This window comes from Neovison vison, chromosome 10, assembly GCF_020171115.1.
Source record: "Neovison vison isolate M4711 chromosome 10, ASM_NN_V1, whole genome shotgun sequence".
Lineage (NCBI taxonomy): Eukaryota > Metazoa > Chordata > Mammalia > Carnivora > Mustelidae > Neogale > Neogale vison.
In genome coordinates this window covers 5,724,986-5,850,693 of record NC_058100.1, presented here as the reverse complement: position 1 = coordinate 5,850,693, position 125,708 = coordinate 5,724,986, and the positions used below count along the sequence as shown (strand labels likewise).

General features: G+C 64.5%; 11 protein-coding genes and 65 non-coding genes across 76 annotated transcripts; 39 read left to right on the top strand and 37 right to left on the bottom strand.

Annotated features, from left to right (window-relative positions):
* The first annotated feature begins 1,351 nt into the window (after positions 1-1,351).
* Positions 1,352-5,037, top strand: LOC122918893 (basic proline-rich protein-like). The gene is made up of 6 exons (XM_044267817.1): positions 1,352-1,686; positions 1,868-2,611; positions 2,705-2,925; positions 3,038-3,664; positions 4,077-4,141; positions 4,201-5,037. The coding sequence occupies exons 1-6, from the start codon at positions 1,352-1,354 to the stop codon at positions 5,035-5,037; spliced, it is 2,829 nt and encodes a 942-aa protein (XP_044123752.1).
* Positions 1,716-1,787, bottom strand: TRNAE-CUC. The gene has a single exon. It is a non-coding gene; the product is annotated as a tRNA-Glu (tRNA).
* Positions 2,093-2,164, bottom strand: TRNAG-UCC. Its single transcript has one exon. It is a non-coding gene; the product is annotated as a tRNA-Gly (tRNA).
* On the bottom strand, positions 2,997-3,068 carry TRNAD-GUC. Its single transcript has one exon. It is a non-coding gene; the product is annotated as a tRNA-Asp (tRNA).
* On the top strand, positions 3,628-3,710 carry TRNAL-CAG. The gene has a single exon. It is a non-coding gene; the product is annotated as a tRNA-Leu (tRNA).
* Positions 5,038-5,382: 345 nt separating the features above from the next.
* TRNAG-GCC lies at positions 5,383-5,453 on the top strand. Its single transcript has one exon. It is a non-coding gene; the product is annotated as a tRNA-Gly (tRNA).
* Positions 5,454-8,777: 3,324 nt separating this feature from the next.
* On the top strand, positions 8,778-12,461 carry LOC122918892 (basic proline-rich protein-like). Its single transcript, XM_044267816.1, has 4 exons — positions 8,778-9,112; positions 9,356-11,088; positions 11,501-11,565; positions 11,625-12,461. The coding sequence occupies exons 1-4, from the start codon at positions 8,778-8,780 to the stop codon at positions 12,459-12,461; spliced, it is 2,970 nt and encodes a 989-aa protein (XP_044123751.1).
* TRNAE-CUC lies at positions 9,142-9,213 on the bottom strand. The gene has a single exon. It is a non-coding gene; the product is annotated as a tRNA-Glu (tRNA).
* Positions 9,519-9,590, bottom strand: TRNAG-UCC. The gene has a single exon. It is a non-coding gene; the product is annotated as a tRNA-Gly (tRNA).
* TRNAD-GUC lies at positions 10,421-10,492 on the bottom strand. The gene has a single exon. It is a non-coding gene; the product is annotated as a tRNA-Asp (tRNA).
* TRNAL-CAG lies at positions 11,052-11,134 on the top strand. The gene has a single exon. It is a non-coding gene; the product is annotated as a tRNA-Leu (tRNA).
* Positions 12,462-12,806: 345 nt separating the features above from the next.
* Positions 12,807-12,877, top strand: TRNAG-GCC. The gene has a single exon. It is a non-coding gene; the product is annotated as a tRNA-Gly (tRNA).
* Positions 12,878-16,201: 3,324 nt separating this feature from the next.
* On the top strand, positions 16,202-19,888 carry LOC122918891 (collagen alpha-1(I) chain-like). The gene is made up of 5 exons (XM_044267815.1): positions 16,202-16,536; positions 16,718-17,292; positions 17,556-18,515; positions 18,928-18,992; positions 19,052-19,888. The coding sequence occupies exons 1-5, from the start codon at positions 16,202-16,204 to the stop codon at positions 19,886-19,888; spliced, it is 2,772 nt and encodes a 923-aa protein (XP_044123750.1).
* On the bottom strand, positions 16,566-16,637 carry TRNAE-CUC. Its single transcript has one exon. It is a non-coding gene; the product is annotated as a tRNA-Glu (tRNA).
* On the bottom strand, positions 16,943-17,014 carry TRNAG-UCC. Its single transcript has one exon. It is a non-coding gene; the product is annotated as a tRNA-Gly (tRNA).
* TRNAD-GUC lies at positions 17,848-17,919 on the bottom strand. Its single transcript has one exon. It is a non-coding gene; the product is annotated as a tRNA-Asp (tRNA).
* Positions 18,479-18,561, top strand: TRNAL-CAG. The gene has a single exon. It is a non-coding gene; the product is annotated as a tRNA-Leu (tRNA).
* A 357-nt stretch (positions 19,889-20,245) lies between the features above and the next one.
* Positions 20,246-20,316, top strand: TRNAG-GCC. Its single transcript has one exon. It is a non-coding gene; the product is annotated as a tRNA-Gly (tRNA).
* Positions 20,317-23,673: 3,357 nt separating this feature from the next.
* Positions 23,674-27,970, top strand: LOC122918890 (collagen alpha-1(I) chain-like). The gene is made up of 10 exons (XM_044267814.1): positions 23,674-24,008; positions 24,190-24,933; positions 25,027-25,247; positions 25,360-25,517; positions 25,616-26,051; positions 26,309-26,494; positions 26,574-26,707; positions 26,818-27,105; positions 27,321-27,482; positions 27,851-27,970. The coding sequence occupies exons 1-10, from the start codon at positions 23,674-23,676 to the stop codon at positions 27,968-27,970; spliced, it is 2,784 nt and encodes a 927-aa protein (XP_044123749.1).
* Positions 24,038-24,109, bottom strand: TRNAE-CUC. Its single transcript has one exon. It is a non-coding gene; the product is annotated as a tRNA-Glu (tRNA).
* Positions 24,415-24,486, bottom strand: TRNAG-UCC. The gene has a single exon. It is a non-coding gene; the product is annotated as a tRNA-Gly (tRNA).
* TRNAD-GUC lies at positions 25,319-25,390 on the bottom strand. The gene has a single exon. It is a non-coding gene; the product is annotated as a tRNA-Asp (tRNA).
* On the top strand, positions 26,241-26,312 carry TRNAE-CUC. Its single transcript has one exon. It is a non-coding gene; the product is annotated as a tRNA-Glu (tRNA).
* Positions 27,971-30,037: 2,067 nt separating the features above from the next.
* Positions 30,038-30,108, bottom strand: TRNAG-GCC. Its single transcript has one exon. It is a non-coding gene; the product is annotated as a tRNA-Gly (tRNA).
* A 1,702-nt stretch (positions 30,109-31,810) lies between these two features.
* On the bottom strand, positions 31,811-31,893 carry TRNAL-CAG. Its single transcript has one exon. It is a non-coding gene; the product is annotated as a tRNA-Leu (tRNA).
* Positions 31,894-32,452: 559 nt separating this feature from the next.
* Positions 32,453-32,524, top strand: TRNAD-GUC. Its single transcript has one exon. It is a non-coding gene; the product is annotated as a tRNA-Asp (tRNA).
* An 827-nt stretch (positions 32,525-33,351) lies between these two features.
* On the top strand, positions 33,352-33,423 carry TRNAG-UCC. The gene has a single exon. It is a non-coding gene; the product is annotated as a tRNA-Gly (tRNA).
* A 305-nt stretch (positions 33,424-33,728) lies between these two features.
* Positions 33,729-33,800, top strand: TRNAE-CUC. The gene has a single exon. It is a non-coding gene; the product is annotated as a tRNA-Glu (tRNA).
* Positions 33,801-41,771: 7,971 nt separating this feature from the next.
* On the bottom strand, positions 41,772-41,842 carry TRNAG-GCC. Its single transcript has one exon. It is a non-coding gene; the product is annotated as a tRNA-Gly (tRNA).
* A 5,696-nt stretch (positions 41,843-47,538) lies between these two features.
* On the bottom strand, positions 47,539-47,621 carry TRNAL-CAG. The gene has a single exon. It is a non-coding gene; the product is annotated as a tRNA-Leu (tRNA).
* Positions 47,622-48,179: 558 nt separating this feature from the next.
* TRNAG-UCC lies at positions 48,180-48,251 on the top strand. The gene has a single exon. It is a non-coding gene; the product is annotated as a tRNA-Gly (tRNA).
* An 828-nt stretch (positions 48,252-49,079) lies between these two features.
* TRNAD-GUC lies at positions 49,080-49,151 on the top strand. Its single transcript has one exon. It is a non-coding gene; the product is annotated as a tRNA-Asp (tRNA).
* A 7,758-nt stretch (positions 49,152-56,909) lies between these two features.
* On the top strand, positions 56,910-56,983 carry TRNAN-GUU. Its single transcript has one exon. It is a non-coding gene; the product is annotated as a tRNA-Asn (tRNA).
* Positions 56,984-58,470: 1,487 nt separating this feature from the next.
* Positions 58,471-64,952, bottom strand: LOC122918083 (low affinity immunoglobulin gamma Fc region receptor III-like). The gene is made up of 5 exons (XM_044266243.1): positions 64,913-64,952; positions 64,285-64,305; positions 63,687-63,941; positions 60,597-60,851; positions 58,471-59,858 (listed from the first exon to the last, which is right to left on the bottom strand). Exons 1-5 carry the CDS (start codon positions 64,950-64,952, stop codon positions 59,680-59,682), a joined length of 750 nt encoding a protein of 249 aa, XP_044122178.1. The 3' UTR covers positions 58,471-59,679.
* Positions 64,953-67,985: 3,033 nt separating this feature from the next.
* On the bottom strand, positions 67,986-68,056 carry TRNAG-GCC. Its single transcript has one exon. It is a non-coding gene; the product is annotated as a tRNA-Gly (tRNA).
* Positions 68,057-68,413: 357 nt separating this feature from the next.
* LOC122918889 (collagen alpha-1(I) chain-like) lies at positions 68,414-72,102 on the bottom strand. The gene is made up of 5 exons (XM_044267813.1): positions 71,768-72,102; positions 70,841-71,586; positions 69,787-70,746; positions 69,310-69,374; positions 68,414-69,250 (listed from the first exon to the last, which is right to left on the bottom strand). The coding sequence occupies exons 1-5, from the start codon at positions 72,100-72,102 to the stop codon at positions 68,414-68,416; spliced, it is 2,943 nt and encodes a 980-aa protein (XP_044123748.1).
* Positions 69,741-69,823, bottom strand: TRNAL-CAG. The gene has a single exon. It is a non-coding gene; the product is annotated as a tRNA-Leu (tRNA).
* On the top strand, positions 70,383-70,454 carry TRNAD-GUC. The gene has a single exon. It is a non-coding gene; the product is annotated as a tRNA-Asp (tRNA).
* TRNAG-UCC lies at positions 71,290-71,361 on the top strand. The gene has a single exon. It is a non-coding gene; the product is annotated as a tRNA-Gly (tRNA).
* TRNAE-CUC lies at positions 71,667-71,738 on the top strand. Its single transcript has one exon. It is a non-coding gene; the product is annotated as a tRNA-Glu (tRNA).
* A 3,336-nt stretch (positions 72,103-75,438) lies between the features above and the next one.
* TRNAG-GCC lies at positions 75,439-75,509 on the bottom strand. Its single transcript has one exon. It is a non-coding gene; the product is annotated as a tRNA-Gly (tRNA).
* A 1,685-nt stretch (positions 75,510-77,194) lies between these two features.
* TRNAL-CAG lies at positions 77,195-77,277 on the bottom strand. The gene has a single exon. It is a non-coding gene; the product is annotated as a tRNA-Leu (tRNA).
* A 559-nt stretch (positions 77,278-77,836) lies between these two features.
* Positions 77,837-77,908, top strand: TRNAD-GUC. The gene has a single exon. It is a non-coding gene; the product is annotated as a tRNA-Asp (tRNA).
* Positions 77,909-78,742: 834 nt separating this feature from the next.
* On the top strand, positions 78,743-78,814 carry TRNAG-UCC. The gene has a single exon. It is a non-coding gene; the product is annotated as a tRNA-Gly (tRNA).
* Positions 78,815-79,119: 305 nt separating this feature from the next.
* On the top strand, positions 79,120-79,191 carry TRNAE-CUC. The gene has a single exon. It is a non-coding gene; the product is annotated as a tRNA-Glu (tRNA).
* A 3,722-nt stretch (positions 79,192-82,913) lies between these two features.
* TRNAG-GCC lies at positions 82,914-82,984 on the bottom strand. The gene has a single exon. It is a non-coding gene; the product is annotated as a tRNA-Gly (tRNA).
* Positions 82,985-83,341: 357 nt separating this feature from the next.
* On the bottom strand, positions 83,342-87,023 carry LOC122918888 (basic proline-rich protein-like). Its single transcript, XM_044267812.1, has 4 exons — positions 86,689-87,023; positions 84,715-86,507; positions 84,238-84,302; positions 83,342-84,178 (listed from the first exon to the last, which is right to left on the bottom strand). Exons 1-4 carry the CDS (start codon positions 87,021-87,023, stop codon positions 83,342-83,344), a joined length of 3,030 nt encoding a protein of 1,009 aa, XP_044123747.1.
* On the bottom strand, positions 84,669-84,751 carry TRNAL-CAG. The gene has a single exon. It is a non-coding gene; the product is annotated as a tRNA-Leu (tRNA).
* TRNAD-GUC lies at positions 85,311-85,382 on the top strand. The gene has a single exon. It is a non-coding gene; the product is annotated as a tRNA-Asp (tRNA).
* TRNAG-UCC lies at positions 86,211-86,282 on the top strand. The gene has a single exon. It is a non-coding gene; the product is annotated as a tRNA-Gly (tRNA).
* TRNAE-CUC lies at positions 86,588-86,659 on the top strand. The gene has a single exon. It is a non-coding gene; the product is annotated as a tRNA-Glu (tRNA).
* A 3,357-nt stretch (positions 87,024-90,380) lies between the features above and the next one.
* TRNAG-GCC lies at positions 90,381-90,451 on the bottom strand. Its single transcript has one exon. It is a non-coding gene; the product is annotated as a tRNA-Gly (tRNA).
* A 357-nt stretch (positions 90,452-90,808) lies between these two features.
* LOC122918887 (basic proline-rich protein-like) lies at positions 90,809-94,492 on the bottom strand. Its single transcript, XM_044267811.1, has 4 exons — positions 94,158-94,492; positions 92,182-93,914; positions 91,705-91,769; positions 90,809-91,645 (listed from the first exon to the last, which is right to left on the bottom strand). The coding sequence occupies exons 1-4, from the start codon at positions 94,490-94,492 to the stop codon at positions 90,809-90,811; spliced, it is 2,970 nt and encodes a 989-aa protein (XP_044123746.1).
* TRNAL-CAG lies at positions 92,136-92,218 on the bottom strand. The gene has a single exon. It is a non-coding gene; the product is annotated as a tRNA-Leu (tRNA).
* Positions 92,778-92,849, top strand: TRNAD-GUC. Its single transcript has one exon. It is a non-coding gene; the product is annotated as a tRNA-Asp (tRNA).
* TRNAG-UCC lies at positions 93,680-93,751 on the top strand. Its single transcript has one exon. It is a non-coding gene; the product is annotated as a tRNA-Gly (tRNA).
* On the top strand, positions 94,057-94,128 carry TRNAE-CUC. Its single transcript has one exon. It is a non-coding gene; the product is annotated as a tRNA-Glu (tRNA).
* A 3,345-nt stretch (positions 94,493-97,837) lies between the features above and the next one.
* Positions 97,838-97,908, bottom strand: TRNAG-GCC. The gene has a single exon. It is a non-coding gene; the product is annotated as a tRNA-Gly (tRNA).
* Positions 97,909-98,265: 357 nt separating this feature from the next.
* On the bottom strand, positions 98,266-101,949 carry LOC122918886 (basic proline-rich protein-like). The gene is made up of 4 exons (XM_044267809.1): positions 101,615-101,949; positions 99,639-101,371; positions 99,162-99,226; positions 98,266-99,102 (listed from the first exon to the last, which is right to left on the bottom strand). Exons 1-4 carry the CDS (start codon positions 101,947-101,949, stop codon positions 98,266-98,268), a joined length of 2,970 nt encoding a protein of 989 aa, XP_044123744.1.
* TRNAL-CAG lies at positions 99,593-99,675 on the bottom strand. The gene has a single exon. It is a non-coding gene; the product is annotated as a tRNA-Leu (tRNA).
* TRNAD-GUC lies at positions 100,235-100,306 on the top strand. Its single transcript has one exon. It is a non-coding gene; the product is annotated as a tRNA-Asp (tRNA).
* Positions 101,137-101,208, top strand: TRNAG-UCC. The gene has a single exon. It is a non-coding gene; the product is annotated as a tRNA-Gly (tRNA).
* TRNAE-CUC lies at positions 101,514-101,585 on the top strand. Its single transcript has one exon. It is a non-coding gene; the product is annotated as a tRNA-Glu (tRNA).
* A 3,336-nt stretch (positions 101,950-105,285) lies between the features above and the next one.
* On the bottom strand, positions 105,286-105,356 carry TRNAG-GCC. The gene has a single exon. It is a non-coding gene; the product is annotated as a tRNA-Gly (tRNA).
* A 357-nt stretch (positions 105,357-105,713) lies between these two features.
* LOC122918885 (collagen alpha-1(I) chain-like) lies at positions 105,714-109,394 on the bottom strand. Its single transcript, XM_044267808.1, has 6 exons — positions 109,060-109,394; positions 108,204-108,878; positions 107,826-108,046; positions 107,087-107,713; positions 106,610-106,674; positions 105,714-106,550 (listed from the first exon to the last, which is right to left on the bottom strand). Exons 1-6 carry the CDS (start codon positions 109,392-109,394, stop codon positions 105,714-105,716), a joined length of 2,760 nt encoding a protein of 919 aa, XP_044123743.1.
* TRNAL-CAG lies at positions 107,041-107,123 on the bottom strand. The gene has a single exon. It is a non-coding gene; the product is annotated as a tRNA-Leu (tRNA).
* TRNAD-GUC lies at positions 107,683-107,754 on the top strand. The gene has a single exon. It is a non-coding gene; the product is annotated as a tRNA-Asp (tRNA).
* TRNAG-UCC lies at positions 108,582-108,653 on the top strand. Its single transcript has one exon. It is a non-coding gene; the product is annotated as a tRNA-Gly (tRNA).
* TRNAE-CUC lies at positions 108,959-109,030 on the top strand. Its single transcript has one exon. It is a non-coding gene; the product is annotated as a tRNA-Glu (tRNA).
* A 3,336-nt stretch (positions 109,395-112,730) lies between the features above and the next one.
* TRNAG-GCC lies at positions 112,731-112,801 on the bottom strand. Its single transcript has one exon. It is a non-coding gene; the product is annotated as a tRNA-Gly (tRNA).
* A 357-nt stretch (positions 112,802-113,158) lies between these two features.
* On the bottom strand, positions 113,159-116,843 carry LOC122918884 (collagen alpha-1(I) chain-like). The gene is made up of 4 exons (XM_044267807.1): positions 116,509-116,843; positions 114,532-116,327; positions 114,055-114,119; positions 113,159-113,995 (listed from the first exon to the last, which is right to left on the bottom strand). Exons 1-4 carry the CDS (start codon positions 116,841-116,843, stop codon positions 113,159-113,161), a joined length of 3,033 nt encoding a protein of 1,010 aa, XP_044123742.1.
* Positions 114,486-114,568, bottom strand: TRNAL-CAG. Its single transcript has one exon. It is a non-coding gene; the product is annotated as a tRNA-Leu (tRNA).
* On the top strand, positions 115,128-115,199 carry TRNAD-GUC. Its single transcript has one exon. It is a non-coding gene; the product is annotated as a tRNA-Asp (tRNA).
* On the top strand, positions 116,031-116,102 carry TRNAG-UCC. The gene has a single exon. It is a non-coding gene; the product is annotated as a tRNA-Gly (tRNA).
* TRNAE-CUC lies at positions 116,408-116,479 on the top strand. Its single transcript has one exon. It is a non-coding gene; the product is annotated as a tRNA-Glu (tRNA).
* A 2,094-nt stretch (positions 116,844-118,937) lies between the features above and the next one.
* On the top strand, positions 118,938-119,011 carry TRNAN-GUU. Its single transcript has one exon. It is a non-coding gene; the product is annotated as a tRNA-Asn (tRNA).
* The last annotated feature ends 6,697 nt before the right edge of the window (positions 119,012-125,708 follow it).

Here is a 125,708-nt window from a genome sequence, read left to right as displayed (position 1 = left end):
CCATCCCCCCCGGCCCCCCCACCCCCGACCCTTCTACCCCCCACCCAGCTCTCACACTCAAGGCCGGCCGAAGGTCTCCGCCTCCCGCCCGATCCTCAGGCGCACTCCGCCTCTGTGCCCTCCCGTCCCTCCCGTGTCATCCTCCCGCACAGGTGTGCACACGTGCCGGGCAAGGCGCTGGGCAAGGGGCCCCTGCCGCCCCGAGCCTCTGCGGAGACCCCGCCCGAGTGGCCAGCCGCAGTCTCCGCCGGGTCCCAGCACACCCACCATTCCTCGCCCCGCACCTGCCCCACCAACACACACACCCTTGCTGCTCCCGGACCTCCCCTCTTTCTGGGATCCTTTCCCCCTGTGCCCTCACCCCCGTGGGAGGCCACCCAGGGCAGCCAACACCTGCATCTTGCCCCATCCCCCACCGCTGAGGACTCGACCCCCAACCCCGCACACCCACCCTGCCCCACGCGAGGCTGCTGAGGGGCCTTCCTGGGATGACGGGAAGCATCTGGACGCCCACAGGGGGGGCTCCTTCCCACCGCTGCTCTGACCTGGGCCCGGTCCTGCGGGGGTGGGCGGCTGCGGCAGTTGGGGCCGGCACACGGACTGTCCGCTGGGGCTCTGTAGGGAGACCCTCCCCGAGCAGACAGCAAACCCTCGGCGGACGGGGTGGGTGCGGGTGCTGGCGGGAAGGAGACTGTGCTCTGACGGAGCTGGAGGAGCACCCGGACCAGAGGACACCCCGGGCCCGGGGTGGAGAGGGCAGGAGGAGATGCGGGCTAGGTGTGCCCTGACGCGCCCGTGGGAAGGCCTGAAAGGGTGGGGGCTGGAGGGGAAGGGAGGCGTTGCGGGGAACGCGCTTGTCACTTTGCCTTGGACTCAGGTGACTGGTGTCGCCATTCAAAGGGCGTGTTGGCCCCAAGCCCACCCTGCGAGTGTCCGGTGGGCCTCCACCTTCTCGCGGCGGCTGGGCTGTTGGGTTCTCCCCGGCGGCCTTCTGCACCTCCCCGCTCTCCAACCTCCACTGCCCGGGGGTCGGGCTCCCAGGATGCGCCCTCATTCGCTTTGCCCACTCCACGTGCCGGGCGCTGCGGTGCGCCTCTCGTCTCCCATCCCCGCTGGAGCCCGCCACCCAGGTGACCCACCACCGCCGGCGCCGGGGAGACGCCGCCAGCCCCGGGGGTGGCCGGTGGTGGGGAAGCCGGCCCAGCGGTGGCTGGCCCGAGAGGGGGCAGGGAGGGAGGGGACCAGGGGCTCCAGCAGGTGACCCGACTCCCACTCCCACCGCCCCCTCCTCTTCAAGGCACCGACGCCGCCAGCTAGCACCTCAGGATGCAGCAGCAAGGGGTCGCTCGTCATGGGCGGCCCCGGTGCCGCGGGAGAGTCCAAGCCCCTGAGGCGGCCGGACGTCCGGGCGTCTGTTGGTGGCCCCTCCGTGGGGACGGAGGCGGCCGCGTCCTCTGGGGTGGTGGCCGAGGGGGAGAGGGGGGTCGCGGGGGGAGGTGAGCGTCCAGGGGAGGCGCGGAAGTCCCAGCCCACCTGCGAGGCCAAAAGGCTTGGCCCGGAGGAGGCGACAGGGCAAGGCTTGGGCTGGACGGGGCGGCTGGCCTGGTGCGGGCGCCCTGGCCACGGGGCCAGGGAGAAGCCATGGAGCTTGGGCCAAAAGGGGGTGCGTGCCGAAGCGCTGCCGAGGTGGGTAGGCCGAGAGGAAGAAGAAAGGCTTCCCTGACCGGGAATCGAACCCCGGCCCCGGCGGTGAGAGCGCCGAATCCTAACCACTAGACCACCAGGGAGCGTCGGGTGTCGCGCCTGGCCCGCACCTCCTCCACCCGGCGCCTCCATACCACCCACTCGCCTCTGCTTGGGCTCCAAGGCCCCTGCCTGGCCACCGAGAGCCACCCGCCCGCCCTGCCAATCCACCTGCCCCGCCGGCAGCGCCCTCAAAACGCCGTGCGCCTCCTCCCCTTCCACCGCCGCTCAACCTGGGGACCCGCTCCGGCCTCAGCACCTCAGCACGCCGGCCTCCCGCGCTCCGGGCTCCCGGCTGCCACCGGGCCTGGCCACCGGGGTCCTGGAGACGTGCAAAAGGTTGGCCAGCTGCGTTGGCCGGGAATCGAACCCGGGTCAACTGCTTGGAAGGCAGCTATGCTCACCACTATACCACCAACGCTGCACAGCCCGGGCCGCCCCCAGACGCACGCCCAGGGTTCGGCCCCGGCGTCTGCACCCGCTCTGGTCACCGCCTCTGGTCACCGCCTCGGCGGCCCAGCGCGCCTCGGCCCTGCCCCGACGACCCGCCCATCCACAGCGCCGCGCTGCCGCACGGGCCAGCAGCGGCCGCCCGCCGTCCCACCCGCGCCAGCCCCACGCGGCTGGGCGGCTCCGTGGGCCCGCCCGCCTGCCAGCCAACCGCCTCTGGGGGGCGCTGGCGCCGCCCGGCCGCTCCTGGTACCACCCCCCACCCCCCACCCCCCTTTTGCCGGCCGGGAAACCCCGTCCCCCGAGATCCGCGTCCTTCCGACCACGTGCTCGCCCCCGGCGTTCTCCACAGGGTGCTGGGGGAGGCCACATCCCGCGCCCACGGAGGACCCGACACAACCGAGGCCCCCCCCCCCCGGTACCCCGCGCCCCGCCCCGCCCCGCCCCGCCGCGTCCCGTCAAGTCCCGTCCGGTCCCCTCCGTCCGGCCACGGCCCCCGCCCCCGCCCCAGCCGGACCGGGCAGCGTCGAATCACCGGGGAGCCCGGGGCGGCCGGCCACTCGTCAGGCGCCCTGGGCACGACGGAAGGCCCTGGCTGGACTGTGGCGAGCCCGCAGGCGCGCGGCCCCGACGCCGAGGAACGCAAAAGGGTGGCGGTGGTGGACGGGGAGCAGGCGGGCGGCCGTCGTGGCCCTGGCGGCCTCTGGCCGCACGCTGGAGGAAGGAGGACAAGTGCGCCGGAGGGGCCAGCGTTCGCACAGAGCGGGGGCGGCGCCCGCGGCGCCCAAAAAAGGACGTCTGGCCTCCCCGTCGGGGAATCGAACCCCGGTCTCCCGCGTGACAGGCGGGGATACTCACCACTATACTAACGAGGACGGCGGCGGCCATCCGGCCGCCCGACCCCTCTGCGCCTGCCTGCCCACGCCTACCCCTGCCCTCGACGCCCCGCCTTCCATCGGCGCCCGCCGCCTGCCGCACCGGACCCGACCCCAAACCAACGTCGTCCGCCATCCCAGCAGCCCCACTGCCCGACTCGGGGCGGACCCCGCACCCGGACGCCCGCCCAATACTCCCAGGGCGCCGCGGCCTCTGGCCTGCCAGGCGGGGATCGCGCGGGGAGAAGCCGCCCCACAGGACAAGCGAGGCTGCGACCAGGAGGACGGGCGCCCACGAAGGGCAGAGGCCGAGGAGGGCGAGGGGGAGGAGCGGGGGGTGGGGTGGGGCGGGGAGCTGCCAGAGAGGCGGGCCCGACGCCGCCCTCTGGGTGCGCGGTCGGGGCTGTGCGAGGGCGGAGGCGCCAGGCGAGTCGGCGGGCTGTGCTCCCGCTCGGCGGCGGCGCGCGTCCCCTCGCTGGCGCACACACGCCGCCGCCAGCCTGCGGCAGCCTTGGCGCCGGGTCCCAGCCAGGCGAGCGGCGACGCGCTCAGCCCCGTCGTCAGGATGGCCGAGCGGTCTAAGGCGCTGCGTTCAGGTCGCAGTCTCCCCTGGAGGCGTGGGTTCGAATCCCACTCCTGACAAGCCCACCTTTTGGCCTGCCCTACCAGGGCACGGGACCCCAGCGGGCCTGGACCCCGCCCTACGGCAAGCCCTGTCCTTGCCTGACGGGCCGCTCCGGCCTTGCACCCCAGCGCCAGGGGCCCAGGGCGGAGCTCCGACGCCTCGACCCTCCGCACCACAGGCTTTGCGCGCACTCGCCCTCCTCCACCCACTCGCGCGCCCTTCCCACCTGATCCCACACCCGCAGGCCCGGGCAACTTGGCAGCACCTCCCTCCTCACCTGCTTTCCGAGGGCTGCGTTCTCGTCCCTCCCAGGGGCCCCTGCAGACCAGCGGCGTGCGCCAGTGCCGAAAGCCCTCCGCCCGCCGACCTCGGTTCTCCCCCAGGCTCGTGCCCGCATGAACAGTGCCTCGCTCTCAGAGCCGTGCGCCTCCGCCACCGGGAGCAGCCGGTGGGACCCCCTGTCCTTTCCGCACGGCCCCCATTCCATTCTCGCCACACCCCACTCAGGTGGCCCGCGCCGCCCACGAGCCTTTTCCACCTGGACGCCTTCCCCTGGCCACACCTGCCTGCCTCCGGCCGCGGACCCAGGTGGCCCAGCCACCTGCTGGCGGGCCCACCACGCGGCCCTGCCGTCAGTGGGCCTGGCCCAGGAGTCCAACCCGGCATTATTGCTCCTCCCCCGAGCGCTGGGCGGAAGGAAGCCCTGCATCCCCAGGCCTCCCACCTGGGCGCCCCAAGCCCGGCCCGCCCGGCCAGAACCCGAGGACCCCAGCGCGCTCCCTCAACGCGCTCCCTGTCCGCCAGCTAGCCAGCAGCGCCTCCGCCAGCGCTCCTGCCTCTCCACCACCGGCCCGAGTTGGACCCCCAGGGAGAGCTCCCGGCCAGAGCTCAGACACCTCGCTTCGCTCTCCTGGCCTCAGCGGTACTCGGCGGCGCCCGCGGCGCTCGGGGGCCTCCATGTCCTATGCACGACACGCGTGCGGCGCGCACGAGCCCCCGCAGACACCCACCCCACCACCCACACACCCCCACCCACACTCCCGCCACTCCACGGCACCCCACGTGCGCACACACGGCCGCGGCTCCGTTCCCCAGCCCCGCGGGATCGCGCCCACACGGCCCGGGAGGGAAAGCCATCCGCCAATGGGCCTTTGGGGTGGGCGGAGAGTAGCTGCCCAAGGGAACGGCGGCGCTCAGCGGCACCTGCCCCAGACGATCGCCCGCGGTGGGTGGTGTTGGGGCTCTGGCCCGGCTTCCTCCGGCTCCTGGCTTCCGCGGGCGACCCCGGCAGGGCAGCGTCTGGCGGCGGCCCTGGACCAGGGAGAAAACGCAGGAGGAGCCTAGTCCGCCTCCGTGCGCCTGTGCCTCGCTCCGCCCGTCTCCGCCGCGGCCGCCGCTCCCAAGCACTCTAGACGTGCATGCAGCCTCCCCTCCGGATCGCCCGGCTGCCTCCTGCCCCAGCGGAGCGGGATGCTATCGGGACAGGCGCAGGCGCTGGCGCTGGCGCTGGCGCAGGCGCTGGCCCTGGTCCTGACCCCGGTCCTGGTCCTGACCCCGGTCCTGGCCCTGGCCCTGGTTGGCCCTGGCCCTGCCTCTGGCCCTGGCCCTGGCTTGGCTCCGGCTCCGGTTCTGGCCCTGGCTGTGGCCCGGACCGGTGTTTGGAGCCGTCGGTTGACCACCACCATCGGTGCATGGGTGGTTCAGTGGTAGAATTCTCGCCTGCCACGCGGGAGGCCCGGGTTCGATTCCCGGCCCATGCAGCACGCCGTCGTCCCCTTTTGGCCCAGCGGCTACAGCGCGCATAAGGGCACGCGCGCCCGCGCCCGCGCCCGCGCCCGCGCGCTCCCGGCTTCCTCTCTCCCAGGCTCGAGCCCGCTGGCCTCAGCCGGCTCCGCTCCTTCCGCGAAGTCCCGCCCCTGCCTCTGCCCCGACGCCCCTTCCCTTCCTCTCCACTTGGCTCCCCCTGGGGACCAAACTCTACCCACTCCCCGAGGACCCTGGCCCCTGGCCCGCCACACGCTCTCCTTGCCCCTTTCCTCTTCAGGACCCTCAGCACCCCGCTTCCCTTCCGGCCCTGCCGCAGCTCGCCCACGCGGGCGCCACGCCCCACCTCCACGCCTTTCGCCACACTTGCTCGCTCCCTGCATCCCTCCACCCACGGCTCCAACGTTCTCCTCTTGGCACAACCAGGAGCCATGAACTTGCCACCCCTAGCCCTGATACATCCCATTCTCCCGCAGGGGCCCTCACAAACCCTTTAGGGCGCACCCCGGACAGCCTCCCCACCCCCACCCCCGCCACACACACACTCCGCGCCCTGCGCTCTGTATCCTTTCTCTGCCCTACTTGGCCCCCGTGTGCTTCCCACTCCCCCGCGCACACAACGCTAAGACCACCGCCAGCACCAAGCTCCCCCTCCACCACCGACAACCTTCCCCTCTTGGCAATAGCAGCAGCCCTGGCGGCAGCAGCGGCTCCACCAAGCCCACCAGCATAGCGGCGCCCGGACCACTGCCAGCACCAGCACCAGCACCCCTGCGGCCGCCACCGCCGCCGCCACCAGCAGGACCAAGTCCACCGCCACCACACCGCCACGGGCTCCGTGGCCAACAGCGCTCAAGTCCTTCCCCATCACCGCCACTCCCACCGACGCCATCACCAAGAGTACCGCGTCCACCTCCAGCGTATCGCCTCGGGCATCATTGCCAACGGCGCCCAAGTCCTCCGCCGTCAGTACGGCCACCCCGCGCCCCACCGAGTCCACCACCCATCCCCAGGACCAGCCGCGGCAGGACCTCGTCCACTGTCGTCACACCGGCTCCGGCACCAGCACCCAAAGCACTGACGTCCTTCACCGTCCCCGCCGCCATCAGCGACACGACCGAGCCCACCACCCGTGCGCCAGCATGGGCTTCGTCGCCAGCAGCCCCGAAGTCCTCCTCCTCCTCCACCACCACCACGCCCCCGGCACGGACAGCATGGCCCACAGTAACGACGTCCGTCCCCGTCCCCGTCCCCGCCACCGGCGAAATCGCCGCCGCCGCCCAGACCTCCGACACCACCACCACAGCGGCCCAGGGACCGTCACCGATGGACGGCAGACGTCCACCACCACCATCCTCACCAGCAGCGGCGGCAGCACCCGGTCGTCCACCCCCAGCGACACAAGGACCAGCGCAGCCTGCGCCTCCACCGCCACCAGCCCCTCCTGCCCCAACAGCCCCACGCCTGTCCCCGGCCTCCCCACCCCCTCCTAGCCAAGTCCTTCTCAGGGGAGAAAGGGGAAAAGATCCAGCGTCGCCTTGGTCCCTTTGGCCTCTCGGAACCCCAACCCCAGGACGACCCCCGATACGTGACTGGCCGTCCCGGTGACAGGCGGTTGCGATCTCCCCGGGGGTGCATCGACCCACCGGCACCCCCCGGCCGCCCGACCCCCGCTTGGCCTGGTCCGAGACCCGGTCCGCTCCCTCTCTCTCGGTTGCCCTTGCCTACCGGCCCGCCGGCCTGCCTGCTTCCCACCCACGCCCCTCGTGCGCCACCCATTGGCCCCACGCCACCACGCAGCACAGCACAGCACAGCACAGCCAAAGCAGAGCAGTCTTCGCCGGCCCCCACACCTCCTCCGCCTTGGTCCTCTCCCACCACGGGGGGCCTCCAGCTTTCTCGCTCGCCACCGGGCCCACTCCCCACCACTCGCCGCTGCGTGCTGCTCCTGCCCGCCTCCAGGCTGCATCCGTCCCCCCCTGCCCCCCCACCCCCGACCCTTCTACCCCCCACCCAGCTCTCACACTCAAGGCCGGCCGAAGGTCTCCGCCTCCCGCCCGATCCTCAGGCGCACTCCGCCTCTGTGCCCTCCCGTCCCTCCCGTGTCATCCTCCCGCACAGGTGTGCACACGTGCCGGGCAAGGCGCTGGGCAAGGGGCCCCTGCCGCCCCGAGCCTCTGCGGAGACCCCGCCCGAGTGGCCAGCCGCAGTCTCCGCCGGGTCCCAGCACACCCACCATTCCTCGCCCCGCACCTGCCCCACCAACACACACACCCTTGCTGCTCCCGGACCTCCCCTCTTTCTGGGATCCTTTCCCCCTGTGCCCTCACCCCCGTGGGAGGCCACCCAGGGCAGCCAACACCTGCATCTTGCCCCATCCCCCACCGCTGAGGACTCGACCCCCAACCCCGCACACCCACCCACCCCCACGCGAGGCTGCTGAGGGGCCTTCCTGGGATGACGGGAAGCATCTGGACGCCCACAGGGGGGGCTCCTTCCCACCGCTGCTCTGACCTGGGCCCGGTCCTGCGGGGGTGGGCGGCTGCGGCAGTTGGGGCCGGCACACGGACTGTCCGCTGGGGCTCTGTAGGGAGACCCTCCCCGAGCAGACAGCAAACCCTCGGCGGACGGGGTGGGTGCGGGTGCTGGCGGGAAGGAGACTGTGCTCTGACGGAGCTGGAGGAGCACCCGGACCAGAGGACACCCCGGGCCCGGGGTGGAGAGGGCAGGAGGAGATGCGGGCTAGGTGTGCCCTGACGCGCCCGTGGGAAGGCCTGAAAGGGTGGGGGCTGGAGGGGAAGGGAGGCGTTGCGGGGAACGCGCTTGTCACTTTGCCTTGGACTCAGGTGACTGGTGTCGCCATTCAAAGGGCGTGTTGGCCCCAAGCCCACCCTGCGAGTGTCCGGTGGGCCTCCACCTTCTCGCGGCGGCTGGGCTGTTGGGTTCTCCCCGGCGGCCTTCTGCACCTCCCCGCTCTCCAACCTCCACTGCCCGGGGGTCGGGCTCCCAGGATGCGCCCTCATTCGCTTTGCCCACTCCACGTGCCGGGCGCTGCGGTGCGCCTCTCGTCTCCCATCCCCGCTGGAGCCCGCCACCCAGGTGACCCACCACCGCCGGCGCCGGGGAGACGCCGCCAGCCCCGGGGGTGGCCGGTGGTGGGGAAGCCGGCCCAGCGGTGGCTGGCCCGAGAGGGGGCAGGGAGGGAGGGGACCAGGGGCTCCAGCAGGTGACCCGACTCCCACTCCCACCGCCCCCTCCTCTTCAAGGCACCGACGCCGCCAGCTAGCACCTCAGGATGCAGCAGCAAGGGGTCGCTCGTCATGGGCGGCCCCGGTGCCGCGGGAGAGTCCAAGCCCCTGAGGCGGCCGGACGTCCGGGCGTCTGTTGGTGGCCCCTCCGTGGGGACGGAGGCGGCCGCGTCCTCTGGGGTGGTGGCCGAGGGGGAGAGGGGGGTCGCGGGGGGAGGTGAGCGTCCAGGGGAGGCGCGGAAGTCCCAGCCCACCTGCGAGGCCAAAAGGCTTGGCCCGGAGGAGGCGACAGGGCAAGGCTTGGGCTGGACGGGGCGGCTGGCCTGGTGCGGGCGCCCTGGCCACGGGGCCAGGGAGAAGCCATGGAGCTTGGGCCAAAAGGGGGTGCGTGCCGAAGCGCTGCCGAGGTGGGTAGGCCGAGAGGAAGAAGAAAGGCTTCCCTGACCGGGAATCGAACCCGGGCCGCGGCGGTGAGAGCGCCGAATCCTAACCACTAGACCACCAGGGAGCGTCGGGTGTCGCGCCTGGCCCGCACCTCCTCCACCCGGCGCCTCCATACCACCCACTCGCCTCTGCTTGGGCTCCAAGGCCCCTGCCTGGCCACCGAGAGCCACCCGCCCGCCCTGCCAATCCACCTGCCCCGCCGGCAGCGCCCTCAAAACGCCGTGCGCCTCCTCCCCTTCCACCGCCGCTCAACCTGGGGACCCGCTCCGGCCTCAGCACCTCAGCACGCCGGCCTCCCGCGCTCCGGGCTCCCGGCTGCCACCGGGCCTGGCCACCGGGGTCCTGGAGACGTGCAAAAGGTTGGCCAGCTGCGTTGGCCGGGAATCAAACCCGGGTCAACTGCTTGGAAGGCAGCTATGCTCACCACTATACCACCAACGCTGCACAGCCCGGGCCGCCCCCAGACGCACGCCCAGGGTTCGGCCCCGGCGTCTGCACCCGCTCTGGTCACCGCCTCTGGTCACCGCCTCGGCGGCCCAGCGCGCCTCGGCCCTGCCCCGACGACCCGCCCATCCACAGCGCCGCGCTGCCGCACGGGCCAGCAGCGGCCGCCCGCCGTCCCACCCGCGCCAGCCCCACGCGGCTGGGCGGCTCCGTGGGCCCGCCCGCCTGCCAGCCAACCGCCTCTGGGGGGCGCTGGCGCCGCCCGGCCGCTCCTGGTACCACCCCCCACCCCCCACCCCCCTTTTGCCGGCCGGGAAACCCCGTCCCCCGAGATCCGCGTCCTTCCGACCACGTGCTCGCCCCCGGCGTTCTCCACAGGGTGCTGGGGGAGGCCACATCCCGCGCCCACGGAGGACCCGACACAACCGAGGCCCCCCCCCCGGTACCCCGCGCCCCGCCCCGCCCCGCCCCGCCGCGTCCCGTCAAGTCCCGTCCGGTCCCCTCCGTCCGGCCACGGCCCCCGCCCCCGCCCCAGCCGGACCGGGCAGCGTCGAATCACCGGGGAGCCCGGGGCGGCCGGCCACTCGTCAGGCGCCCTGGGCACGACGGAAGGCCCTGGCTGGACTGTGGCGAGCCCGCAGGCGCGCGGCCCCGACGCCGAGGAACGCAAAAGGGTGGCGGTGGTGGACGGGGAGCAGGCGGGCGGCCGTCGTGGCCCTGGCGGCCTCTGGCCGCACGCTGGAGGAAGGAGGACAAGTGCGCCGGAGGGGCCAGCGTTCGCACAGAGCGGGGGCGGCGCCCGCGGCGCCCAAAAAAGGACGTCTGGCCTCCCCGTCGGGGAATCGAACCCCGGTCTCCCGCGTGACAGGCGGGGATACTCACCACTATACTAACGAGGACGGCGGCGGCCATCCGGCCGCCCGACCCCTCTGCGCCTGCCTGCCCACGCCTACCCCTGCCCTCGACGCCCCGCCTTCCATCGGCGCCCGCCGCCTGCCGCACCGGACCCGACCCCAAACCAACGTCGTCCGCCATCCCAGCAGCCCCACTGCCCGACTCGGGGCGGACCCCGCACCCGGACGCCCGCCCAATACTCCCAGGGCGCCGCGGCCTCTGGCCTGCCAGGCGGGGATCGCGCGGGGAGAAGCCGCCCCACAGGACAAGCGAGGCTGCGACCAGGAGGACGGGCGCCCACGAAGGGCAGAGGCCGAGGAGGGCGAGGGGGAGGAGCGGGGGGTGGGGTGGGGCGGGGAGCTGCCAGAGAGGCGGGCCCGACGCCGCCCTCTGGGTGCGCGGTCGGGGCTGTGCGAGGGCGGAGGCGCCAGGCGAGTCGGCGGGCTGTGCTCCCGCTCGGCGGCGGCGCGCGTCCCCTCGCTGGCGCACACACGCCGCCGCCAGCCTGCGGCAGCCTTGGCGCCGGGTCCCAGCCAGGCGAGCGGCGACGCGCTCAGCCCCGTCGTCAGGATGGCCGAGCGGTCTAAGGCGCTGCGTTCAGGTCGCAGTCTCCCCTGGAGGCGTGGGTTCGAATCCCACTCCTGACAAGCCCACCTTTTGGCCTGCCCTACCAGGGCACGGGACCCCAGCGGGCCTGGACCCCGCCCTACGGCAAGCCCTGTCCTTGCCTGACGGGCCGCTCCGGCCTTGCACCCCAGCGCCAGGGGCCCAGGGCGGAGCTCCGACGCCTCGACCCTCCGCACCACAGGCTTTGCGCGCACTCGCCCTCCTCCACCCACTCGCGCGCCCTTCCCACCTGATCCCACACCCGCAGGCCCGGGCAACTTGGCAGCACCTCCCTCCTCACCTGCTTTCCGAGGGCTGCGTTCTCGTCCCTCCCAGGGGCCCCTGCAGACCAGCGGCGTGCGCCAGTGCCGAAAGCCCTCCGCCCGCCGACCTCGGTTCTCCCCCAGGCTCGTGCCCGCATGAACAGTGCCTCGCTCTCAGAGCCGTGCGCCTCCGCCACCGGGAGCAGCCGGTGGGACCCCCTGTCCTTTCCGCACGGCCCCCATTCCATTCTCGCCACACCCCACTCAGGTGGCCCGCGCCGCCCACGAGCCTTTTCCACCTGGACGCCTTCCCCTGGCCACACCTGCCTGCCTCCGGCCGCGGACCCAGGTGGCCCAGCCACCTGCTGGCGGGCCCACCACGCGGCCCTGCCGTCAGTGGGCCTGGCCCAGGAGTCCAACCCGGCATTATTGCTCCTCCCCCGAGCGCTGGGCGGAAGGAAGCCCTGCATCCCCAGGCCTCCCACCTGGGCGCCCCAAGCCCGGCCCGCCCGGCCAGAACCCGAGGACCCCAGCGCGCTCCCTCAACGCGCTCCCTGTCCGCCAGCTAGCCAGCAGCGCCTCCGCCAGCGCTCCTGCCTCTCCACCACCGGCCCGAGTTGGACCCCCAGGGAGAGCTCCCGGCCAGAGCTCAGACACCTCGCTTCGCTCTCCTGGCCTCAGCGGTACTCGGCGGCGCCCGCGGCGCTCGGGGGCCTCCATGTCCTATGCACGACACGCGTGCGGCGCGCACGAGCCCCCGCAGACACCCACCCCACCACCCACACACCCCCACCCACACTCCCGCCACTCCACGGCACCCCACGTGCGCACACACGGCCGCGGCTCCGTTCCCCAGCCCCGCGGGATCGCGCCCACACGGCCCGGGCGGGAAAGCCATCCGCCAATGGGCCTTTGGGGTGGGCGGAGAGTAGCTGCCCAAGGGAACGGCGGCGCTCAGCGGCACCTGCCCCAGACGATCGCCCGCGGTGGGTGGTGTTGGGGCTCTGGCCCGGCTTCCTCCGGCTCCTGGCTTCCGCGGGCGACCCCGGCAGGGCAGCGTCTGGCGGCGGCCCTGGACCAGGGAGAAAACGCAGGAGGAGCCTAGTCCGCCTCCGTGCGCCTGTGCCTCGCTCCGCCCGTCTCCGCCGCGGCCGCCGCTCCCAAGCACTCTAGACGTGCATGCAGCCTCCCCTCCGGATCGCCCGGCTGCCTCCTGCCCCAGCGGAGCGGGATGCTATCGGGACAGGCGCAGGCGCTGGCGCTGGCGCTGGCGCAGGCGCTGGCCCTGGTCCTGACCCCGGTCCTGGTCCTGACCCCGGTCCTGGCCCTGGCCCTGGTTGGCCCTGGCCCTGCCTCTGGCCCTGGCCCTGGCTTGGCTCCGGCTCCGGTTCTGGCCCTGGCTGTGGCCCGGACCGGTGTTTGGAGCCGTCGGTTGACCACCACCATCGGTGCATGGGTGGTTCAGTGGTAGAATTCTCGCCTGCCACGCGGGAGGCCCGGGTTCGATTCCCGGCCCATGCAGCACGCCGTCGTCCCCTTTTGGCCCAGCGGCTACAGCGCGCATAAGGGCACGCGCGCCCGCGCCCGCGCCCGCGCCCGCGCGCTCCCGGCTTCCTCTCTCCCAGGCTCGAGCCCGCTGGCCTCAGCCGGCTCCGCTCCTTCCGCGAAGTCCCGCCCCTGCCTCTGCCCCGACGCCCCTTCCCTTCCTCTCCACTTGGCTCCCCCTGGGGACCAAACTCTACCCACTCCCCGAGGACCCTGGCCCCTGGCCCGCCACACGCTCTCCTTGCCCCTTTCCTCTTCAGGACCCTCAGCACCCCGCTTCCCTTCCGGCCCTGCCGCAGCTCGCCCACGCGGGCGCCACGCCCCACCTCCACGCCTTTCGCCACACTTGCTCGCTCCCTGCATCCCTCCACCCACGGCTCCAACGTTCTCCTCTTGGCACAACCAGGAGCCATGAACTTGCCACCCCTAGCCCTGATACATCCCATTCTCCCGCAGGGGCCCTCACAAACCCTTTAGGGCGCACCCCGGACAGCCTCCCCACCCCCACCCCCGCCACACACACACTCCGCGCCCTGCGCTCTGTATCCTTTCTCTGCCCTACTTGGCCCCCGTGTGCTTCCCACTCCCCCGCGCACACAACGCTAAGACCACCGCCAGCACCAAGCTCCCCCTCCACCACCGACAACCTTCCCCTCTTGGCAATAGCAGCAGCCCTGGCGGCAGCAGCGGCTCCACCAAGCCCACCAGCATAGCGGCGCCCGGACCACTGCCAGCACCAGCACCAGCACCCCTGCGGCCGCCACCGCCGCCGCCACCAGCAGGACCAAGTCCACCGCCACCACACCGCCACGGGCTCCGTGGCCAACAGCGCTCAAGTCCTTCCCCATCACCGCCACTCCCACCGACGCCATCACCAAGAGTACCGCGTCCACCTCCAGCGTATCGCCTCGGGCATCATTGCCAACGGCGCCCAAGTCCTCCGCCGTCAGTACGGCCACCCCGCGCCCCACCGAGTCCACCACCCATCCCCAGGACCAGCCGCGGCAGGACCTCGTCCACTGTCGTCACACCGGCTCCGGCACCAGCACCCAAAGCACTGACGTCCTTCACCGTCCCCGCCGCCATCAGCGACACGACCGAGCCCACCACCCGTGCGCCAGCATGGGCTTCGTCGCCAGCAGCCCCGAAGTCCTCCTCCTCCTCCACCACCACCACGCCCCCGGCACGGACAGCATGGCCCACAGTAACGACGTCCGTCCCCGTCCCCGTCCCCGCCACCGGCGAAATCGCCGCCGCCGCCCAGACCTCCGACACCACCACCACAGCGGCCCAGGGACCGTCACCGATGGACGGCAGACGTCCACCACCACCATCCTCACCAGCAGCGGCGGCAGCACCCGGTCGTCCACCCCCAGCGACACAAGGACCAGCGCAGCCTGCGCCTCCACCGCCACCAGCCCCTCCTGCCCCAACAGCCCCACGCCTGTCCCCGGCCTCCCCACCCCCTCCTAGCCAAGTCCTTCTCAGGGGAGAAAGGGGAAAAGATCCAGCGTCGCCTTGGTCCCTTTGGCCTCTCGGAACCCCAACCCCAGGACGACCCCCGATACGTGACTGGCCGTCCCGGTGACAGGCGGTTGCGATCTCCCCGGGGGTGCATCGACCCACCGGCACCCCCCGGCCGCCCGACCCCCGCTTGGCCTGGTCCGAGACCCGGTCCGCTCCCTCTCTCTCGGTTGCCCTTGCCTACCGGCCCGCCGGCCTGCCTGCTTCCCACCCACGCCCCTCGTGCGCCACCCATTGGCCCCACGCCACCACGCAGCACAGCACAGCACAGCACAGCCAAAGCAGAGCAGTCTTCGCCGGCCCCCACACCTCCTCCGCCTTGGTCCTCTCCCACCACGGGGGGCCTCCAGCTTTCTCGCTCGCCACCGGGCCCACTCCCCACCACTCGCCGCTGCGTGCTGCTCCTGCCCGCCTCCAGGCTGCATCCGTCCCCCCCTGCCCCCCCACCCCCGACCCTTCTACCCCCCACCCAGCTCTCACACTCAAGGCCGGCCGAAGGTCTCCGCCTCCCGCCCGATCCTCAGGCGCACTCCGCCTCTGTGCCCTCCCGTCCCTCCCGTGTCATCCTCCCGCACAGGTGTGCACACGTGCCGGGCAAGGCGCTGGGCAAGGGGCCCCTGCCGCCCCGAGCCTCTGCGGAGACCCCGCCCGAGTGGCCAGCCGCAGTCTCCGCCGGGTCCCAGCACACCCACCATTCCTCGCCCCGCACCTGCCCCACCAACACACACACCCTTGCTGCTCCCGGACCTCCCCTCTTTCTGGGATCCTTTCCCCCTGTGCCCTCACCCCCGTGGGAGGCCACCCAGGGCAGCCAACACCTGCATCTTGCCCCATCCCCCACCGCTGAGGACTCGACCCCCAACCCCGCACACCCACCCACCCCCACGCGAGGCTGCTGAGGGGCCTTCCTGGGATGACGGGAAGCATCTGGACGCCCACAGGGGGGGCTCCTTCCCACCGCTGCTCTGACCTGGGCCCGGTCCTGCGGGGGTGGGCGGCTGCGGCAGTTGGGGCCGGCACACGGACTGTCCGCTGGGGCTCTGTAGGGAGACCCTCCCCGAGCAGACAGCAAACCCTCGGCGGACGGGGTGGGTGCGGGTGCTGGCGGGAAGGAGACTGTGCTCTGACGGAGCTGGAGGAGCACCCGGACCAGAGGACACCCCGGGCCCGGGGTGGAGAGGGCAGGAGGAGATGCGGGCTAGGTGTGCCCTGACGCGCCCGTGGGAAGGCCTGAAAGGGTGGGGGCTGGAGGGGAAGGGAGGCGTTGCGGGGAACGCGCTTGTCACTTTGCCTTGGACTCAGGTGACTGGTGTCGCCATTCAAAGGGCGTGTTGGCCCCAAGCCCACCCTGCGAGTGTCCGGTGGGCCTCCACCTTCTCGCGGCGGCTGGGCTGTTGGGTTCTCCCCGGCGGCCTTCTGCACCTCCCCGCTCTCCAACCTCCACTGCCCGGGGGTCGGGCTCCCAGGATGCGCCCTCATTCGCTTTGCCCACTCCACGTGCCGGGCGCTGCGGTGCGCCTCTCGTCTCCCATCCCCGCTGGAGCCCGCCACCCAGGTGACCCACCACCGCCGGCGCCGGGGAGACGCCGCCAGCCCCGGGGGTGGCCGGTGGTGGGGAAGCCGGCCCAGCGGTGGCTGGCCCGAGAGGGGGCAGGGAGGGAGGGGACCAGGGGCTCCAGCAGGTGACCCGACTCCCACTCCCACCGCCCCCTCCTCTTCAAGGCACCGACGCCGCCAGCTAGCACCTCAGGATGCAGCAGCAAGGGGTCGCTCGTCATGGGCGGCCCCGGTGCCGCGGGAGAGTCCAAGCCCCTGAGGCGGCCGGACGTCCGGGCGTCTGTTGGTGGCCCCTCCGTGGGGACGGAGGCGGCCGCGTCCTCTGGGGTGGTGGCCGAGGGGGAGAGGGGGGTCGCGGGGGGAGGTGAGCGTCCAGGGGAGGCGCGGAAGTCCCAGCCCACCTGCGAGGCCAAAAGGCTTGGCCCGGAGGAGGCGACAGGGCAAGGCTTGGGCTGGACGGGGCGGCTGGCCTGGTGCGGGCGCCCTGGCCACGGGGCCAGGGAGAAGCCATGGAGCTTGGGCCAAAAGGGGGTGCGTGCCGAAGCGCTGCCGAGGTGGGTAGGCCGAGAGGAAGAAGAAAGGCTTCCCTGACCGGGAATCGAACCCGGGCCGCGGCGGTGAGAGCGCCGAATCCTAACCACTAGACCACCAGGGAGCGTCGGGTGTCGCGCCTGGCCCGCACCTCCTCCACCCGGCGCCTCCATACCACCCACTCGCCTCTGCTTGGGCTCCAAGGCCCCTGCCTGGCCACCGAGAGCCACCCGCCCGCCCTGCCAATCCACCTGCCCCGCCGGCAGCGCCCTCAAAACGCCGTGCGCCTCCTCCCCTTCCACCGCCGCTCAACCTGGGGACCCGCTCCGGCCTCAGCACCTCAGCACGCCGGCCTCCCGCGCTCCGGGCTCCCGGCTGCCACCGGGCCTGGCCACCGGGGTCCTGGAGACGTGCAAAAGGTTGGCCAGCTGCGTTGGCCGGGAATCGAACCCGGGTCAACTGCTTGGAAGGCAGCTATGCTCACCACTATACCACCAACGCTGCACAGCCCGGGCCGCCCCCAGACGCACGCCCAGGGTTCGGCCCCGGCGTCTGCACCCGCTCTGGTCACCGCCTCTGGTCACCGCCTCGGCGGCCCAGCGCGCCTCGGCCCTGCCCCGACGACCCGCCCATCCACAGCGCCGCGCTGCCGCACGGGCCAGCAGCGGCCGCCCGCCGTCCCACCCGCGCCAGCCCCACGCGGCTGGGCGGCTCCGTGGGCCCGCCCGCCTGCCAGCCAACCGCCTCTGGGGGGCGCTGGCGCCGCCCGGCCGCTCCTGGTACCACCCCCCCCCCCCCCACCCCCCTTTTGCCGGCCGGGAAACCCCGTCCCCCGAGATCCGCGTCCTTCCGACCACGTGCTCGCCCCCGGCGTTCTCCACAGGGTGCTGGGGGAGGCCACATCCCGCGCCCACGGAGGACCCGACACAACCGAGGCCCCCCCCCCCCGGTACCCCGCGCCCCGCCCCGCCCCGCCCCGCCGCGTCCCGTCAAGTCCCGTCCGGTCCCCTCCGTCCGGCCACGGCCCCCGCCCCCGCCCCAGCCGGACCGGGCAGCGTCGAATCACCGGGGAGCCCGGGGCGGCCGGCCACTCGTCAGGCGCCCTGGGCACGACGGAAGGCCCTGGCTGGACTGTGGCGAGCCCGCAGGCGCGCGGCCCCGACGCCGAGGAACGCAAAAGGGTGGCGGTGGTGGACGGGGAGCAGGCGGGCGGCCGTCGTGGCCCTGGCGGCCTCTGGCCGCACGCTGGAGGAAGGAGGACAAGTGCGCCGGAGGGGCCAGCGTTCGCACAGAGCGGGGGCGGCGCCCGCGGCGCCCAAAAAAGGACGTCTGGCCTCCCCGTCGGGGAATCGAACCCCGGTCTCCCGCGTGACAGGCGGGGATACTCACCACTATACTAACGAGGACGGCGGCGGCCATCCGGCCGCCCGACCCCTCTGCGCCTGCCTGCCCACGCCTACCCCTGCCCTCGACGCCCCGCCTTCCATCGGCGCCCGCCGCCTGCCGCACCGGACCCGACCCCAAACCAACGTCGTCCGCCATCCCAGCAGCCCCACTGCCCGACTCGGGGCGGACCCCGCACCCGGACGCCCGCCCAATACTCCCCGGGCGCCGCGGCCTCTGGCCTGCCAGGCGGGGATCGCGCGGGGAGAAGCCGCCCCACAGGACAAGCGAGGCTGCCACCAGGAGGACGGGCGCCCACGAAGGGCAGAGGCCGAGGAGGGCGAGGGGGAGGAGCGGGGGGTGGGGTGGGGCGGGGAGCTGCCAGAGAGGCGGGCCCGACGCCGCCCTCTGGGTGCGCGGTCGGGGCTGTGCGAGGGCGGAGGCGCCAGGCGAGTCGGCGGGCTGTGCTCCCGCTCGGCGGCGGCGCGCGTCCCCTCGCTGGCGCACACACGCCGCCGCCAGCCTGCGGCAGCCTTGGCGCCGGGTCCCAGCCAGGCGAGCGGCGACGCGCTCAGCCCCGTCGTCAGGATGGCCGAGCGGTCTAAGGCGCTGCGTTCAGGTCGCAGTCTCCCCTGGAGGCGTGGGTTCGAATCCCACTCCTGACAAGCCCACCTTTTGGCCTGCCCTACCAGGGCACGGGACCCCAGCGGGCCTGGACCCCGCCCTACGGCAAGCCCTGTCCTTGCCTGACGGGCCGCTCCGGCCTTGCACCCCAGCGCCAGGGGCCCAGGGCGGAGCTCCGACGCCTCGACCCTCCGCACCACAGGCTTTGCGCGCACTCGCCCTCCTCCACCCACTCGCGCGCCCTTCCCACCTGATCCCACACCCGCAGGCCCGGGCAACTTGGCAGCACCTCCCTCCTCACCTGCTTTCCGAGGGCTGCGTTCTCGTCCCTCCCAGGGGCCCCTGCAGACCAGCGGCGTGCGCCAGTGCCGAAAGCCCTCCGCCCGCCGACCTCGGTTCTCCCCCAGGCTCGTGCCCGCATGAACAGTGCCTCGCTCTCAGAGCCGTGCGCCTCCGCCACCGGGAGCAGCCGGTGGGACCCCCTGTCCTTTCCGCACGGCCCCCATTCCATTCTCGCCACACCCCACTCAGGTGGCCCGCGCCGCCCACGAGCCTTTTCCACCTGGACGCCTTCCCCTGGCCACACCTGCCTGCCTCCGGCCGCGGACCCAGGTGGCCCAGCCACCTGCTGGCGGGCCCACCACGCGGCCCTGCCGTCAGTGGGCCTGGCCCAGGAGTCCAACCCGGCATTATTGCTCCTCCCCCGAGCGCTGGGCGGAAGGAAGCCCTGCATCCCCAGGCCTCCCACCTGGGCGCCCCAAGCCCGGCCCGCCCGGCCAGAACCCGAGGACCCCAGCGCGCTCCCTCAACGCGCTCCCTGTCCGCCAGCTAGCCAGCAGCGCCTCCGCCAGCGCTCCTGCCTCTCCACCACCGGCCCGAGTTGGACCCCCAGGGAGAGCTCCCGGCCAGAGCTCAGACACCTCGCTTCGCTCTCCTGGCCTCAGCGGTACTCGGCGGCGCCCGCGGCGCTCGGGGGCCTCCATGTCCTATGCACGACACGCGTGCGGCGCGCACGAGCCCCCGCAGACACCCACCCCACCACCCACACACCCCCACCCACACTCCCGCCACTCCACGGCACCCCACGTGCGCACACACGGCCGCGGCTCCGTTCCCCAGCCCCGCGGGATCGCGCCCACACGGCCCGGGCGGGAAAGCCATCCGCCAATGGGCCTTTGGGGTGGGCGGAGAGTAGCTGCCCAAGGGAACGGCGGCGCTCAGCGGCACCTGCCCCAGACGATCGCCCGCGGTGGGTGGTGTTGGGGCTCTGGCCCGGCTTCCTCCGGCTCCTGGCTTCCGCGGGCGACCCCGGCAGGGCAGCGTCTGGCGGCGGCCCTGGACCAGGGAGAAAACGCAGGAGGAGCCTAGTCCGCCTCCGTGCGCCTGTGCCTCGCTCCGCCCGTCTCCGCCGCGGCCGCCGCTCCCAAGCACTCTAGACGTGCATGCAGCCTCCCCTCCGGATCGCCCGGCTGCCTCCTGCCCCAGCGGAGCGGGATGCTATCGGGACAGGCGCAGGCGCTGGCGCAGGCGCAGGCGCAGGCGCTGGCGCAGGCGCTGGCCCTGGTCCTGACCCCGGTCCTGGTCCTGACCCCGGTCCTGGCCCTGGCCCTGGTTGGCCCTGGCCCTGCCTCTGGCCCTGGCCCTGGCTTGGCTCCGGCTCCGGTTCTGGCCCTGGCTGTGGCCCGGACCGGTGTTTGGAGCCGTCGGTTGACCACCACCATCGGTGCATGGGTGGTTCAGTGGTAGAATTCTCGCCTGCCACGCGGGAGGCCCGGGTTCGATTCCCGGCCCATGCAGCACGCCGTCGTCCCCTTTTGGCCCAGCGGCTACAGCGCGCATAAGGGCACGCGCGCCCGCGCCCGCGCCCGCGCCCGCGCGCTCCCGGCTTCCTCTCTCCCAGGCTCGAGCCCGCTGGCCTCAGCCGGCTCCGCTCCTTCCGCGAAGTCCCGCCCCTGCCTCTGCCCCGACGCCCCTTCCCTTCCTCTCCACTTGGCTCCCCCTGGGGACCAAACTCTACCCACTCCCCGAGGACCCTGGCCCCTGGCCCGCCACACGCTCTCCTTGCCCCTTTCCTCTTCAGGACCCTCAGCACCCCGCTTCCCTTCCGGCCCTGCCGCAGCTCGCCCACGCGGGCGCCACGCCCCACCTCCACGCCTTTCGCCACACTTGCTCGCTCCCTGCATCCCTCCACCCACGGCTCCAACGTTCTCCTCTTGGCACAACCAGGAGCCATGAACTTGCCACCCCTAGCCCTGATACATCCCATTCTCCCGCAGGGGCCCTCACAAACCCTTTAGGGCGCACCCCGGACAGCCTCCCCACCCCCACCCCCACCCCCGCCACACACACACTCCGCGCCCTGCGCTCTGTATCCTTTCTCTGCCCTACTTGGCCCCCGTGTGCTTCCCACTCCCCCGCGCACACAACGCTAAGACCACCGCCAGCACCAAGCTCCCCCTCCACCACCGCCACCGCCAACCTTCCCCTCTTGGCAATAGCAGCAGCCCTGGCGGCAGCAGCGGCTCCACCAAGCCCACCAGCATAGCGGCGCCCGGACCACTGCCAGCACCAGCACCAGCACCCCTGCGGCCGCCACCCGCCGCCGCCACCAGCAGGACCAAGTCCACCGCCACCACACCGCCAGGGGCTCCGTGGCCAACAGCGCTCAAGTCCTTCCCCATCACCGCCACTCCCACCGACGCCATCACCAAGAGTACCACGTCCACCTCCAGCGTATCGCCTCGGGCATCATTGCCAACGGCGCCCAAGTCCTCCGGCGTCAGTACGGCCACCCCGCGCCCCACCGAGTCCACCACCCATCCCCAGGACCAGCCGCGGCAGGACCTCGTCCACTGTCGTCACACCGGCTCCGGCACCAGCACCCAAAGCACTGACGTCCTTCACCGTCCCCGCCGCCATCAGCGACACGACCGAGCCCACCACCCGTGCGCCAGCATGGGCTTCGTCGCCAGCAGCCCCGAAGTCCTCCTCCTCCTCCACCACCACCACGCCCCCGGCACGGACAGCATGGCCCACAGTAACGACGTCCGTCCCCGTCCCCGTCCCCGCCACCGGCGAAATCGCCGCCGCCGCCCAGACCTCCGACACCACCACCACAGCGGCCCAGGGACCGTCACCGATGGACGGCAGACGTCCACCACCACCATCCTCACCAGCAGCGGCGGCAGCACCCGGTCGTCCACCCCCAGCGACACAAGGACCAGCGCAGCCTGCGCCTCCACCGCCACCAGCCCCTCCTGCCCCAACAGCCCCACGCCTGTCCCCGGCCTCCCCACCCCCTCCTAGCCAAGTCCTTCTCAGGGGAGAAAGGGGAAAAGATCCAGCGTCGCCTTGGTCCCTTTGGCCTCTCGGAACCCCAACCCCAGGACGACCCCCGATACGTGACTGGCCGTCCCGGTGACAGGCGGTTGCGATCTCCCCGGGGGTGCATCGACCCACCGGCACCCCCCGGCCGCCCGACCCCCGCTTGGCCTGGTCCGAGACCCGGTCCGCTCCCTCTCTCTCGGTTGCCCTTGCCTACCGGCCCGCCGGCCTGCCTGCTTCCCACCCACGCCCCTCGTGCGCCACCCATTGGCCCCACGCCACCACGCAGCACAGCACAGCACAGCACAGCACAGCACAGCACAGCACAGCCAAAGCAGAGCAGTCTTCGCCGGCCCCCACACCTCCTCCGCCTTGGTCCTCTCCCACCACGGGGGGCCTCCAGCTTTCTCGCTCGCCACCGGGCCCACTCCCCACCACTCGCCGCTGCGTGCTGCTCCTGCCCGCCTCCAGGCTGCATCCGTCCCCCCCTGCCCCCCCACCCCCGACCCTTCTACCCCCCACCCAGCTCTCACACTCAAGGCCGGCCGAAGGTCTCCGCCTCCCGCCCGATCCTCAGGCGCACTCCGCCTCTGTGCCCTCCCGTCCCTCCCGTGTCATCCTCCCGCACAGGTGTGCACACGTGCCGGGCAAGGCGCTGGGCAAGGGGCCCCTGCCGCCCCGAGCCTCTGCGGAGACCCCGCCCGAGTGGCCAGCCGCAGTCTCCGCCGGGTCCCAGCACACCCACCATTCCTCGCCCCGCACCTGCCCCACCAACACACACACCCTTGCTGCTCCCGGACCTCCCCTCTTTCTGGGATCCTTTCCCCCTGTGCCCTCACCCCCGTGGGAGGCCACCCAGGGCAGCCAACACCTGCATCTTGCCCCATCCCCCACCGCTGAGGACTCGACCCCCAACCCCGCACACCCACCCACCCCCACGCGAGGCTGCTGAGGGGCCTTCCTGGGATGACGGGAAGCATCTGGACGCCCACAGGGGGGGCTCCTTCCCACCGCTGCTCTGACCTGGGCCCGGTCCTGCGGGGGTGGGCGGCTGCGGCAGTTGGGGCCGGCACACGGACTGTCCGCTGGGGCTCTGTAGGGAGACCCTCCCCGAGCAGACAGCAAACCCTCGGCGGACGGGGTGGGTGCGGGTGCTGGCGGGAAGGAGACTGTGCTCTGACGGAGCTGGAGGAGCACCCGGACCAGAGGACACCCCGGGCCCGGGGTGGAGAGGGCAGGAGGAGATGCGGGCTAGGTGTGCCCTGACGCGCCCGTGGGAAGGCCTGAAAGGGTGGGGGCTGGAGGGGAAGGGAGGCGTTGCGGGGAACGCGCTTGTCACTTTGCCTTGGACTCAGGTGACTGGTGTCGCCATTCAAAGGGCGTGTTGGCCCCAAGCCCACCCTGCGAGTGTCCGGTGGGCCTCCACCTTCTCGCGGCGGCTGGGCTGTTGGGTTCTCCCCGGCGGCCTTCTGCACCTCCCCGCTCTCCAACCTCCACTGCCCGGGGGTCGGGCTCCCAGGATGCGCCCTCATTCGCTTTGCCCACTCCACGTGCCGGGCGCTGCGGTGCGCCTCTCGTCTCCCATCCCCGCTGGAGCCCGCCACCCAGGTGACCCACCACCGCCGGCGCCGGGGAGACGCCGCCAGCCCCGGGGGTGGCCGGTGGTGGGGAAGCCGGCCCAGCGGTGGCTGGCCCGAGAGGGGGCAGGGAGGGAGGGGACCAGGGGCTCCAGCAGGTGACCCGACTCCCACTCCCACCGCCCCCTCCTCTTCAAGGCACCGACGCCGCCAGCTAGCACCTCAGGATGCAGCAGCAAGGGGTCGCTCGTCATGGGCGGCCCCGGTGCCGCGGGAGAGTCCAAGCCCCTGAGGCGGCCGGACGTCCGGGCGTCTGTTGGTGGCCCCTCCGTGGGGACGGAGGCGGCCGCGTCCTCTGGGGTGGTGGCCGAGGGGGAGAGGGGGGTCGCGGGGGGAGGTGAGCGTCCAGGGGAGGCGCGGAAGTCCCAGCCCACCTGCGAGGCCAAAAGGCTTGGCCCGGAGGAGGCGACAGGGCAAGGCTTGGGCTGGACGGGGCGGCTGGCCTGGTGCGGGCGCCCTGGCCACGGGGCCAGGGAGAAGCCATGGAGCTTGGGCCAAAAGGGGGTGCGTGCCGAAGCGCTGCCGAGGTGGGTAGGCCGAGAGGAAGAAGAAAGGCTTCCCTGACCGGGAATCGAACCCGGGCCGCGGCGGTGAGAGCGCCGAATCCTAACCACTAGACCACCAGGGAGCGTCGGGTGTCGCGCCTGGCCCGCACCTCCTCCACCCGGCGCCTCCATACCACCCACTCGCCTCTGCTTGGGCTCCAAGGCCCCTGCCTGGCCACCGAGAGCCACCCGCCCGCCCTGCCAATCCACCTGCCCCGCCGGCAGCGCCCTCAAAACGCCGTGCGCCTCCTCCCCTTCCACCGCCGCTCAACCTGGGGACCCGCTCCGGCCTCAGCACCTCAGCACGCCGGCCTCCCGCGCTCCGGGCTCCCGGCTGCCACCGGGCCTGGCCACCGGGGTCCTGGAGACGTGCAAAAGGTTGGCCAGCTGCGTTGGCCGGGAATCGAACCCGGGTCAACTGCTTGGAAGGCAGCTATGCTCACCACTATACCACCAACGCTGCACAGCCCGGGCCGCCCCCAGACGCACGCCCAGGGTTCGGCCCCGGCGTCTGCACCCGCTCTGGTCACCGCCTCTGGTCACCGCCTCGGCGGCCCAGCGCGCCTCGGCCCTGCCCCGACGACCCGCCCATCCACAGCGCCGCGCTGCCGCACGGGCCAGCAGCGGCCGCCCGCCGTCCCACCCGCGCCAGCCCCACGCGGCTGGGCGGCTCCGTGGGCCCGCCCGCCTGCCAGCCAACCGCCTCTGGGGGGCGCTGGCGCCGCCCGGCCGCTCCTGGTACCACCCCCCACCCCCCACCCCCCTTTTGCCGGCCGGGAAACCCCGTCCCCCGAGATCCGCGTCCTTCCGACCACGTGCTCGCCCCCGGCGTTCTCCACAGGGTGCTGGGGGAGGCCACATCCCGCGCCCACGGAGGACCCGACACAACCGAGGCCCCCCCCCCCCGGTACCCCGCGCCCCGCCCCGCCCCGCCCCGCCGCGTCCCGTCAAGTCCCGTCCGGTCCCCTCCGTCCGGCCACGGCCCCCGCCCCCGCCCCAGCCGGACCGGGCAGCGTCGAATCACCGGGGAGCCCGGGGCGGCCGGCCACTCGTCAGGCGCCCTGGGCACGACGGAAGGCCCTGGCTGGACTGTGGCGAGCCCGCAGGCGCGCGGCCCCGACGCCGAGGAACGCAAAAGGGTGGCGGTGGTGGACGGGGAGCAGGCGGGCGGCCGTCGTGGCCCTGGCGGCCTCTGGCCGCACGCTGGAGGAAGGAGGACAAGTGCGCCGGAGGGGCCAGCGTTCGCACAGAGCGGGGGCGGCGCCCGCGGCGCCCAAAAAAGGACGTCTGGCCTCCCCGTCGGGGAATCGAACCCCGGTCTCCCGCGTGACAGGCGGGGATACTCACCACTATACTAACGAGGACGGCGGCGGCCATCCGGCCGCCCGACCCCTCTGCGCCTGCCTGCCCACGCCTACCCCTGCCCTCGACGCCCCGCCTTCCATCGGCGCCCGCCGCCTGCCGCACCGGACCCGACCCCAAACCAACGTCGTCCGCCATCCCAGCAGCCCCACTGCCCGACTCGGGGCGGACCCCGCACCCGGACGCCGCCCAATACTCCCATGGCGCCGCGGCCTCTGGCCTGCCAGGCGGGGATCGCGCGGGGAGAAGCCGCCCCACAGGACAAGCGAGGCTGCCACCAGGAGGACGGGCGCCCACGAAGGGCAGAGGCCGAGGAGGGCGAGGGGGAGGAGCGGGGGGTGGGGTGGGGCGGGGAGCTGCCAGAGAGGCGGGCCCGACGCCGCCCTCTGGGTGCGCGGTCGGGGCTGTGCGAGGGCGGAGGCGCCAGGCGAGTCGGCGGGCTGTGCTCCCGCTCGGCGGCGGCGCGCGTCCCCTGGCTGGCGCACACACGCCGCCGCCAGCCTGCGGCAGCCTTGGCGCAGCCTTGGTTCGATTCCCGGCCAACGCAGCTGGCCAACCTTTTGCACGTCTCCAGGACCCCGGTGGCCAGGCCCGGTGGCAGCCGGGAGCCCGGAGCGCGGGAGGCCGGCGTGCTGAGGTGCTGCGGCCGGAGCGGGTCCCCAGGTTGAGCGGCGGTGGAAGGGGAGGAGGCGCACGGCGTTTTGAGGGCGCTGCCGGCGGGGCAGGTGGATTGGCAGGGCGGGCGGGTGGCTCTCGGTGGCCAGGCAGGGGCCTTGGAGCCCAAGCAGAGGCGAGTGGGTGGTATGGAGGCGCCGGGTGGAGGAGGTGCGGGCCAGGCGCGACACCCGACGCTCCCTGGTGGTCTAGTGGTTAGGATTCGGCGCTCTCACCGCCGCGGCCCGGGTTCGATTCCCGGTCAGGGAAGCCTTTCTTCTTCCTCTCGGCCTACCCACCTCGGCAGCGCTTCGGCACGCACCCCCTTTTGGCCCAAGCTCCATGGCTTCTCCCTGGCCCCGTGGCCAGGGCGCCCGCACCAGGCCAGCCGCCCCGTCCAGCCCAAGCCTTGCCCTGTCGCCTCCTCCGGGCCAAGCCTTTTGGCCTCGCAGGTGGGCTGGGACTTCCGCGCCTCCCCTGGACGCTCACCTCCCCCCGCGACCCCCCTCTCCCCCTCGGCCACCACCCCAGAGGACGCGGCCGCCTCCGTCCCCACGGAGGGGCCACCAACAGACGCCCGGACGTCCGGCCGCCTCAGGGGCTTGGACTCTCCCGCGGCACCGGGGCCGCCCATGACGAGCGACCCCTTGCTGCTGCATCCTGAGGTGCTAGCTGGCGGCGTCGGTGCCTTGAAGAGGAGAGGGCGGTGGGAGTGGGAGTCGGGTCACCTGCTGGAGCCCCAGGTCCCCTCCCTCCCTGCCCCCTCTCGGGCCAGCCACCGCTGGGCCGGCTTCCCCACCACCGGCCACCCCCGGGGCTGGCGGCGTCTCCCCGGCGCCGGCGGTGGTGGGTCACCTGGGTGGCGGGCTCCAGCGGGGATGGGAGACGAGAGGCGCACCGCAGCGCCCGGCACGTGGAGTGGGCAAAGCGAATGAGGGCGCATCCTGGGAGCCCGACCCCCGGGCAGTGGAGGTTGGAGAGCGGGGAGGTGCAGAAGGCCGCCGGGGAGAACCCAACAGCCCAGCCGCCGCGAGAAGGTGGAGGCCCACCGGACACTCGCAGGGTGGGCTTGGGGCCAACACGCCCTTTGAATGGCGACACCAGTCGCCTGAGTCCAAGGCAAAGTGACAAGCGCGTTCCCCGCAACGCCTCCCTTCCCCTCCAGCCCCCACCCTTTCAGGCCTTCCCACGGGCGCGTCAGGGCACACCTAGCCCGCATCTCCTCCTGCCCTCTCCACCCCGGGCCCGGGGTGTCCTCTGGTCCGGGTGCTCCTCCAGCTCCGTCAGAGCACAGTCTCCTTCCCGCCAGCACCCGCACCCACCCCGTCCGCCGAGGGTTTGCTGTCTGCTCGGGGAGGGTCTCCCTACAGAGCCCCAGCGGACAGTCCGTGTGCCGGCCCCAACTGCCGCAGCCGCCCACCCCCGCAGGACCGGGCCCAGGTCAGAGCAGCGGTGGGAAGGAGCCCCCCCTGTGGGCGTCCAGATGCTTCCCGTCATCCCAGGAAGGCCCCTCAGCAGCCTCGCGTGGGGGTGGGTGGGTGTGCGGGGTTGGGGGTCGAGTCCTCAGCGGTGGGGGATGGGGCAAGATGCAGGTGTTGGCTGCCCTGGGTGGCCTCCCACGGGGGTGAGGGCACAGGGGGAAAGGATCCCAGAAAGAGGGGAGGTCCGGGAGCAGCAAGGGTGTGTGTGTTGGTGGGGCAGGTGCGGGGCGAGGAATGGTGGGTGTGCTGGGACCCGGCGGAGACTGCGGCTGGCCACTCGGGCGGGGTCTCCGCAGAGGCTCGGGGCGGCAGGGGCCCCTTGCCCAGCGCCTTGCCCGGCACGTGTGCACACCTGTGCGGGAGGATGACACGGGAGGGACGGGAGGGCACAGAGGCGGAGTGCGCCTGAGGATCGGGCGGGAGGCGGAGACCTTCGGCCGGCCTTGAGTGTGAGAGCTGGGTGGGGGGTAGAAGGGTCGGGGGTGGGGGGGCCGGGGGGGACGGATGCAGCCTGGAGGCGGGCAGGAGCAGCACGCAGCGGCGAGTGGTGGGGAGTGGGCCCGGTGGCGAGCGAGAAAGCTGGAGGCCCCCCGTGGTGGGAGAGGACCAAGGCGGAGGAGGTGTGGGGGCCGGCGAAGACTGCTCTGCTTTGGCTGTGCTGTGCTGTGCTGTGCTGTGCTGTGCTGTGCTGTGCTGTGCTGCGTGGTGGCGTGGGGCCAATGGGTGGCGCACGAGGGGCGTGGGTGGGAAGCAGGCGGGCCGGCGGGCCGGTAGGCAAGGGCAACCGAGAGAGAGGGAGCGGACCGGGTCTCGGACCAGGCCAAGCGGGGGTCGGGCGGCCGGGGGGTGCCGGTGGGTCGATGCACCCCCGGGGAGATCGCAACCGCCTGTCACCGGGACGGCCAGTCACGTATCGGGGGTCGTCCTGGGGTTGGGGTTCCGAGAGGCCAAAGGGACCAAGGCGACGCTGGATCTTTTCCCCTTTCTCCCCTGAGAAGGACTTGGCTAGGAGGGGGTGGGGAGGCCGGGGACAGGCGTGGGGCTGTTGGGGCAGGAGGGGCTGGTGGCGGTGGAGGCGCAGGCTGCGCTGGTCCTTGTGTCGCTGGGGGTGGACGACCGGGTGCTGCCGCCGCTGCTGGTGAGGATGGTGGTGGTGGACGTCTGCCGTCCATCGGTGACGGTCCCTGGGCCGCTGTGGTGGTGGTGTCGGAGGTCTGGGCGGCGGCGGCGATTTCGCCGGTGGCGGGGACGGGGACGGGGACGGACGTCGTTACTGTGGGCCATGCTGTCCGTGCCGGGGGCGTGGTGGTGGTGGAAGAGGAGGAGGACTTCGGGGCTGCTGGCGACGAAGCCCATGCTGGCGCACGGGTGGTGGGCTCGGTCGTGTCGCTGATGGCGGCGGGGACGGTGAAGGACGTCAGTGCTTTGGGTGCTGGTGCCGGAGCCGGTGTGACGACAGTGGACGAGGTCCTGCCGCGGCTGGTCCTGGGGATGGGTGGTGGACTCGGTGGGGCGCGGGGTGGCCGTACTGACGGCGGAGGACTTGGGCGCCGTTGGCAATGATGCCCGAGGCGATACGCTGGAGGTGGACGCGGTACTCTTGGTGATGGCGTCGGTGGGAGTGGCGGTGATGGGGAAGGACTTGAGCGCTGTTGGCCACGGAGCCCGTGGCGGTGTGGTGGCGGTGGACTTGGTCCTGCTGGTGGCGGCGGCGGTGGCGGCCGCAGGGGTGCTGGTGCTGGTGCTGGCAGTGGTCCGGGCGCCGCTATGCTGGTGGGCTTGGTGGAGCCGCTGCTGCCGCCAGGGCTGCTGCTATTGCCAAGAGGGGAAGGTTGTCGGTGGTGGAGGGGGAGCTTGGTGCTGGCGGTGGTCTTAGCGTTGTGTGCGCGGGGGAGTGGGAAGCACACGGGGGCCAAGTAGGGCAGAGAAAGGATACAGAGCGCAGGGCGCGGAGTGTGTGTGTGGCGGGGGTGGGGGTGGGGGTGGGGAGGCTGTCCGGGGTGCGCCCTAAAGGGTTTGTGAGGGCCCCTGCGGGAGAATGGGATGTATCAGGGCTAGGGGTGGCAAGTTCATGGCTCCTGGTTGTGCCAAGAGGAGAACGTTGGAGCCGTGGGTGGAGGGATGCAGGGAGCGAGCAAGTGTGGCGAAAGGCGTGGAGGTGGGGCGTGGCGCCCGCGTGGGCGAGCTGCGGCAGGGCCGGAAGGGAAGCGGGGTGCTGAGGGTCCTGAAGAGGAAAGGGGCAAGGAGAGCGTGTGGCGGGCCAGGGGCCAGGGTCCTCGGGGAGTGGGTAGAGTTTGGTCCCCAGGGGGAGCCAAGTGGAGAGGAAGGGAAGGGGCGTCGGGGCAGAGGCAGGGGCGGGACTTCGCGGAAGGAGCGGAGCCGGCTGAGGCCAGCGGGCTCGAGCCTGGGAGAGAGGAAGCCGGGAGCGCGCGGGCGCGGGCGCGGGCGCGGGCGCGGGCGCGCGTGCCCTTATGCGCGCTGTAGCCGCTGGGCCAAAAGGGGACGACGGCGTGCTGCATGGGCCGGGAATCGAACCCGGGCCTCCCGCGTGGCAGGCGAGAATTCTACCACTGAACCACCCATGCACCGATGGTGGTGGTCAACCGACGGCTCCAAACACCGGTCCGGGCCACAGCCAGGGCCAGAACCGGAGCCGGAGCCAAGCCAGGGCCAGGGCCAGAGGCAGGGCCAGGGCCAACCAGGGCCAGGGCCAGGACCGGGGTCAGGACCAGGACCGGGGTCAGGACCAGGGCCAGCGCCTGCGCCAGCGCCTGCGCCTGCGCCTGCGCCAGCGCCTGCGCCTGCGCCAGCGCCAGCGCCTGTCCCGATAGCATCCCGCTCCGCTGGGGCAGGAGGCAGCCGGGCGATCCGGAGGGGAGGCTGCATGCACGTCTAGAGTGCTTGGGAGCGGCGGCCGCGGCGGAGACGGGCGGAGCGAGGCACAGGCGCACGGAGGCGGACTAGGCTCCTCCTGCGTTTTCTCCCTGGTCCAGGGCCGCCGCCAGACGCTGCCCTGCCGGGGTCGCCCGCGGAAGCCAGGAGCCGGAGGAAGCCGGGCCAGAGCCCCAACACCACCCACCGCGGGCGATCGTCTGGGGCAGGTGCCGCTGAGCGCCGCCGTTCCCTTGGGCAGCTACTCTCCGCCCACCCCAAAGGCCCATTGGCGGATGGCTTTCCCGCCCGGGCCGTGTGGGCGCGATCCCGCGGGGCTGGGGAACGGAGCCGCGGCCGTGTGTGCGCACGTGGGGTGCCGTGGAGTGGCGGGAGTGTGGGTGGGGGTGTGTGGGTGGTGGGGTGGGTGTCTGCGGGGGCTCGTGCGCGCCGCACGCGTGTCGTGCATAGGACATGGAGGCCCCCGAGCGCCGCGGGCGCCGCCGAGTACCGCTGAGGCCAGGAGAGCGAAGCGAGGTGTCTGAGCTCTGGCCGGGAGCTCTCCCTGGGGGTCCAACTCGGGCCGGTGGTGGAGAGGCAGGAGCGCTGGCGGAGGCGCTGCTGGCTAGCTGGCGGACAGGGAGCGCGTTGAGGGAGCGCGCTGGGGTCCTCGGGTTCTGGCCGGGCGGGCCGGGCTTGGGGCGCCCAGGTGGGAGGCCTGGGGATGCAGGGCTTCCTTCCGCCCAGCGCTCGGGGGAGGAGCAATAATGCCGGGTTGGACTCCTGGGCCAGGCCCACTGACGGCAGGGCCGCGTGGTGGGCCCGCCAGCAGGTGGCTGGGCCACCTGGGTCCGCGGCCGGAGGCAGGCAGGTGTGGCCAGGGGAAGGCGTCCAGGTGGAAAAGGCTCGTGGGCGGCGCGGGCCACCTGAGTGGGGTGTGGCGAGAATGGAATGGGGGCCGTGCGGAAAGGACAGGGGGTCCCACCGGCTGCTCCCGGTGGCGGAGGCGCACGGCTCTGAGAGCGAGGCACTGTTCATGCGGGCACGAGCCTGGGGGAGAACCGAGGTCGGCGGGCGGAGGGCTTTCGGCACTGGCGCACGCCGCTGGTCTGCAGGGGCCCCTGGGAGGGACGAGAACGCAGCCCTCGGAAAGCAGGTGAGGAGGGAGGTGCTGCCAAGTTGCCCGGGCCTGCGGGTGTGGGATCAGGTGGGAAGGGCGCGCGAGTGGGTGGAGGAGGGCGAGTGCGCGCAAAGCCTGTGGTGCGGAGGGTCGAGGCGTCGGAGCTCCGCCCTGGGCCCCTGGCGCTGGGGTGCAAGGCCGGAGCGGCCCGTCAGGCAAGGACAGGGCTTGCCGTAGGGCGGGGTCCAGGCCCGCTGGGGTCCCGTGCCCTGGTAGGGCAGGCCAAAAGGTGGGCTTGTCAGGAGTGGGATTCGAACCCACGCCTCCAGGGGAGACTGCGACCTGAACGCAGCGCCTTAGACCGCTCGGCCATCCTGACGACGGGGCTGAGCGCGTCGCCGCTCGCCTGGCTGGGACCCGGCGCCAAGGCTGCCGCAGGCTGGCGGCGGCGTGTGTGCGCCAGCGAGGGGACGCGCGCCGCCGCCGAGCGGGAGCACAGCCCGCCGACTCGCCTGGCGCCTCCGCCCTCGCACAGCCCCGACCGCGCACCCAGAGGGCGGCGTCGGGCCCGCCTCTCTGGCAGCTCCCCGCCCCACCCCACCCCCCGCTCCTCCCCCTCGCCCTCCTCGGCCTCTGCCCTTCGTGGGCGCCCGTCCTCCTGGTCGCAGCCTCGCTTGTCCTGTGGGGCGGCTTCTCCCCGCGCGATCCCCGCCTGGCAGGCCAGAGGCCGCGGCGCCCGGGGAGTATTGGGCGGGCGTCCGGGTGCGGGGTCCGCCCCGAGTCGGGCAGTGGGGCTGCTGGGATGGCGGACGACGTTGGTTTGGGGTCGGGTCCGGTGCGGCAGGCGGCGGGCGCCGATGGAAGGCGGGGCGTCGAGGGCAGGGGTAGGCGTGGGCAGGCAGGCGCAGAGGGGTCGGGCGGCCGGATGGCCGCCGCCGTCCTCGTTAGTATAGTGGTGAGTATCCCCGCCTGTCACGCGGGAGACCGGGGTTCGATTCCCCGACGGGGAGGCCAGACGTCCTTTTTTGGGCGCCGCGGGCGCCGCCCCCGCTCTGTGCGAACGCTGGCCCCTCCGGCGCACTTGTCCTCCTTCCTCCAGCGTGCGGCCAGAGGCCGCCAGGGCCACGACGGCCGCCCGCCTGCTCCCCGTCCACCACCGCCACCCTTTTGCGTTCCTCGGCGTCGGGGCCGCGCGCCTGCGGGCTCGCCACAGTCCAGCCAGGGCCTTCCGTCGTGCCCAGGGCGCCTGACGAGTGGCCGGCCGCCCCGGGCTCCCCGGTGATTCGACGCTGCCCGGTCCGGCTGGGGCGGGGGCGGGGGCCGTGGCCGGACGGAGGGGACCGGACGGGACTTGACGGGACGCGGCGGGGCGGGGCGGGGCGGGGCGCGGGGGACCGGGGGGGCCTCGGTTGTGTCGGGTCCTCCGTGGGCGCGGGATGTGGCCTCCCCCAGCACCCTGTGGAGAACGCCGGGGGCGAGCACGTGGTCGGAAGGACGCGGATCTCGGGGGACGGGGTTTCCCGGCCGGCAAAAGGGGGGTGGGGGGTGTGGGCTGGTACCAGGAGCGGCCGGGCGGCGCCAGCGCCCCCCAGAGGCGGTTGGCTGGCAGGCGGGCGGGCCCACGGAGCCGCCCAGCCGCGTGGGGCTGGCGCGGGTGGGACGGCGGGCGGCTGCTGCTGGCCCGTGCGGCAGCGCGGCGCTGTGGATGGGCGGGTGGTCGGGGCAGGGCCGAGGCGCGCTGGGCGGCCGAGGCGGTGACCAGAGGCGGTGACCAGAGCGGGTGCAGACGCCGGGGCCGAACCCTGGGCGTGCGTCTGGGGGCGGCCCGGGCTGTGCAGCGTTGGTGGTATAGTGGTGAGCATAGCTGCCTTCCAAGCAGTTGACCCGGGTTCGATTCCCGGCCAACGCAGCTGGCCAACCTTTTGCACGTCTCCAGGACCCCGGTGGCCAAGCCCGGTGGCAGCAGGGAGCCCGGAGCGCGGGAGGCCGGCGTGCTGAGGTGCTGAGGCCGGAGCGGGTCCCCAGGTTGAGCGGCGGTGGAAGGGGAGGAGGCGCACGGCGTTTTGAGGGCGCTGCCGGCGGGGCAGGTGGATTGGCAGGGCGGGCGGGTGGCTCTCGGTGGCCAGGCAGGGGCCTTGGAGCCCAAGCAGAGGCGAGTGGGTGGTATGGAGGCGCCGGGTGGAGGAGGTGCGGGCCAGGCGCGACACCCGACGCTCCCTGGTGGTCTAGTGGTTAGGATTCGGCGCTCTCACCGCCGCGGCCCGGGTTCGATTCCCGGTCAGGGAAGCCTTTCTTCTTCCTCTCGGCCTACCCACCTCGGCAGCGCTTCGGCACGCACCCCCTTTTGGCCCAAGCTCCATGGCTTCTCCCTGGCCCCGTGGCCCTGCTGCCCACGGCAGCGCAACCTTCCTCTTCCTCCCAAGTCTTGCCTTTTTTTGGGGGCATCGCAAGCGTTTGGTTTTGGCAGCTGTTGCGGATGTCCTACTCATGCCCAGTTTTTCTCTCTCAAGTAAATTAAATGTCTTAAGATTAATTAATTGTAGTTAGTGAGATGTATTACAAATGATAAATGCAAATATATTTTATATTATGAAAAATGATAAATTATTTACTTTTCCTGTAAAGCTGAATTTCAAAACTTAAGAATATTGTAAATGTGGGTTTACGTCGTTTGTCTCTATTAATATTTGAAATTTTTTTAGAAGTAAGCATTTAAATTGATGTATGATTGAGGCATATTTGCGTATTACGACATACAATAACATATACCCCGTCCAAGTGCTCTATTTGGTATGTTTTGACATATAGAACCGTTTCTAGCATCCTGATAATGAATATATATGGTCACCCCCAAACATTTCCTCATGCCTCTTTGTAATCTCCTCCTTCTTGTTGCCATCCAGAGGCCGGTTTTTGTTGTTGTTGTTGTTGTTGTTTGTTTTTTGTTTTTTTCTTTCCGTTTTCATTGCCTAATTTTGATTTTTAGAGCATGCTTCTAATAGAATCTCTGTGAGGGGCGCCTGGGTGGCTCAGTGGGTAAGCAAGCATCTGCCGCTGGCTCTGGTCATGATCCCTGGGTGCTGGGATCCAGCTCCTCTGGGGCTCCCTGTTCAGTGGGAAGCCTGTTTCTTTCTCTCCCTCTGTCTGCTACTGCCCCGCTTGTGCTCTCTCTCTGCCAAATGAATAAATAAAGTATTTTTTAAAAATAGAATTTCTGTGATTCTAGAATGTTTATATTTGTATTTTCCAGGATGGTAGCCACTAGTCCGGTGTAGTATTGAGCACTTGAAAAGATATTTGTCCAAAGTGAAGAGTCCTGTAAGTGTAAAATATATAGTGAATTTCAAAGATGTAATTTGAAAACAGTGTAAAAATCTCTATATTTTTATACTGATTACATATCGACACAGGACTATATTGTATATATTGGGTTTTATGGCTTGAATTGTGTCCCCTCAAAATTTATGTATTGCAGTCCTAACTTCCAGTACCTCAGAATGTGAGCTTGTTTGGCAATAGGATGTCTGTTTCCTATTTAATTAGTTAGGATGAGGTCATCCTGGGGTAGAGAAGCCTACCTTATGGATGAGTGTTCATGTAAAAACGGGAAATTCAAAGACACAGACACACTCACATGGGAAGAACGCCAGGTAAATTTGGAGCTTTGCTGCCAGAAGCCAACCAAATATCAGAAGCTTCGAAAGAGGCCTGGAACAGATCTTTCCCTAGTGCATTCAGGGAGAGCATAGCCCTGCAACCGCGTTGAATTGACTTCCGGCCTCAGAAACCCTGAAACAATAAATTTATGTTGGTTAAGCCAACATTATGGCAACTTTATTGCCATATTTATGGCAAATAAATGGTAAAGCCACCTTTATTATGGCAGCCATTGAAAGCTAATGCATTGGGTTAAATAAAATAGATTATTAAATTAATTTTATCTGTCTCGAAGAAGGCCCTGGCCTTTGCTCTTCAAATTCCTTGCGGAACTGAGGTATGTATCTCTGGAAAATCATGCAATCCCCTTTTAAACCAAAGCGATAAGCATATTCCTCATTGTGTGGCATGTATTCCTCATTGTGTGGCATGACAGCTAAAGTGGATGGATATCCACAGGGAAAATCTTCCATGGTTAAGGCAATGAGAAAGGAATCAAGCCGCCCATGTTGCTGATGGAAAGAGTATCTGTTCCTCCCCTCACAGCTCTGGAGAGTGTGTATTGTGGCCTCACGAAGAATTGTGATGAGAACATGTGATCAGAATTATAGTGGCGGCAGAGTGTAGCACAAAAATCTGGAAGAATGAATCACTTATTTGACTTTTTCTCTGATTTGGGGTGCGTGGTCTGAAGAAGAAAATAGTTTATCCAATCATCAAAAGGAATGGGGTGAGCCTTCAGTGAAATTGTAAGTTAACTGCTTTTTGTTCCCATCCTTCCACCCCTTCCCTGAGCTCCCTTGTCCTCTCACTGGACGGCTCCCTCACTGCTGTGCATTCCCAGGGCTGGATCTTTGTCTCCCCTGAGCAAACTACCAGGCCGAGTTCCTGAGTCTCCCCACGGTATTACTGACTGTCCTCAACAAGAGAAGAAAGTTGATTGTAAGAAAACAAAGCCCAGTCCGACGAGATTAAATACAGATGCACTGTAAACCTATGAAAGGAAACCTCAGAGGTCTTCAAAAACAGGGGAAGAAGCATGACGTGAACTGACTGAAAGCGAAACCGGAAGTGTGTTCCGGAAGCCGGAAGTGGAAGACAGGACAGCTCTTTGCTCTTGTGTCTGCTACTCTCCACAATTTCAACCAACTCTCATTTTCTCTTCCTGTCTCCCCCTATCTGCTTTTTGTCCTCCCTTCCTTCCCCTCACCTTCTCTCAGGTGGCTTGCTTTTTTGTTACATGACTTAATGTGGTCTCACTTGACGCGCTCTTTCAAGTAAGTACCTGCCATCATCTACCTGAAGTCTTTGCCTCTCAGTTAATTTCAAAGTCTCATTAGTCATTGGTGATTCTGTGAGCTCTGTCCTCCTTGGGTGAGGATAGGTCCCCGCCTGACCTGGAGCGGGAGGAGTGTGAAGGAGTTAGGTATCAGAGGGCTTTTCCCACCTGAAAGACCTAGGGCTGCCTCCTGTAGCTGTGAGCAGGGCGCAGGACGTGGGGGCACATATGTCAGGTATCTGCAAACAGTTTTCTATTGAAAATGGACACTGACATTACCAACCCCCCCCCCCCCGGGTTGTGGCTATTGTATCTAGATGTATCATGAGAAATAATGTAAAAATTATAGACTTACAATTTCATAAAAGCTAGAGGGATCATAGCCATTAGAGATGAGATTATTTTTTTACTTTCACTTTTTTTACTTCTTACTTTTACAAATGAAGCTATTACATATGCGAATTTAAATATGTGGTTCACGTTGCATTTCTATTGGACCGCACTGCGCTGAGGTATGCTTAGCAACAAGTTTACGTGTCAGGTTTACCAGGATGCTGTTTCTTCTCCTAGCCATTTATCTGGTGGTGTGTGTCTACTCCATATCCTTAGTTAAAATGGAAAATCCATCTCTATTTAGCAAACAGCAACTGGTATTGCCTTTGCTATTCACCGAGAACACTCTCCCATTTACCTGTAATGTCTTTGTAACCTGCAGCCAGTGACAATACTTAAGATAGGCAGATTGTAACATTCCCCAAATCCTGAATCTTCTTTAACATTTGAAAGTCCCTTCCCTTATCTTTACTTCTCCTGACTGAAAAGTATATAATCACTTGATCCTCACAATCCCAGGGCAGCCAGGAGCAGCGCACCACAGCTCTTCCCGCCCATGTGTCCTGTTCCTGTGCTTTAATAAAACCACCTTCCTGGGTGGCTCAGTGGGTTAAGCCTCTGCCTTCGGCTCAGGTCATGATCCCAGGGTCCTGTCCCCGCCCACCCGCATCGGGCTCTCTGTCTTGCAGGGAGCCTGCTTCCCCCTCTCTCTCTGCCTGCCTCTCTGCCTGCTTGTGATCTCTCTGTCAAGTAAATAAATAAAATCTTAAAGAAAAAAAAGCTTTGTACTGTCACTTAAAAAAAAAAAACAACACCATTTTGTACTAAAGACATCTCAAGAGTTCTTTCTTGGATGTCTGCTCAGACCCCACCAATAACACACCCACATTCAAAAGAACGACATCATTGTCATGAGGAGGAATTCCAGGAGAGACACAGAGCAGCTAACAAGTGACACAAGTGGGAAAGTTTATGGCGAGACAGGGGAGGGGGAAAGGAAGAGAGAGTATGGGATGTGTGCCCTGGGGGGGGGGGTTCTATCTTTTATTCACAGTTGTTAACTAGGGGGCAGAAAATTCACTACTTGGGGCAGGAAGTTTCTTCCTTATTTGGTCAAGGGTTTCCTGTCATGGCACCTGCCATCTTGGGCCTGTCTGGTTTGATCCGGCTTCTGGTGGAGGGCTGCCGGGACAGGCCTCTGACCTTCCCAACAGCTGCCCATGGCTTCTTCCTCACTGCTCTTGCAGGTCTCCTGTTAGAACCTAACTGTCTGCCTACGCTAATACACTGCCTGCCTTTGTTTCCCACAGTCATTTGGCCTGATTAAAACGTTAGTTTCTTTCCCCTCATCTAAGGGAACCCATCTTGTTTGTTAGCTGCTGCTGTCTAATTATTGGGGTCTTTGGGGGTCTCACTTGTGTTGGTCAGTGAATACTACCCAGTTCTGGGCTCACAGGAAGTAGTGAGTGAACCCACTGATATGGTCTGGATTTCCCACCTCCATGTTTTCCAAAAGCTGCTCCCCAGTCCCATAATTCCTTGAGACTCAGCTTTTCGGAATGAAGGGTTCTGTGGCCAAAATAATGCAGAATATTCCGCTACACTGTTTCTCTTCTTGTATATTCATAATGCCCATTAAAGACTCCAAGAAGCCCTATTGCAAAGAAAACTTTTAAACTCAGTTATATAAGGCATTTGCCAAAAGCTAGGTAACCACAGAATCCTTCTTCCTCTGTAGCTTGTATCAGTGTCCCTCAGAACAGATGAACCCAAGGTCACCTTTCAGGAGATGCTGATCCAGTGCTTTATTTGGGAAGAGAGAGAGATGAAGAGACTCTCTGAAGACTTCCTGGGCTACCTGATGGGTTTTGGCCTTGGCCTTAGTCCCTGGCTTAGGTGACTTCACAAAGGCTCCCCACAGGGGACCTGACTGTTTATTCCAAATTTCTGCCTGAACAACCATCATTTCCCCCCATCCCTCTGCATCTCCTATACATCTGGCAATTCTATTCATCTTTCCACCTTGGTATCAAATCACCTTCTGCCGAGAGATGGGACTCCTGGTCGCCTGGACACGGGGCCATCTTTTTCCGTGTAGAGAGACTTTCAAAGCTCAAAGGGAGACTGGAGAAATTGCAAAGTCAATCAGAGCCAGGGCCCTCCAATGGCCTTTCTTGCCAAACTGTAACAGCAGTGGTGGCAGCAGCCTCGGTTCAGGCCGTAGCTTTCCTCCTCCCTCAGCCCCTCTCTACAGCAACCTGGCTGAGGAGCCTCCAACTACCCTTTAGCCTCCAGGAAAAAAAAGGGGCCAGTGATCTCCAGAGCTACGTTATAAGAGGCCCCACCCTCATTGGATTTCTGAAGGTCAAGGCCCAGAGTCAGCCCAGGCAGCTCTACAGGAACTCATAGCAAATGTGTTTTCACAGATCCCAGACAGAGGCTCCTCAAAGGCATGGAAACTCAGTAAATTCTGTTTCTACTTTCAAAATAAGTCCAGCAAGCTGACCACTAGCACCTTGTCCAAGGCACTATCATCTCTCACTTGGGCCGGATTGTGGCAATGGGCGCCTGATTGGTCTCTCTACACTCGTGCTTGCCGCCCTGTACACCACAACAGCCAGATTGTCCTCTAAAACGTGTGTTGTACTTGTCACTTCTTTACCCAAGGCTAAGCAATAGCTTCTCCTCGCACTTGAAAGCAAAAGCCAAGGCTTTGCAATGTTCCATCAAGTGTTGCATATGCTTGCCCCCTCCTTCTCTCTGACCTCATCTACTGCTCTGTTATCCTTCTGTTCAGGGGTCATGTGACTTCTGTTTCTAGAATATTCTTCCTAACAGATATCCACATCATGCTTCATCATGGCCTTGACCTAAATGTCACCTGATCATGAGACCTTCTTTTCATACACCATAACCCCACTCCCTTACCATCCCCATCTCCCATTTTATTTTCCCTCATTGTACTCATTACCAATTGATGTACCAGGTTTTCATTTGTTTAATTGTTTTTTGCCTGACTACCCCACCTCCTATCAGAATGTGACGTCCAGGAAAGCTGGGCCTTTGTTTTGTTCACTGCTATACTTAGAGTGTAGGTCAGTGACTGGCACATGATAAAGCACTCAAAAATTCGTGGAATGAGTACATTCTTTAGCATTTGAAAACAGAATTTTATTTAATTTTTTAAAAAATTTTAAAGATTTAATTTATTTGACAGAGAGAGACACAGCGAGAGAGGGAACACAAGGAAGGGGAGTGGAAGAGGGAGAAGAAGGCTCCTCTTGAGCAGGGATCCTGCCTGAGTGGGGCTCGATCCCAGAATCTTGGGATCATGACCTGAGCCAAAGGTAGACACTTAACAACTGAGCCACCCAGGCGCCCTGAAATCAGAATTTAAAGCCTAGAAATTCCTTATAAATGATGTAGTTTAATCTCCTCATTTTAAAATTGAGGAAGGTATTGCCCAGATGGTCAAAATGACTTGTTCAAAGATAAACAGGTAGTTGGCATTATAAACCTTTTATATACACAGTTTGGGATTGTACTATGCATTTTCCTTTACAGCTTGCTTTTTGCACTCAGTACTGGATCATGAGCAACCCTCATAATGCCCGTTTATGTTATCACTTTAAATTTGTTCTACTTCTGAAGGTACTCAAGCTAAGTTACTGAACATAAGTGGATGTATTTAAGTGTGAGTATGAAGTCAGCACAGCAACATACACTCCTCTATATTGGAAACTCTCTGAATTAAAAACTAAAGAAATGAATGGCTCTGGAAGTGTGCTTGTGTGGTTAATGTCAGGGGGGCTTGCTTTAGTTCTCCCTGGAAATCTTGGGGGGGATGGGTGGGGCTTTGAGCTGCTGAGGGCTGGGAGAGAATGTTGGAAGATCTGAGACAAGACAGTCTCTGAACAGGCCAGAGCACAGATCCCAAGCCAGACCACATTTCCTCCTGAGGTGAGGACCCTTCTCTTGCAGGCCCTTGGCTAAAATGTCCCAAATGTGATACCCAGGCCTGGCTGGCCTAGACTTCAAGAGTGAATGAATTTAAAGCTGACAATTCCTCTTTCTTCTGGGGCTATAAAATAGGTTCCTTCTTTTTGAGGACTGTTTGATTTTCCACTGTGGAAGTAATTCATTCCACACTTCTTCAAACATTCCCTTTTTTCCTGGACCCATCACCAGGACTGATTCCAGTATAGCTGAGCTCTCCAGTAGCAGACTTTGCCAGCTCTTTCTCACCAGTACACAGGGAGAGAGTGTTGATCAAGAAACCCAGTCCAGAAGCTAGACTGACCTCTGCACCCTGACTCCTACTTACCTCTTACCTACCTACCTACCTTCAAAGACCCCCTGAGCTTCCAAGAAGGGTTTTCAAGCCCTCTGAGGAGAAAACAGCCACTTCTGGAGAACGGGTTTTTGTTTCTCTTTTTAAAAATTAGTTCCTTTTGAATTAGGCCAATAACAATATATTACACAAAAGTCAACTTTAAGTTCCTTTAATAAACTACTGAAGTTTAATGTTGCAATGTATCACATACTCTTAGGGACTGGCCTGGTGAGTGTAGGAGGGAGTGTCTCTGCCTGCGTGGGAGACTCCGGTCCCACTCCCCAGCGGGCAAATGACAAAGGCATTTTGTTTTCTTTCTTCCACTTCCACACTCACGTCTCCGAAAAGTCTTCTCCTTTTGGTATCCTGGGTTTTCCAGCCGGCCTCTGGGACAATGCCCCTCTGCCCGTCGGAAACCGAGAGAGCATCAGGGGCGGGTCTCAAGAGCCGGGTATTTTCACCGCAGGTTATGGGCCTCCTCCTTCCAGGCCCCGAGTTCCTCAGAGGGAAGTGACTTAGTAAAGGAGGAGAAACAAAACAAAAGAATACTGGCGCCAGCTAGCTGGTTTCGTTTAGTTCGTTGTCGCAAATCCAAGAATGGAAAAGCGCTTCGTTAAAAAGAAAAAAACAAAAACAAAAACAAAAGCCTTCCGTTTGCATTGGCCGGGAATCGAACCCGGGCCTCCCGCGTGGCAGGCGAGAATTCTACCACTGAACCACCAATGCCTACGAGTTCCCAGCTCTGGCGCCATCCTTTAACGTCGTCGGCTTCCCCAGCTCCCTTCCACCACGGGAATCCGGTCCTTGCTGAGTCATCCTTTCCAAAGCAGTGCCTTTCTGTTCCACGACAGGAAAATGTTACGACTCAAACAAGAACAACAAAAAAGGCTCTCGGACGTCCTGGCCCTGAAGCCTCGGCTCTATCCGCTCGGCGCCGCGCTTTCGGCTTTGGCGGCTTCGGGGTTTTCGGGCAGCACCCGCCGAGGGGAGCGTTTGCCCTCTCGGGGAGTTGGAGCCTAAGGAGATAGATTTGGAAAAGTGAAGAATGGAGAGAAACTTTAAGTCCTGGCAAGATTCCCATGTGTGACCTTCAGATAAAAATTCATATATTGGGATTCTAGTTTGTCTAGTGTCCTAATACCCTGAGATCATTCATATGCTAATCAGCTACCTCTAGTCAAGTGACCTTATCTCTTGTTCTTCCAGGGAACTAGCCCCACTCCCGGACACTGGAGAAGGAGTTTCTCCGGATTCTGGAGAGAGTCCCTCGAGTGGTGTGATTGAAGTCACTGTTGCTCTTATGTGTGTGAGAGAAATAGCGTGGGCCCATCTGGTTCCTGCTGCCGGGCCCTGGAGTGACGGTGATGATGATGATCGTAGTAATAATAAAATTGACGATCGTGCGTCATAATGACAATGTTGGAACCACTCTGCTTGGGTTTGCAGCTTTATTCCTTTGTATGTGGTGCAAGTTAAACTCTCTGAGGTTCAGTCTCACTGCCTATATGGGGGAGGGGGTGATGAAATAGGACCTATCTCAGGAGGGCCAAGAGGGTTCAATTAATTAGTCTAGGTAAGAAGTGACGAAGAATGTTAGGCATTCAGCATATGAGCAACAAATACTGGCTATTACTAATTAACTTAGTTGAGTGTCAGCTATGTAGTAAGTACCTGTCATGCATCATGGATAATCTAATTTAATCCCCATGGCAACATCATAGGGGAGTAGCTCTTCCCTGGATGAGATGAGGATTCATCTCTTCCCAGATGAGGATTCTGAGGTTCAGAGAGGTTAAGCACTTTACTCAAGGTCACACAGCGATTAGGTAGGTGTGCCTTGGCGGGGGAGGGGCAGGTTGGAATTGGAATCCTGTCTTTCCCGATTCTAGAGCCTGTGCATTGTCACCTCACAAACAGGGGGCAACTCTACTTATTATCAGAATTTCCCCCAGATGTTGTGAAATTGGATATGTTAGTCTTATAGAATACAATTGGATGCTGAACCCTGGGAGAAAAGTATGTATTGTATTGTACCATTTACATTATTCACTAAGTGAATATGTGCTTTTTATAGCAAATGACTGAAGCTGGGAAGTGTCCTCAGGCTCGGTGTTAACTGCCAGTTAAATAAATGACACTATGAGAGCAAGGACAGACTGGTGCGAGTTAGTTCCCAGTTAACCCAGTTCACACTATATCTCTTCTGTGAGCAACAGGAGATGCATTTGTATCTCAGAAATGCAGGTGGGTTTGGCTGGGGCAAGGCTACAGTAACAGCAGCTAAGGGTTGTCTCTAGTGCGTGGAAAGAGGGTTGCAGAAACAACCTACTTCTCCTATACCTGTCATTTTGCATTTTTAACTACTTTCTTTTCCTTGCATCTGGCCTACGTCCTGCATGTTTCTTGTATAATAGGCATCCTGGTTTTAAATTGAAGGAACCTGCTCTCCAAAAGAGGATATCGCATACACACTGTGTATTAATACTTTCCCCTTCCTGAGTTTCCTCCCAACTTCCAACATGGACCACCCAACCTGATCATACTTCCCAAGAGGAATGATGGTACTTGTGTAATCTGGTGAACCGGGGAGACCCCGGGCCCTGGGGCCTCAACCCAGCTAGACCCCAAGGAGGCCCTGAAGGTTCTTGGTCTTGTCAAGAGAATGAATTCAGGGCAGACAACACAGCACTGTGGACAAATGACACCAGTGGGAAAGTTTATTAAAGTGAAAAGTACACTCTTGCCATATGAGAGCACATATGAGAGAGGCCAAGTGAGAGGGAAGGAGGGAGGCAGGGAGAGAGGGAGGAGGAGGGAGAGAGAGTTTGGGTTTGGGTTTGGGTGGGGTTTGGGTTTCTATCTCTGATTCACAGCTGTTAAGTAGGGGGCAGAGAATATTTATTAAGTGGGGCAGGAAGCAGGGTTTCAAGCTTTTTTCTTCCTCATTTGGTCAGGGGTTTCCTGTTACAGCATCGCCATCTTGGGCCTGCCTGGTTTGATCTGGCTCCTTCTGGGGGGCCTCTGACCTTCCCATAGCTGGTCATGGCTTCCTCGCTGCTGGCTTCCAGGTCTCCTTTTGGAGCTCAACTGCCTACTCACAACACTCACAAGGTTCCTTAGCATTTCGACCACAAATATCTCATTCTCTCTTTAAAAACACATAGAGGTTGGGGCGCCTGGGTGGCTCAGTGGGTTAAGCCGCTGCCTTCGGCTGGGGTCATGATCTCAGGGTCCTGGGATCGAGTCCCGCGGGATCGAGTCCCGCGGAACCGAGTCCCGCATGGGGCTCTCTGCTCAGCGGGGAGCCTGCTTCCTCCTCTCTCTCTGTCTGCCTGCCTCTCTGCCTACTTGTGATCTCTCCCTGTCAAATAAATAAATAAAATCTTAAAAAAAAAATAAAAACACATAGAGGGTGCTCGCTTCGGCAGCACATATACTAAAAACACATAGAGGGTGTAAGAAGGAAAGTTCTCTTGTGCTTTGTTGTGAAAACATTTCAGACCCTCTCATTTGTGTTGTATCTATTAAACACACGACTTCATCTACTTTTAAATGACTGTTGTTACCAGTTTTGTTTCTTTGGGGACTGTTTCTTGTATAATAGGCATCTTTAAAGAACAAAATCTCAACTGAGTAAATCTGAAGATCTCATTGGCTTGAGTAAGTGAGAATTGGGTACTATCCTATCTAGAAAGCAAAGGGGAGCTCCAATTTCTTGTTCAAAATGGAAGGTTTTAATAGGAAGAAGGGTGGGGCAAGGAAGTTGCCAAAAGAAAAGAAAGGATTGTTCCAGACAAGGTCACCTTCCTTTAGGGCTAAGAACAGGGTGGTGGTGGGGGGTCTTACCTCCTCCTCCTTTGGGGGATGGAGAGGGCCTGGGTGAGGGATTCCCTCATTGGTACTGACTAGAACATCCCTCACTGACTGGTTAAGACTATATTTCTGGGGGAGGTTGAAACCGCCATTAGGTTAGGTATTAAACCCCAGTTTGGTGACTTGGCCCAGCATAAGTGACTCCATCTTGGGCCTGCGGTTCTCTTTTTAACATAGTTTGGTTAGTGTAAATACACCTATGTCACTCAGTTCCTCCTCAAAAATATTACAGCAAATTAAATCAAAATACATGCCCAATATTTAAAAATCAAATGTTGCCACAAGGCTTCTAATGAAAAAAGGAACATTTTCTTGCCCCACTTTCAATTCCTCACAGGAAGCCATTTTTAAGTGTTTTTTTTTTTTAAGGGACTTTTTATTGTGCAATGATTTTTGATTGACCAAGGAGTTGTGAAGATACTGCAGAGAGTCACTATTTATCCTTCACCCAGGTTCCCCTAAGGTTAAGATCTGACTTGTAAAACCTAAGAAGCTGACATTGGTATAATACAGCTCAGTGAACTGTGGACTGTATTCAGATTTCAAGTTTTTCCACTATTTTTTTTTTTTACTATTTCAGAAGCCGACCCAGGATCCTACGCTGCATTTAGTCATCATGTTTAACCCACAATCTGTGACGGTTTCTCACTCTTCCATTGTGTTTCATGACCTTGTATTTCATGACCTTGATGTTTTCAAGGGTACCAGCCAGGTATTTGGCAGGTTGGGTTTATGTGATGTTTTTCATGATTAGACCAAGGTTTTTGAGAAGAATGCCACTAGGTAAAGTGCCCATCTCCCATGAATCTGATCAGGGGTATGTGATGGCAACAGGATGAATCACCGGTGATGTTCACCTTGATCACATGGTTAAGGTCAACTTGATCTTTTTTCATGTCTCTCATATGAATATGGTCTCACTGTCTTTCATTTAGACATAGTTTTTAATTTAACTTTTGATCTTGTGTTCTAGGCCCAGTGTCTGACATATGTGAGCGCTCAGCTGATACTCAGTAAAACGTGTCTTGGTGAGAAGCAAGGGAAAGGATATTCCAAGTTGAAGATCAACCTGTGCAAAGGCACTTAAATTAGACCAGTGCTTTCATATGTACGTGCTTCACCTGGAGATCTTATGGACTTTGGGTTTGGTGGGTCTGAGATGCAGGCTGCAGTCCACATTTCTAATAAGCTCCTAGGCTCTCATCTAAGCCCCCCAGCAACTCTGTATAGGTTATGCTGCAGGCAGACTTCCCAAGACCAAGGTCTAGTAAATAACAAGGAGTGCAGTTTGTTTGGCAAACTCTTGTTAGTAGACCTGAAGAATCCTTCCGTCCTCACCCCCCTCACTCTCGTGAACCTCACACATTCAGCCTCTTCATCTTGACAGTTCTGTCCTCTTCCCAGAAGGGCAACGGGATTTTTTCATAACCAGTTCCTCCTACATCTGAAAGCATCTTTTTTGGTGATCACCAGGAAAAAGTGGCTCTTGCAAAAACAAACTCTGCAAGTTTACTTTCCTCTGTGTTATGTCTCCTGATTCGTTCTGTTGAATTCATTTTCTGAGTTTTGGTGACAAAGCAAACGGACTGAATTAGAATTGGTGGTGGTGGTAGAGTCAGCAGCTGGTTAGGTTTTAACTGGGGGGTCTGGATGGCAGCAAAGGAGTCAGGGTCATCTATCTATCAGGAAAGCCAGATACCTAGCCTGGCAGCATTCCAAAACTAAAGCCTCAAGAAAGGCAGATCAAGCCAGACAGGTCCAAAACAAAGAAGGCCTGAAACTGACCAAGTAAGGGAGAAAAGGACGGAAACCCTGCTCCCAAAGAAATCTCCTCCCCAACTGATCAAGATTCGACTCCCTGGTTAACAACTGTCAATAGAAGAGACCCGAACTCTGAGCGCAACTTTCCCCTGAGCACTCCGGCTCTCACATCTCCAGAGTGCGCTCTTTCTCTTTAATAAACTCCTCACTTTCACCGCTCAACCACCAAGGTCTCTCCCTGAATTTTTCTCTTGTCTTAAGACTAAGAGCCTCTGTCCACATCCGAGGGACTGCCTGGGCGGCGGCCTCTGGGCCCAGGGTTCTCCCCAGTCCACCCTGCAACAGTGGGAGTGGGCGGGGCACGATGGCGGGAAGTGAGGTCCACCACAGTTTGACACGGCTGTCTGAGCATTAGAAGACTCCGGCCAGGTTAGCAAATGAAGGGATCTGAGTTGAGAGCTTTTCCTTGTTCAGTCGGAGCACAATATGATATCTGCCTACCTTAGTGTGCTTGGCACATAGAAAGTGTTCAAATTTTTTTTCATACTTAGGTATAGGTCTGAGTCTCAACTGCTTCTTAATTTCATATAGACCTCTCCTGCCTACAATACAGAAAAAAAAAAAAATAGATTCAGTCCCGTAATCACAACGAAGCATATATTCATATACAGATACGCAGGGCAAAAAGGTGTCGATTAAGCAATGCTCCTTTCTCCATGAATTCAATTGTATTTGTTGTATGGAACAAAGTGAAGGGGGGGGAGGGGGAAAAAAAAAAAAAAAAGCTTTGTCAGAAGTGGGATTCGAACCCACGCCTCCAGGGGAGACTGCGACCTGAACGCAGCGCCTTAGACCGCTCGGCCATCCTGACACGAGAACCCAGCTTTTTCATATTTCACTTTCAGATTGTCCCACAGCGCTGTATCATGACGTCAGGTCATGTCGATGCTGCCCTTATCGTTTTAACTAAAACTAGAACTCTCCCTGGAGTCCTTGGCAAAGTAAGGTAAGTAACACAGTCTCTGACTCCTCCCTTTTCCTTCTCCACCATCCTAAACTGTAAAAATTCGTTTTTCCTTGCGCCCTTACCGGCCGGTCTCCCTTCGACCCTCGGCCGCAGATCGCCGGTACCGAATCCCACAGCGGGCGGATCCAGACTGGGGCGCGCCGCGTGCGGAACTGGGAGCGCGGGTCAGAGCCGGCGGCGGAGGAAATCCCCCGCCAAGCGAGAATTCCGCTTCCCCGCGGGGCTCCTCGAACCTCAACCCCAGCCCGCCTGGGTGGCTGGCGGACCTACTAGGAGTAATCTCGGGGTCCATCCTCGCCAAGGGAAGCTCCGTACACTCCGCGTTCATAGAACGCTGAAGTCAGAAAAATTCGCCGCCTCCACTTTCCTTATATATGGAATGCCGGAAAACAGGAAGCGTCAGCGTTGGTGGTATAGTGGTGAGCATAGCTGCCTTCCAAGCAGTTGACCCGGGTTCGATTCCCGGCCAACGCAAGCTTTCCTTTTCCTCCAGGAAGAGCGCGCGGGGCGCTTTTTTTAAAGCTCGAACCCAAACGAGGGAGGGCCGGCGCCGCTCCTCCTTGCCAAGGCTCCGTCTGGCGCCGCGGAGCCCGCTGCCCCGCCCCGCTGCGTTCGGGCGGTGCTAGACTCCGAGCGCTTCCCTCTCCGCCGCGCGTTCCCGTCTGCCTTTGAGCGCTTCCACCTGCCGAGGAACCAACCGGTGCGGGTGCCGAGTCTCCCCGGGGCCTGCGTGCAGGGACATGAGCGGGGGCGTCCGAGGAACCGCCCTCGCGGGTCTCCGTCAGCAAGCAGATCAGTTATTTGAAGTCAATAAATGGAACGTTTTAAAAAGATGCCCGATTTAGCTGTTGGAGAAAGTTTAAGCGCGCTCGGAGCAACTTAGGGATTGGAATCCACTTTTTCAACTGCAAACGTTATGAAACCGAAGTCCTGATCCTCTTCTGAAATCGGAATTTAACGCCCGGGAGGCAAAGGGCTTGTCTGCAAGTGTGCAATACGTACTAGCTTGAAAACTAAGGACGAAAAAAAAAATCGATATATATTTTAATGTTAGTTACATGTCGAAACAATATTTTGGAAATCTTGGGTCACATAAGATGTAGTATTAAAATTAGTACATGTTTCTTTTTAACGTGGCTGCAAGAAAATTTAAATACTCGGAGGGCTCTCCCCTTATCTGTTGTGACGTGCCAGTCGAGGCAGGAAAGGCACGGCGCTGCCGGCATCTTCCATAGAATCCAGTGTCCCGGCATCTTAGAAGTAACTTCCTAAACAATAAATTTAAAACACGCGCCGCGGTTTTCCTCGTTAGTATAGTGGTGAGTATCCCCGCCTGTCACGCGGGAGACCGGGGTTCGATTCCCCGACGGGGAGAAGGAAGAGTTTTTTAGTTTTTCTTTTTTTCCCCTTCCTTGGTCTGCATTCTTACTGCAGAAACAAAAGTTATTCCCAAATAATTTTAGGTTCTCTCTAGGAGCGTGGTTGTCACATGTGAGTTTCTTGGATGATGGCCAGGAGTACTGGAGGGCACGGTCATTTTGACCCTGGTTCTTAACTCAGCAAGCAAGTTTCCACCCAAGAGGCCTGCGCCTGGGCTTAACTTCTCCCATCCCCATGATTTCTTGCTGCCCACTGGAAGACAATTTCAGGATCCGGGCCTTACCTTGAGTCTTGTACTCCAAATTGTCACGTTCTTTCTTGCCCTCTCCCACACCAACGACTTACCTCCTTCTTTTTTTCTTTCTCTATCCAGCAGAGGCCAGCCCACGTTCTCAAAAGTTGGCGCTCTTTCCGCGGCCTCACTACAACGAAGGTGAGTCAACAGAAATGAGCACTCGTCTGGCAATGAGAATTCCCTTCCTTTCACCACGAAGCAGCTCTTTGCTTTTGTTCAAGCCTTTTTTTTTTTTTTTCTCTGAGCTTTGGTTTCTTCATCTGTAATGTGGAGGAGCCAAGAATTTTCAAGACTCTTTGGGGCTAAAGTCCTTTGAAGTAGTACCCCGCATTGGCAGCTGGCACACAGTAGCTGCTCATGCTTTGAAAAGATACTGATTTTCCTGAATATAAGAGTAAGATAGCCCATGTAGAAAACATGGGGGATAAGCAAACCACAAAGAAAGAAGAGGCATCCATATTTCCATCACACAGGAAGTCCCTGCTAATATTTTGCTGTGTGTTTAGCTCTTCTGCATTTTTAAAATGCGAAGCTGGAATCACATTGTGCAAATCGTTTTTTAACCTACTTGGGTGTTTACTTTAAAATGTGACTATTTCTAAATTCATTAAATACTAGTCTAAAACACTATTTTAATGGCTTTGTGCTATATTAAGGGCCACATCATCATTTCTTTAAGGAATCTCCTGTTTTTGAGCAGTTTTGTTGTCACAGTGTTTTTCTGGCTTTTGAACCAGCTCTTGAAATCTCTGCTGGGTACTCTTTCACTCCCCCAGCAATTACTTTCATGATGGCCTCCTTGAAATCTGTGGTCAGTACATACTCAGTTCAAGGGTGAGCCAAAGATAGGAGGGCTTGATTTGCAGATTTGGTTTTCCTGGATGAGACTATCTCTTTTCTGTGTTTGACTTCTTCAATTTCCATCCAGTCTGGCAGTCCTAAGCCCTACCTCACTGAAGGCGTGGGGAGTAAGACTAGTTTTCTGCATTAATTTACACCCCCGAGTCTGAGTGCCCTCATGATGAGGATCTCACCCATTTTGATTCCTTCTTCTGGGGCTTGAATGCTCTTTATTTTCAATCTGATTTGATTGCCTTACAGATGAATTTTTTTTGTTGTTCCGAGTTTATAATTATTATCTATGGAGTGGTTAGCATCCTGCAAGCTTCTCCACCATGATGGAAAGTGGGATTGCTTTTTAATTTTATTCACAGTGTTTTTGAACTTCAGAAGTTTCTAATTTTCATGTAGTCAAATACTTCCCCTGGTAGTTTTAAAACTTTTTTTCATATATAGAAAATTCCTCCCCACCCCAATATCAGATCAGTTTTTGCCCTTTTTTCCTTTTAGTAATTTTATTTCCTTTTGCTTTTTGATATTATCCCTTTAATTCTTTCTGACGTTATTTTGAGATATAACATGGGGTAAGTCTATAACTCTATTCCCAACCCTCCACCTGATGGTTCTCCATTCAATTCATTGACTAGCCCATCCCTCAACCACTGATTTGAAATTGCATCATTGACGGCAACTAATCCAAACATCCCTCTCAAACAAAGCAAAACACATAATTGACTCTAGTCCCAGCTTGGGTCCACGAGACAATAGAGAAACCAGAAGATATCAAGCTTCCTCTTGGATATTGTGAATGACTAGGAGACAACGGCTTGTGTTCTTTTATGCTGCTGTCCCTTCTTGTCTTTTCTTGCTCATGATTTTGATATTCAATTCTGGGAATGATGTCCCACTCTGATTTCCAAGACAGTTTTGACTCCACTTGAATTATGAGCTGTTTATCATGAACCTAATAGATGGCAAACTTTCTCTTAGATATTGTGGGTCAATGGGATGATATAAATTTTCCTCTTACACCATTGGGATCTTTTCTACAGGAATTTGGGAGGAATCCGATACATAGACCTGGAGCCCTTCCTTCTCTCCACTCCCAGAAGTGAGTGGTTGTCTATTAAGAACAAAAAGAGGCACAGACCCTTGCCACAGTTTATCAGAATATGCCCACCCTAGTCCATGACAACGGATTTCTTTAGAACTTTTCATCCCCTCATTCTCTATGTTAGAGGCAGAGGTGGGAACATGCTCTGCTTATATTTTATTTGGTGTTGGTTTTATTTTATTTTTACTTTCCAGTTTATTCATTGTAGTAGATATGTGGGTTGGTTTGCTCAACACCTGTTCCAGTATTATTCTGGTTTACTTTCCTGTGCTGTTGAGGCTGGGGAGCTAAAAATGACATTTTCTAGATTCCTCTGCAGCTGGGGTTCTGGTTATGACTTAGGTTTCACCAACCGGATGTACTTCAGTGAGATTTTGATTTGTAACTGAGTTACATGGAGAGACACAGAGATCCAAATTTAGACCAGTAAATAGGGGCCAATGCAACTTTGTTCTAGAGCGGGAGACTGGAAACAGCAGAAACTTTGTAATTTATTTTGTAGCAGTTTTGCCAGATAGTGTGGTAACCTTGTATACAGAATATTTCCCCAGTTATTCCTGGAAGTCAGCCTGGAGTCTCTTTCTTCAGGCTTCCCAATGCCTGGTGAGTTATCTGTAGCCCTCCATAAAGGGCTAACCATGTTAACCCTTTAGCCCCTTATGGAGTCTAACCCCTCCATGAAGGGCAAAGCCCTCCAGATAAGGGTTAACCCTAACCCTAACCCTAAATCCTTTTGTATTTAAATAAGCTAGAGTAGATTCTGTTGCTTGGGATTAAGAACACTACTGTGTGCCCATCCTTGAATGGGAAGCAATCTAAGTAATCTCTCTACATCTGGCATCTCTCTCCCACTAAGGAGCAACCCTTATTCTGGATTTTATGTATATTCTTTCTTTGGCTTTTGTAATAGTTTCAATACATGTGTATGCATTATCAAATATATATATATATAAATTTATATTTTTATACTTTAAAAATTTATGTAACTGGTATCAGATGGTACATATTCTTTTGCAACTAGCTTTTTAAAAATTATTATTTTTTTTAGATTTTATTTATTTATTAGCGAGATAAAGAGAGAGCACAGATAGGCAGAGCAGCAGGCAGAGGGAGAGGGAGAAGCAGGCTCTCAGCTGAGCTGGGAGCCTGATGCGGGGCTTGATCCCAGCACCCATCTGAGCCAAAAGCAGCCACTTAACCCACTGAACCACTCAGGTGCCTTTTTTCTTTTTTTAACACAATATTATTTTTATAGGATTCATTCATATTGACACATGTGGCCATGAATGGTATTCAGAAGATTTAACACAGTTGCAGTATTATGTATTTCATCTATTCCGTATTAGTCCTTAAATAGATAGATAGATAGATAAATGTGCATTTATATATCTCATAAAACTGGTTCCAGGTAATGTAAGTTGTAGTGCAAATACGCTGCCAACCTTCCAAATCATCTCCTAAATATTTTATTTTTAATAATTTTGCTTTTGTTTGATACGGCTCTCACTAGCTAATTGATGCCTCTATCTGAACCCTGGTTTAACATGGGGAACTATAACAACTTCCTGCAATTTCTTTCCAGGAGGTTGATAGCCATTAGGTGACTTTTTTCCTGAAATTAAGGAAGGATAAGTATTAATGGTACTGAATCCTTTTTCATCTTCTGTTGAATCAGCAACTGTAATACATTTTTCCCCCCTAGCCTTTAAAATATTAACTGCGGAGCACCTGGGTGGCTAACTCAGTTGGGTATCTGACTCTTGATTTCAGCTCGGGTGGTGATCTGAGGTGGTGGGATCAAGCTCCCCACGGGGCTCTGAGCTCAGCGGGGAGTCTGCTCGGGGTTCTCTCTCTCTCTCTCGTTCTCCTTCAGTTCCCCCCCGCCCCTGCCAGGTACTCTAAAAAAAAAAAAAAAATATATATATATATATATATATATATATATATATATAATCTTTAAAAAATATCGTCTGAGGGTTTTATACGTCTGTTTTCTCTATTACACAATGACCTACTGGAATGGTATGTGTAATTAGCTTGGCCAGAGCCACTCAGGCTTGTGACATAGTACAGCTGTGAGGCAGGGGCTCTGCGGAGTTGCCTGTTTTTGAATCCTGGCTCTCTGTCTCAGTTTCCTCATATGTGAAAAGGCATAATGACAATCATTATAATTCTCAAATGAGTTAATAGACGTTTAGAATGGCAGCTGCAATGAGTAAGCATTAATTATCCTTCTATTCCTAAGATAATTATTAATGGTTCGGAGGATGTTTGAGGTTTAAAAAAAAGAGACCCTTGTCCCATGAATTGAAGGTAAAATACAATATAGTTGAGGAAAAGGGGTGCCTGCCCCTCAGTCACCTTTGAATCCCACATTTCCCCCATGGCCCGGTTGGCCGTACGGCCTCCCTCCTACCACAGGCCGGCCACCAGTGCCAGCAAAGGCCACAACACTTGGCTGATGCGCTGCTCTGTTATTTCCTGGTTCTTGGTACCAAGGATGGGTGGAGGCTCCAGTTCCCACAAGTGGCCGCAAGCAAGGGTGACCACAGAGTAGTACTGAGTGGTAGTAGGCAGCCACGGTCTTGGGGGAGGGCAAATTGACACTGGGCTCTTGTTCACTGGACCAGGGTTCAGGTAGCCCTGTCCTGGGAGACAAGCAGGGACAGGGACCTATAACCAGGACTCGCAGTAGGTTGGCTTAAATTGAACCTGCAGGTTGGGAGGCAATGAATGGCCTCTGGGCAGTGCCCACATAGAGTTTCCTAGAGTTGGCCCACAGTGGTATGGGGACTGGCTTTCGAGGGTGTCCAGGGAGAGCCAAAGCAGACCCTAGAAGATGACTCTTTCTGAGGGAGAGTTAGCTGGCATGGCTCTGACCAATCAGAATGTTATTGCCTGGGGGCACCTGAATGGCTCAGTGGGTTAAAGCCTCTGCCCCCAGTTCAGGTCATGATCCCAGAGTCCTGGGATAGAGCCCACATCGGGCTCTCTCCTCAGCAGGGAGCCTGCTTCCCTTCCTCTCTTTCTTCCTGCCTCTCTGCCTACTTGTGATCTCTGTCTGACAAATGAATAAATAAAATCTTAAAAAAAAAACCCAGAATGTTATTGCCTGTACATTTCCCTTCTTGTAACAGGATTAATTGCATTCCAAAAGTTGACTGCTATTTTTTTTCTAACATATATTTAACAGAAAATACTGTTTAATACATGTGCTAAACACTAAAGGTTGGTATAATGGTTCCTTTTCCCTAGAACACATGTAAAACCTTGAGCAATCCACAATATGGGTGTGTTAGATTCTTTGTAGTATTCAATCTAAGTATTTTTCAATTTCCATTCAATTTCTCTTTGATCCATGGGGTGCTTAAAAAACACAAGTTTTAAATTTTCCATATATGTGAGGGTTTTTAAAGGTATTTTGTCATTGATTTCTGAGTTAAACTGCATTATGTTCAAAAATTATGTTCTATATAGTGCCAATTTCATGATACACATTAAGACTTGTTTTACAGCCTCATATAAAGTCAAATTTTGTAAATGTTCCATAAGCATTTGAGAAGACTGTGTAACCAAAAATTACTGGTTGCAGAGTTGTAAATACATATTAAACCAGCCTTACTGTGTTTATATGCTTAATTTTTTTTCTCTGCTTGACCTACTGAATGCTGAAAGTAATATGTTGAAATCTCTCACTGTAGAATTCAAAGAGTCACTGTAAATAAATTTGTCAATCTTCCCTTGCAGGTCAAATAGTTCCTGCTTTTATATTTTAATGCTGTTTTATTAGATACATATGTTTTTAGAATTATTATGTGTTCGTCACAAGTTTAATCTTTTATTATCATCTGATGGCTATCTCAATCCCATAATGCATTATTTCTTAAACTTTATTTTGTCTGAGATGATATAGCCAGATGCCAACTTTCTTTTTCTTAGCTATTCCTGGCATATCTTTTTCCATTCTTTTTCACTCAAGCTTTTTGGTTCTTTTTAATGTTTTCGTGTTATTTGTCTAAAACAGGATAAAATATGTTTTTAAAAAAATCCACTTTAACTGGCAAATTTTCTCCAGTTCTTTATATTGTGATTTCACTGGTATATTTGGACTTATTTCACCATCCCATTTTGTACTTTCTTTTCCATGCCTCAGTTTTTGTTTTTGTTTTTTGGTGTTTTTCTTTGTGTGTGGGGGGGTGTTTTTTTGGTTTTGTTTTGTTTTTTGTTTTTGTTTTTGTTTTTTGCCTTCTTTGGGGTTGCTGTTATGTGTACAGGCAAAGTGAAGCACAGGAAATGTATGTCTGTTTAGAATGAACTGCAAAGTAATTTTTAATTCCTGCTGCCAGTCCAACAAAAGAGGTGAAGGTGAGAGCAGAGGTTCCCAAAGCTGGACTTCTCAGATGAGTAAAATTTCCCGTAACATGTTGGTGATCAGTATAAAGTTGCCAACTTTTTATTTTGCCAAATTAGGAAATTTGTAAAACAACCACAGCCCCAACTATCATCTATCCTCACCATAATTTTATAAACTAAAAAACACTTAAAAACAAACTTCTGTAAAATTGGAAGAAAAAAGGTAGCCTCAATGCGGAGATCATCTGGCGAACTTATCGGACACGGACACACACACACACACACACACACAGACACACACGATGGACTTCCCCCTCCGTCTACACTCGTGTGTTCGCTCATTTCACCCAGCGTCACGGGACACTCTGGCCTGACCTAACAGGACCCGAGTAGAGGGTGTTGGTGCCGAAGGAAGAGGAGGTTCTGGGCGGAGGCCGCGAGGGGCCCCCGGTCGCTCTCACACTGCGGGTGCCCGGGTGCGGCCCGGAACGCGGGGGGGGGGGGGGGGGCTGCGGCCGCCACGAGCGCCGAGAAGCGGAAGAGGAGCTCCCCCCGGGCGGGAGCGAAGGGGCCCAGCCCGGACCAGGATCCCGGGGCTGATGGTGTTGGATGCGGGGTCCCTGCCCTCGGATGTTTAGATCCGGGTACTTCGGTGGGAAAGTCCCCAAGTCACGGCGCTTTAGAAACTCTGCGTCCGTCCGGGGCCCAAGGCGCGCGTGGAAACCTTCGGAGCAGCCGGGGTCGGCCGTGGCCTCGCTCTGCGGCGGCTTCAGGGTTTCGCGCTGCGGGGCAGGAGCGGACGCGCGATGCCGTGTTTTAAATATTCACAGGAACAGGCTGACGCGGACACACAAACTGGCCAGATCGGGGGGGAAAGTTGGCTGCGCTTCCCGGAGCAAAACCAAGCGAAGGCGCGAGCCCACGGGGAGCCTCGGTGTCGGCTCCGCGGAGACGCAGCTGCTCCGGCTGCGCGGCCGGTCGGGGGGCCCGGGGGACCCGAGGCGGCCCCAGGGGCAAGCCCGAGCCAGCGCGGGGAGCGCCCGGCTTCCCTGGGGCCGCCCCCCCCCACCCCGGGTTTTGGGGCGCGGGAGGAAGCAGCGCGAACGTTCTCTGCGCTGAACTGACTTGGCAGAGGCGTCAGCTCCCGCCTGTCTCTGTGGCGCAATCGGTTAGCGCGTTCGGCTGTTAACCGAAAGGTTGGTGGTTCGAGCCCACCCAGGGACGGGGTCTGAGCGTTTTGAACCCCGGGGCGTGCCTCTCGGGCGGCGGAAGCCGCGGTGGCGGCGACGCTGGGGGGTTCTCACGCTCCTGCCCGGGGCCGCTAGCAAGACTTTTAGCGGCTTGAGGCAGGTTCTACGAAAAGGGCTCCGTGAAACTGGTGGTTTCAGAATGTTTGCGAGCAAAGGAGACGCGTCCTGATGAGCCGGAGACGAATTCGGTGGCGCGTCTGAGCCTGCGGGCCTTCGTGCGTGGGTTTCCCGACTCCGGAGACAGGCGCGTGCGGAGCCTGGGCCCTCAGTCCCGCCGGTGCCCCTGCGGACCCGCGTCCCGGGAGGCCGCCTTCCCAGCCCCTGTCCGGCCGGCGCCTTCCTCCCGGCCTCGCTGCCTCACCACTGCCCCGTCGGGTTACTGCAGTCACTACCTGACTTTGGGGGGGGGGGGCCCTGTCTTCAACGCCCCCCGGCCCTCCTTTCTCCACGCAGCTGCCAGAGCGCTCTCAAACCTGTTGCTAAAACGCAAACCTGTTCTGCTTAAAATCCCCCAGGGCTTGCTCGGCCGGCTGGGCTCTCCTTAGCTGGGAAGGCAGGGCCTCTCGTGATGCGGCCCTGACCTCGCTCCTCTCCCTCCCTGGCTCTCTACCCTCGAAAACAGCGAACCTACTTTCCCGAGTCCTCCTCTGGCTTTTGGACCTCTGCGCATAGACCTTCGGCGTCTGTCCCCTTTGGCTGGGAAACCCTGTACTCGTCCTTCCGCACCGGGAATCCGAGCCTCTTCTCCGAGCCTGTTGGTCCTCCTCCCCGCTTTTCTCCCTGGAACCAAAGCTCCTCCAGAAACGACCCCGTGTTGTTCATCTCTCTATCTTCGGCACCTAAACCCAAGCTCGGTACTAAACAGATGTGAGCTGAAGATTTTATTTATTTATTTGAGAGAAAGAGAGTGAGAGAGAGCGAGCAAGCGGGGTGAGGGGCAGAGGGAGAAGCAGACTCCCCGCCTAGCGGAGAGCCTCAGCCAAGGCAGACACCGACCTACTGAACCACCCAGGCACCCTAGATGTGAGTTGGCCGTCTGGGGTTTCCTGATGCACTTGCCTTATGTCTGGATCTCATGTAATATTCAGACATTAAGTTTCAATCGTGTTGGGGTATAGCTCATAACCCACACAATGAGACTGACCCTATGCCTCTGTCCAGGCCCCTATCTCTTTCCTGGGGGTGCTTTCTCCTGCCCACCACCTGCAGGGAACTGACCGTAACGGCCACCCACTTGGCCACCCACCTTCCCATCCCACACCTCCCGTAAAAGTCCCTTCACCCAGTTGCCTCAGCAACATTGGTGAGTCCGCAACTGGTTGGTTCATGTGAGCTGTGCAGATTGATTTCGTTATCCAAACTCATCCCTGGTAGATTTTCAGACAACAGAAGGAAAAATGGATTTTACCATTTGGGTCGTCTTATCACGGTTTTTCCTTCTTCAGAGAGCAGCCAGCAAGATCTTGTCCAAAGCTTTATTAGAATCAGGAAATGCTCTGTTGAAAGCTTCTAATACAGAAAGACAGCTAAGCTTTCTCCCACAAGTAAAGCTCGTGACCCCAGCCCCCAAATCCATAGTCACTGACCGGCCAAGGGATTTCCAAGTTTCAGAGTTCAGCACAGCAGAGTCGAGTACATTTCGTATGGTGCATCCAGCATTTGTCGGATGAATAGTGTGAAGCCGGAGCTATATCTTAAATACTGAAGCAGAAAGCGGGCGATAGTCCCCTCATCTCCTCTCCCTAATTCCTACCATCCTGGCCCACACAGGTCCTCACCCCCGGCCCATTATCTCCCGAGCAGCTCTCATTGGCTCTTTCCCATCATGCTTTCTCGTTCAGACCCAGAGGGATCTCTGTTCACTGAGCTGCTTCTGTGGCAGCGATGTGTCTCTCCTTCCTATGGACACAGTTTGTTTTGTTCTGTGCTCTCTTTTCCAGGACCCTCCCATCCCTAACCTGTTCTGGGAGCATTTTCTACTCATGCCATTGAGTTCATGATTCATCATTAAGTACTCACACGCCGTCCCAGTTCTGACAGGGGCTCCCCCCCAAAATCAACTCTACATCACCCCTGTGATTTTTCTGTACCTACACCACCACTCGCGTTCCAGGAAGACAGCGCAGGCCGGGGTTTCCCCGGTCTGTCCTGGACTGCCTTGCTCTTTCTCAACCACTCCCTTCGCTGGTTGTTCTGTTCACCCCTAGACTCTCAAGAGCCCCCACAATCTGTCTGGAAGGGTTTTTAGGGTGCCTAGAAGGCAACCTGTCCTGGAGCAACAGATGTAGACCACTACCAGTTGGTCCCCGGCCATAATTCTCTTATCTCCTTATCCTGTTATGTGAGAACAAGTTCATATATCGGGTCACCATCCAGAGTCGGCATTGTGGCTTTGCTGTGACAGTCAGGCAGGGAAAGTATCTGGGTAGCGTTGAGACTTCAAGTCTGAGTACACTGTGTCTGCTCGCTGAGGCTTCATGGTTGGCCTCTGAGATCACAGACCTTTCGTTTCTAGCAGAGACCAAGATAAAATGGAGTTGAGTGGAGGACCCTCAGCCTAGACCCTGAGGTGTGGTTTTCCTGCGGCTCCCAGAGCTGCCTAGTGGGGAGGATGGGATTGTGAATCCAGAAAGAGGCTCAGAGGTGCTGCTTTTACTAGCCTCATTTGTCCTAAGGGTCCTGTTTCCAGGAGACTTTGCTGTTTTTCCAGGCCCGCTTTGAGTTATGAAGGTGTCTCTGCATAGCAAAATACAGTCCCGTATCCACTGCAAATAGGAGTGCCATCACCACGGCAAAAGGGATATGGGGCCAAAATGGGAGGAGTGCTGAGGTGGACGGAACCGGTGAACCTAATGGGAGAAGAAGAGGGAGGAGGAAAATGACAGTTGTTAAGGCAGGAAATTTGGCATCTGTCCAACTCTTTCATTTTATCTAGTGGTTAAATAAATATAAAGGTCTGTGAATCTTTGGTGTGATCCTAGAGGCCCATTAACGCCCCTCCCCTTTCCCCCACTCCATTACAGTTACTTCGTCTGTAAAGGCGATAACCTCATACCGTTGTGGTGAGGGGTCACGGGGATGGTCAAACTGTGTGCGTGGAAAGAGGCACTTAGCACAGTGTCCAGCACACTGAAAGGTGCCCGATAAATGTCGTCTCATCTTCGTTACAGAAAGGGAACTTGAGATTCAGAGAGACTACTGGTTTACCTGCTGTCACGTGGTTAATGAACAGCAGAGCCAGGACCCAGTCTCTATGGTCTCTCTGTGAGCATGCGAGGGGTGCCCACCAGGTTGGCTCTAGGCTAGGACTTGAGGCTTGGAGAGGAAGGCGGGCAGGCGAAGATGGGTCAGCAGTGTAGGGACACAGAACCTTGCGGACATGGTTTGATCGGGGTAAGGAGGGACAGGTGCATTTATGGGGCAGGAAATGTGGCTTCTGTTCATGCCAAGTCAAAGACAGCCCTCAGAACCCCTTGTCAAAAAAGCCTATGGAACAGTCCAGAATCTCCTCTCTACTCGTCTTCACAGCACAAATGCAGACTTCCTGCCTGGGAATCCCAGACCCTCGAGGGCTGCACATCTCTTACCTTGAATGATGATGTCCACAGCCTCTGAAGACTCATTTCTCTTCCCGATAAGCCCCCTGCAGAAGTAGGAGCCATTGTGTTCGCTTCTTGCTGCTGGGATGTAGAACTCAGAATTATCATAAGAAAACTTTTTGCCTCTTCTATTCTGGAAGTATTGGACATTCCAGACAGGCTTGTTCTGCCAGCTGTGGCACCTCAGCCGAATGGGCTCCCCCTCCTGGAACACCCGCTGAGGGGTCTGGAGCAACAGCCAGCCTGAAAGACACAGAGACCACAGGCCCAGGAGGCTTCAGCGGGAAGGGGACACTCAACACCCAGATCCTAGGGCGTCACAGAGAGCCGGCCTGGGAGCCATCCCTGCAGAGCTCGCTTTGGGAGAATGCCCATGGGACGCTGCAGGAGAACTCACATCACACCAGGACTTTTTGTCGCGTGGGGCAGAGGGACGCACACATCAGACCATAACGGTAGGGCAGAGGGTCTAAGGGAAGAGGGTCAAGGAAGCCATCTGCGGGGTCCTTAGGGTTGCCCTGGAGTTTGCTATGACAGGTAAGGAGCAGCCACCATAAGTTCTAGGTCAAAGAGTAAAAATTGCATTTAAAAATGATGATTTGTGGAGCACCAAAGGGTGGGGTGTCTCGGTTGGTTGAATGTCCAGCTCTTGGTTCTGGCTCAGGTCATGACCTCAGGGTCATGGGATGGAGCCCGACATCGGGCTCCGTGCTCAGCATGGCGTCTGCTGGAGATTCTCCTCTCTCCCTCTGCCCCCTCAACCCATGCACACACATGATCTCTTTCTCTCAATAAATAAATAACTTAAATTTTAAAAAAGAGAGAGAAAATGATGATTTGCTCCATTAAAGGAAGGTAGAGGGGCACTTGGGTGGCTCAGGGGGTTAAGTGTCTGCCTTCGGCTCAGGTCATGATCCCAGGGTCCTGGAATCGAGCCCCACTTCGGGCTCCCTCCTCGGCGGGGAGTCTGCTTCTCCCTCTCCTTCTGCCTGCCACTCCCCCTGCTTGTGCTCTCACGCTCTCTCTCTGTCCAATAAATAAATGAAATCCTTTAAAAAAATAAAGGAAGGGTAGACTTCAGAAGGAATAGATAGTTGTGGGAATAAGGTCATTGGGTGTCCCCTGAAGTGGCTACAGAAACTGCGAAGCACAACTAGAATGAAAGTCAAGGAGAGGAAAGAGGGACGTGGCCGGTTGTGCTCACGGTAGCTGGGCCTTTCTCAAGGGCCCCAGGGCCTCCGCGAGGCCAGCTTCATCACTGAGTAGAATCTTCAAGACAGAAAATCCTATATCACCAGGACTGTCTTGCCACGTAACTGGAGTTCACCCCGAGAAAACACGAAGTCACGGTCAGGACGCTGGCCGAAATAATGAAAGATGGCATTGCAGATACATTTTAAAATGACACAAGAAAAACATTCACGAGGCAATGCTGAGTTAGAAAGACAGAATACAAGAAACGGATAAGCAGAGAAAAAAGAAAAAGAAAATGTGCTTACACGTTAGCAGGGCTTTTCCCCGAGGGACAGGACTACAGGCCATCTTAGTTTTCTCCTTTTTACTTTTCTATATTTTAGAAATTGAGCCCAATTATATTTTAGAAATTTAGAACCCAAATATATTTTAGAAACTGAACCCAAATGACTTCTGTAATAAGAACAGAACAGTAGGGACACCGAGGTGGCTCAGTTAGTTAAGCAGCTGCCTTTGACTTGGGTCATGATCCCAGGGTCATGATCCCAGGGTCGTGGAATTGAGTCCTGCATCTGGCTCCTGGCTCAGAGGGGAGCCTGCTTCTTCCTCTCCATCTGCTTATGCTCTCTCTATCTCAAATAAGTAAATAAAATCTTAAAAAAAAAAAAGACAGTCAAGTATTTCTCCTGGTAAAGTTAATGCTTATGGTCACATCTTAGTACAGTCTTTATTGATGGGACTTCCAAAGCCAGCTTCTACACCAAACTCTGAGGCAAACCAAGAGCTCTCAGGCTTGATTTTTCTATTGCTTCTTATTGGTAATTCTCCCTTTTATTTGGTCAAAGGTAGCCATGTCTCATCTAGTCAGAGAACACACATTCCTTCCTGTAACTCTGTAGCAGGAGGACCGTGTCAGCTACAGGGTGGTCAGAGGCGAAGGAGCCATAAGAATCAGCACCAGAGGCCCAGTTCCGTGAAATCCTTTGCAAGCCCCCCACGATCAGGGGCCCCCCTTCCCCTCCAGGCTCCTTCCACCCATATACATCGTGCAGCTGAGGCAGGCATTGAAGTAGCATCAAGCTTTTGAGGGGACACTGCGGGTACTGGGCCAGGTGGTGTGACTCCAGGGACAGCAGACACAGCCTGTGTCTGATACCCTTCCCTCTCCTGCTTCTGAGTGGGGGGATTTACACTGAAGCTTGTTTTTTGTTTGGTTGGTTTTTTTTTAAATAAGAAAGAGACAGAGCAAGAGAGCAAACACAAGCAGGTGGGGGGGGCAGAGAGATAGGGAGAAGCAGGTGCCCCAACTGAGAAGAAAGCCCTATGTGGGTCTTGATCCTGAGGCCCTGGGATCATGACCTGAGCTGAAGGCCGACACCTAGCCAGCTGAGCCACCCAGGCGCCCCTACACTGAAGTTTAAGTTTGAGTGTGGCCCTGATGTGGCCCTGATGTGGCCCTGATGGGGACAGAGACGTGGAAAGGACCCTGGGCTGCCCAGCAGGGTTTGGAGGGTCACTTAGAACGTGTGCATCTGAGAGTCAGAAGGAGGCGGAGGTCATAAGGACAGATTCATTAATTACTCAATAAACATGAGAGAGCATCAAGGGCACAGCCTGACCTTCAGGTGACGCCATTCCCTGGGGTGCATTCTATGGGGACGGTGATTGTTGGGACTGTGCCCTGCAGAGTCCTGGGTCCGTTAGGCGCCAGGTTAATTGACATTTGGCCTAAGGCCTGCCTGGAGCTAAGACTATGATGGTGATGTAAGTCCGGGGCCCGCAGGTCATCTCACCTCAGTTTTAACCCCCAAGACTCAGCGCTTCTCAAGTCTTCCGTTTTCACCATTTATTGGTGAGTCCCCCCCTTCCCCTTCCCCTACTCACCCACGAGGACTTCCAGCTGCACGGGGTCACTGAGCTCGGAGAGGCCCGTCTGGCACCTGTACTCGCCGCTGTTTGCAACGCTGGCGGCTTCGATGACATAGCTGGTCTGACTTGAGATGAAGGTCCCATTGTGCAGCCAGCGGGTGGAATGGTTCCCAGAGGGATTGGCCCCCTGGCATGTGAAAGTCACACTGTCCAACGTGAGGACCCTGTTGCCTGGAGGGTCCGAGACCACCACAGCCTTTGGGAGGTCCGCTGAGGAGCCAAGAGAAGGTGGGTTAGGGCAGGGAGGGGGGTCCTACACTGCATTCCCGGGGAGGCTCAGAACCAGAGAGAGCCCACGTTGGCGACTGTGCCTTGGTCGGTAACTCAGACTTAGAGCATCTTGGCTTCAAGGGACTTAGCCCTATTTCTGGCCTCTCATTAACCTGAGGAAAATGAACCAGAGAAGCCTAGGGCCAAGCCCAACTGTACTGGGCAAGTGCCCCCTGATGCCCTGAAGCCAGCAGTTTCCCACGCAGTGCAGATTTCCCGAAGTTCCACGGCTGTTACACTGCACACCTCCCTCCATCCATCCCAGACCACAGAGCGGACTCACCAGCTTGCGGGCGGGCAGAAGCTGCAAGACAAAACAGTGAAACAAATAGTGAGCAGACACGTAGGTCAGGCAGCTGGAGTGTGGAAGGAGTGTGCGTTGCCCTGCCAGCCCCTGCCCTGAGAGTCCTATGTCACCAAGAATCAAGATATGTATGGCGGCCGGCTTTCCCGCTGCCTGCCTTCTGGTCACCAGCGTCTATGCCTCCTGTCCTGCTTTCCACCCACACCCCTGCTTTCCGCACCACTCCGTTCCTCCTCAGTCCCTACTGAAACGCCCAAAACAAAGGTACAGACCGAATTTCCCTGAATCAAGAGACAGAACTTCGGGTCCATCTATCTGGTCCATAGTCTTCAGTGTACAGATAGGGAAACCGAGCCCCAGCAGCGTGAAGTAACAGAGACTTCCCAGGCCCCCTTCGCTTTCTGGTTATACCCAAATCTGAGCCGGAGTTCTTGTCTCTAGGCCCCAGTGGTTTGTCCTGGGAGCTCCAAGGAGACCTCTCCGTGCCGTGCCGTGCCGTAAGAGGTCCTATTCCTTGGTAAGGATACCCTCCCTGGCCTGAAAAGTGGGCCCTGCTGAACCCAGGGCCTCTGGAGCTTCTCTCTCAGCCCCAGGGACTCTGACTCACCTACAAGCAGCAGAGCCGTTGAGGGCAGCAGCTGCCACATGCTGCCACATCAGAGTGAACGAGTCACCGCAGATACACTGAGCCCTTGAGGGACACAAGCAGCTCCCTTGAAGAGAGGAAGTAAATAGTCTGTCCCCACCCCCCAGCTCTAGGTTCCTTTACTCTCTAGGTTCCTTTTCCCAGAATGTCATCTGATTTCTGAACCAGAATTCTGACAAGTGAGCCCCACGATAGGGCAGGAAGGGTAAGAAAAAAGTCTGGATGAGAAGCCGAGGTGGCGTGTGTGCCCCTCCTGCCCCGTAGGGATTCAGTGACACAGAGTCTGTGAGAATGCCTCCCGGTACATCTCAAGGTATTTCCCCCCACCTATGGATGTGCATCCACTCCGTAACAAAAACAAGATATCAGGACCCTGGGCACCAGACTCAAGAGGGGAGAACATTCACTGAGCGATCTCTGGTTGTACCTCAGAACTTGCCACTGCCTGGACCAGGCTCCAGCCAGCCAGCACGCACCTGGTACTTTTAAATCGGCAGGTGCCAGAGAGCGTCCCGCCCTCGAGTGTTATCTGTCCATTTTGAATTTCAAAATTCAAATGCATGTGCCTTGGGATCTGCAATGCACTTCTTAGCATGAATTTGAGCAGGAGGTTCACATCCTCTGTTAAGGGAAACCCAGGCAGTGGGGGAGGAATAGGGCCCTGGGAGGGGTGATGTCACCGGTTGCAGGGAAGGAGAAAGGGAGGGAAGGGCCGCGGGGAGGAGAGAGCAGGAGCCCTTTACCTTCAACTCACCATTACCAGGGCTGAGCTGAGTCACAACAGCTCAGGTGAGCTCGGCCCTCAGGGACCCACTGGGTCTGGGCTAGCCTGAGCTCTTTGCTGGAAAAGGTGGAGGTGCTGTGACTGGGAACCGGTTCTGTGCTTCCCAGATGCACCCCTCCTGCCAACACAGGCACCTCTGTACCCTCCCCCTCCCCACTTTGTTTAAATCTAGGTTGTAGGCAGAAAATCAAAGGGCTCTGCTTGGCCGTGCCACTGCCCCAGTGGGCTCCTGGATAGCAGGGACAGGTCTCACTTGGAAGAGCTTTGGAAATGGCCAGGAGGTAAGCAGCAGACAGATGTGACGTCTGGCAGCAGGAAAGGGGAGGAGGAGCAGGTACAGGTGTCTCCGGACCACTGCTTGGGACCAATGCCCCTGTCCACTCCAAAATCAAAGTGCTGTGCTGTGCTGTGCTGTGCTGTGCTGTGCTGTGCTGCGTGGTGGCGTGGGGCCAATGGGTGGCGCACGAGGGGCGTGGGTGGGAAGCAGGCAGGCCGGCGGGCCGGTAGGCAAGGGCAACCGAGAGAGAGAGGGAGCGGACCGGGTCTCGGACCAGGCCAAGCGGGGGTCGGGCGGCCGGGGGGTGCCGGTGGGTCGATGCACCCCCGGGGAGATCGCAACCGCCTGTCACCGGGACGGCCAGTCACGTATCGGGGGTCGTCCTGGGGTTGGGGTTCCGAGAGGCCAAAGGGACCAAGGCGACGCTGGATCTTTTCCCCTTTCTCCCCTGAGAAGGACTTGGCTAGGAGGGGGTGGGGAGGCCGGGGACAGGCGTGGGGCTGTTGGGGCAGGAGGGGCTGGTGGCGGTGGAGGCGCAGGCTGCGCTGGTCCTTGTGTCGCTGGGGGTGGACGACCGGGTGCTGCCGCCGCTGCTGGTGAGGATGGTGGTGGTGGACGTCTGCCGTCCATCGGTGACGGTCCCTGGGCCGCTGTGGTGGTGGTGTCGGAGGTCTGGGCTGGCGGCGGCGATTTCGCCGGTGGCGGGGACGGGGACGGGGACGGACGTCGTTACTGTGGGCCATGCTGTCCGTGCCGGGGGCGTGGTGGTGGTGGAGGAGGAGGAGGACTTCGGGGCTGCTGGCGACGAAGCCCATGCTGGCGCACGGGTGGTGGGCTCGGTCGTGTCGCTGATGGCGGCGGGGACGGTGAAGGACGTCAGTGCTTTGGGTGCTGGTGCCGGAGCCGGTGTGACGACAGTGGACGAGGTCCTGCCGCGGCTGGTCCTGGGGATGGGTGGTGGACTCGGTGGGGCGCGGGGTGGCCGTACTGACGCCGGAGGACTTGGGCGCCGTTGGCAATGATGCCCGAGGCGATACGCTGGAGGTGGACGTGGTACTCTTGGTGATGGCGTCGGTGGGAGTGGCGGTGATGGGGAAGGACTTGAGCGCTGTTGGCCACGGAGCCCCTGGCGGTGTGGTGGCGGTGGACTTGGTCCTGCTGGTGGCGGCGGCGGTGGCGGCCGCAGGGGTGCTGGTGCTGGTGCTGGCAGTGGTCCGGGCGCCGCTATGCTGGTGGGCTTGGTGGAGCCGCTGCTGCCGCCAGGGCTGCTGCTATTGCCAAGAGGGGAAGGTTGGCGGTGGCGGTGGTGGAGGGGGAGCTTGGTGCTGGCGGTGGTCTTAGCGTTGTGTGCGCGGGGGAGTGGGAAGCACACGGGGGCCAAGTAGGGCAGAGAAAGGATACAGAGCGCAGGGCGCGGAGTGTGTGTGTGGCGGGGGTGGGGGTGGGGGTGGGGAGGCTGTCCGGGGTGCGCCCTAAAGGGTTTGTGAGGGCCCCTGCGGGAGAATGGGATGTATCAGGGCTAGGGGTGGCAAGTTCATGGCTCCTGGTTGTGCCAAGAGGAGAACGTTGGAGCCGTGGGTGGAGGGATGCAGGGAGCGAGCAAGTGTGGCGAAAGGCGTGGAGGTGGGGCGTGGCGCCCGCGTGGGCGAGCTGCGGCAGGGCCGGAAGGGAAGCGGGGTGCTGAGGGTCCTGAAGAGGAAAGGGGCAAGGAGAGCGTGTGGCGGGCCAGGGGCCAGGGTCCTCGGGGAGTGGGTAGAGTTTGGTCCCCAGGGGGAGCCAAGTGGAGAGGAAGGGAAGGGGCGTCGGGGCAGAGGCAGGGGCGGGACTTCGCGGAAGGAGCGGAGCCGGCTGAGGCCAGCGGGCTCGAGCCTGGGAGAGAGGAAGCCGGGAGCGCGCGGGCGCGGGCGCGGGCGCGGGCGCGCGTGCCCTTATGCGCGCTGTAGCCGCTGGGCCAAAAGGGGACGACGGCGTGCTGCATGGGCCGGGAATCGAACCCGGGCCTCCCGCGTGGCAGGCGAGAATTCTACCACTGAACCACCCATGCACCGATGGTGGTGGTCAACCGACGGCTCCAAACACCGGTCCGGGCCACAGCCAGGGCCAGAACCGGAGCCGGAGCCAAGCCAGGGCCAGGGCCAGAGGCAGGGCCAGGGCCAACCAGGGCCAGGGCCAGGACCGGGGTCAGGACCAGGACCGGGGTCAGGACCAGGGCCAGCGCCTGCGCCAGCGCCTGCGCCTGCGCCTGCGCCAGCGCCTGCGCCTGTCCCGATAGCATCCCGCTCCGCTGGGGCAGGAGGCAGCCGGGCGATCCGGAGGGGAGGCTGCATGCACGTCTAGAGTGCTTGGGAGCGGCGGCCGCGGCGGAGACGGGCGGAGCGAGGCACAGGCGCACGGAGGCGGACTAGGCTCCTCCTGCGTTTTCTCCCTGGTCCAGGGCCGCCGCCAGACGCTGCCCTGCCGGGGTCGCCCGCGGAAGCCAGGAGCCGGAGGAAGCCGGGCCAGAGCCCCAACACCACCCACCGCGGGCGATCGTCTGGGGCAGGTGCCGCTGAGCGCCGCCGTTCCCTTGGGCAGCTACTCTCCGCCCACCCCAAAGGCCCATTGGCGGATGGCTTTCCCGCCCGGGCCGTGTGGGCGCGATCCCGCGGGGCTGGGGAACGGAGCCGCGGCCGTGTGTGCGCACGTGGGGTGCCGTGGAGTGGCGGGAGTGTGGGTGGGGGTGTGTGGGTGGTGGGGTGGGTGTCTGCGGGGGCTCGTGCGCGCCGCACGCGTGTCGTGCATAGGACATGGAGGCCCCCGAGCGCCGCGGGCGCCGCCGAGTACCGCTGAGGCCAGGAGAGCGAAGCGAGGTGTCTGAGCTCTGGCCGGGAGCTCTCCCTGGGGGTCCAACTCGGGCCGGTGGTGGAGAGGCAGGAGCGCTGGCGGAGGCGCTGCTGGCTAGCTGGCGGACAGGGAGCGCGTTGAGGGAGCGCGCTGGGGTCCTCGGGTTCTGGCCGGGCGGGCCGGGCTTGGGGCGCCCAGGTGGGAGGCCTGGGGATGCAGGGCTTCCTTCCGCCCAGCGCTCGGGGGAGGAGCAATAATGCCGGGTTGGACTCCTGGGCCAGGCCCACTGACGGCAGGGCCGCGTGGTGGGCCCGCCAGCAGGTGGCTGGGCCACCTGGGTCCGCGGCCGGAGGCAGGCAGGTGTGGCCAGGGGAAGGCGTCCAGGTGGAAAAGGCTCGTGGGCGGCGCGGGCCACCTGAGTGGGGTGTGGCGAGAATGGAATGGGGGCCGTGCGGAAAGGACAGGGGGTCCCACCGGCTGCTCCCGGTGGCGGAGGCGCACGGCTCTGAGAGCGAGGCACTGTTCATGCGGGCACGAGCCTGGGGGAGAACCGAGGTCGGCGGGCGGAGGGCTTTCGGCACTGGCGCACGCCGCTGGTCTGCAGGGGCCCCTGGGAGGGACGAGAACGCAGCCCTCGGAAAGCAGGTGAGGAGGGAGGTGCTGCCAAGTTGCCCGGGCCTGCGGGTGTGGGATCAGGTGGGAAGGGCGCGCGAGTGGGTGGAGGAGGGCGAGTGCGCGCAAAGCCTGTGGTGCGGAGGGTCGAGGCGTCGGAGCTCCGCCCTGGGCCCCTGGCGCTGGGGTGCAAGGCCGGAGCGGCCCGTCAGGCAAGGACAGGGCTTGCCGTAGGGCGGGGTCCAGGCCCGCTGGGGTCCCGTGCCCTGGTAGGGCAGGCCAAAAGGTGGGCTTGTCAGGAGTGGGATTCGAACCCACGCCTCCAGGGGAGACTGCGACCTGAACGCAGCGCCTTAGACCGCTCGGCCATCCTGACGACGGGGCTGAGCGCGTCGCCGCTCGCCTGGCTGGGACCCGGCGCCAAGGCTGCCGCAGGCTGGCGGCGGCGTGTGTGCGCCAGCGAGGGGACGCGCGCCGCCGCCGAGCGGGAGCACAGCCCGCCGACTCGCCTGGCGCCTCCGCCCTCGCACAGCCCCGACCGCGCACCCAGAGGGCGGCGTCGGGCCCGCCTCTCTGGCAGCTCCCCGCCCCACCCCACCCCCCGCTCCTCCCCCTCGCCCTCCTCGGCCTCTGCCCTTCGTGGGCGCCCGTCCTCCTGGTCGCAGCCTCGCTTGTCCTGTGGGGCGGCTTCTCCCCGCGCGATCCCCGCCTGGCAGGCCAGAGGCCGCGGCGCCCGGGGAGTATTGGGCGGGCGTCCGGGTGCGGGGTCCGCCCCGAGTCGGGCAGTGGGGCTGCTGGGATGGCGGACGACGTTGGTTTGGGGTCGGGTCCGGTGCGGCAGGCGGCGGGCGCCGATGGAAGGCGGGGCGTCGAGGGCAGGGGTAGGCGTGGGCAGGCAGGCGCAGAGGGGTCGGGCGGCCGGATGGCCGCCGCCGTCCTCGTTAGTATAGTGGTGAGTATCCCCGCCTGTCACGCGGGAGACCGGGGTTCGATTCCCCGACGGGGAGGCCAGACGTCCTTTTTTGGGCGCCGCGGGCGCCGCCCCCGCTCTGTGCGAACGCTGGCCCCTCCGGCGCACTTGTCCTCCTTCCTCCAGCGTGCGGCCAGAGGCCGCCAGGGCCACGACGGCCGCCCGCCTGCTCCCCGTCCACCACCGCCACCCTTTTGCGTTCCTCGGCGTCGGGGCCGCGCGCCTGCGGGCTCGCCACAGTCCAGCCAGGGCCTTCCGTCGTGCCCAGGGCGCCTGACGAGTGGCCGGCCGCCCCGGGCTCCCCGGTGATTCGACGCTGCCCGGTCCGGCTGGGGCGGGGGCGGGGGCCGTGGCCGGACGGAGGGGACCGGACGGGACTTGACGGGACGCGGCGGGGCGGGGCGGGGCGGGGCGCGGGGGTACCCGGGGGGGGGGGGGCCTCGGTTGTGTCGGGTCCTCCGTGGGCGCGGGATGTGGCCTCCCCCAGCACCCTGTGGAGAACGCCGGGGGCGAGCACGTGGTCGGAAGGACGCGGATCTCGGGGGACGGGGTTTCCCGGCCGGCAAAAGGGGGGTGGGGGGTGGGGGGTGGTACCAGGAGCGGCCGGGCGGCGCCAGCGCCCCCCAGAGGCGGTTGGCTGGCAGGCGGGCGGGCCCACGGAGCCGCCCAGCCGCGTGGGGCTGGCGCGGGTGGGACGGCGGGCGGCCGCTGCTGGCCCGTGCGGCAGCGCGGCGCTGTGGATGGGCGGGTCGTCGGGGCAGGGCCGAGGCGCGCTGGGCCGCCGAGGCGGTGACCAGAGGCGGTGACCAGAGCGGGTGCAGACGCCGGGGCCGAACCCTGGGCGTGCGTCTGGGGGCGGCCCGGGCTGTGCAGCGTTGGTGGTATAGTGGTGAGCATAGCTGCCTTCCAAGCAGTTGACCCGGGTTCGATTCCCGGCCAACGCAGCTGGCCAACCTTTTGCACGTCTCCAGGACCCCGGTGGCCAGGCCCGGTGGCAGCCGGGAGCCCGGAGCGCGGGAGGCCGGCGTGCTGAGGTGCTGAGGCCGGAGCGGGTCCCCAGGTTGAGCGGCGGTGGAAGGGGAGGAGGCGCACGGCGTTTTGAGGGCGCTGCCGGCGGGGCAGGTGGATTGGCAGGGCGGGCGGGTGGCTCTCGGTGGCCAGGCAGGGGCCTTGGAGCCCAAGCAGAGGCGAGTGGGTGGTATGGAGGCGCCGGGTGGAGGAGGTGCGGGCCAGGCGCGACACCCGACGCTCCCTGGTGGTCTAGTGGTTAGGATTCGGCGCTCTCACCGCCGCGGCCCGGGTTCGATTCCCGGTCAGGGAAGCCTTTCTTCTTCCTCTCGGCCTACCCACCTCGGCAGCGCTTCGGCACGCACCCCCTTTTGGCCCAAGCTCCATGGCTTCTCCCTGGCCCCGTGGCCAGGGCGCCCGCACCAGGCCAGCCGCCCCGTCCAGCCCAAGCCTTGCCCTGTCGCCTCCTCCGGGCCAAGCCTTTTGGCCTCGCAGGTGGGCTGGGACTTCCGCGCCTCCCCTGGACGCTCACCTCCCCCCGCGACCCCCCTCTCCCCCTCGGCCACCACCCCAGAGGACGCGGCCGCCTCCGTCCCCACGGAGGGGCCACCAACAGACGCCCGGACGTCCGGCCGCCTCAGGGGCTTGGACTCTCCCGCGGCACCGGGGCCGCCCATGACGAGCGACCCCTTGCTGCTGCATCCTGAGGTGCTAGCTGGCGGCGTCGGTGCCTTGAAGAGGAGGGGGCGGTGGGAGTGGGAGTCGGGTCACCTGCTGGAGCCCCTGGTCCCCTCCCTCCCTGCCCCCTCTCGGGCCAGCCACCGCTGGGCCGGCTTCCCCACCACCGGCCACCCCCGGGGCTGGCGGCGTCTCCCCGGCGCCGGCGGTGGTGGGTCACCTGGGTGGCGGGCTCCAGCGGGGATGGGAGACGAGAGGCGCACCGCAGCGCCCGGCACGTGGAGTGGGCAAAGCGAATGAGGGCGCATCCTGGGAGCCCGACCCCCGGGCAGTGGAGGTTGGAGAGCGGGGAGGTGCAGAAGGCCGCCGGGGAGAACCCAACAGCCCAGCCGCCGCGAGAAGGTGGAGGCCCACCGGACACTCGCAGGGTGGGCTTGGGGCCAACACGCCCTTTGAATGGCGACACCAGTCACCTGAGTCCAAGGCAAAGTGACAAGCGCGTTCCCCGCAACGCCTCCCTTCCCCTCCAGCCCCCACCCTTTCAGGCCTTCCCACGGGCGCGTCAGGGCACACCTAGCCCGCATCTCCTCCTGCCCTCTCCACCCCGGGCCCGGGGTGTCCTCTGGTCCGGGTGCTCCTCCAGCTCCGTCAGAGCACAGTCTCCTTCCCGCCAGCACCCGCACCCACCCCGTCCGCCGAGGGTTTGCTGTCTGCTCGGGGAGGGTCTCCCTACAGAGCCCCAGCGGACAGTCCGTGTGCCGGCCCCAACTGCCGCAGCCGCCCACCCCCGCAGGACCGGGCCCAGGTCAGAGCAGCGGTGGGAAGGAGCCCCCCCTGTGGGCGTCCAGATGCTTCCCGTCATCCCAGGAAGGCCCCTCAGCAGCCTCGCGTGGGGGTGGGTGGGTGTGCGGGGTTGGGGGTCGAGTCCTCAGCGGTGGGGGATGGGGCAAGATGCAGGTGTTGGCTGCCCTGGGTGGCCTCCCACGGGGGTGAGGGCACAGGGGGAAAGGATCCCAGAAAGAGGGGAGGTCCGGGAGCAGCAAGGGTGTGTGTGTTGGTGGGGCAGGTGCGGGGCGAGGAATGGTGGGTGTGCTGGGACCCGGCGGAGACTGCGGCTGGCCACTCGGGCGGGGTCTCCGCAGAGGCTCGGGGCGGCAGGGGCCCCTTGCCCAGCGCCTTGCCCGGCACGTGTGCACACCTGTGCGGGAGGATGACACGGGAGGGACGGGAGGGCACAGAGGCGGAGTGCGCCTGAGGATCGGGCGGGAGGCGGAGACCTTCGGCCGGCCTTGAGTGTGAGAGCTGGGTGGGGGGTAGAAGGGTCGGGGGTGGGGGGGCAGGGGGGGACGGATGCAGCCTGGAGGCGGGCAGGAGCAGCACGCAGCGGCGAGTGGTGGGGAGTGGGCCCGGTGGCGAGCGAGAAAGCTGGAGGCCCCCCGTGGTGGGAGAGGACCAAGGCGGAGGAGGTGTGGGGGCCGGCGAAGACTGCTCTGCTTTGGCTGTGCTGTGCTGTGCTGTGCTGCGTGGTGGCGTGGGGCCAATGGGTGGCGCACGAGGGGCGTGGGTGGGAAGCAGGCAGGCCGGCGGGCCGGTAGGCAAGGGCAACCGAGAGAGAGGGAGCGGACCGGGTCTCGGACCAGGCCAAGCGGGGGTCGGGCGGCCGGGGGGTGCCGGTGGGTCGATGCACCCCCGGGGAGATCGCAACCGCCTGTCACCGGGACGGCCAGTCACGTATCGGGGGTCGTCCTGGGGTTGGGGTTCCGAGAGGCCAAAGGGACCAAGGCGACGCTGGATCTTTTCCCCTTTCTCCCCTGAGAAGGACTTGGCTAGGAGGGGGTGGGGAGGCCGGGGACAGGCGTGGGGCTGTTGGGGCAGGAGGGGCTGGTGGCGGTGGAGGCGCAGGCTGCGCTGGTCCTTGTGTCGCTGGGGGTGGACGACCGGGTGCTGCCGCCGCTGCTGGTGAGGATGGTGGTGGTGGACGTCTGCCGTCCATCGGTGACGGTCCCTGGGCCGCTGTGGTGGTGGTGTCGGAGGTCTGGGCGGCGGCGGCGATTTCGCCGGTGGCGGGGACGGGGACGGGGACGGACGTCGTTACTGTGGGCCATGCTGTCCGTGCCGGGGGCGTGGTGGTGGTGGAGGAGGAGGAGGACTTCGGGGCTGCTGGCGACGAAGCCCATGCTGGCGCACGGGTGGTGGGCTCGGTCGTGTCGCTGATGGCGGCGGGGACGGTGAAGGACGTCAGTGCTTTGGGTGCTGGTGCCGGAGCCGGTGTGACGACAGTGGACGAGGTCCTGCCGCGGCTGGTCCTGGGGATGGGTGGTGGACTCGGTGGGGCGCGGGGTGGCCGTACTGACGCCGGAGGACTTGGGCGCCGTTGGCAATGATGCCCGAGGCGATACGCTGGAGGTGGACGTGGTACTCTTGGTGATGGCGTCGGTGGGAGTGGCGGTGATGGGGAAGGACTTGAGCGCTGTTGGCCACGGAGCCCCTGGCGGTGTGGTGGCGGTGGACTTGGTCCTGCTGGTGGCGGCGGCGGTGGCGGCCGCAGGGGTGCTGGTGCTGGTGCTGGCAGTGGTCCGGGCGCCGCTATGCTGGTGGGCTTGGTGGAGCCGCTGCTGCCGCCAGGGCTGCTGCTATTGCCAAGAGGGGAAGGTTGGCGGTGGCGGTGGTGGAGGGGGAGCTTGGTGCTGGCGGTGGTCTTAGCGTTGTGTGCGCGGGGGAGTGGGAAGCACACGGGGGCCAAGTAGGGCAGAGAAAGGATACAGAGCGCAGGGCGCGGAGTGTGTGTGTGGCGGGGGTGGGGGTGGGGGTGGGGAGGCTGTCCGGGGTGCGCCCTAAAGGGTTTGTGAGGGCCCCTGCGGGAGAATGGGATGTATCAGGGCTAGGGGTGGCAAGTTCATGGCTCCTGGTTGTGCCAAGAGGAGAACGTTGGAGCCGTGGGTGGAGGGATGCAGGGAGCGAGCAAGTGTGGCGAAAGGCGTGGAGGTGGGGCGTGGCGCCCGCGTGGGCGAGCTGCGGCAGGGCCGGAAGGGAAGCGGGGTGCTGAGGGTCCTGAAGAGGAAAGGGGCAAGGAGAGCGTGTGGCGGGCCAGGGGCCAGGGTCCTCGGGGAGTGGGTAGAGTTTGGTCCCCAGGGGGAGCCAAGTGGAGAGGAAGGGAAGGGGCGTCGGGGCAGAGGCAGGGGCGGGACTTCGCGGAAGGAGCGGAGCCGGCTGAGGCCAGCGGGCTCGAGCCTGGGAGAGAGGAAGCCGGGAGCGCGCGGGCGCGGGCGCGGGCGCGGGCGCGCGTGCCCTTATGCGCGCTGTAGCCGCTGGGCCAAAAGGGGACGACGGCGTGCTGCATGGGCCGGGAATCGAACCCGGGCCTCCCGCGTGGCAGGCGAGAATTCTACCACTGAACCACCCATGCACCGATGGTGGTGGTCAACCGACGGCTCCAAACACCGGTCCGGGCCACAGCCAGGGCCAGAACCGGAGCCGGAGCCAAGCCAGGGCCAGGGCCAGAGGCAGGGCCAGGGCCAACCAGGGCCAGGGCCAGGACCGGGGTCAGGACCAGGACCGGGGTCAGGACCAGGGCCAGCGCCTGCGCCAGCGCCTGCGCCTGCGCCTGCGCCAGCGCCTGCGCCTGTCCCGATAGCATCCCGCTCCGCTGGGGCAGGAGGCAGCCGGGCGATCCGGAGGGGAGGCTGCATGCACGTCTAGAGTGCTTGGGAGCGGCGGCCGCGGCGGAGACGGGCGGAGCGAGGCACAGGCGCACGGAGGCGGACTAGGCTCCTCCTGCGTTTTCTCCCTGGTCCAGGGCCGCCGCCAGACGCTGCCCTGCCGGGGGTCGCCCGCGGAAGCCAGGAGCCGGAGGAAGCCGGGCCAGAGCCCCAACACCACCCACCGCGGGCGATCGTCTGGGGCAGGTGCCGCTGAGCGCCGCCGTTCCCTTGGGCAGCTACTCTCCGCCCACCCCAAAGGCCCATTGGCGGATGGCTTTCCCGCCCGGGCCGTGTGGGCGCGATCCCGCGGGGCTGGGGAACGGAGCCGCGGCCGTGTGTGCGCACGTGGGGTGCCGTGGAGTGGCGGGAGTGTGGGTGGGGGTGTGTGGGTGGTGGGGTGGGTGTCTGCGGGGGCTCGTGCGCGCCGCACGCGTGTCGTGCATAGGACATGGAGGCCCCCGAGCGCCGCGGGCGCCGCCGAGTACCGCTGAGGCCAGGAGAGCGAAGCGAGGTGTCTGAGCTCTGGCCGGGAGCTCTCCCTGGGGGTCCAACTCGGGCCGGTGGTGGAGAGGCAGGAGCGCTGGCGGAGGCGCTGCTGGCTAGCTGGCGGACAGGGAGCGCGTTGAGGGAGCGCGCTGGGGTCCTCGGGTTCTGGCCGGGCGGGCCGGGCTTGGGGCGCCCAGGTGGGAGGCCTGGGGATGCAGGGCTTCCTTCCGCCCAGCGCTCGGGGGAGGAGCAATAATGCCGGGTTGGACTCCTGGGCCAGGCCCACTGACGGCAGGGCCGCGTGGTGGGCCCGCCAGCAGGTGGCTGGGCCACCTGGGTCCGCGGCCGGAGGCAGGCAGGTGTGGCCAGGGGAAGGCGTCCAGGTGGAAAAGGCTCGTGGGCGGCGCGGGCCACCTGAGTGGGGTGTGGCGAGAATGGAATGGGGGCCGTGCGGAAAGGACAGGGGGTCCCACCGGCTGCTCCCGGTGGCGGAGGCGCACGGCTCTGAGAGCGAGGCACTGTTCATGCGGGCACGAGCCTGGGGGAGAACCGAGGTCGGCGGGCGGAGGGCTTTCGGCACTGGCGCACGCCGCTGGTCTGCAGGGGCCCCTGGGAGGGACGAGAACGCAGCCCTCGGAAAGCAGGTGAGGAGGGAGGTGCTGCCAAGTTGCCCGGGCCTGCGGGTGTGGGATCAGGTGGGAAGGGCGCGCGAGTGGGTGGAGGAGGGCGAGTGCGCGCAAAGCCTGTGGTGCGGAGGGTCGAGGCGTCGGAGCTCCGCCCTGGGCCCCTGGCGCTGGGGTGCAAGGCCGGAGCGGCCCGTCAGGCAAGGACAGGGCTTGCCGTAGGGCGGGGTCCAGGCCCGCTGGGGTCCCGTGCCCTGGTAGGGCAGGCCAAAAGGTGGGCTTGTCAGGAGTGGGATTCGAACCCACGCCTCCAGGGGAGACTGCGACCTGAACGCAGCGCCTTAGACCGCTCGGCCATCCTGACGACGGGGCTGAGCGCGTCGCCGCTCGCCTGGCTGGGACCCGGCGCCAAGGCTGCCGCAGGCTGGCGGCGGCGTGTGTGCGCCAGCGAGGGGACGCGCGCCGCCGCCGAGCGGGAGCACAGCCCGCCGACTCGCCTGGCGCCTCCGCCCTCGCACAGCCCCGACCGCGCACCCAGAGGGCGGCGTCGGGCCCGCCTCTCTGGCAGCTCCCCGCCCCACCCCACCCCCCGCTCCTCCCCCTCGCCCTCCTCGGCCTCTGCCCTTCGTGGGCGCCCGTCCTCCTGGTCGCAGCCTCGCTTGTCCTGTGGGGCGGCTTCTCCCCGCGCGATCCCCGCCTGGCAGGCCAGAGGCCGCGGCGCCCGGGGAGTATTGGGCGGGCGTCCGGGTGCGGGGTCCGCCCCGAGTCGGGCAGTGGGGCTGCTGGGATGGCGGACGACGTTGGTTTGGGGTCGGGTCCGGTGCGGCAGGCGGCGGGCGCCGATGGAAGGCGGGGCGTCGAGGGCAGGGGTAGGCGTGGGCAGGCAGGCGCAGAGGGGTCGGGCGGCCGGATGGCCGCCGCCGTCCTCGTTAGTATAGTGGTGAGTATCCCCGCCTGTCACGCGGGAGACCGGGGTTCGATTCCCCGACGGGGAGGCCAGACGTCCTTTTTTGGGCGCCGCGGGCGCCGCCCCCGCTCTGTGCGAACGCTGGCCCCTCCGGCGCACTTGTCCTCCTTCCTCCAGCGTGCGGCCAGAGGCCGCCAGGGCCACGACGGCCGCCCGCCTGCTCCCCGTCCACCACCGCCACCCTTTTGCGTTCCTCGGCGTCGGGGCCGCGCGCCTGCGGGCTCGCCACAGTCCAGCCAGGGCCTTCCGTCGTGCCCAGGGCGCCTGACGAGTGGCCGGCCGCCCCGGGCTCCCCGGTGATTCGACGCTGCCCGGTCCGGCTGGGGCGGGGGCGGGGGCCGTGGCCGGACGGAGGGGACCGGACGGGACTTGACGGGACGCGGCGGGGCGGGGCGGGGCGGGGCGCGGGGGTCCCGGGGGGGGGGGGCCTCGGTTGTGTCGGGTCCTCCGTGGGCGCGGGATGTGGCCTCCCCCAGCACCCTGTGGAGAACGCCGGGGGCGAGCACGTGGTCGGAAGGACGCGGATCTCGGGGGACGGGGTTTCCCGGCCGGCAAAAGGGGGGTGGGGGGTGGGGGGTGGTACCAGGAGCGGCCGGGCGGCGCCAGCGCCCCCCAGAGGCGGTTGGCTGGCAGGCGGGCGGGCCCACGGAGCCGCCCAGCCGCGTGGGGCTGGCGCGGGTGGGACGGCGGGCGGCCGCTGCTGGCCCGTGCGGCAGCGCGGCGCTGTGGATGGGCGGGTCGTCGGGGCAGGGCCGAGGCGCGCTGGGCCGCCGAGGCGGGTGACCAGAGGCGGTGACCAGAGCGGGTGCAGACGCCGGGGCCGAACCCTGGGCGTGCGTCTGGGGGCGGCCCGGGCTGTGCAGCGTTGGTGGTATAGTGGTGAGCATAGCTGCCTTCCAAGCAGTTGACCCGGGTTCGATTCCCGGCCAACGCAGCTGGCCAACCTTTTGCACGTCTCCAGGACCCCGGTGGCCAGGCCCGGTGGCAGCCGGGAGCCCGGAGCGCGGGAGGCCGGCGTGCTGAGGTGCTGAGGCCGGAGCGGGTCCCCAGGTTGAGCGGCGGTGGAAGGGGAGGAGGCGCACGGCGTTTTGAGGGCGCTGCCGGCGGGGCAGGTGGATTGGCAGGGCGGGCGGGTGGCTCTCGGTGGCCAGGCAGGGGCCTTGGAGCCCAAGCAGAGGCGAGTGGGTGGTATGGAGGCGCCGGGTGGAGGAGGTGCGGGCCAGGCGCGACACCCGACGCTCCCTGGTGGTCTAGTGGTTAGGATTCGGCGCTCTCACCGCCGCGGCCCGGGTTCGATTCCCGGTCAGGGAAGCCTTTCTTCTTCCTCTCGGCCTACCCACCTCGGCAGCGCTTCGGCACGCACCCCCTTTTGGCCCAAGCTCCATGGCTTCTCCCTGGCCCCGTGGCCAGGGCGCCCGCACCAGGCCAGCCGCCCCGTCCAGCCCAAGCCTTGCCCTGTCGCCTCCTCCGGGCCAAGCCTTTTGGCCTCGCAGGTGGGCTGGGACTTCCGCGCCTCCCCTGGACGCTCACCTCCCCCCGCGACCCCCCTCTCCCCCTCGGCCACCACCCCAGAGGACGCGGCCGCCTCCGTCCCCACGGAGGGGCCACCAACAGACGCCCGGACGTCCGGCCGCCTCAGGGGCTTGGACTCTCCCGCGGCACCGGGGCCGCCCATGACGAGCGACCCCTTGCTGCTGCATCCTGAGGTGCTAGCTGGCGGCGTCGGTGCCTTGAAGAGGAGGGGGCGGTGGGAGTGGGAGTCGGGTCACCTGCTGGAGCCCCTGGTCCCCTCCCTCCCTGCCCCCTCTCGGGCCAGCCACCGCTGGGCCGGCTTCCCCACCACCGGCCACCCCCGGGGCTGGCGGCGTCTCCCCGGCGCCGGCGGTGGTGGGTCACCTGGGTGGCGGGCTCCAGCGGGGATGGGAGACGAGAGGCGCACCGCAGCGCCCGGCACGTGGAGTGGGCAAAGCGAATGAGGGCGCATCCTGGGAGCCCGACCCCCGGGCAGTGGAGGTTGGAGAGCGGGGAGGTGCAGAAGGCCGCCGGGGAGAACCCAACAGCCCAGCCGCCGCGAGAAGGTGGAGGCCCACCGGACACTCGCAGGGTGGGCTTGGGGCCAACACGCCCTTTGAATGGCGACACCAGTCACCTGAGTCCAAGGCAAAGTGACAAGCGCGTTCCCCGCAACGCCTCCCTTCCCCTCCAGCCCCCACCCTTTCAGGCCTTCCCACGGGCGCGTCAGGGCACACCTAGCCCGCATCTCCTCCTGCCCTCTCCACCCCGGGCCCGGGGTGTCCTCTGGTCCGGGTGCTCCTCCAGCTCCGTCAGAGCACAGTCTCCTTCCCGCCAGCACCCGCACCCACCCCGTCCGCCGAGGGTTTGCTGTCTGCTCGGGGAGGGTCTCCCTACAGAGCCCCAGCGGACAGTCCGTGTGCCGGCCCCAACTGCCGCAGCCGCCCACCCCCGCAGGACCGGGCCCAGGTCAGAGCAGCGGTGGGAAGGAGCCCCCCCTGTGGGCGTCCAGATGCTTCCCGTCATCCCAGGAAGGCCCCTCAGCAGCCTCGCGTGGGGGTGGGTGGGTGTGCGGGGTTGGGGGTCGAGTCCTCAGCGGTGGGGGATGGGGCAAGATGCAGGTGTTGGCTGCCCTGGGTGGCCTCCCACGGGGGTGAGGGCACAGGGGGAAAGGATCCCAGAAAGAGGGGAGGTCCGGGAGCAGCAAGGGTGTGTGTGTTGGTGGGGCAGGTGCGGGGCGAGGAATGGTGGGTGTGCTGGGACCCGGCGGAGACTGCGGCTGGCCACTCGGGCGGGGTCTCCGCAGAGGCTCGGGGCGGCAGGGGCCCCTTGCCCAGCGCCTTGCCCGGCACGTGTGCACACCTGTGCGGGAGGATGACACGGGAGGGACGGGAGGGCACAGAGGCGGAGTGCGCCTGAGGATCGGGCGGGAGGCGGAGACCTTCGGCCGGCCTTGAGTGTGAGAGCTGGGTGGGGGGTAGAAGGGTCGGGGGTGGGGGGGCAGGGGGGGACGGATGCAGCCTGGAGGCGGGCAGGAGCAGCACGCAGCGGCGAGTGGTGGGGAGTGGGCCCGGTGGCGAGCGAGAAAGCTGGAGGCCCCCCGTGGTGGGAGAGGACCAAGGCGGAGGAGGTGTGGGGGCCGGCGAAGACTGCTCTGCTTTGGCTGTGCTGTGCTGTGCTGTGCTGTGCTGTGCTGTGCTGTGCTGCGTGGTGGCGTGGGGCCAATGGGTGGCGCACGAGGGGCGTGGGTGGGAAGCAGGCAGGCCGGCGGGCCGGTAGGCAAGGGCAACCGAGAGAGAGGGAGCGGACCGGGTCTCGGACCAGGCCAAGCGGGGGTCGGGCGGCCGGGGGGTGCCGGTGGGTCGATGCACCCCCGGGGAGATCGCAACCGCCTGTCACCGGGACGGCCAGTCACGTATCGGGGGTCGTCCTGGGGTTGGGGTTCCGAGAGGCCAAAGGGACCAAGGCGACGCTGGATCTTTTCCCCTTTCTCCCCTGAGAAGGACTTGGCTAGGAGGGGGTGGGGAGGCCGGGGACAGGCGTGGGGCTGTTGGGGCAGGAGGGGCTGGTGGCGGTGGAGGCGCAGGCTGCGCTGGTCCTTGTGTCGCTGGGGGTGGACGACCGGGGTGCTGCCGCCGCTGCTGGTGAGGATGGTGGTGGTGGACGTCTGCCGTCCATCGGTGACGGTCCCTGGGCCGCTGTGGTGGTGGTGTCGGAGGTCTGGGCGGGCGGCGGCGATTTCGCCGGTGGCGGGGACGGGGACGGGGACGGACGTCGTTACTGTGGGCCATGCTGTCCGTGCCGGGGGCGTGGTGGTGGTGGAGGAGGAGGAGGACTTCGGGGCTGCTGGCGACGAAGCCCATGCTGGCGCACGGGTGGTGGGCTCGGTCGTGTCGCTGATGGCGGCGGGGACGGTGAAGGACGTCAGTGCTTTGGGTGCTGGTGCCGGAGCCGGTGTGACGACAGTGGACGAGGTCCTGCCGCGGCTGGTCCTGGGGATGGGTGGTGGACTCGGTGGGGCGCGGGGTGGCCGTACTGACGCCGGAGGACTTGGGCGCCGTTGGCAATGATGCCCGAGGCGATACGCTGGAGGTGGACGTGGTACTCTTGGTGATGGCGTCGGTGGGAGTGGCGGTGATGGGGAAGGACTTGAGCGCTGTTGGCCACGGAGCCCCTGGCGGTGTGGTGGCGGTGGACTTGGTCCTGCTGGTGGCGGCGGCGGTGGCGGCCGCAGGGGTGCTGGTGCTGGTGCTGGCAGTGGTCCGGGCGCCGCTATGCTGGTGGGCTTGGTGGAGCCGCTGCTGCCGCCAGGGCTGCTGCTATTGCCAAGAGGGGAAGGTTGGCGGTGGCGGTGGTGGAGGGGGAGCTTGGTGCTGGCGGTGGTCTTAGCGTTGTGTGCGCGGGGGAGTGGGAAGCACACGGGGGCCAAGTAGGGCAGAGAAAGGATACAGAGCGCAGGGCGCGGAGTGTGTGTGTGGCGGGGGTGGGGGTGGGGGTGGGGAGGCTGTCCGGGGTGCGCCCTAAAGGGTTTGTGAGGGCCCCTGCGGGAGAATGGGATGTATCAGGGCTAGGGGTGGCAAGTTCATGGCTCCTGGTTGTGCCAAGAGGAGAACGTTGGAGCCGTGGGTGGAGGGATGCAGGGAGCGAGCAAGTGTGGCGAAAGGCGTGGAGGTGGGGCGTGGCGCCCGCGTGGGCGAGCTGCGGCAGGGCCGGAAGGGAAGCGGGGTGCTGAGGGTCCTGAAGAGGAAAGGGGCAAGGAGAGCGTGTGGCGGGCCAGGGGCCAGGGTCCTCGGGGAGTGGGTAGAGTTTGGTCCCCAGGGGGAGCCAAGTGGAGAGGAAGGGAAGGGGCGTCGGGGCAGAGGCAGGGGCGGGACTTCGCGGAAGGAGCGGAGCCGGCTGAGGCCAGCGGGCTCGAGCCTGGGAGAGAGGAAGCCGGGAGCGCGCGGGCGCGGGCGCGGGCGCGGGCGCGCGTGCCCTTATGCGCGCTGTAGCCGCTGGGCCAAAAGGGGACGACGGCGTGCTGCATGGGCCGGGAATCGAACCCGGGCCTCCCGCGTGGCAGGCGAGAATTCTACCACTGAACCACCCATGCACCGATGGTGGTGGTCAACCGACGGCTCCAAACACCGGTCCGGGCCACAGCCAGGGCCAGAACCGGAGCCGGAGCCAAGCCAGGGCCAGGGCCAGAGGCAGGGCCAGGGCCAACCAGGGCCAGGGCCAGGACCGGGGTCAGGACCAGGACCGGGGTCAGGACCAGGGCCAGCGCCTGCGCCAGCGCCTGCGCCTGCGCCTGCGCCAGCGCCTGCGCCTGTCCCGATAGCATCCCGCTCCGCTGGGGCAGGAGGCAGCCGGGCGATCCGGAGGGGAGGCTGCATGCACGTCTAGAGTGCTTGGGAGCGGCGGCCGCGGCGGAGACGGGCGGAGCGAGGCACAGGCGCACGGAGGCGGACTAGGCTCCTCCTGCGTTTTCTCCCTGGTCCAGGGCCGCCGCCAGACGCTGCCCTGCCGGGGTCGCCCGCGGAAGCCAGGAGCCGGAGGAAGCCGGGCCAGAGCCCCAACACCACCCACCGCGGGCGATCGTCTGGGGCAGGTGCCGCTGAGCGCCGCCGTTCCCTTGGGCAGCTACTCTCCGCCCACCCCAAAGGCCCATTGGCGGATGGCTTTCCCGCCCGGGCCGTGTGGGCGCGATCCCGCGGGGCTGGGGAACGGAGCCGCGGCCGTGTGTGCGCACGTGGGGTGCCGTGGAGTGGCGGGAGTGTGGGTGGGGGTGTGTGGGTGGTGGGGTGGGTGTCTGCGGGGGCTCGTGCGCGCCGCACGCGTGTCGTGCATAGGACATGGAGGCCCCCGAGCGCCGCGGGCGCCGCCGAGTACCGCTGAGGCCAGGAGAGCGAAGCGAGGTGTCTGAGCTCTGGCCGGGAGCTCTCCCTGGGGGTCCAACTCGGGCCGGTGGTGGAGAGGCAGGAGCGCTGGCGGAGGCGCTGCTGGCTAGCTGGCGGACAGGGAGCGCGTTGAGGGAGCGCGCTGGGGTCCTCGGGTTCTGGCCGGGCGGGCCGGGCTTGGGGCGCCCAGGTGGGAGGCCTGGGGATGCAGGGCTTCCTTCCGCCCAGTGCTCGGGGGAGGAGCAATAATGCCGGGTTGGACTCCTGGGCCAGGCCCACTGACGGCAGGGCCGCGTGGTGGGCCCGCCAGCAGGTGGCTGGGCCACCTGGGTCCGCGGCCGGAGGCAGGCAGGTGTGGCCAGGGGAAGGCGTCCAGGTGGAAAAGGCTCGTGGGCGGCGCGGGCCACCTGAGTGGGGTGTGGCGAGAATGGAATGGGGGCCGTGCGGAAAGGACAGGGGGTCCCACCGGCTGCTCCCGGTGGCGGAGGCGCACGGCTCTGAGAGCGAGGCACTGTTCATGCGGGCACGAGCCTGGGGGAGAACCGAGGTCGGCGGGCGGAGGGCTTTCGGCACTGGCGCACGCCGCTGGTCTGCAGGGGCCCCTGGGAGGGACGAGAACGCAGCCCTCGGAAAGCAGGTGAGGAGGGAGGTGCTGCCAAGTTGCCCGGGCCTGCGGGTGTGGGATCAGGTGGGAAGGGCGCGCGAGTGGGTGGAGGAGGGCGAGTGCGCGCAAAGCCTGTGGTGCGGAGGGTCGAGGCGTCGGAGCTCCGCCCTGGGCCCCTGGCGCTGGGGTGCAAGGCCGGAGCGGCCCGTCAGGCAAGGACAGGGCTTGCCGTAGGGCGGGGTCCAGGCCCGCTGGGGTCCCGTGCCCTGGTAGGGCAGGCCAAAAGGTGGGCTTGTCAGGAGTGGGATTCGAACCCACGCCTCCAGGGGAGACTGCGACCTGAACGCAGCGCCTTAGACCGCTCGGCCATCCTGACGACGGGGCTGAGCGCGTCGCCGCTCGCCTGGCTGGGACCCGGCGCCAAGGCTGCCGCAGGCTGGCGGCGGCGTGTGTGCGCCAGCGAGGGGACGCGCGCCGCCGCCGAGCGGGAGCACAGCCCGCCGACTCGCCTGGCGCCTCCGCCCTCGCACAGCCCCGACCGCGCACCCAGAGGGCGGCGTCGGGCCCGCCTCTCTGGCAGCTCCCCGCCCCACCCCACCCCCCGCTCCTCCCCCTCGCCCTCCTCGGCCTCTGCCCTTCGTGGGCGCCCGTCCTCCTGGTCGCAGCCTCGCTTGTCCTGTGGGGCGGCTTCTCCCCGCGCGATCCCCGCCTGGCAGGCCAGAGGCCGCGGCGCCCGGGGAGTATTGGGCGGGCGTCCGGGTGCGGGGTCCGCCCCGAGTCGGGCAGTGGGGCTGCTGGGATGGCGGACGACGTTGGTTTGGGGTCGGGTCCGGTGCGGCAGGCGGCGGGCGCCGATGGAAGGCGGGGCGTCGAGGGCAGGGGTAGGCGTGGGCAGGCAGGCGCAGAGGGGTCGGGCGGCCGGATGGCCGCCGCCGTCCTCGTTAGTATAGTGGTGAGTATCCCCGCCTGTCACGCGGGAGACCGGGGTTCGATTCCCCGACGGGGAGGCCAGACGTCCTTTTTTGGGCGCCGCGGGCGCCGCCCCCGCTCTGTGCGAACGCTGGCCCCTCCGGCGCACTTGTCCTCCTTCCTCCAGCGTGCGGCCAGAGGCCGCCAGGGCCACGACGGCCGCCCGCCTGCTCCCCGTCCACCACCGCCACCCTTTTGCGTTCCTCGGCGTCGGGGGCCGCGCGCCTGCGGGCTCGCCACAGTCCAGCCAGGGCCTTCCGTCGTGCCCAGGGCGCCTGACGAGTGGCCGGCCGCCCCGGGCTCCCCGGTGATTCGACGCTGCCCGGTCCGGCTGGGGCGGGGGCGGGGGCCGTGGCCGGACGGAGGGGACCGGACGGGACTTGACGGGACGCGGCGGGGCGGGGCGGGGCGGGGCGCGGGGTACCGGGGGGGGGGGCCTCGGTTGTGTCGGGTCCTCCGTGGGCGCGGGATGTGGCCTCCCCCAGCACCCTGTGGAGAACGCCGGGGGCGAGCACGTGGTCGGAAGGACGCGGATCTCGGGGGACGGGGTTTCCCGGCCGGCAAAAGGGGGGTGGGGGGTGGGGGGTGGTACCAGGAGCGGCCGGGCGGCGCCAGCGCCCCCCAGAGGCGGTTGGCAGGCGGGCGGGCCCACGGAGCCGCCCAGCCGCGTGGGGCTGGCGCGGGTGGGACGGCGGGCGGCCGCTGCTGGCCCGTGCGGCAGCGCGGCGCTGTGGATGGGCGGGTCGTCGGGGCAGGGCCGAGGCGCGCTGGGCCGCCGAGGCGGTGACCAGAGGCGGTGACCAGAGCGGGTGCAGACGCCGGGGCCGAACCCTGGGCGTGCGTCTGGGGGCGGCCCGGGCTGTGCAGCGTTGGTGGTATAGTGGTGAGCATAGCTGCCTTCCAAGCAGTTGACCCGGGTTTGATTCCCGGCCAACGCAGCTGGCCAACCTTTTGCACGTCTCCAGGACCCCGGTGGCCAGGCCCGGTGGCAGCCGGGAGCCCGGAGCGCGGGAGGCCGGCGTGCTGAGGTGCTGAGGCCGGAGCGGGTCCCCAGGTTGAGCGGCGGTGGAAGGGGAGGAGGCGCACGGCGTTTTGAGGGCGCTGCCGGCGGGGCAGGTGGATTGGCAGGGCGGGCGGGTGGCTCTCGGTGGCCAGGCAGGGGCCTTGGAGCCCAAGCAGAGGCGAGTGGGTGGTATGGAGGCGCCGGGTGGAGGAGGTGCGGGCCAGGCGCGACACCCGACGCTCCCTGGTGGTCTAGTGGTTAGGATTCGGCGCTCTCACCGCCGCGGCCCGGGTTCGATTCCCGGTCAGGGAAGCCTTTCTTCTTCCTCTCGGCCTACCCACCTCGGCAGCGCTTCGGCACGCACCCCCTTTTGGCCCAAGCTCCATGGCTTCTCCCTGGCCCCGTGGCCAGGGCGCCCGCACCAGGCCAGCCGCCCCGTCCAGCCCAAGCCTTGCCCTGTCGCCTCCTCCGGGCCAAGCCTTTTGGCCTCGCAGGTGGGCTGGGACTTCCGCGCCTCCCCTGGACGCTCACCTCCCCCCGCGACCCCCCTCTCCCCCTCGGCCACCACCCCAGAGGACGCGGCCGCCTCCGTCCCCACGGAGGGGCCACCAACAGACGCCCGGACGTCCGGCCGCCTCAGGGGCTTGGACTCTCCCGCGGCACCGGGGCCGCCCATGACGAGCGACCCCTTGCTGCTGCATCCTGAGGTGCTAGCTGGCGGCGTCGGTGCCTTGAAGAGGAGGGGGCGGTGGGAGTGGGAGTCGGGTCACCTGCTGGAGCCCCTGGTCCCCTCCCTCCCTGCCCCCTCTCGGGCCAGCCACCGCTGGGCCGGCTTCCCCACCACCGGCCACCCCCGGGGCTGGCGGCGTCTCCCCGGCGCCGGCGGTGGTGGGTCACCTGGGTGGCGGGCTCCAGCGGGGATGGGAGACGAGAGGCGCACCGCAGCGCCCGGCACGTGGAGTGGGCAAAGCGAATGAGGGCGCATCCTGGGAGCCCGACCCCCGGGCAGTGGAGGTTGGAGAGCGGGGAGGTGCAGAAGGCCGCCGGGGAGAACCCAACAGCCCAGCCGCCGCGAGAAGGTGGAGGCCCACCGGACACTCGCAGGGTGGGCTTGGGGCCAACACGCCCTTTGAATGGCGACACCAGTCACCTGAGTCCAAGGCAAAGTGACAAGCGCGTTCCCCGCAACGCCTCCCTTCCCCTCCAGCCCCCACCCTTTCAGGCCTTCCCACGGGCGCGTCAGGGCACACCTAGCCCGCATCTCCTCCTGCCCTCTCCACCCCGGGCCCGGGGTGTCCTCTGGTCCGGGTGCTCCTCCAGCTCCGTCAGAGCACAGTCTCCTTCCCGCCAGCACCCGCACCCACCCCGTCCGCCGAGGGTTTGCTGTCTGCTCGGGGAGGGTCTCCCTACAGAGCCCCAGCGGACAGTCCGTGTGCCGGCCCCAACTGCCGCAGCCGCCCACCCCCGCAGGACCGGGCCCAGGTCAGAGCAGCGGTGGGAAGGAGCCCCCCCTGTGGGCGTCCAGATGCTTCCCGTCATCCCAGGAAGGCCCCTCAGCAGCCTCGCGTGGGGGTGGGTGGGTGTGCGGGGTTGGGGGTCGAGTCCTCAGCGGTGGGGGATGGGGCAAGATGCAGGTGTTGGCTGCCCTGGGTGGCCTCCCACGGGGGTGAGGGCACAGGGGGAAAGGATCCCAGAAAGAGGGGAGGTCCGGGAGCAGCAAGGGTGTGTGTGTTGGTGGGGCAGGTGCGGGGCGAGGAATGGTGGGTGTGCTGGGACCCGGCGGAGACTGCGGCTGGCCACTCGGGCGGGGTCTCCGCAGAGGCTCGGGGCGGCAGGGGCCCCTTGCCCAGCGCCTTGCCCGGCACGTGTGCACACCTGTGCGGGAGGATGACACGGGAGGGACGGGAGGGCACAGAGGCGGAGTGCGCCTGAGGATCGGGCGGGAGGCGGAGACCTTCGGCCGGCCTTGAGTGTGAGAGCTGGGTGGGGGGTAGAAGGGTCGGGGGTGGGGGGGCAGGGGGGGACGGATGCAGCCTGGAGGCGGGCAGGAGCAGCACGCAGCGGCGAGTGGTGGGGAGTGGGCCCGGTGGCGAGCGAGAAAGCTGGAGGCCCCCCGTGGTGGGAGAGGACCAAGGCGGAGGAGGTGTGGGGGCCGGCGAAGACTGCTCTGCTTTGGCTGTGCTGTGCTGTGCTGTGCTGTGCTGTGCTGTGCTGTGCTGCGTGGTGGCGTGGGGCCAATGGGTGGCGCACGAGGGGCGTGGGTGGGAAGCAGGCAGGCCGGCGGGCCGGTAGGCAAGGGCAACCGAGAGAGAGGGAGCGGACCGGGTCTCGGACCAGGCCAAGCGGGGGTCGGGCGGCCGGGGGGTGCCGGTGGGTCGATGCACCCCCGGGGAGATCGCAACCGCCTGTCACCGGGACGGCCAGTCACGTATCGGGGGTCGTCCTGGGGTTGGGGTTCCGAGAGGCCAAAGGGACCAAGGCGACGCTGGATCTTTTCCCCTTTCTCCCCTGAGAAGGACTTGGCTAGGAGGGGGTGGGGAGGCCGGGGACAGGCGTGGGGCTGTTGGGGCAGGAGGGGCTGGTGGCGGTGGAGGCGCAGGCTGCGCTGGTCCTTGTGTCGCTGGGGGTGGACGACCGGGTGCTGCCGCCGCTGCTGGTGAGGATGGTGGTGGTGGACGTCTGCCGTCCATCGGTGACGGTCCCTGGGCCGCTGTGGTGGTGGTGTCGGAGGTCTGGGCGGCGGCGGCGATTTCGCCGGTGGCGGGGACGGGGACGGGGACGGACGTCGTTACTGTGGGCCATGCTGTCCGTGCCGGGGGCGTGGTGGTGGTGGAGGAGGAGGAGGACTTCGGGGCTGCTGGCGACGAAGCCCATGCTGGCGCACGGGTGGTGGGCTCGGTCGTGTCGCTGATGGCGGCGGGGGACGGTGAAGGACGTCAGTGCTTTGGGTGCTGGTGCCGGAGCCGGTGTGACGACAGTGGACGAGGTCCTGCCGCGGCTGGTCCTGGGGATGGGTGGTGGACTCGGTGGGGCGCGGGGTGGCCGTACTGACGCCGGAGGACTTGGGCGCCGTTGGCAATGATGCCCGAGGCGATACGCTGGAGGTGGACGTGGTACTCTTGGTGATGGCGTCGGTGGGAGTGGCGGTGATGGGGAAGGACTTGAGCGCTGTTGGCCACGGAGCCCGTGGCGGTGTGGTGGCGGTGGACTTGGTCCTGCTGGTGGCGGCGGCGGTGGCGGCCGCAGGGGTGCTGGTGCTGGTGCTGGCAGTGGTCCGGGCGCCGCTATGCTGGTGGGCTTGGTGGAGCCGCTGCTGCCGCCAGGGCTGCTGCTATTGCCAAGAGGGGAAGGTTGGCGGTGGCGGTGGTGGAGGGGGAGCTTGGTGCTGGCGGTGGTCTTAGCGTTGTGTGCGCGGGGGAGTGGGAAGCACACGGGGGCCAAGTAGGGCAGAGAAAGGATACAGAGCGCAGGGCGCGGAGTGTGTGTGTGGCGGGGGTGGGGGTGGGGGTGGGGAGGCTGTCCGGGGTGCGCCCTAAAGGGTTTGTGAGGGCCCCTGCGGGAGAATGGGATGTATCAGGGCTAGGGGTGGCAAGTTCATGGCTCCTGGTTGTGCCAAGAGGAGAACGTTGGAGCCGTGGGTGGAGGGATGCAGGGAGCGAGCAAGTGTGGCGAAAGGCGTGGAGGTGGGGCGTGGCGCCCGCGTGGGCGAGCTGCGGCAGGGCCGGAAGGGAAGCGGGGTGCTGAGGGTCCTGAAGAGGAAAGGGGCAAGGAGAGCGTGTGGCGGGCCAGGGGCCAGGGTCCTCGGGGAGTGGGTAGAGTTTGGTCCCCAGGGGGAGCCAAGTGGAGAGGAAGGGAAGGGGCGTCGGGGCAGAGGCAGGGGCGGGACTTCGCGGAAGGAGCGGAGCCGGCTGAGGCCAGCGGGCTCGAGCCTGGGAGAGAGGAAGCCGGGAGCGCGCGGGCGCGGGCGCGGGCGCGGGCGCGCGTGCCCTTATGCGCGCTGTAGCCGCTGGGCCAAAAGGGGACGACGGCGTGCTGCATGGGCCGGGAATCGAACCCGGGCCTCCCGCGTGGCAGGCGAGAATTCTACCACTGAACCACCCATGCACCGATGGTGGTGGTCAACCGACGGCTCCAAACACCGGTCCGGGCCACAGCCAGGGCCAGAACCGGAGCCGGAGCCAAGCCAGGGCCAGGGCCAGAGGCAGGGCCAGGGCCAACCAGGGCCAGGGCCAGGACCGGGGTCAGGACCAGGACCGGGGTCAGGACCAGGGCCAGCGCCTGCGCCAGCGCCTGCGCCTGCGCCTGCGCCAGCGCCTGCGCCTGTCCCGATAGCATCCCGCTCCGCTGGGGCAGGAGGCAGCCGGGCGATCCGGAGGGGAGGCTGCATGCACGTCTAGAGTGCTTGGGAGCGGCGGCCGCGGCGGAGACGGGCGGAGCGAGGCACAGGCGCACGGAGGCGGACTAGGCTCCTCCTGCGTTTTCTCCCTGGTCCAGGGCCGCCGCCAGACGCTGCCCTGCCGGGGTCGCCCGCGGAAGCCAGGAGCCGGAGGAAGCCGGGCCAGAGCCCCAACACCACCCACCGCGGGCGATCGTCTGGGGCAGGTGCCGCTGAGCGCCGCCGTTCCCTTGGGCAGCTACTCTCCGCCCACCCCAAAGGCCCATTGGCGGATGGCTTTCCCGCCCGGGCCGTGTGGGCGCGATCCCGCGGGGCTGGGGAACGGAGCCGCGGCCGTGTGTGCGCACGTGGGGTGCCGTGGAGTGGCGGGAGTGTGGGTGGGGGTGTGTGGGTGGTGGGGTGGGTGTCTGCGGGGGCTCGTGCGCGCCGCACGCGTGTCGTGCATAGGACATGGAGGCCCCCGAGCGCCGCGGGCGCCGCCGAGTACCGCTGAGGCCAGGAGAGCGAAGCGAGGTGTCTGAGCTCTGGCCGGGAGCTCTCCCTGGGGGTCCAACTCGGGCCGGTGGTGGAGAGGCAGGAGCGCTGGCGGAGGCGCTGCTGGCTAGCTGGCGGACAGGGAGCGCGTTGAGGGAGCGCGCTGGGGTCCTCGGGTTCTGGCCGGGCGGGCCGGGCTTGGGGCGCCCAGGTGGGAGGCCTGGGGATGCAGGGCTTCCTTCCGCCCAGCGCTCGGGGGAGGAGCAATAATGCCGGGTTGGACTCCTGGGCCAGGCCCACTGACGGCAGGGCCGCGTGGTGGGCCCGCCAGCAGGTGGCTGGGCCACCTGGGTCCGCGGCCGGAGGCAGGCAGGTGTGGCCAGGGGAAGGCGTCCAGGTGGAAAAGGCTCGTGGGCGGCGCGGGCCACCTGAGTGGGGTGTGGCGAGAATGGAATGGGGGCCGTGCGGAAAGGACAGGGGGTCCCACCGGCTGCTCCCGGTGGCGGAGGCGCACGGCTCTGAGAGCGAGGCACTGTTCATGCGGGCACGAGCCTGGGGGAGAACCGAGGTCGGCGGGCGGAGGGCTTTCGGCACTGGCGCACGCCGCTGGTCTGCAGGGGCCCCTGGGAGGGACGAGAACGCAGCCCTCGGAAAGCAGGTGAGGAGGGAGGTGCTGCCAAGTTGCCCGGGCCTGCGGGTGTGGGATCAGGTGGGAAGGGCGCGCGAGTGGGTGGAGGAGGGCGAGTGCGCGCAAAGCCTGTGGTGCGGAGGGTCGAGGCGTCGGAGCTCCGCCCTGGGCCCCTGGCGCTGGGGTGCAAGGCCGGAGCGGCCCGTCAGGCAAGGACAGGGCTTGCCGTAGGGCGGGGTCCAGGCCCGCTGGGGTCCCGTGCCCTGGTAGGGCAGGCCAAAAGGTGGGCTTGTCAGGAGTGGGATTCGAACCCACGCCTCCAGGGGAGACTGCGACCTGAACGCAGCGCCTTAGACCGCTCGGCCATCCTGACGACGGGGCTGAGCGCGTCGCCGCTCGCCTGGCTGGGACCCGGCGCCAAGGCTGCCGCAGGCTGGCGGCGGCGTGTGTGCGCCAGCGAGGGGACGCGCGCCGCCGCCGAGCGGGAGCACAGCCCGCCGACTCGCCTGGCGCCTCCGCCCTCGCACAGCCCCGACCGCGCACCCAGAGGGCGGCGTCGGGCCCGCCTCTCTGGCAGCTCCCCGCCCCACCCCACCCCCCGCTCCTCCCCCTCGCCCTCCTCGGCCTCTGCCCTTCGTGGGCGCCCGTCCTCCTGGTCGCAGCCTCGCTTGTCCTGTGGGGCGGCTTCTCCCCGCGCGATCCCCGCCTGGCAGGCCAGAGGCCGCGGCGCCCGGGGAGTATTGGGCGGGCGTCCGGGTGCGGGGTCCGCCCCGAGTCGGGCAGTGGGGCTGCTGGGATGGCGGACGACGTTGGTTTGGGGTCGGGTCCGGTGCGGCAGGCGGCGGGCGCCGATGGAAGGCGGGGCGTCGAGGGCAGGGGTAGGCGTGGGCAGGCAGGCGCAGAGGGGTCGGGCGGCCGGATGGCCGCCGCCGTCCTCGTTAGTATAGTGGTGAGTATCCCCGCCTGTCACGCGGGAGACCGGGGTTCGATTCCCCGACGGGGAGGCCAGACGTCCTTTTTTGGGCGCCGCGGGCGCCGCCCCCGCTCTGTGCGAACGCTGGCCCCTCCGGCGCACTTGTCCTCCTTCCTCCAGCGTGCGGCCAGAGGCCGCCAGGGCCACGACGGCCGCCCGCCTGCTCCCCGTCCACCACCGCCACCCTTTTGCGTTCCTCGGCGTCGGGGCCGCGCGCCTGCGGGCTCGCCACAGTCCAGCCAGGGCCTTCCGTCGTGCCCAGGGCGCCTGACGAGTGGCCGGCCGCCCCGGGCTCCCCGGTGATTCGACGCTGCCCGGTCCGGCTGGGGCGGGGGCGGGGGCCGTGGCCGGACGGAGGGGACCGGACGGGACTTGACGGGACGCGGCGGGGCGGGGCGGGGCGGGGCGCGGGGTACCGGGGGGGGGGCCTCGGTTGTGTCGGGTCCTCCGTGGGCGCGGGATGTGGCCTCCCCCAGCACCCTGTGGAGAACGCCGGGGGCGAGCACGTGGTCGGAAGGACGCGGATCTCGGGGGACGGGGTTTCCCGGCCGGCAAAAGGGGGGTGGGGGGTGGGGGGTGGTACCAGGAGCGGCCGGGCGGCGCCAGCGCCCCCCAGAGGCGGTTGGCTGGCAGGCGGGCGGGCCCACGGAGCCGCCCAGCCGCGTGGGGCTGGCGCGGGTGGGACGGCGGGCGGCCGCTGCTGGCCCGTGCGGCAGCGCGGCGCTGTGGATGGGCGGGTCGTCGGGGCAGGGCCGAGGCGCGCTGGGCCGCCGAGGCGGTGACCAGAGGCGGTGACCAGAGCGGGTGCAGACGCCGGGGCCGAACCCTGGGCGTGCGTCTGGGGGCGGCCCGGGCTGTGCAGCGTTGGTGGTATAGTGGTGAGCATAGCTGCCTTCCAAGCAGTTGACCCGGGTTCGATTCCCGGCCAACGCAGCTGGCCAACCTTTTGCACGTCTCCAGGACCCCGGTGGCCAGGCCCGGTGGCAGCCGGGAGCCCGGAGCGCGGGAGGCCGGCGTGCTGAGGTGCTGAGGCCGGAGCGGGTCCCCAGGTTGAGCGGCGGTGGAAGGGGAGGAGGCGCACGGCGTTTTGAGGGCGCTGCCGGCGGGGCAGGTGGATTGGCAGGGCGGGCGGGTGGCTCTCGGTGGCCAGGCAGGGGCCTTGGAGCCCAAGCAGAGGCGAGTGGGTGGTATGGAGGCGCCGGGTGGAGGAGGTGCGGGCCAGGCGCGACACCCGACGCTCCCTGGTGGTCTAGTGGTTAGGATTCGGCGCTCTCACCGCCGCGGCCCGGGTTCGATTCCCGGTCAGGGAAGCCTTTCTTCTTCCTCTCGGCCTACCCACCTCGGCAGCGCTTCGGCACGCACCCCCTTTTGGCCCAAGCTCCATGGCTTCTCCCTGGCCCCGTGGCCAGGGCGCCCGCACCAGGCCAGCCGCCCCGTCCAGCCCAAGCCTTGCCCTGTCGCCTCCTCCGGGCCAAGCCTTTTGGCCTCGCAGGTGGGCTGGGACTTCCGCGCCTCCCCTGGACGCTCACCTCCCCCCGCGACCCCCCTCTCCCCCTCGGCCACCACCCCAGAGGACGCGGCCGCCTCCGTCCCCACGGAGGGGCCACCAACAGACGCCCGGACGTCCGGCCGCCTCAGGGGCTTGGACTCTCCCGCGGCACCGGGGCCGCCCATGACGAGCGACCCCTTGCTGCTGCATCCTGAGGTGCTAGCTGGCGGCGTCGGTGCCTTGAAGAGGAGGGGGCGGTGGGAGTGGGAGTCGGGTCACCTGCTGGAGCCCCTGGTCCCCTCCCTCCCTGCCCCCTCTCGGGCCAGCCACCGCTGGGCCGGCTTCCCCACCACCGGCCACCCCCGGGGCTGGCGGCGTCTCCCCGGCGCCGGCGGTGGTGGGTCACCTGGGTGGCGGGCTCCAGCGGGGATGGGAGACGAGAGGCGCACCGCAGCGCCCGGCACGTGGAGTGGGCAAAGCGAATGAGGGCGCATCCTGGGAGCCCGACCCCCGGGCAGTGGAGGTTGGAGAGCGGGGAGGTGCAGAAGGCCGCCGGGGAGAACCCAACAGCCCAGCCGCCGCGAGAAGGTGGAGGCCCACCGGACACTCGCAGGGTGGGCTTGGGGCCAACACGCCCTTTGAATGGCGACACCAGTCACCTGAGTCCAAGGCAAAGTGACAAGCGCGTTCCCCGCAACGCCTCCCTTCCCCTCCAGCCCCCACCCTTTCAGGCCTTCCCACGGGCGCGTCAGGGCACACCTAGCCCGCATCTCCTCCTGCCCTCTCCACCCCGGGCCCGGGGTGTCCTCTGGTCCGGGTGCTCCTCCAGCTCCGTCAGAGCACAGTCTCCTTCCCGCCAGCACCCGCACCCACCCCGTCCGCCGAGGGTTTGCTGTCTGCTCGGGGAGGGTCTCCCTACAGAGCCCCAGCGGACAGTCCGTGTGCCGGCCCCAACTGCCGCAGCCGCCCACCCCCGCAGGACCGGGCCCAGGTCAGAGCAGCGGTGGGAAGGAGCCCCCCCTGTGGGCGTCCAGATGCTTCCCGTCATCCCAGGAAGGCCCCTCAGCAGCCTCGCGTGGGGGTGGGTGGGTGTGCGGGGTTGGGGGTCGAGTCCTCAGCGGTGGGGGATGGGGCAAGATGCAGGTGTTGGCTGCCCTGGGTGGCCTCCCACGGGGGTGAGGGCACAGGGGGAAAGGATCCCAGAAAGAGGGGAGGTCCGGGAGCAGCAAGGGTGTGTGTGTTGGTGGGGCAGGTGCGGGGCGAGGAATGGTGGGTGTGCTGGGACCCGGCGGAGACTGCGGCTGGCCACTCGGGCGGGGTCTCCGCAGAGGCTCGGGGCGGCAGGGGCCCCTTGCCCAGCGCCTTGCCCGGCACGTGTGCACACCTGTGCGGGAGGATGACACGGGAGGGACGGGAGGGCACAGAGGCGGAGTGCGCCTGAGGATCGGGCGGGAGGCGGAGACCTTCGGCCGGCCTTGAGTGTGAGAGCTGGGTGGGGGGTAGAAGGGTCGGGGGTGGGGGGGCAGGGGGGGACGGATGCAGCCTGGAGGCGGGCAGGAGCAGCACGCAGCGGCGAGTGGTGGGGAGTGGGCCCGGTGGCGAGCGAGAAAGCTGGAGGCCCCCCGTGGTGGGAGAGGACCAAGGCGGAGGAGGTGTGGGGGCCGGCGAAGACTGCTCTGCTTTGGCTGTGCTGTGCTGTGCTGTGCTGTGCTGTGCTGTGCTGCGTGGTGGCGTGGGGCCAATGGGTGGCGCACGAGGGGCGTGGGTGGGAAGCAGGCAGGCCGGCGGGCCGGTAGGCAAGGGCAACCGAGAGAGAGGGAGCGGACCGGGTCTCGGACCAGGCCAAGCGGGGGTCGGGCGGCCGGGGGGTGCCGGTGGGTCGATGCACCCCCGGGGAGATCGCAACCGCCTGTCACCGGGACGGCCAGTCACGTATCGGGGGTCGTCCTGGGGTTGGGGTTCCGAGAGGCCAAAGGGACCAAGGCGACGCTGGATCTTTTCCCCTTTCTCCCCTGAGAAGGACTTGGCTAGGAGGGGGTGGGGAGGCCGGGGACAGGCGTGGGGCTGTTGGGGCAGGAGGGGCTGGTGGCGGTGGAGGCGCAGGCTGCGCTGGTCCTTGTGTCGCTGGGGGTGGACGACCGGGTGCTGCCGCCGCTGCTGGTGAGGATGGTGGTGGTGGACGTCTGCCGTCCATCGGTGACGGTCCCTGGGCCGCTGTGGTGGTGGTGTCGGAGGTCTGGGCGGCGGCGGCGATTTCGCCGGTGGCGGGGACGGGGACGGGGACGGACGTCGTTACTGTGGGCCATGCTGTCCGTGCCGGGGGCGTGGTGGTGGTGGAGGAGGAGGAGGACTTCGGGGCTGCTGGCGACGAAGCCCATGCTGGCGCACGGGTGGTGGGCTCGGTCGTGTCGCTGATGGCGGCGGGGACGGTGAAGGACGTCAGTGCTTTGGGTGCTGGTGCCGGAGCCGGTGTGACGACAGTGGACGAGGTCCTGCCGCGGCTGGTCCTGGGGATGGGTGGTGGACTCGGTGGGGCGCGGGGTGGCCGTACTGACGCCGGAGGACTTGGGCGCCGTTGGCAATGATGCCCGAGGCGATACGCTGGAGGTGGACGTGGTACTCTTGGTGATGGCGTCGGTGGGAGTGGCGGTGATGGGGAAGGACTTGAGCGCTGTTGGCCACGGAGCCCCTGGCGGTGTGGTGGCGGTGGACTTGGTCCTGCTGGTGGCGGCGGCGGTGGCGGCCGCAGGGGTGCTGGTGCTGGTGCTGGCAGTGGTCCGGGCGCCGCTATGCTGGTGGGCTTGGTGGAGCCGCTGCTGCCGCCAGGGCTGCTGCTATTGCCAAGAGGGGAAGGTTGGCGGTGGCGGTGGTGGAGGGGGAGCTTGGTGCTGGCGGTGGTCTTAGCGTTGTGTGCGCGGGGGAGTGGGAAGCACACGGGGGCCAAGTAGGGCAGAGAAAGGATACAGAGCGCAGGGCGCGGAGTGTGTGTGTGGCGGGGGTGGGGGTGGGGGTGGGGAGGCTGTCCGGGGTGCGCCCTAAAGGGTTTGTGAGGGCCCCTGCGGGAGAATGGGATGTATCAGGGCTAGGGGTGGCAAGTTCATGGCTCCTGGTTGTGCCAAGAGGAGAACGTTGGAGCCGTGGGTGGAGGGATGCAGGGAGCGAGCAAGTGTGGCGAAAGGCGTGGAGGTGGGGCGTGGCGCCCGCGTGGGCGAGCTGCGGCAGGGCCGGAAGGGAAGCGGGGTGCTGAGGGTCCTGAAGAGGAAAGGGGCAAGGAGAGCGTGTGGCGGGCCAGGGGCCAGGGTCCTCGGGGAGTGGGTAGAGTTTGGTCCCCAGGGGGAGCCAAGTGGAGAGGAAGGGAAGGGGCGTCGGGGCAGAGGCAGGGGCGGGACTTCGCGGAAGGAGCGGAGCCGGCTGAGGCCAGCGGGCTCGAGCCTGGGAGAGAGGAAGCCGGGAGCGCGCGGGCGCGGGCGCGGGCGCGCGTGCCCTTATGCGCGCTGTAGCCGCTGGGCCAAAAGGGGACGACGGCGTGCTGCATGGGCCGGGAATCGAACCCGGGCCTCCCGCGTGGCAGGCGAGAATTCTACCACTGAACCACCCATGCACCGATGGTGGTGGTCAACCGACGGCTCCAAACACCGGTCCGGGCCACAGCCAGGGCCAGAACCGGAGCCGGAGCCAAGCCAGGGCCAGGGCCAGAGGCAGGGCCAGGGCCAACCAGGGCCAGGGCCAGGACCGGGGTCAGGACCAGGACCGGGGTCAGGACCAGGGCCAGCGCCTGCGCCAGCGCCTGCGCCTGCGCCTGCGCCAGCGCCTGCGCCTGTCCCGATAGCATCCCGCTCCGCTGGGGCAGGAGGCAGCCGGGCGATCCGGAGGGGAGGCTGCATGCACGTCTAGAGTGCTTGGGAGCGGCGGCCGCGGCGGAGACGGGCGGAGCGAGGCACAGGCGCACGGAGGCGGACTAGGCTCCTCCTGCGTTTTCTCCCTGGTCCAGGGCCGCCGCCAGACGCTGCCCTGCCGGGGTCGCCCGCGGAAGCCAGGAGCCGGAGGAAGCCGGGCCAGAGCCCCAACACCACCCACCGCGGGCGATCGTCTGGGGCAGGTGCCGCTGAGCGCCGCCGTTCCCTTGGGCAGCTACTCTCCGCCCACCCCAAAGGCCCATTGGCGGATGGCTTTCCCGCCCGGGCCGTGTGGGCGCGATCCCGCGGGGCTGGGGAACGGAGCCGCGGCCGTGTGTGCGCACGTGGGGTGCCGTGGAGTGGCGGGAGTGTGGGTGGGGGTGTGTGGGTGGTGGGGTGGGTGTCTGCGGGGGCTCGTGCGCGCCGCACGCGTGTCGTGCATAGGACATGGAGGCCCCCGAGCGCCGCGGGCGCCGCCGAGTACCGCTGAGGCCAGGAGAGCGAAGCGAGGTGTCTGAGCTCTGGCCGGGAGCTCTCCCTGGGGGTCCAACTCGGGCCGGTGGTGGAGAGGCAGGAGCGCTGGCGGAGGCGCTGCTGGCTAGCTGGCGGACAGGGAGCGCGTTGAGGGAGCGCGCTGGGGTCCTCGGGTTCTGGCCGGGCGGGCCGGGCTTGGGGCGCCCAGGTGGGAGGCCTGGGGATGCAGGGCTTCCTTCCGCCCAGCGCTCGGGGGAGGAGCAATAATGCCGGGTTGGACTCCTGGGCCAGGCCCACTGACGGCAGGGCCGCGTGGTGGGCCCGCCAGCAGGTGGCTGGGCCACCTGGGTCCGCGGCCGGAGGCAGGCAGGTGTGGCCAGGGGAAGGCGTCCAGGTGGAAAAGGCTCGTGGGCGGCGCGGGCCACCTGAGTGGGGTGTGGCGAGAATGGAATGGGGGCCGTGCGGAAAGGACAGGGGGTCCCACCGGCTGCTCCCGGTGGCGGAGGCGCACGGCTCTGAGAGCGAGGCACTGTTCATGCGGGCACGAGCCTGGGGGAGAACCGAGGTCGGCGGGCGGAGGGCTTTCGGCACTGGCGCACGCCGCTGGTCTGCAGGGGCCCCTGGGAGGGACGAGAACGCAGCCCTCGGAAAGCAGGTGAGGAGGGAGGTGCTGCCAAGTTGCCCGGGCCTGCGGGTGTGGGATCAGGTGGGAAGGGCGCGCGAGTGGGTGGAGGAGGGCGAGTGCGCGCAAAGCCTGTGGTGCGGAGGGTCGAGGCGTCGGAGCTCCGCCCTGGGCCCCTGGCGCTGGGGTGCAAGGCCGGAGCGGCCCGTCAGGCAAGGACAGGGCTTGCCGTAGGGCGGGGTCCAGGCCCGCTGGGGTCCCGTGCCCTGGTAGGGCAGGCCAAAAGGTGGGCTTGTCAGGAGTGGGATTCGAACCCACGCCTCCAGGGGAGACTGCGACCTGAACGCAGCGCCTTAGACCGCTCGGCCATCCTGACGACGGGGCTGAGCGCGTCGCCGCTCGCCTGGCTGGGACCCGGCGCCAAGGCTGCCGCAGGCTGGCGGCGGCGTGTGTGCGCCAGCGAGGGGACGCGCGCCGCCGCCGAGCGGGAGCACAGCCCGCCGACTCGCCTGGCGCCTCCGCCCTCGCACAGCCCCGACCGCGCACCCAGAGGGCGGCGTCGGGCCCGCCTCTCTGGCAGCTCCCCGCCCCACCCCACCCCCCGCTCCTCCCCCTCGCCCTCCTCGGCCTCTGCCCTTCGTGGGCGCCCGTCCTCCTGGTCGCAGCCTCGCTTGTCCTGTGGGGCGGCTTCTCCCCGCGCGATCCCCGCCTGGCAGGCCAGAGGCCGCGGCGCCCGGGGAGTATTGGGCGGGCGTCCGGGTGCGGGGTCCGCCCCGAGTCGGGCAGTGGGGCTGCTGGGATGGCGGACGACGTTGGTTTGGGGTCGGGTCCGGTGCGGCAGGCGGCGGGCGCCGATGGAAGGCGGGGCGTCGAGGGCAGGGGTAGGCGTGGGCAGGCAGGCGCAGAGGGGTCGGGCGGCCGGATGGCCGCCGCCGTCCTCGTTAGTATAGTGGTGAGTATCCCCGCCTGTCACGCGGGAGACCGGGGTTCGATTCCCCGACGGGGAGGCCAGACGTCCTTTTTTGGGCGCCGCGGGCGCCGCCCCCGCTCTGTGCGAACGCTGGCCCCTCCGGCGCACTTGTCCTCCTTCCTCCAGCGTGCGGCCAGAGGCCGCCAGGGCCACGACGGCCGCCCGCCTGCTCCCCGTCCACCACCGCCACCCTTTTGCGTTCCTCGGCGTCGGGGCCGCGCGCCTGCGGGCTCGCCACAGTCCAGCCAGGGCCTTCCGTCGTGCCCAGGGCGCCTGACGAGTGGCCGGCCGCCCCGGGCTCCCCGGTGATTCGACGCTGCCCGGTCCGGCTGGGGCGGGGGCGGGGGCCGTGGCCGGACGGAGGGGACCGGACGGGACTTGACGGGACGCGGCGGGGCGGGGCGGGGCGGGGCGCGGGGTACCGGGGGGGGGGCCTCGGTTGTGTCGGGTCCTCCGTGGGCGCGGGATGTGGCCTCCCCCAGCACCCTGTGGAGAACGCCGGGGGCGAGCACGTGGTCGGAAGGACGCGGATCTCGGGGGACGGGGTTTCCCGGCCGGCAAAAGGGGGGTGGGGGGTGGGGGGTGGTACCAGGAGCGGCCGGGCGGCGCCAGCGCCCCCCAGAGGCGGTTGGCTGGCAGGCGGGCGGGCCCACGGAGCCGCCCAGCCGCGTGGGGCTGGCGCGGGTGGGACGGCGGGCGGCCGCTGCTGGCCCGTGCGGCAGCGCGGCGCTGTGGATGGGCGGGTCGTCGGGGCAGGGCCGAGGCGCGCTGGGCCGCCGAGGCGGTGACCAGAGGCGGTGACCAGAGCGGGTGCAGACGCCGGGGCCGAACCCTGGGCGTGCGTCTGGGGGCGGCCCGGGCTGTGCAGCGTTGGTGGTATAGTGGTGAGCATAGCTGCCTTCCAAGCAGTTGACCCGGGTTCGATTCCCGGCCAACGCAGCTGGCCAACCTTTTGCACGTCTCCAGGACCCCGGTGGCCAGGCCCGGTGGCAGCCGGGAGCCCGGAGCGCGGGAGGCCGGCGTGCTGAGGTGCTGAGGCCGGAGCGGGTCCCCAGGTTGAGCGGCGGTGGAAGGGGAGGAGGCGCACGGCGTTTTGAGGGCGCTGCCGGCGGGGCAGGTGGATTGGCAGGGCGGGCGGGTGGCTCTCGGTGGCCAGGCAGGGGCCTTGGAGCCCAAGCAGAGGCGAGTGGGTGGTATGGAGGCGCCGGGTGGAGGAGGTGCGGGCCAGGCGCGACACCCGACGCTCCCTGGTGGTCTAGTGGTTAGGATTCGGCGCTCTCACCGCCGCGGCCCGGGTTCGATTCCCGGTCAGGGAAGCCTTTCTTCTTCCTCTCGGCCTACCCACCTCGGCAGCGCTTCGGCACGCACCCCCTTTTGGCCCAAGCTCCATGGCTTCTCCCTGGCCCCGTGGCCAGGGCGCCCGCACCAGGCCAGCCGCCCCGTCCAGCCCAAGCCTTGCCCTGTCGCCTCCTCCGGGCCAAGCCTTTTGGCCTCGCAGGTGGGCTGGGACTTCCGCGCCTCCCCTGGACGCTCACCTCCCCCCGCGACCCCCCTCTCCCCCTCGGCCACCACCCCAGAGGACGCGGCCGCCTCCGTCCCCACGGAGGGGCCACCAACAGACGCCCGGACGTCCGGCCGCCTCAGGGGCTTGGACTCTCCCGCGGCACCGGGGCCGCCCATGACGAGCGACCCCTTGCTGCTGCATCCTGAGGTGCTAGCTGGCGGCGTCGGTGCCTTGAAGAGGAGGGGGCGGTGGGAGTGGGAGTCGGGTCACCTGCTGGAGCCCCTGGTCCCCTCCCTCCCTGCCCCCTCTCGGGCCAGCCACCGCTGGGCCGGCTTCCCCACCACCGGCCACCCCCGGGGCTGGCGGCGTCTCCCCGGCGCCGGCGGTGGTGGGTCACCTGGGTGGCGGGCTCCAGCGGGGATGGGAGACGAGAGGCGCACCGCAGCGCCCGGCACGTGGAGTGGGCAAAGCGAATGAGGGCGCATCCTGGGAGCCCGACCCCCGGGCAGTGGAGGTTGGAGAGCGGGGAGGTGCAGAAGGCCGCCGGGGAGAACCCAACAGCCCAGCCGCCGCGAGAAGGTGGAGGCCCACCGGACACTCGCAGGGTGGGCTTGGGGCCAACACGCCCTTTGAATGGCGACACCAGTCACCTGAGTCCAAGGCAAAGTGACAAGCGCGTTCCCCGCAACGCCTCCCTTCCCCTCCAGCCCCCACCCTTTCAGGCCTTCCCACGGGCGCGTCAGGGCACACCTAGCCCGCATCTCCTCCTGCCCTCTCCACCCCGGGCCCGGGGTGTCCTCTGGTCCGGGTGCTCCTCCAGCTCCGTCAGAGCACAGTCTCCTTCCCGCCAGCACCCGCACCCACCCCGTCCGCCGAGGGTTTGCTGTCTGCTCGGGGAGGGTCTCCCTACAGAGCCCCAGCGGACAGTCCGTGTGCCGGCCCCAACTGCCGCAGCCGCCCACCCCCGCAGGACCGGGCCCAGGTCAGAGCAGCGGTGGGAAGGAGCCCCCCCTGTGGGCGTCCAGATGCTTCCCGTCATCCCAGGAAGGCCCCTCAGCAGCCTCGCGTGGGGGTGGGTGGGTGTGCGGGGTTGGGGGTCGAGTCCTCAGCGGTGGGGGATGGGGCAAGATGCAGGTGTTGGCTGCCCTGGGTGGCCTCCCACGGGGGTGAGGGCACAGGGGGAAAGGATCCCAGAAAGAGGGGAGGTCCGGGAGCAGCAAGGGTGTGTGTGTTGGTGGGGCAGGTGCGGGGCGAGGAATGGTGGGTGTGCTGGGACCCGGCGGAGACTGCGGCTGGCCACTCGGGCGGGGTCTCCGCAGAGGCTCGGGGCGGCAGGGGCCCCTTGCCCAGCGCCTTGCCCGGCACGTGTGCACACCTGTGCGGGAGGATGACACGGGAGGGACGGGAGGGCACAGAGGCGGAGTGCGCCTGAGGATCGGGCGGGAGGCGGAGACCTTCGGCCGGCCTTGAGTGTGAGAGCTGGGTGGGGGGTAGAAGGGTCGGGGGTGGGGGGGCAGGGGGGGACGGATGCAGCCTGGAGGCGGGCAGGAGCAGCACGCAGCGGCGAGTGGTGGGGAGTGGGCCCGGTGGCGAGCGAGAAAGCTGGAGGCCCCCCGTGGTGGGAGAGGACCAAGGCGGAGGAGGTGTGGGGGCCGGCGAAGACTGCTCTGCTTTGGCTGTGCTGTGCTGTGCTGTGCTGCGTGGTGGCGTGGGGCCAATGGGTGGCGCACGAGGGGCGTGGGTGGGAAGCAGGCAGGCCGGCGGGCCGGTAGGCAAGGGCAACCGAGAGAGAGGGAGCGGACCGGGTCTCGGACCAGGCCAAGCGGGGGTCGGGCGGCCGGGGGGTGCCGGTGGGTCGATGCACCCCCGGGGAGATCGCAACCGCCTGTCACCGGGACGGCCAGTCACGTATCGGGGGTCGTCCTGGGGTTGGGGTTCCGAGAGGCCAAAGGGACCAAGGCGACGCTGGATCTTTTCCCCTTTCTCCCCTGAGAAGGACTTGGCTAGGAGGGGGTGGGGAGGCCGGGGACAGGCGTGGGGCTGTTGGGGCAGGAGGGGCTGGTGGCGGTGGAGGCGCAGGCTGCGCTGGTCCTTGTGTCGCTGGGGGTGGACGACCGGGTGCTGCCGCCGCTGCTGGTGAGGATGGTGGTGGTGGACGTCTGCCGTCCATCGGTGACGGTCCCTGGGCCGCTGTGGTGGTGGTGTCGGAGGTCTGGGCGGCGGCGGCGATTTCGCCGGTGGCGGGGACGGGGACGGGGACGGACGTCGTTACTGTGGGCCATGCTGTCCGTGCCGGGGGCGTGGTGGTGGTGGAGGAGGAGGAGGACTTCGGGGCTGCTGGCGACGAAGCCCATGCTGGCGCACGGGTGGTGGGCTCGGTCGTGTCGCTGATGGCGGCGGGGACGGTGAAGGACGTCAGTGCTTTGGGTGCTGGTGCCGGAGCCGGTGTGACGACAGTGGACGAGGTCCTGCCGCGGCTGGTCCTGGGGATGGGTGGTGGACTCGGTGGGGCGCGGGGTGGCCGTACTGACGGCGGAGGACTTGGGCGCCGTTGGCAATGATGCCCGAGGCGATACGCTGGAGGTGGACGTGGTACTCTTGGTGATGGCGTCGGTGGGAGTGGCGGTGATGGGGAAGGACTTGAGCGCTGTTGGCCACGGAGCCCGTGGCGGTGTGGTGGCGGTGGACTTGGTCCTGCTGGTGGCGGCGGCGGTGGCGGCCGCAGGGGTGCTGGTGCTGGTGCTGGCAGTGGTCCGGGCGCCGCTATGCTGGTGGGCTTGGTGGAGCCGCTGCTGCCGCCAGGGCTGCTGCTATTGCCAAGAGGGGAAGGTTGGCGGTGGCGGTGGTGGAGGGGGAGCTTGGTGCTGGCGGTGGTCTTAGCGTTGTGTGCGCGGGGGAGTGGGAAGCACACGGGGGCCAAGTAGGGCAGAGAAAGGATACAGAGCGCAGGGCGCGGAGTGTGTGTGTGGCGGGGGTGGGGGTGGGGGTGGGGAGGCTGTCCGGGGTGCGCCCTAAAGGGTTTGTGAGGGCCCCTGCGGGAGAATGGGATGTATCAGGGCTAGGGGTGGCAAGTTCATGGCTCCTGGTTGTGCCAAGAGGAGAACGTTGGAGCCGTGGGTGGAGGGATGCAGGGAGCGAGCAAGTGTGGCGAAAGGCGTGGAGGTGGGGCGTGGCGCCCGCGTGGGCGAGCTGCGGCAGGGCCGGAAGGGAAGCGGGGTGCTGAGGGTCCTGAAGAGGAAAGGGGCAAGGAGAGCGTGTGGCGGGCCAGGGGCCAGGGTCCTCGGGGAGTGGGTAGAGTTTGGTCCCCAGGGGGAGCCAAGTGGAGAGGAAGGGAAGGGGCGTCGGGGCAGAGGCAGGGGCGGGACTTCGCGGAAGGAGCGGAGCCGGCTGAGGCCAGCGGGCTCGAGCCTGGGAGAGAGGAAGCCGGGAGCGCGCGGGCGCGGGCGCGGGCGCGGGCGCGCGTGCCCTTATGCGCGCTGTAGCCGCTGGGCCAAAAGGGGACGACGGCGTGCTGCATGGGCCGGGAATCGAACCCGGGCCTCCCGCGTGGCAGGCGAGAATTCTACCACTGAACCACCCATGCACCGATGGTGGTGGTCAACCGACGGCTCCAAACACCGGTCCGGGCCACAGCCAGGGCCAGAACCGGAGCCGGAGCCAAGCCAGGGCCAGGGCCAGAGGCAGGGCCAGGGCCAACCAGGGCCAGGGCCAGGACCGGGGTCAGGACCAGGACCGGGGTCAGGACCAGGGCCAGCGCCTGCGCCAGCGCCTGCGCCTGCGCCTGCGCCAGCGCCTGCGCCTGTCCCGATAGCATCCCGCTCCGCTGGGGCAGGAGGCAGCCGGGCGATCCGGAGGGGAGGCTGCATGCACGTCTAGAGTGCTTGGGAGCGGCGGCCGCGGCGGAGACGGGCGGAGCGAGGCACAGGCGCACGGAGGCGGACTAGGCTCCTCCTGCGTTTTCTCCCTGGTCCAGGGCCGCCGCCAGACGCTGCCCTGCCGGGGTCGCCCGCGGAAGCCAGGAGCCGGAGGAAGCCGGGCCAGAGCCCCAACACCACCCACCGCGGGCGATCGTCTGGGGCAGGTGCCGCTGAGCGCCGCCGTTCCCTTGGGCAGCTACTCTCCGCCCACCCCAAAGGCCCATTGGCGGATGGCTTTCCCGCCCGGGCCGTGTGGGCGCGATCCCGCGGGGCTGGGGAACGGAGCCGCGGCCGTGTGTGCGCACGTGGGGTGCCGTGGAGTGGCGGGAGTGTGGGTGGGGGTGTGTGGGTGGTGGGGTGGGTGTCTGCGGGGGCTCGTGCGCGCCGCACGCGTGTCGTGCATAGGACATGGAGGCCCCCGAGCGCCGCGGGCGCCGCCGAGTACCGCTGAGGCCAGGAGAGCGAAGCGAGGTGTCTGAGCTCTGGCCGGGAGCTCTCCCTGGGGGTCCAACTCGGGCCGGTGGTGGAGAGGCAGGAGCGCTGGCGGAGGCGCTGCTGGCTAGCTGGCGGACAGGGAGCGCGTTGAGGGAGCGCGCTGGGGTCCTCGGGTTCTGGCCGGGCGGGCCGGGCTTGGGGCGCCCAGGTGGGAGGCCTGGGGATGCAGGGCTTCCTTCCGCCCAGCGCTCGGGGGAGGAGCAATAATGCCGGGTTGGACTCCTGGGCCAGGCCCACTGACGGCAGGGCCGCGTGGTGGGCCCGCCAGCAGGTGGCTGGGCCACCTGGGTCCGCGGCCGGAGGCAGGCAGGTGTGGCCAGGGGAAGGCGTCCAGGTGGAAAAGGCTCGTGGGCGGCGCGGGCCACCTGAGTGGGGTGTGGCGAGAATGGAATGGGGGCCGTGGGGAAAGGACAGGGGGTCCCACCGGCTGCTCCCGGTGGCGGAGGCGCACGGCTCTGAGAGCGAGGCACTGTTCATGCGGGCACGAGCCTGGGGGAGAACCGAGGTCGGCGGGCGGAGGGCTTTCGGCACTGGCGCACGCCGCTGGTCTGCAGGGGCCCCTGGGAGGGACGAGAACGCAGCCCTCGGAAAGCAGGTGAGGAGGGAGGTGCTGCCAAGTTGCCCGGGCCTGCGGGTGTGGGATCAGGTGGGAAGGGCGCGCGAGTGGGTGGAGGAGGGCGAGTGCGCGCAAAGCCTGTGGTGCGGAGGGTCGAGGCGTCGGAGCTCCGCCCTGGGCCCCTGGCGCTGGGGTGCAAGGCCGGAGCGGCCCGTCAGGCAAGGACAGGGCTTGCCGTAGGGCGGGGTCCAGGCCCGCTGGGGTCCCGTGCCCTGGTAGGGCAGGCCAAAAGGTGGGCTTGTCAGGAGTGGGATTCGAACCCACGCCTCCAGGGGAGACTGCGACCTGAACGCAGCGCCTTAGACCGCTCGGCCATCCTGACGACGGGGCTGAGCGCGTCGCCGCTCGCCTGGCTGGGACCCGGCGCCAAGGCTGCCGCAGGCTGGCGGCGGCGTGTGTGCGCCAGCGAGGGGACGCGCGCCGCCGCCGAGCGGGAGCACAGCCCGCCGACTCGCCTGGCGCCTCCGCCCTCGCACAGCCCCGACCGCGCACCCAGAGGGCGGCGTCGGGCCCGCCTCTCTGGCAGCTCCCCGCCCCACCCCACCCCCCGCTCCTCCCCCTCGCCCTCCTCGGCCTCTGCCCTTCGTGGGCGCCCGTCCTCCTGGTCGCAGCCTCGCTTGTCCTGTGGGGCGGCTTCTCCCCGCGCGATCCCCGCCTGGCAGGCCAGAGGCCGCGGCGCCCGGGGAGTATTGGGCGGGCGTCCGGGTGCGGGGTCCGCCCCGAGTCGGGCAGTGGGGCTGCTGGGATGGCGGACGACGTTGGTTTGGGGTCGGGTCCGGTGCGGCAGGCGGCGGGCGCCGATGGAAGGCGGGGCGTCGAGGGCAGGGGTAGGCGTGGGCAGGCAGGCGCAGAGGGGTCGGGCGGCCGGATGGCCGCCGCCGTCCTCGTTAGTATAGTGGTGAGTATCCCCGCCTGTCACGCGGGAGACCGGGGTTCGATTCCCCGACGGGGAGGCCAGACGTCCTTTTTTGGGCGCCGCGGGCGCCGCCCCCGCTCTGTGCGAACGCTGGCCCCTCCGGCGCACTTGTCCTCCTTCCTCCAGCGTGCGGCCAGAGGCCGCCAGGGCCACGACGGCCGCCCGCCTGCTCCCCGTCCACCACCGCCACCCTTTTGCGTTCCTCGGCGTCGGGGCCGCGCGCCTGCGGGCTCGCCACAGTCCAGCCAGGGCCTTCCGTCGTGCCCAGGGCGCCTGACGAGTGGCCGGCCGCCCCGGGCTCCCCGGTGATTCGACGCTGCCCGGTCCGGCTGGGGCGGGGGCGGGGGCCGTGGCCGGACGGAGGGGACCGGACGGGACTTGACGGGACGCGGCGGGGCGGGGCGGGGCGGGGCGCGGGGTACCGGGGGGGGGGGCCTCGGTTGTGTCGGGTCCTCCGTGGGCGCGGGATGTGGCCTCCCCCAGCACCCTGTGGAGAACGCCGGGGGCGAGCACGTGGTCGGAAGGACGCGGATCTCGGGGGACGGGGTTTCCCGGCCGGCAAAAGGGGGGTGGGGGGTGGGGGGTGGTACCAGGAGCGGCCGGGCGGCGCCAGCGCCCCCCAGAGGCGGTTGGCAGGCGGGCGGGCCCACGGAGCCGCCCAGCCGCGTGGGGCTGGCGCGGGTGGGACGGCGGGCGGCCGCTGCTGGCCCGTGCGGCAGCGCGGCGCTGTGGATGGGCGGGTCGTCGGGGCAGGGCCGAGGCGCGCTGGGCCGCCGAGGCGGTGACCAGAGGCGGTGACCAGAGCGGGTGCAGACGCCGGGGCCGAACCCTGGGCGTGCGTCTGGGGGCGGCCCGGGCTGTGCAGCGTTGGTGGTATAGTGGTGAGCATAGCTGCCTTCCAAGCAGTTGACCCGGGTTTGATTCCCGGCCAACGCAGCTGGCCAACCTTTTGCACGTCTCCAGGACCCCGGTGGCCAGGCCCGGTGGCAGCCGGGAGCCCGGAGCGCGGGAGGCCGGCGTGCTGAGGTGCTGAGGCCGGAGCGGGTCCCCAGGTTGAGCGGCGGTGGAAGGGGAGGAGGCGCACGGCGTTTTGAGGGCGCTGCCGGCGGGGCAGGTGGATTGGCAGGGCGGGCGGGTGGCTCTCGGTGGCCAGGCAGGGGCCTTGGAGCCCAAGCAGAGGCGAGTGGGTGGTATGGAGGCGCCGGGTGGAGGAGGTGCGGGCCAGGCGCGACACCCGACGCTCCCTGGTGGTCTAGTGGTTAGGATTCGGCGCTCTCACCGCCGCGGCCCGGGTTCGATTCCCGGTCAGGGAAGCCTTTCTTCTTCCTCTCGGCCTACCCACCTCGGCAGCGCTTCGGCACGCACCCCCTTTTGGCCCAAGCTCCATGGCTTCTCCCTGGCCCCGTGGCCAGGGCGCCCGCACCAGGCCAGCCGCCCCGTCCAGCCCAAGCCTTGCCCTGTCGCCTCCTCCGGGCCAAGCCTTTTGGCCTCGCAGGTGGGCTGGGACTTCCGCGCCTCCCCTGGACGCTCACCTCCCCCCGCGACCCCCCTCTCCCCCTCGGCCACCACCCCAGAGGACGCGGCCGCCTCCGTCCCCACGGAGGGGCCACCAACAGACGCCCGGACGTCCGGCCGCCTCAGGGGCTTGGACTCTCCCGCGGCACCGGGGCCGCCCATGACGAGCGACCCCTTGCTGCTGCATCCTGAGGTGCTAGCTGGCGGCGTCGGTGCCTTGAAGAGGAGGGGGCGGTGGGAGTGGGAGTCGGGTCACCTGCTGGAGCCCCTGGTCCCCTCCCTCCCTGCCCCCTCTCGGGCCAGCCACCGCTGGGCCGGCTTCCCCACCACCGGCCACCCCCGGGGCTGGCGGCGTCTCCCCGGCGCCGGCGGTGGTGGGTCACCTGGGTGGCGGGCTCCAGCGGGGATGGGAGACGAGAGGCGCACCGCAGCGCCCGGCACGTGGAGTGGGCAAAGCGAATGAGGGCGCATCCTGGGAGCCCGACCCCCGGGCAGTGGAGGTTGGAGAGCGGGGAGGTGCAGAAGGCCGCCGGGGAGAACCCAACAGCCCAGCCGCCGCGAGAAGGTGGAGGCCCACCGGACACTCGCAGGGTGGGCTTGGGGCCAACACGCCCTTTGAATGGCGACACCAGTCACCTGAGTCCAAGGCAAAGTGACAAGCGCGTTCCCCGCAACGCCTCCCTTCCCCTCCAGCCCCCACCCTTTCAGGCCTTCCCACGGGCGCGTCAGGGCACACCTAGCCCGCATCTCCTCCTGCCCTCTCCACCCCGGGCCCGGGGTGTCCTCTGGTCCGGGTGCTCCTCCAGCTCCGTCAGAGCACAGTCTCCTTCCCGCCAGCACCCGCACCCACCCCGTCCGCCGAGGGTTTGCTGTCTGCTCGGGGAGGGTCTCCCTACAGAGCCCCAGCGGACAGTCCGTGTGCCGGCCCCAACTGCCGCAGCCGCCCACCCCCGCAGGACCGGGCCCAGGTCAGAGCAGCGGTGGGAAGGAGCCCCCCCTGTGGGCGTCCAGATGCTTCCCGTCATCCCAGGAAGGCCCCTCAGCAGCCTCGCGTGGGGGTGGGTGGGTGTGCGGGGTTGGGGGTCGAGTCCTCAGCGGTGGGGGATGGGGCAAGATGCAGGTGTTGGCTGCCCTGGGTGGCCTCCCACGGGGGTGAGGGCACAGGGGGAAAGGATCCCAGAAAGAGGGGAGGTCCGGGAGCAGCAAGGGTGTGTGTGTTGGTGGGGCAGGTGCGGGGCGAGGAATGGTGGGTGTGCTGGGACCCGGCGGAGACTGCGGCTGGCCACTCGGGCGGGGTCTCCGCAGAGGCTCGGGGCGGCAGGGGCCCCTTGCCCAGCGCCTTGCCCGGCACGTGTGCACACCTGTGCGGGAGGATGACACGGGAGGGACGGGAGGGCACAGAGGCGGAGTGCGCCTGAGGATCGGGCGGGAGGCGGAGACCTTCGGCCGGCCTTGAGTGTGAGAGCTGGGTGGGGGGTAGAAGGGTCGGGGGTGGGGGGGCAGGGGGGGACGGATGCAGCCTGGAGGCGGGCAGGAGCAGCACGCAGCGGCGAGTGGTGGGGAGTGGGCCCGGTGGCGAGCGAGAAAGCTGGAGGCCCCCCGTGGTGGGAGAGGACCAAGGCGGAGGAGGTGTGGGGGCCGGCGAAGACTGCTCTGCTTTGGCTGTGCTGTGCTGTGCTGTGCTGCGTGGTGGCGTGGGGCCAATGGGTGGCGCACGAGGGGCGTGGGTGGGAAGCAGGCAGGCCGGCGGGCCGGTAGGCAAGGGCAACCGAGAGAGAGGGAGCGGACCGGGTCTCGGACCAGGCCAAGCGGGGGTCGGGCGGCCGGGGGGTGCCGGTGGGTCGATGCACCCCCGGGGAGATCGCAACCGCCTGTCACCGGGACGGCCAGTCACGTATCGGGGGTCGTCCTGGGGTTGGGGTTCCGAGAGGCCAAAGGGACCAAGGCGACGCTGGATCTTTTCCCCTTTCTCCCCTGAGAAGGACTTGGCTAGGAGGGGGTGGGGAGGCCGGGGACAGGCGTGGGGCTGTTGGGGCAGGAGGGGCTGGTGGCGGTGGAGGCGCAGGCTGCGCTGGTCCTTGTGTCGCTGGGGGTGGACGACCGGGTGCTGCCGCCGCTGCTGGTGAGGATGGTGGTGGTGGACGTCTGCCGTCCATCGGTGACGGTCCCTGGGCCGCTGTGGTGGTGGTGTCGGAGGTCTGGGCGGCGGCGGCGATTTCGCCGGTGGCGGGGACGGGGACGGGGACGGACGTCGTTACTGTGGGCCATGCTGTCCGTGCCGGGGGCGTGGTGGTGGTGGAGGAGGAGGAGGACTTCGGGGCTGCTGGCGACGAAGCCCATGCTGGCGCACGGGTGGTGGGCTCGGTCGTGTCGCTGATGGCGGCGGGGACGGTGAAGGACGTCAGTGCTTTGGGTGCTGGTGCCGGAGCCGGTGTGACGACAGTGGACGAGGTCCTGCCGCGGCTGGTCCTGGGGATGGGTGGTGGACTCGGTGGGGCGCGGGGTGGCCGTACTGACGGCGGAGGACTTGGGCGCCGTTGGCAATGATGCCCGAGGCGATACGCTGGAGGTGGACGTGGTACTCTTGGTGATGGCGTCGGTGGGAGTGGCGGTGATGGGGAAGGACTTGAGCGCTGTTGGCCACGGAGCCCGTGGCGGTGTGGTGGCGGTGGACTTGGTCCTGCTGGTGGCGGCGGCGGTGGCGGCCGCAGGGGTGCTGGTGCTGGTGCTGGCAGTGGTCCGGGCGCCGCTATGCTGGTGGGCTTGGTGGAGCCGCTGCTGCCGCCAGGGCTGCTGCTATTGCCAAGAGGGGAAGGTTGGCGGTGGCGGTGGTGGAGGGGGAGCTTGGTGCTGGCGGTGGTCTTAGCGTTGTGTGCGCGGGGGAGTGGGAAGCACACGGGGGCCAAGTAGGGCAGAGAAAGGATACAGAGCGCAGGGCGCGGAGTGTGTGTGTGGCGGGGGTGGGGGTGGGGGTGGGGAGGCTGTCCGGGGTGCGCCCTAAAGGGTTTGTGAGGGCCCCTGCGGGAGAATGGGATGTATCAGGGCTAGGGGTGGCAAGTTCATGGCTCCTGGTTGTGCCAAGAGGAGAACGTTGGAGCCGTGGGTGGAGGGATGCAGGGAGCGAGCAAGTGTGGCGAAAGGCGTGGAGGTGGGGCGTGGCGCCCGCGTGGGCGAGCTGCGGCAGGGCCGGAAGGGAAGCGGGGTGCTGAGGGTCCTGAAGAGGAAAGGGGCAAGGAGAGCGTGTGGCGGGCCAGGGGCCAGGGTCCTCGGGGAGTGGGTAGAGTTTGGTCCCCAGGGGGAGCCAAGTGGAGAGGAAGGGAAGGGGCGTCGGGGCAGAGGCAGGGGCGGGACTTCGCGGAAGGAGCGGAGCCGGCTGAGGCCAGCGGGCTCGAGCCTGGGAGAGAGGAAGCCGGGAGCGCGCGGGCGCGGGCGCGGGCGCGGGCGCGCGTGCCCTTATGCGCGCTGTAGCCGCTGGGCCAAAAGGGGACGACGGCGTGCTGCATGGGCCGGGAATCGAACCCGGGCCTCCCGCGTGGCAGGCGAGAATTCTACCACTGAACCACCCATGCACCGATGGTGGTGGTCAACCGACGGCTCCAAACACCGGTCCGGGCCACAGCCAGGGCCAGAACCGGAGCCGGAGCCAAGCCAGGGCCAGGGCCAGAGGCAGGGCCAGGGCCAACCAGGGCCAGGGCCAGGACCGGGGTCAGGACCAGGACCGGGGTCAGGACCAGGGCCAGCGCCTGCGCCAGCGCCTGCGCCTGCGCCTGCGCCAGCGCCTGCGCCTGTCCCGATAGCATCCCGCTCCGCTGGGGCAGGAGGCAGCCGGGCGATCCGGAGGGGAGGCTGCATGCACGTCTAGAGTGCTTGGGAGCGGCGGCCGCGGCGGAGACGGGCGGAGCGAGGCACAGGCGCACGGAGGCGGACTAGGCTCCTCCTGCGTTTTCTCCCTGGTCCAGGGCCGCCGCCAGACGCTGCCCTGCCGGGGTCGCCCGCGGAAGCCAGGAGCCGGAGGAAGCCGGGCCAGAGCCCCAACACCACCCACCGCGGGCGATCGTCTGGGGCAGGTGCCGCTGAGCGCCGCCGTTCCCTTGGGCAGCTACTCTCCGCCCACCCCAAAGGCCCATTGGCGGATGGCTTTCCCGCCCGGGCCGTGTGGGCGCGATCCCGCGGGGCTGGGGAACGGAGCCGCGGCCGTGTGTGCGCACGTGGGGTGCCGTGGAGTGGCGGGAGTGTGGGTGGGGGTGTGTGGGTGGTGGGGTGGGTGTCTGCGGGGGCTCGTGCGCGCCGCACGCGTGTCGTGCATAGGACATGGAGGCCCCCGAGCGCCGCGGGCGCCGCCGAGTACCGCTGAGGCCAGGAGAGCGAAGCGAGGTGTCTGAGCTCTGGCCGGGAGCTCTCCCTGGGGGTCCAACTCGGGCCGGTGGTGGAGAGGCAGGAGCGCTGGCGGAGGCGCTGCTGGCTAGCTGGCGGACAGGGAGCGCGTTGAGGGAGCGCGCTGGGGTCCTCGGGTTCTGGCCGGGCGGGCCGGGCTTGGGGCGCCCAGGTGGGAGGCCTGGGGATGCAGGGCTTCCTTCCGCCCAGCGCTCGGGGGAGGAGCAATAATGCCGGGTTGGACTCCTGGGCCAGGCCCACTGACGGCAGGGCCGCGTGGTGGGCCCGCCAGCAGGTGGCTGGGCCACCTGGGTCCGCGGCCGGAGGCAGGCAGGTGTGGCCAGGGGAAGGCGTCCAGGTGGAAAAGGCTCGTGGGCGGCGCGGGCCACCTGAGTGGGGTGTGGCGAGAATGGAATGGGGGCCGTGGGGAAAGGACAGGGGGTCCCACCGGCTGCTCCCGGTGGCGGAGGCGCACGGCTCTGAGAGCGAGGCACTGTTCATGCGGGCACGAGCCTGGGGGAGAACCGAGGTCGGCGGGCGGAGGGCTTTCGGCACTGGCGCACGCCGCTGGTCTGCAGGGGCCCCTGGGAGGGACGAGAACGCAGCCCTCGGAAAGCAGGTGAGGAGGGAGGTGCTGCCAAGTTGCCCGGGCCTGCGGGTGTGGGATCAGGTGGGAAGGGCGCGCGAGTGGGTGGAGGAGGGCGAGTGCGCGCAAAGCCTGTGGTGCGGAGGGTCGAGGCGTCGGAGCTCCGCCCTGGGCCCCTGGCGCTGGGGTGCAAGGCCGGAGCGGCCCGTCAGGCAAGGACAGGGCTTGCCGTAGGGCGGGGTCCAGGCCCGCTGGGGTCCCGTGCCCTGGTAGGGCAGGCCAAAAGGTGGGCTTGTCAGGAGTGGGATTCGAACCCACGCCTCCAGGGGAGACTGCGACCTGAACGCAGCGCCTTAGACCGCTCGGCCATCCTGACGACGGGGCTGAGCGCGTCGCCGCTCGCCTGGCTGGGACCCGGCGCCAAGGCTGCCGCAGGCTGGCGGCGGCGTGTGTGCGCCAGCGAGGGGACGCGCGCCGCCGCCGAGCGGGAGCACAGCCCGCCGACTCGCCTGGCGCCTCCGCCCTCGCACAGCCCCGACCGCGCACCCAGAGGGCGGCGTCGGGCCCGCCTCTCTGGCAGCTCCCCGCCCCACCCCACCCCCCGCTCCTCCCCCTCGCCCTCCTCGGCCTCTGCCCTTCGTGGGCGCCCGTCCTCCTGGTCGCAGCCTCGCTTGTCCTGTGGGGCGGCTTCTCCCCGCGCGATCCCCGCCTGGCAGGCCAGAGGCCGCGGCGCCCGGGGAGTATTGGGCGGGCGTCCGGGTGCGGGGTCCGCCCCGAGTCGGGCAGTGGGGCTGCTGGGATGGCGGACGACGTTGGTTTGGGGTCGGGTCCGGTGCGGCAGGCGGCGGGCGCCGATGGAAGGCGGGGCGTCGAGGGCAGGGGTAGGCGTGGGCAGGCAGGCGCAGAGGGGTCGGGCGGCCGGATGGCCGCCGCCGTCCTCGTTAGTATAGTGGTGAGTATCCCCGCCTGTCACGCGGGAGACCGGGGTTCGATTCCCCGACGGGGAGGCCAGACGTCCTTTTTTGGGCGCCGCGGGCGCCGCCCCCGCTCTGTGCGAACGCTGGCCCCTCCGGCGCACTTGTCCTCCTTCCTCCAGCGTGCGGCCAGAGGCCGCCAGGGCCACGACGGCCGCCCGCCTGCTCCCCGTCCACCACCGCCACCCTTTTGCGTTCCTCGGCGTCGGGGCCGCGCGCCTGCGGGCTCGCCACAGTCCAGCCAGGGCCTTCCGTCGTGCCCAGGGCGCCTGACGAGTGGCCGGCCGCCCCGGGCTCCCCGGTGATTCGACGCTGCCCGGTCCGGCTGGGGCGGGGGCGGGGGCCGTGGCCGGACGGAGGGGACCGGACGGGACTTGACGGGACGCGGCGGGGCGGGGCGGGGCGGGGCGCGGGGTACCGGGGGGGGGGGCCTCGGTTGTGTCGGGTCCTCCGTGGGCGCGGGATGTGGCCTCCCCCAGCACCCTGTGGAGAACGCCGGGGGCGAGCACGTGGTCGGAAGGACGCGGATCTCGGGGGACGGGGTTTCCCGGCCGGCAAAAGGGGGGTGGGGGGTGGGGGGTGGTACCAGGAGCGGCCGGGCGGCGCCAGCGCCCCCCAGAGGCGGTTGGCTGGCAGGCGGGCGGGCCCACGGAGCCGCCCAGCCGCGTGGGGCTGGCGCGGGTGGGACGGCGGGCGGCCGCTGCTGGCCCGTGCGGCAGCGCGGCGCTGTGGATGGGCGGGTCGTCGGGGCAGGGCCGAGGCGCGCTGGGCCGCCGAGGCGGTGACCAGAGGCGGTGACCAGAGCGGGTGCAGACGCCGGGGCCGAACCCTGGGCGTGCGTCTGGGGGCGGCCCGGGCTGTGCAGCGTTGGTGGTATAGTGGTGAGCATAGCTGCCTTCCAAGCAGTTGACCCGGGTTCGATTCCCGGCCAACGCAGCTGGCCAACCTTTTGCACGTCTCCAGGACCCCGGTGGCCAGGCCCGGTGGCAGCCGGGAGCCCGGAGCGCGGGAGGCCGGCGTGCTGAGGTGCTGAGGCCGGAGCGGGTCCCCAGGTTGAGCGGCGGTGGAAGGGGAGGAGGCGCACGGCGTTTTGAGGGCGCTGCCGGCGGGGCAGGTGGATTGGCAGGGCGGGCGGGTGGCTCTCGGTGGCCAGGCAGGGGCCTTGGAGCCCAAGCAGAGGCGAGTGGGTGGTATGGAGGCGCCGGGTGGAGGAGGTGCGGGCCAGGCGCGACACCCGACGCTCCCTGGTGGTCTAGTGGTTAGGATTCGGCGCTCTCACCGCCGCGGCCCGGGTTCGATTCCCGGTCAGGGAAGCCTTTCTTCTTCCTCTCGGCCTACCCACCTCGGCAGCGCTTCGGCACGCACCCCCTTTTGGCCCAAGCTCCATGGCTTCTCCCTGGCCCCGTGGCCAGGGCGCCCGCACCAGGCCAGCCGCCCCGTCCAGCCCAAGCCTTGCCCTGTCGCCTCCTCCGGGCCAAGCCTTTTGGCCTCGCAGGTGGGCTGGGACTTCCGCGCCTCCCCTGGACGCTCACCTCCCCCCGCGACCCCCCTCTCCCCCTCGGCCACCACCCCAGAGGACGCGGCCGCCTCCGTCCCCACGGAGGGGCCACCAACAGACGCCCGGACGTCCGGCCGCCTCAGGGGCTTGGACTCTCCCGCGGCACCGGGGCCGCCCATGACGAGCGACCCCTTGCTGCTGCATCCTGAGGTGCTAGCTGGCGGCGTCGGTGCCTTGAAGAGGAGGGGGCGGTGGGAGTGGGAGTCGGGTCACCTGCTGGAGCCCCTGGTCCCCTCCCTCCCTGCCCCCTCTCGGGCCAGCCACCGCTGGGCCGGCTTCCCCACCACCGGCCACCCCCGGGGCTGGCGGCGTCTCCCCGGCGCCGGCGGTGGTGGGTCACCTGGGTGGCGGGCTCCAGCGGGGATGGGAGACGAGAGGCGCACCGCGGCGCCCGGCACGTGGAGTGGGCAAAGCGAATGAGGGCGCATCCAGGGAGCTCGACCCCTGTGCAGTGGCGGTAGGAGAGGCGGGAGAGGCAGAAGGCCGCCGGGCCTTCTGTCCTTCTTGTCCTGATGCTCCTGTTGGTAATGTTCACAGCCCTCTCTTTTTCAAAATCTACATCCCAGTGTGTTGTGTAAAAATTGCAAGTGTTTAATACATCTTCTTTATACTATGTTTTCCTTACTTTCTTTCGTTGTTTCTCTCCTGTCATCAATATCTCCCTTTTGTAACACTTTTCCTTTTTGGTAACTTTCTCTCTTTTTTGTATATTTTCACACCATTTGTTATTTTGTTGCCTTCCTGGCAATAAATGGAGTTGGTCCTGGGAGCCTTGGTGATCCTGGGTAGTGACTTCTCAACTTTCTCATTTGTGTCTAGGCATTAGCCTCTATTCTTGTGCAAATGTCATCTTCTATGTCACTACCCTTGTATACTCTGAAACTATGGACTTCTTTTTTAAAGGATGGTAAAAATATATAAGGGGGTTTAAGGAAGCTTGTTGGCCTAGTTAACCTTGGTGTCTGTCGTAGTCTCTGTAAGTCTAGCTAATTTGGCCAGTGGATTTTTATAAAAAGCTTTTGAATCGACCCAAGATGTATCCAGGAGCAATCAGTGTCTTCCATGCATATGTGCTTTATTGTCTAGCATAGAAATGGCATGCTATTATTTTCTATTTTATGAAGATAACTTTGATCACATTTTACAAGCTGTATGAGCTGAATTTTTCAATTCTAGCAGACTAAACATATGTAGAGGACCACTATTGGTGTTTTTCTGGGCCTAAGCAGGTATAATGGAATAGTTGCTTTTCTCTAGCCAGAAATTTCTGAACGGCAATATCTACCTGTGGAAATGTCAGAGGGTTTGGTGAAAATGCCCAGGCTGTACAAAACCCTGATGAATTATGTTCCTAGAATTTCGCAGAGCCGGGATAATGACATTCATTACTAAAACTTTTTTTTCCTGATTTAAAGTAACTTGCAGAATGGCTTCACATTTCACATTTCAGGGTAAGAAATTATAGTTGTTCTCATTATAAATTAGTAAATCTCTGTGGAGAGCCATGGCCCTTTGGAGACGTTTTGAATCGCTATGTGAGTGAAGGGAGGAATTGGGGGGTGGGGTGGAGGAATGTTCAAGCTACTCTGTATCTCAGGTCTCCAAAGGCTGTTTGGCTCCCCATGGGTTGTCTAGTACTGCCTGAGAACCACATTCAGGTTGCACTTTGGAGATCACTACCATTTTTTAAAGTTACGTTTTTAAATAAACACTCAACGTCTGCATTTAAAACTTAGAACTCGGAAAAAAAAAAAGAAAAGAAAACTCAGAACTCAGGGTTTAAAATTCATTAAGAGGCTTTGTAAGTGGTTTTCATCGATCGTGAAAGAAGAACGTCATACTGATTTCCCAAGCGGTCCAGATCAGCATTAAGTCATTTTCCCCGCACTCACCCACCCCTACTCCATTCCCTGCTGCCTCAAGCCATTATCAAGTTCCTCTGGTGGGGAATTTGGTCTTACTTGTTCGCACGTCTCAACTTTGGGAGAAAGAAGCAGGCGCTTCTTGCTGGTGCTAAGAAATTGGGAAGAAAGGAAGCAAGGATCCTAGGATCACACAACAGGGGTGGTTTAGTGTTCTGGCGTTTAGAATCACACAACAGAGACCTATTTGCAATCTCAAGGTGAGGAAATGAATCCTGTAGAACAATACTAGGATTTGACTAATGATCTAATGATCTAAATACATCCTGCAAGAAGAGAGACACAGGGATGGTCTCTGTGGCGCAATCGGTTAGCGCGTTCGGCTGTTAACCGAAAGGTTGGTGGTTCGATCCCACCCAGGGACGCCTGAAGTTGTAGTTTTCCCCCATTTTTCAGTCCTTCCTCTTAAACATCAAACTACTTCTAATCCAAACTTCTACACACTACCCATCTAGTGACAGACATTTCCTAGGTCTTGCATCCTACAAGATCAGGAGCTTACTATGGCCAAACTAGAGATGCTGACATTCTTTGCCCTCTACAAGTGAACCTTTCAGAACTGCTTTTCTGCAGAATTCCACAGCCAGCGGCCCTTTGCAAATGAGCGCTGCTAATACAGAAATCAGTTAAGGGTCTTTCTCATTTAGTTAATTTTTTTTTAAGATTTTATTTATTTATTTGACAGAGAGAGATCACAAGCAGGCAGAGAGAGAGAGGAGGAAGCAGGCTCCCCGCTGAGCAGAGAGCCCGACATGGGACTCGATACCATGACCCCGAGATCATGACCCGAGCCGAAGGCAGCAGCTCAACCCACTGAGCCACCCAGGTGCCCCCATTTGGTTAATTCTTGAAGCAGATGCTAAACACCTGGAGAAACTCAATGATCTCTGACCAAGTTTAAATGGGATTCAAGTTTAAAGAATTTCATGCATTAATGTGCTTCTAATTTCTCCTGCTACTCCCTTACAGTTGAACACTGCTCTGATACATAGGACTGCAGCGAAGGTCCTAGAAATAATCTTTTAAGGGCTTTACCTGTGGCTCCAACTCTGGTCATTTCATATTACACTCATTTTGTGTGTGTCGGGGGGGGAGGTCTTGTCAACTTTTAAATTTGTGTCTCCAGCATTTCTCTGAGTCCTTAACCTCTCCATGCATCCACCAGCCTGCTTCACATGACCCCTCACCTTCCTGGTCAATCCTCTCCCAAACGGAATCCAATTTCTCCCCAGTCCCCTAAGCAGGAGTCTTCTCCAGTGTTCCCTCTCTCAGTGAACGGCAGTACCATCACTTTTAGGGCAACAAGCCAGGCAGCAAGGCAACTTCCCTGAAGTTTCTTTTTCTCACGCAGCAAACCCAACAGTCATCAAGTTCTTCCCATTTAACTTCCCTGCCTTCCCTTCCCGTTAGCCCACTGCCAGTTTCCCTGGGGGGTGGGCCAGGTCAGCTTGAAAACTCCTGGTATAGTATGAAGAACATGTTGCCAGAGCTCTGGTCTCTGTCCCTGGCCAGGAACTCCAGTGAGCTGGGCTTCTCATCCTCTGGGATGTCCTTCTTAGCTAAGGAGTCTGGACAGGAAGACCATGGATAGAAAACTCTGTTGGCTAAATCAAACTTTCTTCCTGAAGGCTTTTAGAAAAACAAAATCCTGGCTTGTCCCTCGTCTCTGAACATGTACCTGTTATCCATCTGATTTATGCACACAGGCATTCATTCATCAAACAGATACTGACAAGGGTTATGTGCCAGGTCTGTGCAAGGAGCTACAGATATGGTGATGAGCAAAAAAACAGGTACAGTTATCACACCTACTCGGATCAGGTACAGTTATCACACCTACTCGGATCTGTAACTCCTGAATACGTGAACAGGGTAATCTGGCTGTGCTCTCTGGGGGACTTCCATTGTGTTAAGCCTGTGGTACTCAGTTACGGCAGCCCTAGCAAACTCATACAATTGATGATGTTTTAGAATATAAGTGAGGTTCAGTGGGGTGAGGTCCAGAGCCAATGACCAAGAAAGAACTGAGATGTCTTTAGTGCAAAATGGTGGTTTATTAAAGCAGGGGGACAGGACCCGTGGGCAGAAAGAGGTGCTGCCCCGGGGCTGTGAGGAGTGAGCTGTCCATTATACACTTGCAGTTTGGGAGGGGGTCAGGGATGGCATAAGCCCCTAAGGAATTTTGGAAGCAAGGTTTCCAGGACCTTTAGGGGCTAGCTGTTTGGGGGGAAAAGGTCATTTGTTACCCTCTAATAAAACCTTAGTCATGAGACCCTTCAGATGTTTATCAGTGGGCCATATGCTTGGGGATGATTGCCAGCACATATCTTGGAGGGTTTAGAGATAAAGGAAGTTTCCAAAGGAATTTTTACATGTTCAAGTAGACTTACAGGATTCTTGTTTGGGGTATGGGTCGGGTCAGGCTAGGATTGCCTTTTGCCCTTAGCAAAGTGTTAAGGCGGAGGCAGTTGAGTCCCCAGAGGAAAGTCACGCTGCCTGTTTCAAGGACTTGTCAGTGGGCTCTAGACAGTAAGGAAATTTAAAAGCTTTTCTTCTGCCTCTCTCCCACATAACAATTATCACCATATTGAAGTTCATTTGAAGTATGACGAGAGGAAGAGAGGAGCTCTGGGGGGAAGTGGCAGTGTGTTAATATCTTCATACTTCAGCTTGGGAAGTGTCAAAGAAGAACCAGAGCTGAGCAATAGTCAAAGCAGCAACAGCAGATTGTGTTCAGGAACTACTGCATGCAACAAAGGAAAAGAGAACGTCAGGATAGAGCTGGGCTCAATTCCAACAAGTAGGGACTTAGAGCCAAAGATCAGAGTGGGTGTTAGTAAGTACATATGAAATTACTAAGAGAAAATATCAGCTAAGGGGGCATTCTGGCTAAACTGACCTAAATGAATTCTTGCTCAAAGCTGGCCAGTGTGGTCAGATATCAAGAGCGGGAGGTTTTCTCTACATGGACCTATATGGTTGCTAAAAACTGGGCCATGCAGTCTTGACAAAGATAAAGGCTGAAGTCCAAGGTCAAAGCTGAGTTGAGAAGAGGACTTAGAGGAACCTGACTCTGGTTCAATCAAGGGAAGAGTCTTTGTCCAAAGTCAACACACACTGTCAAAAAGAAAAAAAAAAAAAAAAAGAATTGGGATGCCTGGGTGGCGCAGTTGGTTAAACGACTGCCTCCGGCTCAGGGCGTGATCCTGGAGTCCCGGGATCGAGTCCCACATCGGGCTCCCAGCTCCATGGGGAGTCTGCTTCTCCCTCTGACCTACTCCTCGCTCATGCTCTCTCTCACTGTCTCTCTCTCTCAAATAAATAAAATAAAAAATCTTAAAAAAAAAATTTAAAAAAAAACAATAAAAAAAAATTAAAAAAAAAACAATAAAAAAAAAAGAATTAAAGATCCATATGGTATCATAGCTGTATACTTAAACAACAGATGAGATAAAGAGATGCTGAGTGTTTGAACTTAGAGAAAGAAAACACAACAAAGAAAACATAGATCACAGAGTAAAATATATTTAAATAATATAAAGGTTATCTTACACTGAAACGAACAAACTTAAATATCTGTAACACCAATAAATATAAAATGGGATTATATCACCTAATAAGGAAAACAAATCAAGGGAATATGGTCCCCAGATCAAAACCAGTGGCAGTCAAGCTTTCTGATCATGTGGACCTCAATTCTTGGGGAATACAAATGTGAGTCTGAATAAGATCGGGAACCCTCTTTGCTCTAAAGAAGATGAAGTAGAGGCATATTCTATTTAATATGTGACCTTAGTTCAGTGGGCTCTAAGTTACTTCCCTAGATTCTGATTCAAAAGCCAATAATATGTAGAATCGTGAACAGTTTAGAATTCATTTATCCAGAAAGTCAAAGCCGATGACTGTTCCTATGGTTTCCTTACCAGACTCTTCCTCTGGCACGAGTTTGGCTCTATTTCTGGCCTCCTGGCTCCCCTTTTTCTCTTTATCTGAGTCTGGTTGTTAATTCTCATGAATGTATGACCCACCAATAACTTCTCAATTAATTCTTTTTCTGCTTAATTTGCTAATTTTATTTATGCTATTTGTACCCAAGACTACTAAAATTAAAACATCGGTAACAGAAATACATGGGTATCTGAAATGGTTTAAGGTCTCTGCTGGGGTAGAAGGTAGGCAAGATATTGAGAATATTCTAGAAAGAGACTAACTCAGGGTCTGCTGTATAGCAGTTAATGGTCACCTGTTGTCATCTGGGAATCTGCACGCCTAATGACTTAGGACTTTGTCACAGATGTGAGAAATTTAGACTCAGAAAGTCTAAATTAAAAGAGAATGGTGTAATCAATCCCCTACATTTTCAATTTACGGCACAGGTTAAAATGAAGAGATTTCAGTGACCTCCAAAAGGGATATACGAAATTTTCGCCTTGTCTCTTTTTCAATAATTTATTATTTATCACACAACAACCTGCCCATATTTAAAATATGCAATATGATATTTTGACATAGTATGCACTAGTGAAGCTATCATTATAATCAAAATAATGAATATGTCCATCACCCCCAGAAGTTTCCTCATAGCCCTCGATAACATCTCCTTTCTGCCCCTCACTAAGTCATGCCCCCACTGACCTGTGCCTCTCAAGCAAATACTGATCTGTTTATGGTCACTGTAGATTAGTTGGCATTTCCTAGAGTTTTACGTAAATGGAGTCATATAGGAAATCCTTTCTTTTGTTTGGTATCGTGAGTCTTATTATTTTAGTCGTTCTAGTACATGTGTGGTGTTACGTTCATATCCACTAGGATTGCTATCATTTTAACAACAACAACAACAATAGAAAATAAAAAGTGTTGGGCACCTGGGAGGCTCAGTTGGTTTAAGAGCCTTCGGGTCAGATCATGATCCAGGAGTCCCAGGACAGCTTCCTGCTCAGGCAGAGTCTGCTTTCCCCCTGACCCTCCCCCCATCTTGTGCTCTCTCACTCTCTCTCTCTCTCTCTCAAATAAATAACGTCTTAAAAAAAAAGAAAAGAAAAGTTGTTGGCAGGAAGGAGAGATTAGAACCACCAAACATTGCTGGTGAGAATGTAAAGGACCCAGTGATTTCACTACAAAATTAACACCCGATTCTCAAAATTAGTCCTTGCACAGGAACCTTCATGGCTGCACTACTCACAGCAGCCAGAAGGTGGAGACAACCCGAATGTCAATCCCTGGAGGAACGTGTGAGCACGTGGACAGACGGTGAAATATTATTCAGCCATAAAAAGGAATAGAGTACTCATCCACGCCACAGCCTGAATGAACTCCAACAATAAGCTGAGTGGAAGCAGCCAGGGGCAAACCACATACTGTGTGATTCCATGCATGCGAAACATCTAAAAGAGCTAAGTCCCTCGGAACAGAAAGCAAGCTAGTGGCTCCCGGGAGCCGGGAGGAGCGCGTATTGAGGAATAACTGCTCACGCGGGATGAATGTGGGCTTTACTTTGGGATGATGAATGAATGTGTTTTGGAACTGGTTAGTGAAGGTAGTCACACAACCATAAAAATGTACTAAATGCCGCTCACTTGTTCACATTAAAACGGGTAAACTTATGTTATATGCATTATGATTAAAAAACAACTCAGCAAGGTCCCTGAAGTCCTCTGGTCAGCAGGTTTGATCATAAATCAATATACTGGTGGTTCAAGCCCTCCAAGGGAGGTGTGCTGCTTATCCCTCCCCCAGCCCGGTTGCTTCTCTGCCAGAAGGGACTTTTTCTTTCCTAACTCATCCCTGTTATGTGACCAGACGAAAGCACCTTGCACCATACCCCGACAGGGCAGATCTCTGAAGAAGCGGTGATCCTAAACTGAAGCCTAACCAAGGCAGTTTTCCCTTCTGTGTGCTTAGACACAGAGTCCCCTTCTGATGGTTAATTTTATGGGTCAACTTGACTGGGCCATGGGGATGCCCAGATATATGCTCAAACATTATTTGGAGGTGCTTCTTCGAGGATGTTTTTGGATGGGGTTAACGTTTCAGTCAGTAGAGCACCTGGGTGGCTCAGTCCTTAAGCATCTGCCTTCAGCTCCGGTCATGACCCTGGGATCCTGGGATCGAGCCCCACATTGGACTACCTGCTCAGCAGGAAACCTGCATCTCCCTCTCCCTCTCCCCCTGCTTGTGTTCCCTCTCTCGCTGTGTCTCTCTCTGTCAAATAAATAAAATCTTTTTAAAAAACACACAAATTTAAATTAGTAGATTGAACAAAGCATATTGCCCTCCCTAATGGGCTGGCGGGGGGGGGGGCGGTGGCGTCAGCAATCAGACGGAGACCTGAACAGAATAAAAATGCTGCCCGTCCTCTCCGTCTAGTAAGAGAGACCTCCTCCTGCTTGACTGCCCTTGAACTGGGGCTTCGGGTTTTTCCTGCTTTCAGGCTTGGACTGAACATCCGCTTTTCCAGGGTCTCAAACCTGCTGGCCTTGGCCTTTGGACGTGAGCTCCACCAGCAGTCCCCCTGGTTCTCAGGCCTTCAGACACCACCTGGAACTAAGCTATCACCTCTCCTGGGTCTCCAGCCCACCAGCTCACTCAGCGGGCATTGCGACTCCATAGTCAGGACCCCCTCCGAGGCAGCTGCAGATGTGCGCCTCCCATCCGTCCCGCTCCTCTGGAGAACGCTAGTGCGCCTTCCCTGCAGGTCCCTTCTCCCTCCTCTCATGAACTCCTCTGCTCTCAATTCTAAGTCCTTCCTGCAGGGAGAGGCGTCTAGTGCAGGTGTGTGGGCACCTCACCTCCCACTACCAGCAGCTGGTCAGACCCCTGCAAACAGCCTTCCTTCGGCCACCTGTGGATCCCCACCGCCACGCCCTGGAGGCCTAGTTCAGCTCGGGACACCGATGGGCGGAGAGCCCTAACCGAACTTCAGGCACCTGTGCAGGCCCTGCCAGGCCCCAAATAAGAGTCAGGCCTGGAAGAGGGGGCAGCTCCAGGCGGGCCTGTCCCACTGGCCAAGGATATCCCTCCCTCTGCATCGGGGAGGCCCACAGTGGGAGGAGAGGAGGAATA

What these genes read in the sequence shown, in the direction of transcription:
- LOC122918884 (XM_044267807.1), bottom strand. Translation starts at nt 116,843, where the DNA reads ATGGGCGGCCCCGGTGCCGCGGGAGAGTCCAAGCCCCTGAGGCGGCCG. An exon ending in CGTGCCGAAGCGCTGCCGAG is followed by an intron (nt 116,328 to 116,508) that starts GTGGGTAGGCCG and finishes TTGGGCTCCAAG; the next exon opens with GCCCCTGCCTGGCCACCGAG. An exon ending in TCCGCCACCGGGAGCAGCCG is followed by an intron (nt 113,996 to 114,054) that starts GTGGGACCCCCT and finishes CACCCCACTCAG; the next exon opens with GTGGCCCGCGCCGCCCACGA.
- LOC122918890 (XM_044267814.1), top strand. Translation starts at nt 23,674, where the DNA reads ATGGGCGGCCCCGGTGCCGCGGGAGAGTCCAAGCCCCTGAGGCGGCCG. An exon ending in ACCGAGGCCCCCCCCCCCCG is followed by an intron (nt 24,934 to 25,026) that starts GTACCCCGCGCC and finishes CCCCCGCCCCAG; the next exon opens with CCGGACCGGGCAGCGTCGAA. An exon ending in CCTTGCTGCTGCATCCTGAG is followed by an intron (nt 26,708 to 26,817) that starts GTGCTAGCTGGC and finishes CTCTCGGGCCAG; the next exon opens with CCACCGCTGGGCCGGCTTCC.
- LOC122918892 (XM_044267816.1), top strand. Translation starts at nt 8,778, where the DNA reads ATGGGCGGCCCCGGTGCCGCGGGAGAGTCCAAGCCCCTGAGGCGGCCG. An exon ending in GTCTAAGGCGCTGCGTTCAG is followed by an intron (nt 11,089 to 11,500) that starts GTCGCAGTCTCC and finishes GTTCTCCCCCAG; the next exon opens with GCTCGTGCCCGCATGAACAG. An exon ending in TCCGCCACCGGGAGCAGCCG is followed by an intron (nt 11,566 to 11,624) that starts GTGGGACCCCCT and finishes CACCCCACTCAG; the next exon opens with GTGGCCCGCGCCGCCCACGA.
- LOC122918893 (XM_044267817.1), top strand. Translation starts at nt 1,352, where the DNA reads ATGGGCGGCCCCGGTGCCGCGGGAGAGTCCAAGCCCCTGAGGCGGCCG. An exon ending in CGTGCCGAAGCGCTGCCGAG is followed by an intron (nt 1,687 to 1,867) that starts GTGGGTAGGCCG and finishes TTGGGCTCCAAG; the next exon opens with GCCCCTGCCTGGCCACCGAG. An exon ending in TCCGCCACCGGGAGCAGCCG is followed by an intron (nt 4,142 to 4,200) that starts GTGGGACCCCCT and finishes CACCCCACTCAG; the next exon opens with GTGGCCCGCGCCGCCCACGA.
- LOC122918083 (XM_044266243.1), bottom strand. Translation starts at nt 64,952, where the DNA reads ATGTGGCAGCTGCTGCCCTCAACGGCTCTGCTGCTTGTAG. An exon ending in AACGGCTCTGCTGCTTGTAG is followed by an intron (nt 64,306 to 64,912) that starts GTGAGTCAGAGT and finishes TTTGTCTTGCAG; the next exon opens with CTTCTGCCCGCCCGCAAGCT. An exon ending in TGTGGACATCATCATTCAAG is followed by an intron (nt 59,859 to 60,596) that starts GTAAGAGATGTG and finishes TTCTCCCATTAG; the next exon opens with GTTCACCGGTTCCGTCCACC.
- LOC122918887 (XM_044267811.1), bottom strand. Translation starts at nt 94,492, where the DNA reads ATGGGCGGCCCCGGTGCCGCGGGAGAGTCCAAGCCCCTGAGGCGGCCG. An exon ending in GTCTAAGGCGCTGCGTTCAG is followed by an intron (nt 91,770 to 92,181) that starts GTCGCAGTCTCC and finishes GTTCTCCCCCAG; the next exon opens with GCTCGTGCCCGCATGAACAG. An exon ending in TCCGCCACCGGGAGCAGCCG is followed by an intron (nt 91,646 to 91,704) that starts GTGGGACCCCCT and finishes CACCCCACTCAG; the next exon opens with GTGGCCCGCGCCGCCCACGA.
- LOC122918885 (XM_044267808.1), bottom strand. Translation starts at nt 109,394, where the DNA reads ATGGGCGGCCCCGGTGCCGCGGGAGAGTCCAAGCCCCTGAGGCGGCCG. An exon ending in CGTGCCGAAGCGCTGCCGAG is followed by an intron (nt 108,879 to 109,059) that starts GTGGGTAGGCCG and finishes TTGGGCTCCAAG; the next exon opens with GCCCCTGCCTGGCCACCGAG. An exon ending in CGCTGGAGGAAGGAGGACAA is followed by an intron (nt 107,714 to 107,825) that starts GTGCGCCGGAGG and finishes CCCGCGTGACAG; the next exon opens with GCGGGGATACTCACCACTAT.
- LOC122918891 (XM_044267815.1), top strand. Translation starts at nt 16,202, where the DNA reads ATGGGCGGCCCCGGTGCCGCGGGAGAGTCCAAGCCCCTGAGGCGGCCG. An exon ending in CGTGCCGAAGCGCTGCCGAG is followed by an intron (nt 16,537 to 16,717) that starts GTGGGTAGGCCG and finishes TTGGGCTCCAAG; the next exon opens with GCCCCTGCCTGGCCACCGAG. An exon ending in GCGCCGCCCGGCCGCTCCTG is followed by an intron (nt 17,293 to 17,555) that starts GTACCACCCCCC and finishes CCCCCGCCCCAG; the next exon opens with CCGGACCGGGCAGCGTCGAA.
- LOC122918889 (XM_044267813.1), bottom strand. Translation starts at nt 72,102, where the DNA reads ATGGGCGGCCCCGGTGCCGCGGGAGAGTCCAAGCCCCTGAGGCGGCCG. An exon ending in CGAGGCCCCCCCCCCCCCGG is followed by an intron (nt 70,747 to 70,840) that starts GTACCCCCGCGC and finishes CCCCCGCCCCAG; the next exon opens with CCGGACCGGGCAGCGTCGAA. An exon ending in TCCGCCACCGGGAGCAGCCG is followed by an intron (nt 69,251 to 69,309) that starts GTGGGACCCCCT and finishes CACCCCACTCAG; the next exon opens with GTGGCCCGCGCCGCCCACGA.
- LOC122918888 (XM_044267812.1), bottom strand. Translation starts at nt 87,023, where the DNA reads ATGGGCGGCCCCGGTGCCGCGGGAGAGTCCAAGCCCCTGAGGCGGCCG. An exon ending in GTCTAAGGCGCTGCGTTCAG is followed by an intron (nt 84,303 to 84,714) that starts GTCGCAGTCTCC and finishes GTTCTCCCCCAG; the next exon opens with GCTCGTGCCCGCATGAACAG. An exon ending in TCCGCCACCGGGAGCAGCCG is followed by an intron (nt 84,179 to 84,237) that starts GTGGGACCCCCT and finishes CACCCCACTCAG; the next exon opens with GTGGCCCGCGCCGCCCACGA.
- LOC122918886 (XM_044267809.1), bottom strand. Translation starts at nt 101,949, where the DNA reads ATGGGCGGCCCCGGTGCCGCGGGAGAGTCCAAGCCCCTGAGGCGGCCG. An exon ending in GTCTAAGGCGCTGCGTTCAG is followed by an intron (nt 99,227 to 99,638) that starts GTCGCAGTCTCC and finishes GTTCTCCCCCAG; the next exon opens with GCTCGTGCCCGCATGAACAG. An exon ending in TCCGCCACCGGGAGCAGCCG is followed by an intron (nt 99,103 to 99,161) that starts GTGGGACCCCCT and finishes CACCCCACTCAG; the next exon opens with GTGGCCCGCGCCGCCCACGA.